This window comes from Siniperca chuatsi, linkage group LG2 (assembly GCF_020085105.1).
Source record: "Siniperca chuatsi isolate FFG_IHB_CAS linkage group LG2, ASM2008510v1, whole genome shotgun sequence".
Lineage (NCBI taxonomy): Eukaryota > Metazoa > Chordata > Actinopteri > Centrarchiformes > Sinipercidae > Siniperca > Siniperca chuatsi.
Window position 1 is genome coordinate 21,141,746 of NC_058043.1, and position 115,955 is coordinate 21,257,700.

At 41.3% G+C, this 115,955-nt stretch overlaps 4 protein-coding genes across 26 annotated transcripts; 1 reads left to right on the forward strand and 3 right to left on the reverse strand.

The window, feature by feature from the left end:
* Window positions 1-8,396: 8,396 nt before the first annotated feature.
* tfeb (transcription factor EB) lies at window positions 8,397-40,097 on the reverse strand. 11 transcript variants are annotated; one of them, XM_044179202.1, is made up of 13 exons: window positions 39,951-40,097; window positions 39,765-39,860; window positions 26,888-26,977; window positions 21,978-22,082; window positions 21,381-21,560; window positions 18,929-19,027; window positions 18,544-18,735; window positions 17,678-17,767; window positions 13,341-13,458; window positions 13,045-13,101; window positions 12,064-12,139; window positions 11,801-11,957; window positions 8,397-11,715 (listed from the first exon to the last, which is right to left on the reverse strand). In XM_044179202.1, exons 4-13 carry the CDS (start codon window positions 22,005-22,007, stop codon window positions 11,107-11,109), a joined length of 1,608 nt encoding a protein of 535 aa, XP_044035137.1. In that variant the 5' UTR covers window positions 22,008-22,082; window positions 26,888-26,977; window positions 39,765-39,860; window positions 39,951-40,097; the 3' UTR covers window positions 8,397-11,106. The 11 variants fall into 11 exon arrangements, with proteins under 11 accessions (XP_044035137.1, XP_044035146.1, XP_044035184.1 ...); XM_044179211.1 differs by lacking the exon at window positions 26,888-26,977; XM_044179249.1 differs by having other exon boundaries at window positions 11,801-11,948; window positions 39,765-40,069.
* Window positions 40,098-40,751: 654 nt separating this feature from the next.
* Window positions 40,752-46,064, reverse strand: tmem183a (transmembrane protein 183A). 3 transcript variants are annotated; one of them, XM_044179289.1, is made up of 8 exons: window positions 45,849-46,064; window positions 45,398-45,487; window positions 45,111-45,281; window positions 44,837-44,996; window positions 44,083-44,263; window positions 43,581-43,661; window positions 43,304-43,453; window positions 40,752-42,471 (listed from the first exon to the last, which is right to left on the reverse strand). In XM_044179289.1, exons 1-8 carry the CDS (start codon window positions 45,910-45,912, stop codon window positions 42,286-42,288), a joined length of 1,083 nt encoding a protein of 360 aa, XP_044035224.1. In that variant the 5' UTR covers window positions 45,913-46,064; the 3' UTR covers window positions 40,752-42,285. The 3 variants fall into 3 exon arrangements, with proteins under 3 accessions (XP_044035224.1, XP_044035217.1, XP_044035229.1); XM_044179282.1 differs by having other exon boundaries at window positions 43,304-43,456; window positions 45,849-46,063; XM_044179294.1 differs by lacking the exon at window positions 45,111-45,281 and having other exon boundaries at window positions 43,304-43,456.
* A 4,564-nt stretch (window positions 46,065-50,628) lies between these two features.
* ppfia4 (PTPRF interacting protein alpha 4) lies at window positions 50,629-105,925 on the forward strand. Of its 11 annotated transcripts, none has more exons than XM_044179309.1 (32): window positions 50,630-51,011; window positions 51,201-51,501; window positions 87,250-87,351; window positions 87,558-87,722; window positions 88,361-88,435; window positions 89,062-89,133; window positions 90,534-90,755; window positions 91,384-91,518; window positions 92,221-92,355; window positions 92,561-92,644; window positions 93,376-93,507; window positions 93,655-93,717; window positions 94,419-94,510; window positions 94,597-94,726; window positions 95,219-95,415; window positions 96,116-96,344; window positions 96,442-96,477; window positions 96,570-96,691; window positions 96,949-97,061; window positions 97,148-97,229; window positions 97,363-97,444; window positions 97,674-97,874; window positions 98,493-98,555; window positions 99,002-99,028; window positions 99,345-99,392; window positions 100,381-100,556; window positions 100,707-100,804; window positions 101,450-101,625; window positions 102,318-102,386; window positions 102,476-102,662; window positions 102,817-102,914; window positions 104,337-104,472. In XM_044179309.1, the coding sequence occupies exons 2-31, from the start codon at window positions 51,244-51,246 to the stop codon at window positions 102,873-102,875; spliced, it is 3,630 nt and encodes a 1,209-aa protein (XP_044035244.1). In that variant the 5' UTR covers window positions 50,630-51,011; window positions 51,201-51,243; the 3' UTR covers window positions 102,876-102,914; window positions 104,337-104,472. The 11 variants fall into 11 exon arrangements, with proteins under 11 accessions (XP_044035252.1, XP_044035278.1, XP_044035244.1 ...); XM_044179325.1 differs by having other exon boundaries at window positions 50,631-51,011; window positions 95,240-95,415; XM_044179317.1 differs by lacking the exon at window positions 102,817-102,914 and having other exon boundaries at window positions 50,629-51,011; window positions 104,337-105,925.
* A 76-nt stretch (window positions 105,926-106,001) lies between these two features.
* On the reverse strand, window positions 106,002-109,066 carry myog (myogenin). The gene is made up of 3 exons (XM_044179447.1): window positions 107,840-109,066; window positions 106,938-107,037; window positions 106,002-106,842 (listed from the first exon to the last, which is right to left on the reverse strand). Exons 1-3 carry the CDS (start codon window positions 108,566-108,568, stop codon window positions 106,724-106,726), a joined length of 948 nt encoding a protein of 315 aa, XP_044035382.1. The 5' UTR covers window positions 108,569-109,066; the 3' UTR covers window positions 106,002-106,723.
* Window positions 109,067-115,955: the final 6,889 nt, after the last annotated feature.

Sequence of the window (115,955 nt, forward strand, 5' to 3'; positions counted from 1 at the left end):
CATTCATACTAAATTTCTTGTAATGAAATTACAAGTGAGTGTGTTAGTGGGTTTGTAAGTGTGCGTGTGTGTGTGTGTGTGCGTGTATAGGTGTTATGGGTGTCTGTCTTGCCGTGGCTCCTGCTGTGTCCCACCCACTGTGGCTCTAATTGGATCCTTATTACCAGGCCAGCCTCCATCCTAGGAATGATGGATTTATACCAAGCAGAATTCCATTAATCATTCCTTATTCACAGTCCACTCCGAGGAGAGGGCAAATTCATTTCTTGGCGCGCCGAGCGGCCACCATAATGAATATTCATGAAAGGAAATTTGGGGTCAGGCCTAATAAGGGAGGTAATTTGTAATTTGCGCTGTTCCCGCTCGGGTCTTGTTCAGCAGGTTAACCTATAGAACAGCGAAACAGACACACTGGAACCCACACTTAAACATATTGTATTTTTACTCCTAACCTGCCGGGTGCCAGCAGGAGTCATGTACATATTCAGTCTCAGTTTTTGAACATTAGCCTAATATTAGCAATGTAATGAGGAATTTATGCTGGATGTCACCCCACAAAAAAGCATGACGAAGAACGTGCCTCTTGTGGCTTTAAACCATGGCTGTATTTGTTCTTGTAAAACTTTAGATGAGCTGAAAATGCTGACGTTTGTATTTTAATTCCAAAAAATATGTACTGTATGACCCCTTAAGGATCGAGGCCACACTAACCAAATAGAAGATTTTTAATCCAGCAAAAAAACTGATTCAGTGAAGACTACTACAGTACTCCTACTACTGGAGCCCTACAGCTGGAATAAAACAAAGAATGAAAAATGGCCTTAATTTTTGCAAAATGGCGGATCCTTTCTGCCTGACCAAATAAGCCCCGTAGACTGTTGAACACTTTGTGAGAAATCCCTTTTAAATAAAACAGCTGCTTTAAGAGAAAAATAACAAGCTCCACTTTCACATCACAGCACTTCACCCCCAAAAGCATTTTACTACTCCCGAAATTATGCCCACCTGGCATCACTTAAAGTCACTTAATTAATAATTTATCAATACATTTGAAGTGATTAAAATTCATGACCAGAAAGTGTTTTTAAAATAGTGCCCTTGCGCCCTCAGGGTGTCCAATCAGTGCACTGCGTTCGTTAGATCAGGAAGGAATAATTAATTGTACCTGAATGTTTAGTGGGGTCAGGCAGTGGGGGCAGGATGCCTACGGTTCTGTGTGTGTGCACGCATACATGTGTGTACTGAGGAGGGAGGGTGTTAGTTACAAGCACTCGTTTTGTTTGCACCACAACACCTTTGTATGGAGGTGGATGCAGTATGCAGACAACCAGAGTCACTCTATTCCACATGTATTTGTTTTGTTTATACCACAGACACACAAACACAATTATACACACTCCCACGGTACGGCATTCCATCATTTTTCTCTGCCACCCTGTCACCACCTTCTTGTTGTCACTGCCCTTCCTCTTTGTCTCCATCATCAACCTCTGTTGGAAAGGGTAACAGCCATTAAGTAACCATGATTTAGACGTGATGTCAAAGACCTGTCACTCACACACACACTCACACACACACACAGGTTCGACATGATTGACAGCTAGGAGGCCCCTCGCTGGGTCAGCACAGGGGTTAGCACATGCTCAGGGAAACACCTATTGTACATGCACACACGTGTACATGAACACATATTTTTTCAGAGGTGGAAAGTAAGTAAGCAGATTTATTGTATGGTACTTAAGTAACATTCTGAGGTACTGATACTTTGAGTGTTTACATAACGTGCAGTTTTATGTTTTTACTCTTTCAGAGGCAATTGATATTGTTCTTTTTACTTCACTATATTTATCTTTAGGCTGTAATTACATAATGATTTTACATGAAAAATATATGATCAACAATCAAAGAAAAAATAAGATGGGTTTAACAGTAAGACAATGGGGCACTAATGCACACTAAACATAAAGATATAGAGATATAACATTTATATATATAAATATATATATATATATATACCCAATAGTATGTATTTAATCTTAGCCTCACCTGGATAACCTGCAACATTAAAATGCTGCTTAAAGGTTAATGCATCAATAATTTACACTCTGAACAGGATCATTCATTTTTGGTAATGGAGTATTTTTACATTGTGGTGTCTCTTCTTTTTTCCTTAAGTTAAGACTCTGAATACCACAGTGGCCTTCTCTTCAAATTTACACACAAACGCAAATATGCAGACAAGGTCTGCAGGACATTTAAAGTGAAACCCTACTGAGCTAAACAATGATGGGACCAGAGGAGGGCAGAGGGGCGATACAGCGCCTCTGCAAAGAAAGACAATTGCTATAGAAGGTCTAAATAAGGAACATGGTGTGTCTTGCCGTGGAGGTGAGCAGACGGGTCTGTGTTTCTCCGTCCTCTCATGTATAATACATCTCTCTCTGTTTCACCCCAAGGTTCAGAAGCCCAGGGCCCCAGAGACCAACACAGTCTTTTAAAGATATGTGCTCACTTAATCACTGAAGAAAAGGGCCCCTAGAGCTAGCCTAATATTATAATTAATTAATTCAACCAAAAAGGGGTATTAAATTTCCTCCCTCTTAGGATATCAGCTGAATACATTGACCTTTGTGGAAATCGCCCTCTAATTCGAATCAGGTTGTCGAGCATCTTACAGACTAAACTTGTTTCTTTTTCTCCTTTCCTGTCTTTTGGTTCTCTTTGTCCATGTGAGTTTGTGCAAAAGAGTCAGAAAGCTTCATATGCGAGAGGGTGAAGCTCATGTGTGCATGTGTGTGTGAGAGTTTGTCTCTATATTGTGCCTTCATTTTGTGTCTTCCTAGATTTGTGTACATCTGAATTCATGCTTTTTGTGTGCATTTCCATGATCATGTGTGTTAGTGTGTTACAGAGCAAATGTGTGTGGGGGTGGGCGGGTGGGTCGGGGTGTGTGTGTGTGTGTGCAAAAGTGCATGTGAGTGATCCCTAGTTTTATCTCCCTGCTGTAACACAGAAAAGAACAGAAACTTTTCTTATTACCAGAGAGAGTGGTAGAATAGCAGGCAGCTAAGTCTCTGTCTATCTCTGTCTCTCTCTCAGCGGTGTAGCTGACTCCCCAGTGTACTCCGGGTCTTCAGTAACTCTGACTGAAGTTCAGAAGGGTTAGGTAGTATACTCAGGAGGAAGGGGGGAGACAGGAGGAGGAAGAGGAGGGGGGGTTAAGTAGGATTGGAACAGTGGCAGTTTTAAAACAGAACTTTAAATCTCCACCGACGAGAGAGAGAGAGAGAGAGAGAGAGAGAGAGAGAGAGAGAGAGAGAGGACAATGGCGTCATGTGGCGTGCCGTTATCTTCAGGTCTCTGAAAGGCGGGAGACGAGAGGATGAGAATAAAAAGAAGCTTGAAGAAGGGCATAAGTGTGATAACAGCTGTAGGCTGTATAATCTATGTTGCTTTTCAGCGAGGTGTAGAGAAAAAAAAAGTCAAATCTTTGTGACCTTCAGATTTTAAGTTCAGCGAAACAGCTTCTCACTCACAACAACACCAAACGAAACGGGAGAGGATTTGCAAGATGGATGGATGAATGGATGAGTGGATAGCTGGATGGATCGATTGGCAGATAGAGAAACAAACACAGCAAAAGAACAAACAGATCTCAGGAGCTCAGGTTTGAACGAATCCTGTGCGCCAGACCATTAGTTAGTCAGTAATCTTCACGTTTTTGGTTGTCAAGGACGATGATATTGTCCATCATTCGCGGTCCCGCTCAAGATAAATTCCTAGTGTGAAAAAAAAAAACCTGCAATGAAGATATGATGCAGGAATCATCACTCCCATAGCCACTCCATCAACTGCCAGAGAAAAGGATGGAGTGGTTAACCTTCAAAATGTGACAAATTCTATGTCAGACGCATTATTTATCTTAATAATGATAAGCTTAATTTAGCACCTCTCCACCCAACCCACAAAACTAAGAGATGTTACAGTGTTTGTGTTCCATCTTTGATCATTCAAACAGCTGAACAACAGCTTGCCTATTATGTACCAGGGCAGCCTGCAAGTGGAATTTAGAGATGACACCATGTCTTAATTTTACAGAGGTTGCACCAGACGCTCTTTCTGTCAGTGGATGACATTCACTGCAATTCTAAACAACATATTCATTTTCAGTGCTAAGAAATGTCAGTCAGGCCTTGTTTGTCTTCTGCCTTAACTGTGCTGGACTGTGTTGTAGACCACTAACTCCCCCTACTGGCCATGTAAGGGGAAAGACACTCTTTTATAGCATCGGGGGAGAAATTCCTGTAAGAGCCTATGTCAGGATACATGGACTTCATTTTGGCACAAAATTGAATTTCATCAATAAAGAAGCTGAAATGATTTCTAGTTTATTTTTCATGATGTTGGTGGAAAATCTTAATTACAGCTTTCACAAAATGTACTTTTTCACTCCTGTTTCAAAAGAACCAAAAAGTCAAAGAAGATGGTGTAGTCCCTCATTCGTCCAGGAGTGTTCTATCGTAGAATAATTAATGGCAGACTACGACTGAAACCTTTTCTACGATAAAAAAGTCAAAGACTCAACTGTTTATCATCGATTCTGCAGTAAACTCATGGGCAATCAGTGACTCAGCACACATGCATGCACACACACAAACAACCACCACCCACTTTTCTTACTCTCTGCAGAAAAACTTCATACAAGTCACTCCTCTCTCTTCTGCTTCTTCCTCGGCTGCTGTCTGAACAAAAGTTAGCAAGAAACGATAAAGACCACAGCCCCCCACCCCCACCCCCATCACCCACTCCTCACCTCCTGCAACTCATCTTTTCACCTCCACACACATGAAAAGACTGATCCTTCCATGCCACTGTTAATGGCAGGCACATTATTCATCTCTCCAGCCAATTTGCGCTCCTTTTCTTTCAGGAATAGAGGCACGAGGGGTTGAGGGGAGTCAGCGGAGAGTATTAAATATGTAGAGGAAGATGGACAATGGTGCGGCAGAATAAAGAGGGGCAGGAGAGGTGGGAATGAAGAAGGACAGGGGGTGCGTGTCGACGGTGTCGAGACCAAGTTAGTTAGTGAGAGAAAGTGAGGGAAAGATAAAGGAAGGAGTAGTCATCTTCTTGTCTGTGTGATGGGTGTTTGTGAGCTCTCAGTTTTGACCTTTCAGAGAGACCCCACTTTTACAATGTGTGACAGCCTTTATTCAACCATTTTTAACACTCAACCGAGATCCACTATAGATCAAATTAGAATGGTTATAAACTGGAAACCCATGTATGTAAACACACATTTGGTGTACATGTAAAATTTTGTAAAAACTTCAATCATTTAGAAACAGATTTGAAGAATAAAGTGAGTTTCAGAGACGCCCCAAAAACTTTAGAACAAACTTAAATCTGCAGTACTCCAGAATTATGGAGCTAAAATCAATGTTGTGTCATCGTGCCATCTTCATTAGAGACTTTTTGATAGTGGACAATCAGGTCCTACAGGAGTATGCCTGCAAAAGCTATAAAAAGTGTCTCCAATCTCCATCCATGTGGCAAAAGCCAGTATTTTTGGTATGACTTCCAGTCTGCCTGTCAGGGACAATGTATGGTGAGTGGCCCGGGCAGAAGAGATCATAAAGCAGACTGTGATTGACGGTATCTTAATGGAGGAGGACGGATCAATAAGTAATATCAGCAGGTTTTAATTCAAGGCAATACACATAAACCTTTACCAACTTCACAATGTCACTCAGTGTTCATAAAAGTTTCCTCCACATCCCCTTGGACAAAAGGAGATAAATCCATCAAAAAGTCCTCTCAGTTTTATAGTCCCCCATCCCTCGTCTCGTCTTTCCCTCCTTTCACCCCCCCATCTCCATTTTGATGTCTGTCTATTAGCAGAGGGTGAGGCCTTTCCTACTCTCACATCCAGGGGCTAAATTAGCTCAATCAGCCCCCTTTCACCTCTTTTCCATGGGCTTCAAGCTGAGTGACACACTGCTCCCCTGAGAGGGAGGGAGGAGTCTCTCACACACACACACACACACCAAGCCCAGCAGCCAGAAGAAGACTATGGAAGGGGGAGGGGCAGGTAGAGGGAGAAGTTGGGGTGAGGAGGAGGAGGAAGGATGAAAAGGAGGATTGGTTGGAGGAGAGAATGAAGCTTCATTTCTTCCCGCTCTGACAGAGGATCCATCCTCAGCTCTGAATGGAGCTCCTTGTCCAGTGCTTGTTGAACATTAAGAAAAACTACTGTGATTATTTTACTTCTCCCTCTTCCTCACCCCTCTGCAGGCCACAGTGGTGCACAAGGTGCTGTGCCAAACCCACTTCAAGAGGCCTAACCATTAGAAAAAGAGGTGATGAGTGTTTCTCAGTGTGTCTCCCCTCACTGCAACCCCAGCACTCTATGCCAGGGCCGAACTCTGCGTTCCTGTGCCAACGTCCCTTAAATTACACCTTCATGTTTGATTTGTCTCAACCCTTTCCCTCTTTCCCTCTTATTAAACAGCCACCCAAGTATCTGTGGAAGTGCAAGGCAGGCACTTCTGCTGCAGTAATACCAGTGCGTCTATGTGTGTTGGGGGGAGATGGGCAAAAAGGTGGTGATCGGAGTGAGCCATAAGATCTACTCTTTGCAGCTCTACAGGGATTTATTAGACTGGGGAGTACATTAGCATCATAAAGACGCGAGAGAATGGGCCTGTGGATGGGCTGCAGACACCACCACTACACTTTAACATGCTCTGCGGCATCAGTCAGTGTGTGTGTGTGTGTGCGTGTGTATGTGTGGTTGAGGAATAAGATTACCCCGATTTAACTTGTTAAGAAAGGCTGTTAAATAATGTTTATGGATCATCCTGAAGCAGCTCTGGACGAATACATCAGGAGATGATGGAAAGAGCTGCAAAAGAGGAGAAGAGAGACAAAAGAAAGAGAGGAGGCGGCAGGTGAAATGTGAATGCCACCACCTCTGAGAAAATAGGGTAATTTTACCAAATTGGCACCAATAAATTTCATTTGTCAAATGCTTTATATTTTCTTGTTAAAGGTGTGTACTGGGAAGGCTGACCTGCTATGCAGGGATTTTATGAAAAAATTTAATCAATCCCCAACAGTTGCTGCTGTTTTCTGCACACAAAAAATATATTGATCTGATCATAACTGAACTCTGCTTGCCATTTGTGAACAAACAAAAATGACTGGGTTCTTAGGTAGTATTAAAAGTAGAGGTTAATTGCACGGCCGCTCAGTCCTTGCCGTGACAGTAATATCACAGAAGAGAGTTTAAGGAGACACTGGGACCATCTTCTACAAAATAGAGCTCTGGTGCTCCCTGGTGGACATATAATGTAAAACATTTAGTGGGTTTATCTAATCTGTGACATTAGATATAAACATTTTATGTACAGAACCAAACTATTTACTTATATTCACTGTATTACATATGACTAATGGAGAGTACATATCTATTCTTTAACTACATCAACTTTTTAACTGTACTAAAATCTATCTCTCAGACTAGTCACATTTCCCAATGAGGTTTTTATTTCTTTATTTATATTTGGGTTTTAGTTCTAAATACAGAAGGTGCATATACAATTTATTTAGATGCATGTGCATTTCTTCACCAAATTTCATTGTAAAATCTGTTCAAACTTTTTTTCTTCACTTAGGAGGACATTGCATTAAGTTGCATTCATTCCCATGAAACTTACACAAACTTCAAGTTGTAAACCTAAAATTGAATGGTTACAGATGAGACTGACACATATGCAAGCATATTAAAATAATAATAATTGAATAATAATAAATCCCCCCCCCCAAAAGGGAGAAAATCAATAAACTAGGTAATAAAAGAAAATCTTAACATTATATCTACTCCATATCCCTCATTGGAAAATACAGAATCTGTGAATTTACAAATATTGATCATTTCAAAAGTTTAACTGCTGGATACAAGATGTATCCTACTTCAGTTCATCCTCAGTGTATGTGCGCTTAAGGTTTCAGGTTTCCACATCACACTTGTGTAAGTCTTATGGACCATGACTGGCTCCCAAACTAGTTGTGTGTCATAAAATCATCTCGTAAGTACTCATTTTAAACTGAGATTTAATGTAAATCTCAGGAAAGTTTCTCTGTGCTCACCTTACCCTCCAGTGTCAAACTCTGCACATACATCATTCCGCACAGTGAATGGCAAACATTCAAGTAACAATAACCAAAACACATTTTTGAGTCTCTTGCTGGGACCAGATTTTTGTGCCCAAACGGAAGCAGAGTGCCCAGAATGGGACCGTTTTAAACTATATTTTTGTCCCCACCCAATTAATATAAGTACCCACACACTTCTCAAGGTATATCAATTTAAAAAAACACTAGAAGTCAGTAAATGGATTCTGGTAAAACATTTTATATTCTCAGTAAAATCAGAACCACTTTTCCCTGTGTAGTTTGCTCTGCAGAGCGCCCTCTAGTGGAAGAGTAGAGGAGGCCTGAGCAGCTCTTTGGAGTGACAGTACAACAGTCAAACTGTGGCTGATAGGGAAAAGGCACAACACTGGCAGACAGACAGAGACAAATGCAGAGTCAGTGCTACGACGCCATGGCAACCACAACTCCTCGGCTCAGAGTTTATGTGAAGTCAGTTGTCTTCCAGTCTCCATGGAAACCAAAGTCAGGGAGGGAGGAGGCATGGCGAAAAGATCGACCTGCTTCAGTCTGACCAGAACCACTGGTAAAGCTTACATTCATAAAATGAGCAATTTGAATTCAATCAAATCAAAGAATCACCTTTCATCTATGTCTGGCTCCAAATTTAAATGTTAAAACAAAGAGAAAAATAAAATCCCAATCATATAAAAATGGCATCAAAAATTTACATAATCTCTTCATCTCTCTTAAGTCAGCTGAAATCTGGAAGTTCATAAACGGCTCCCCACTCCTTCCCCAATAGAACATTGGTGGCTTAGATGCCTTAATAGTGTGCTTACTGAAAATGGCTCTGAGAAGAAAGGGTAGTTTTGGAATAAAATTGAAACAGAACTAAAACAAGAAATACAAATAAAATACATTTAAGTGGCTTAGTGGCATAACATCTGAAATAAATCTTATTCCATAATTCTTCCATGTACAAAGTCAAAACAATAATATAGTTTCCAGTGCTTTGGGAGTTAAAATAAACAACAAACTATATAGTAAAGAAAACAACCACTTCTTTTAATCAAAGAAAAAAAAAAATCACCATCAAAGTTTTTTTTTCTACCTTTATCAGTACTGATCATAAGCTATATCAAATCAAAGCCAAGCCCCAGATCTACCACAGCAGAGATACGACTCAGGCCCACCTCAGCCTGCCCCAACCATCACTGTGACAACTGTAGCCAGTGGGATAACAGATTCCCTTTACAGTAGGTGGCAGTTTGAACAGCAGACCTGAGTTCTACCTCGGCAGCTGGTAGCTTCACTCGACTCGAGGCTGCACTGTATGTATTGTATATATGTGAGCACTATTCTGCACATGTGTGTTCTAGGTGAGCACCTGCGCGTTTAATGCATGCCTGTTTGTGAACCGAGTGAGAGCGTGAATACATGCAAGTGTGTGCTAATGCTGTGCTTTTACAGTGAAGATTACACTACTTCTGCTGTCAGCTGAGACAAACTATCTCTTTCTCTCTTCAGTATTAAAACATGTCACTATATCCTTCCTTCACCTGGGCCTCTAGTACAAGCCGGGCCCTACAAAGTCAGTTAGTGAGAGAAAAATGAAATGTTTATCTCCTGCAACAACAAAGGTATAGTTGGTGCAGAAGCAAACTTTAAAGCATTTACAGGCATAATTGAAGTTGGTATTACGTCCAAACCCTGGTCATGACCTCTGACCTATAAAAACATGCCTTTGAAGAGCAGCAGCTGCAAAAATCAAAAGGCACATTTATGGGGGTTATGAGCCTGACACAGTTCAGGTTAACATCTGCTTCTACTTAAAAATGATCCTGCTCGTGTATTCTGTTACAGTACCTGAGTATTTTGACACCTCACGGATTTGGACGACACACCGTTTTTTGAAGACTATCAAATGGTTTTCTCTACTCTCTCACCACAGTCAACACCTTACAGTGTCTTCTTCAGGGAAAAAGGTCATGACAGTGTCAAGTGTTAAAAAGGTGTAGGGACTGGGGCACAGCAGTGTGTGTGCATGTGTATGTGTTTGTGAGAAGACAACAGTTACAGCTAGAAGTGGGGAAGGTGCAATAAATTAAAAGGGCTTCTGCCTCCAACAGTAAATTGTCCATCCAGTGAGTTTTAAAATGTTTCCTAAAATGTGGACACTTTAAGAATACACGTCAGCTTAGCAGGCTAACACAGATCTTTTTCAAATACCACACAGCTAGTGCTAGAGGCAAGTGTGGAATAACAGACTGAGGAACAGAACAATGTGACTGGACTGCATCCCCTTAAGATAAATTATGCATGCAGGACCATAAAGCTATTTCCATTTTATCTACTATCGTTCATTCAATCATTTATGGTTGCTAAAAGAGGTTGATGTAAGGAGAAAATAACTTGTCCTCTATCAAGTGAGACAATGCACTCGGTTGTCCTTGTATCTGATAACTTCAATCTAATTAACTGCTGGTTTTGTCCCCTGTTCCAATTATGATTCAGAGCCACCTTTATGGAAGCAAGGCCAAGTGTGCTATATAACTCCTGACCTGGCAGCGTTGGTTCACCCCTTATAAATGCTCAGTCTGATGGGCAAAGTTTCAAGCTGCTCAGTTTATCTCACATGCTTGTGTGTGTGCGTAAACGTTTGCACTATACAGAATATTTTCTACTGTGTGAGTGATGTGTACCTTCTTTTGCTCGTCACGTTAAGGGGAGATAATTGTACCACAAATGAGTGTCGTCGGTGTCAAATTGTGTGATGTGTATAGTATGTGTGTGTGCTGGGTGAATGATGTCATGTCTGGTGGCTGATTCCTTTCTGTTGTATGTGCTGTAAATGTGTTGTGCCGTCACTTTTTATGCTGTTTTACATTTTTACTGCAACCTCTCTGTGCATGTGTTTGTGTGAGTGAATGTGCGTGCGTATGCATGTGTCTACAGTATGTCTCCATCCTCTATGCTGAAGCTGGATCTGCGGCTGGAGTCGACCGAGGCTTCAGGGGACATCGCAGAGAGCAGCGGGTCTCCGCCCATAGGGGACAAGGGCTCGTCCATCATCAGAAAAGCCAGCTCACCTCTCCTCCCCTGGACGTCCAGTCCGCCCAGGTCACCCAGCCCCGACATACCGTCTGAGAAGCCGGGTATCCCATCACACAATTCCAGTGACTGGGCAAAGTCAAAGGGCTGGGAGCTGCCTACAGATGGGAACTGGATGGGTGGCTGGGGCTGCAGGTGTTGGGGGAGCGTTGGCAGCTGCCTGGGCTGAGGCTGAGGCTGAGCCTGGCCCTGGTGGTGGAGGTGGGTCTGCGGAAGGAATTGGTGCTGCTGGGCCTGGGGCTGAGCCTGGTTCTGGGGTAAGTGCTGGTGCTGGTGCTGGTGTTGGTGCTGGTGTTGGTGCTGGTGGTGGGCTTGTGCCTGGGGGTGAGCGAGGTTCTCCTCTGGGCTGGTCTCTTGTTTTACATATGAAGCCATCAGGTCAGTCGGGTTCAGGCCAGAGGGAGAGTTGCTGGGCAGGCCATGCAGACGAGCCTGCATCTCCAACTCCTGACAGTGGGCGGAGGGCAACATCGTCAGTCTCAGTGTATTTGCTGTGATTGTGTTTCTCTGAACCTGTGTGTGTGAGTGTTACCTGGATACGTAGCAACAGCTGTTTGTTGGCCATCTCCATCCTTTTGAAGTTGTTCTCCACCTCTCTGGTCCTCTGAACATCCTTCTGCATGCGTTTGATGTACTCTACCGACGCCCGCAATATAGTGCCTTTGTTCCAGCGCACATCACTATGCACACAGTAAAGTACAAACAGGCAATGCAGTAGGTAAGTAACTGGCGGTAACGGATTTAATTCAAATATTTTATCCACACTGAAAATACAGTTTAGCAAAAGCAACTCACAGGTCATTGGTTTTGGGGATCATGGTGCCCAGTTCTTTGATACGATCATTGATGTTGAATCTCCTCCTCCTTTCAACTATTGAACAGGAAAGAAGAGACAAAATGGGAGACAAAGGGGAGATAAAATAGGAGGAGACAAAGGAAAAGACACGAAGAGGACAATAGTACAGAGAAATCAAAGGTATGAAAGAAGGAACGAAAAATAACTTGTTCAAGGTAGACTGGCCTTTGGAACTACAAAAGTCAGCTGGCATTGTAGTGCATATAAGAAAAGTATAGATCAATGAGTGCATACTGGATATATACAGTAAAGGACAAAAAGGGACAAACATTTAGACGCACGCACACACACACACAGTCACAGGCAATTACACTTAAGTGCCAGAACAGCAGAAATTACCAGGTTAACCATCCACCCACTAGTTGCACTATGTCAGCTAAATCAGCACAAGGCTGTATAAAACTGTTTTTGCAAGAGACAGATTATGGTGTGTGTGTGTTTCATGTTCTTATATCCCAGTGGGGACTTTCACCTGAATGCACACTAATCGATGGGGACTTGTGTCACTGTGGGGACAAAAATTGAGGTCCCCATGGGTAGAGACTGCATTTTGAGGGTTAAGACTTGGTTTTAGGGTGCAGGCTACAATTAGGTTAGGTTAGAGTTAGGGTAAGGGTTAAGGTTAGGTATCATTAGTTGTGATGGTTAAGGTTAAGGGGCTAGGGAAAGCACTATGTCAATGACTGTCCCCAAAGAATAGTGAGGTGTGTGTGTGTGTATGTGTGTGTGAAGTGTGTGTGTGTGTGTGTGAAGTGTGTGTGTGTGTGTGTATGAAGTGTGTGTGTGTGAAGTGTGTGTGTGTGTGTGTGTGTGTGTGTGTGTGTGTGTGTGTGTGTATAAGGCATGTACAGTACTGTGATGAGAAAGTAAAAAAGCAGGTACATCATTTGGGTAATGAGCATGCTGAGGGAAAGACTTACTCAGATTGTGGTTGTCTTTCTTCTGTCTCTCCTTGGCCAGCGCACGGGCTTCTGCATCTTTGCAATAACAAAAGGTGATTAACTAATGGCTGAGACCGTGCCATGACTCAACAGAAACTGTTTTTCAGTGGTGTCAACAACAGAAATTTCAGGACAAGCTAAGAAGCAAGTGTTTTACATTCACTCAGTGACAGTCTTTTATATAACTTAGTAGCATCTTAATAGTTTGACTGAGTTTAGATGATTTCCTAGCTATCACAATGTGACTACAAAGTTCAAAACGTTGACTTCCGCACCTGACAGTTCTCGTTTGATGGTCAGGTTGGCAGGACAGGAGTTACTGGTCATAGCAATGGCTGGTCCCTTCATCCCAGGACCTGTATACACATCCAGGTGACTGCTAGACAGGGGGAGCTGGGTAGGACACACACACACACAACAAATATACACATTTAGAAAACTGACATCTATACATGACATTTTTTTATTTTTAAAATCACTTCATGTCAGCTTGAGACAACTGCAGTTCATAGATCTCTGTGATACAAATGAAGGAGTAAAGTGAAAAGGCATTCATGTATGCCTCTATGCAATGTCAGTTGTCTCATCTGAGAAAGAAGAGCCATATGAAAGCTTTGTTGGTTGTGAATGAAACTCCTCAGAAGCACTCAGATGTTCATAGAGTTTGCTCTAGTTTTACTCAACAAAGTGAAAACCCTAAAACACCTTGCAAAGAATACAATCAACACAATGGCACCAATGCCTCTTCCAAAGTCCACAATTTAACTTGATGTCACATTACATAAAACAAGCTTGATTTGTGATTTAACAATATGAGGGAACTGAATGTTGAACTTAATCAAATAAAAATGTAGCTGATTTCTCTGTTTCCTAGACTACTCATTTACAGCTTCATACACATTTATAAGTATCTTTATAAAGTCAGTGTTCATGTTTAGAGTGCTGTAAAGACCAGATAGCAGGAGATAATGCAATAATATCACACCTAAGAACAGCCTGCCAAACACACAGCAATGATTGACTATTATCCAATCTATCTTATCTCTCTTTATGGCTTGATTCTCTCCTCTGCCTTCTCCAGCTCGTGAACTCACACTTGTGGAGTGGTCTCCTAACTCCTGCACTTTAGACTTTGCGAAACAGCTGTGACTTAGTTTTGTATGGACTCCTAAAAAGACGTGATTTACTTTTAATTGCACTGTATAGTTTGAGTGTGATGGACTTTTTATGCCTTGTTACCAATCGTGTCATACTTGTTGAAGCAAGGGCAAATGTAGCACTGCTAATGAGGCCTGAAAGATAAGAACTCAAAGGAAAAGATACCTTATCTGCTGGCTACTGTGTGTGCTGTGAGATCAAACACATTCATTACACACACAGACACAGCTGAACACAGGTTCACGTCTGTATGTAAATGTACGTTCTGTTAAAAATCTCACAAAAGATCTTAAGAATGCGGAGATGTATATTGTTGTGGTTTACAGCTCTGCCATTCAGAAAAAATATTAAAAAAACACAAGCTTTAACTGCTTTTCAGACAGACAAACAGATTACCACCCTGTTATCGTTGTTTCATGTTTTCTGCTGATGATAACTCAAAAACACACAGTTTCAAATAAACTCTAATTCCCAGCCTCCCCCCTTGCTTCTGCACTGACTTCCCATCTCCTGGCCAGGCAGCCTACCTCTCACTATGCCCCACTCCAATAAGAACCCATCTAACTCAACTGAACAAGCAAGCATGATTGGGACTCAGTATGGCTCAGTGTAACCATCCATACACACACACACACACACACGCACACACACACACACACACACACACACACACATTTAAACAGTCGAACTGTTCACTTGTGCCTGGTATTCAGTGGTGCTTTTACTAAACTTTGAGATTCCAAGAATTCCATGGAGTTTGCCGCTTTAATCCCCATCAGGATTAGCAGGTGAGTTTTGCTCACTGGTCAGTTGGGAAAAAGGCTCTGAGTTTAGTTTCCAGCATATTTTAACATAAAACACTTTACACAGGATCAGTAATATGTTCTGAAATTGCAGCACTATTAGCATATAGATCTGTGTTTTGAGTTTCTCTCTCTCTGCTGGTTTTACACATACTGATCATTCTCGGGGTTGATCAATCGCCTAATCTAATCAATCAGTGTGATGTTACAAGTACACACACATACAAACACATTCACACTGATTAAACCAATCAACCACAGAGGACATACTATCAGATAAAGCTACAGGAGGCTGTTTGGGTTTCCCTTACTTACTCACTCACACTCACACACACACACACACACACACACACACACACACACACACACACACACACACAGAGTTGTGAGGCAGTGAGGCAGATAGTAGACCACACAATGAGCTGAGCCTGCACTTGTCGAGACCTGCTAATATTCATATTCCAATTGCACATTGAACCTCAACATGACGCTCAACATCAACTCAAACGTGCAAGAATTCGGATTCCAGTCCTGCACATCACATGCACAAACAGAAAATAGTTCTTAAAATGAAAACCTCACCCACCCCATCGCCCCTGCTGCGGCTCATTTTATAATAAGGGACCTGAGGCTGGGAGTTAGAGCTGTCTCTGCATCCGTCAAAACTTTGGCTCGCTCAGAGCAAAAGCTAAAATCCTACAACACTAACTAAAGTCACATTAAACTTTCTGACAAACAACAGCGCTTCAGTGTCTTACCAGCTGAATCTGTTCTCCTTCAATAACTTCCACAATGGCATATGTCTTACTCATCTCCTTCATCCTTTACTCCTTCCCTCACTAGGCCAGTGTTCTTTCTTCTTCTCTCTCAGGCACCAGCAGCACACACAGCTCTCTCTGGCACTGCTGCCCCTGTCCTGGGAGACTGACCTCAGCAGCACCGATCCCGTCTTTCTTCTACCTCCGCTCCCCACCAAACAAGAGTGAACTTTCCCCTAACTGGACTTTCAGCCTGTTTTCTCTTTGCACAAATTGCCCTCATCCCTCTTTCCCTCCTCCCTTCTTTTCCTCCCCCTCTCCTTCTCCACCCCCCCTCTCTCCAAATGTCTTGTAAACAAGTTGAACTCTAACTGCTGGCAGTTTAATTGTTAATTTTCTGAGTTTAAACACAAAGCACTGTATAGTCCTTGCCTAACATGTCCTCCCTACAGTTTCTAACTATGTCCAGCATGGTTTGGGGATGGAATGTTTAGTGTTTAAGTCAATTATACACTTTTGCATGTGTGTTTGTGTACGTGTTTCTGTGTATGGGTGCATAAGGACATAAGGACCTATTGCCTCAGTGGGGACATGCAAGGAACAGACTGACAACCAAAAAAGCAGGTTTATAGCAAACGAACACCATCACCATCCCTATAACAGCAACAAAAACTAGGAACATAAAATGGGGACAAAGACAGAAAAAGACTGAACAGATGCAGGAACAGTGATTACAGGAAATACTGAAAAGCCAAATCGGAGTACTGATGACTCGGCACATCCAACTCTATGACTCATTTAGAGCAGACTGGGCCCAACATATAACCTGAAGTGGATGAGGGTTTCAGAGAACTACATATTCAGAGAATACAACATTAAAGTTAAGTCTTTTAAACCAAATTAATTTGTTAGTTTGTTTTATTGTTTTTATTCTGTGTGTTTTTAACCGTTTTATTGTTTATATTGTTCCTACTGTGTGTTTTTGTCTGTTTGCTTTTATTGTTTCTATTCTATGTGCTTCTGCTTGCTTGCTTGCTTGCTTTTATTGTTTTTGGCATTTGTTTTTTGTGCTTTTTACCTGTGTTTTCTGTAAAGCACTTTGGGTTGCCCTTGAGTATGAAATGTGCTATGTACTTTGCCTTGCCTAGTGTGGTATTTTAAAGGTGACGCATTCGAGGTGTATGACCCATGTGGACCAACACAAAACATGCAGTATACAGTATGCTGCATTGCAATTTGTGAATACCTAATGTATTCCTTATAAATTAGATTATCATACAAATAGTGCAAAGCAAAAAAAGTCAATTTTAATGAGGCATTTTGTCTATTAATGAATTATAAAAAATATTATTTTCCTTAAAAACAACTAAAATTAGCCACTAACAGTTTATTATAGTTTACCATTTTCAATAAATCAGTAATGATCTAAAAGAATGTCAATGAATCCAATCAAGATTTCACTCAAATAGCTGAATTGCACTGGACACTGAAATCATCTCGTGCTATTGTAACACTATTTTACAGAGGTTTTACTTCACTTATTTGTATTTTGTGAAGAATATTGCATGTTGCTTTTGTTCTAAGGAAAAGATAAGTTACCACAAAGTATCCATGTCGAGTCAAGCCAGTTTTCTTTATATAGCCCAAAATCACAAATCACACATTTGCCTTAAATGGCTTTAGTCTGTATGATGCCCTCTATCCTTAGACCTCCAGTTCAAATGAGGAAAAACTCCCCCCAAAAAACATTTAACTTTTCTGAAATATGTAGGAAATCTTTGGAAAGTAAGTGAAAAAGGAATCAGTGGGATGCAAAGCACATTATCGTATAAAAGACAGTAAAAATTAAGGACTCCTGAAATCACACCATGTTGATGGGTTGGCTCTACTTACTGTGTTTGGCATCTGGACAGGGTCGATGTATGCCTGAATATCATCGTAATTGGACTGCATGCTGATGATGTCATCAATGACCTCATCCATCTGGAAAAACAAAAACAGGGCAAGAGTGATTATGACAAGCTTGAAGACCTATTGTGTCTAACTTTAAGACAAAAAACTGCACCTAATCTTCATTTCCATGTTTAGCAAATACTGCACCATTCAGAGAAGACTGTCACTACTCGTATGTTTATTAAAGCATCTGAAACCTGATGGCATGTAGGCTTCCAGGTGAACTCGCCTGTAGGTGCATGTCTCACTCAAGAGAACACTTTAAAGATGATTTCTATGTCATGGAGGTTAACTGGTAAGACTATTTTCACTCACAGAAACTAAAAGAAGAGAGGTCGAGAGTTGGAGAAAGAGGAGGAGGACAGTTGGTCAAAGTCTGCCAGGTTCAAAGGGCCTTACATTCTGCTGTTTCCCTGTCACTTGTTAAGCTGTAATTACTCTTGCAAAGCCATAATGGAGCATTTAAATTCCAATGATAGCCAGTCTCAGTTATTGCCAGTTAGTCAACACATTCATCCACACAACTACTGTACGCACGACACATTAACACCAGTGCATTTACAAATGCTGCTCCAGCCTACCAAAGACCAATAAATCATTATGATGCTTTCATAAAATGTGGAGATAAAGTCACTTTGGGGGTAATATTCAATCCTCATAATTTTATATAGGAGTGTAATTAAGTCATATTTTAGAGATATTTGTTCAATCTGGTTCTTGTAAATTGTACTTTATAACCTGACTAAGCATTAATGTTTACAGGTTTATGTTTATGCCACTGTCTGTCCATGCTTGCTAGCGTCTACCTCTTTCTCGTGGCTGGAGCCAATGTTGAGCATGGCCATGGGGCTGTTGGGAGCACTGTTTCCAGACATGAGCTGCTCGGTGCGCATGTGTGGGGAGTGGAGGGGTGGGGGCGCAGACGCTGAACCCCCTGTAGGTCCCATGGTAGGTCCCATGTTTGTGGGAGGAGAGGGCCCTGCTACTGCATGGACCGTCTACGGACAGAGAGAGAGAAAGAAAGTGATGATGGTGTTAATGACTACTGACATAGATAAATGCACTGCGATAGTATGTGGATTGCTGGACAAACCAGACAAAAACAGAAAGACATATTCACGGAGTTGATCTAATGAGACAGACAAACATAAACAGATATACAGCACAGAGTAAAGGCATCCAGAAAGGTACCTGTTTGGTGGCATAGGTGGTGGACAGGTATTCTTTCACCTGTTGCTTCAGAGACTGACGGATGTGGTAATCTGTAGGATTCTCGAGGTGGGTCTGTACCTGTATTAGGGATGGACAGTATGTGATCAATTCTTATTCCATTATTCATTTTGCACATTGATCCTGTTCTATATTGATCCTGGTAATGATTCCTTTTTGACCAATTTTTGGTAGAAACACAGTATATACAGGATTTATAGTGATAATTTAGTGTTGTTTAAAGATGTGATCTGTGATCCAAATATAAACAAAAGGATTGAAAGCTTCTTTTACTCCCAAACTGATTGACATTTCTTTAAATACAAGGACAAATACTACTAACAATTACTATGGTCAAAAATTACAGCATTAGCTTTTAATATGTTTGAGAAAAACAAATGTTCTTATTAAAAATAGAACATTTTCGACTGCAAGTTTAATCTGCATACATTACAACTTCAACTGGTAGTTACGAAAATTTAAATAACATCAGAGCAAAAAACTATCTGACGACTTGATCTCTAAGTCAGACTACCATCTACAATGAAATTGGACGTGTTTTTGCATAAAATCCATTTTTCATTTAAGTACTCTTAATGAAGAGCAAAGTCTGCTATGTGTGGCTCTAAAATCAATTCTTAAATGCTAGATTTTTACCACAGGTAAAAGATGCACTTGCATTAGCCTAAATGGATGCAGCTGTAAGTGTGAGCCTTCAAAAACACCATTTTTATGTGACCATATCTGTATTTTCACAGCAAATATTCCATTTAGCCACTGTAGTCCACTTATAAAATACACCCCCAGATTTGAGCATTTCTTCCTATTTTGCAACAACTCCAGCACCACATTAAAAAAACAACAACAAAATGACACTTACTTCACTACCCATCCCTAAACACACAGGGTTATCATCAGAATTACATTTTAATTAATACATAATTATTTAGTGTATTATATAAGCTTATTAGTTCAGCATGGTTTAACACTAACATTGAAACATAACACACAATACATTAAGTATGTGCTTCATATGCACACCCCATTATCCCTGTCCCATAATACTGTGATGGCACTAGGACAGGGGAGCATTAATTCAGTAGTAATGCCTACAGGAATAAAGCCACACTAAATCCTCTGGTGTGGCCACATAGAGCAGTGGGCTGGCCTCATTCCTTCACATCAAAGGGAAAAGCTCAGTAGAAAGCAGGCCTGCTCCCCATTACTACAGAGAAAGACTCCACTCCTTAGCCCTCCAAACCCCCCTGTTTTATAACCAACAGCAGGATTATAACAAATGAACCAGAAACTTTTCAATAAATAGATGTTTTTTTACACCTTCATGTTACATTGTTCAGCTAGTTTTTATAGCAAATCTTGAAACTTTGGATAATTGCACACGATTGGCTGTCAGCTTTAAATGTGTCTGGGTCCCGTGAGCCAGAGGAACAACCATTCATTCATAACTATTCCACCTATTTGGCCCAGCTTTGTCAGCACAGGTGAAGTCCAAAGAAACACAGTGCAGGAGTTATGACAGGCTCGGTGAGACTGATGGACAGACAGCTCACCTTATCTACAAAATGAAAGGAAAGACACTGACAACTCTAAACACTGAGATTTCATGAGCACCCACACACACGTGCATGCACACAGAGTAAACCGTCGACACAGCAAATTGCCCCACATAGTTACCAGTGAATATAAACTGTATAGATTTACAGTTCAAAATACCATAAAGCAACACACACACGCACAATTAAGTATTGCACAAACCCATACACACACAAACACACACCATCAAAGATAAGGACACACACACAAGCATCTTAGGAACCGGGCAAAATGTCACTTCAGTCTTATCTGTCCTTGTCTGACTCAGACTATCTACATTGCTCCTGTCTGTTCTATCGCAAAACATGTCAAAGCTCTCTTATCTGCCAGTCTTCCTCCCCATTCTGTCTCCATACCTGCTTGCTGCTCCACCACATTTTTCTCTCTCTGCCTTTTTTCAAATCTGTCCCTGATTTTCCCTGTGTGGCTGCGCTGCTGTGTGAGAGGCCACAACGCACACTGAAGTCCTGACCACCTCCGCTACGCCCAGCTGTCCTGTCTCCTTCTCAGCAACATGTGAGTGGATTAATGGAAGTGCCACAGCCCCTGTCCTTTTGAACCCCCCCCCCTGCATTCACACACTAACCTGAATGGATAATTTGTGCTTTTCTGTTTTCATATCATTGTAAATTCAATATATTTGACCATTTGACAAACAAGCAATCCAAAGTCCTCACCCTGGGCTCTGTGATGGGCATTTTTCACTATTTTCTGAGATGTATTGGCTAATTGAGCAATTGATTTGATAAGAAATCTGTTAAGATAAAAATAGAGATATTAATTGATAATGAAAATGATCTTTTGTGGCAGCCCTACTGACCTTAAGAACCTCCACGGGGACCTGCATACTTTGGTAATGCTGTGGGGTGCTAATGGCTGGGGTGGGTGCAGGTGGCCCAGCCATACGATGCTGCATGTATTGCAGGGCTGCATTCTGCTGCTGCTGCTGTAGCTGCTGCCTCTCACGCTGCTCCTCTTGCTGCAGCTGGTCTCGCATCAGCTGGGGACCAACACACACACACACATTACAGCAATGCATTCTGACCTATAAACTGACTGTGATGAGTGATGCTGCTTTTGGCTTTTCTCTGCCCCTCTGCTTTTTCAAGAGCTGGCAGCATGTTAGCAGAGCACAACTGGTGACTCACACGTCTATTTAATCACCCTGTAAGCAAAGTATGTACAGAGAATATATTAAAATATGCAAGGGCCAAATAGCATGACCAGATATATCAGTGGAAAATTGGTTGCTGCATATAGATGCCTTTCAAATAAACGACACCCAAAATGCTCTGACATTGACCAGAATACCCTCCTCTCTAGTGTCCACTTGATCAAACAACACTAGAAACAGATTTAACTAATGAAAGGCTTGCATGTGCTGCATTTTGGATGGCGGAGGGTAGTTGTGTTGTACCTGCATCCGCAGGCCGATGCGTGAGGCCATTGCTGGGGGGCGAGGGGGCAGGGGAGGGCGAGCCGACGTCAATGCACCACAGTCCAGCCCGAGAGGTAGAGGAAACTGTGGAGGAGAAAGGAAAGGGGAAAAAGTGAGAGTTAGGCCAGAGGAAGGAAAGGGAAAAAACAAGTTGAAAACAGAGAACAATGGTGGAAATGAACACGATTGTAGGTAAAGTTAGATCTGAAAGATCTTTCTAAACAAGAAGAGTAGCTATCAAGAGTGGATGCAGTGTAAACTTCTACCTCGACTGACATACTCTTATTGCTGTTATTGGGTGTATTAGTGATAGGAAGAGCGAGTTCAGAGGAGAAGAGGAAGTGTGCAATGTTGTGATACGCTTTTTTCATATGTTAAATGAGCTGTGTCTTTGTGGTTACGTGCTCTTTACGTTATACTTGTCTCATGTCAGTTTTGTTTGTGTTTGTTTAACAGTGAAATGTATTCTCAACTCTAGTTTGGGCATCCATTTGCAAAACTATTTTCAAAATCTCTGAGCACTCTTTAAAACAGCCACCTGTCAGCTCTGGGACCTTGGAATTTTCCACTGGTGCCATTCCACTTACAGGTATGCCTGAAACCTTTATCTTGATGCACCACTGGGCATGCTGGGTCAATCGCCTATGTTCCTACTGAATCAAAGGTTCCCAGCCAACTTTTTACAAGGTCTTCAAAGACTAATCCTGTTTACCAAGTGTATATGCCTTAGAGCATTCACTGCTAGTGTCTGTTTCTATTCATATGAGGCCTTGAAGAACTGCCTCTAGAATAAATGAGGCTTGTAAATATTGAACATATGAGACCATGCCTAGGCGTCACTATCATCTTTACAAACAATTAAGAATGTTGCCTATAAAAAATATAGTGTACATTATTTTAAGTTTGAACTTAGATAATACCTAATGAAAGAATAAGCAAGCTAAGGATCTGTCCAACCATTCTGTCTATTCATTTATCTATCCATCTATTGTCTTTTTGTCAATGTAAGTTTAAGATCCATTCTAGAAATCACCAATCACATAACTCATAATATAACAGTAACAAATCCCACACCTGCAGGAACCTGCAATTCTTTTAGGATTTAATTTTTTAAGTCCAGTAAGGAGAGGACAAGAAAGAGAAGAGAAGGAAAGACAGTAAAATTCCAACTGTGCTAAATAATTAAGTGTTCATGAATGAATCACAGTAACAGAGATATAGGACATAATTTAGTTCTAAATGAGCACACCACTTAGTATGATTGACTGTGTGTAGTATTGCACTGGGCCCTGTTGTTGCGCAAGTAGAGCAAACCAAAGCAAAACAAACTGCATCTCCAGGCTAACATGTATACACTCTCTGTGTAGGTCTGACGTCATCCATTAAGTGGTGTCATATCTATTCTTATGGTTAAAAGACGCCACAGGGATGAAGGCAGTTAGCAGTAGCACTCTCTGGACCCCCAACTCTGTGCCTCCAAAAAAGAATGAATTGCGAGGTACTTCTTCGATAATGGTCGAGAGGTCATATGGGAGTCATGTGGTCTTGTTGTTCTTGGGTGATCATGTGAGCAGGACGACGAAGGGGAACACCCATAAACCCTTTCCAACACATCCTCCTCTTTTCTCTCACGAATACACACACACAAACATGCATACATGCACACACTCAGTGGGGAGTCCCAGGACTGATAGTTCCCCTTCTGTAATGATTTGTGTTCATCCCCTGAATGACTAAGCTCGTCTGGACCCTCAGAGATGTAATGAAACCTATCAAGGACCAGGTTTCTACTCTATTCTAATGTCTCTGCTGATGGTAATGTGTTGTGAGACAACTAGATACAGAAAAGCAGCGACAGGGACATCATGGTCTAAACAACCTATCAGAATCTGATTCTTCCAGTCTCTCATCAGAAACACTGTCTGTATATGGTCATAAAGAGAGAAAGACACAGAGAGAAAGACAGAGAGAGAGAGAAAAGCTCATTGTGCGTGAGGTACAATAAGAAGGGCAGCTCCTATTGAGGACTGAAGCCGCCTGTTGTCCGAAGTGTACATTTCAGCACCCGAGGGGACACACACTGCCCGCTTTGTGCCCATTGGATGGCCCACATGAAAACCACACACATATGCAAAGATACAAATTGAAACACACACATTCCAACACAAACATGTACCAGAACTTGGACTGAAGGACAGGCTGACTCCACACCAGCAGCTCCAAACTGCCAAAACTGACTAAAATACTCTCCATTAGCAGAAAGTATAGAAGTAGAAAAACACTAATCACAGCCTGTAACACTCACAACTATTGATGCTGTTGGAACAACTTTCCCACCTACTGCTAACATCTGGAGCTTCAGAGGCAGGCCCTCTTGTATATAGTGGCAGTAATAGTTGTCTCTTTCAAGGTGCTTAAGTGTGTTCACACATACACACAGTGGTGGAATGATACACAGTGTATTTACGGAGTCTGACAAATGGGGTGATAACATCCCCAAACTCAATCGGCAAGGTAGGTATGCCAGCCAGAATGCTGTACAGACTCTAAAGCCCTTTGAAGCAAATTTGTGATTTTAATAAGAATATAAATTATATTTTTATAAATAAAATTGACTTGTCCACCAAACAGAACATAGCCAACCATATTATGTTCCACTGTACAGGTCCAATAAATACATTCCTCATCTCACATTTCATTCTCATCAGCACTGAGACAGGGGTGCTGTTCAAAGAACACATAAAACAAAGCTACAGTGTTATTTTCTGTTTGTAGAGGAACGCGCATATGTGGCACAGTTTGGCTCTCAGACACAGGTTTGAATCCTGTTTGTATGAGTAAACACGTTCCAAATTCATCCGTTTTGGTTAAGAATGTATGCAAATAAAGATTATAAGCAATTCATTGGCCAATATTAATTTGAACTGCTATTTGAAATCCCCCAACTCTGCAAAATGAAATTGCTTGTGGCATCAGATGTAGTAGCTACAATGTTTACATAACACTACCTAACTTTCCAACACATGTGAAGTATGTATCATATAGCCTCCAACTGTGACTAAGCCATGATACATCATCCTCTAACACATGAACACACACAGGCAGGATATCACTTCCTGATATCATATGGTGACACTCTACTACCAGGCAGCATGATCTCCCACATGGGCCTTCCCATTGCCTGGCATCCACTGGGGTAAGCAGGCATCTGTGACGCAGTAAGAGCACACAGTGGCCATTGTGTGTCCAACGCTGTGATGTCACAGCTCCTTCACTTCAAACACTGACAGCCAGTAGGAGGATGTAGAGCGGAGGAAGCCAGGGTCAGAGGTCAACTCTTCATTATGCCACAGATTAGTCACAAACATACATGCCAACTATAGGGACACAATACACAGAAGTGTGCAAAACATAAAATAAACATTAAACATGCTGTGCACATTGTGGTGACAGCTTTAGTTCCTTTCTATACATACATGTGCAAAGTGTAACACATACACATTCATAGACACAAACACACAAGTACACACACACTTGGGGGCAGTGTAGGGCCCTAGCACCTGTGCTCAGAGACATGGTGTTAATTCGTGGAGTGTGTATTTTTAGAATTGACTGTGCAGTGCCAAGAAAGGCCCTTTTAACAGCCAACATAGAGCAGTTGAGTGTGGGATGTGTACATACACATATACACTCAGGCACTCTCTCCCAACATAGCATGTGTGCATCCACGTGTATGCGGCCACAGCTGCTTAACAACATTCAAAGACAATTTACAGACATATTTAAAAAGGCTGCAGGACAAGAGCAGAAGCAAAAAGAAATTTTATTACTGTGTTAGGATCACAGCAGTTCTGCACAGCGAGCAAAAGTAGAAAGATATTCCTCAAGGTTCTAGCAAGTTTCAGGTTATTAAATGCTTAGTCCAACTTCTTGTTAATATCACAAAGGTTCCAAATGTGACACTGCACTGTGCACTTCACCAGCCTTTCCACCACTCCACAAACACACACACACGCTCTTTCCGCATTAAGCTATCTGTCTGCCTGCTCTAATGACTAAAATAACCCCCCTGCTCTCTGTTCTCCTTTTCAGGAACACCCTGTTCCCCTGAGCCATGGTGTGTTTTTTTGTTTTGTGTTCGTGTGTGTGTGTGTGTGTGTGTGTGTGTGTGCGTGCGTGTATCTGCGCGCATCTGTGCGTGTGTGTTTGAAGACAGGTGGGAGTGAGAGGGGGACATGCACATAAACAGTAAGTGTATGCATGTGTATTACTGCTTCACTACAGCGTCTGTCGGCTTTTGAGTAGACTCTTTGGCAACATGTAAACAGAACTACAGTATCAATATTTCTAACCCACCGCCACCACACACACTCAATGAGTAAGGTTGGTAGGATTATGTAACAGGGCTGGTATGACAGGTATGGGGTCCTTACCCCTTCCTCTTTGGTCTCTCACACACACACACACACATAAACAGCTGTATCCCTTAGCGACAGAACACACTGACTTACTCTGCATGCAGACAGACAGACTGGCAGACGGACAGACTGGCAGATCATTTTCAAACACTCAGGACTCGTATTCTGTTGGGTCAAATGCTGCTTTAGATATAAAAACCTTCCTGTTACCACCTCACATCTGTACTAATGACAACAGGATTAGGATACAGAATACAGGGGTTGTGTATGCACACCAGAGTGGATGAGGTCACTTTAGGATCCCAGAAATAAAGATTTTCATTTCAATTTAAGTAATTTAAGTCAGGATTGCCTGCTGTGTTAATGCAGGGTATCTCCACAGTCATTGAATGGGTGGACTTCTACAGTATAATATACATAGAAGCACATTAATGCACAGAAACAGACACATATGGACACATGTTCAATTACCTGTTAGAGGAAAAAGAGTTCACAAGGAGGAATACGTTCTGCTTATGCTGCTGACTACATGTCTGGATGCTGGAGAAAGTGGATGGCAATCTGCAGGGGGGAGGTCATGGAGAAGAGAGAGATGAAGAAAGGCAATGGAGGTATGAAAGAAAAAACAAACAAAGACAGACAAAAACGAAGAGAAAAAAAGATGATTGATTATAAAATTTAAAACTGCAAAAACAGACAGATGAAATTAATAGCTGTAATACAAAATATGCCACTGTGACTGCTGTGTGGAAAAGCAAGAGAGGAGGCAGTGGAGTGTTCAAGAAGGGGAAACAGCAGGTGTGCAACACACACTGAAGACCTTAGAAAAGAAGAATTTCCACGGCGGAAGCAAGGGAAGCAACAGACCATGGTTAGACCTGAGTATGAACACACACTCTTGCAGGAGAAACCTTTGATTCAGTTGTTTAGTTCAGATTTTTCAGTAAATCGCTGCAGCTCTTTTGCAGGTGGTTTTCGGCCATCAAAAACACCAACGCATGTGTTTTTCAAACGAGTAGAGGTCAAGCATGGTCTCGTAGAGGGTTTCAGTACAATACAAAGGCTAACTGAGTTGTGCACTCAAGTGAAATATTCAAAACACTGCACCCTCTTTTCACCATCAACAAGCATAATGTTTCTGCTTAGCAACCAACTTTCTGAAGGTTATCTGAATGAATCACCATAACTCATCAACAGTGTGTGTGAATCACAATGCCTGTCACCTTCTAAACACAGTCTATATATAGCCGACCAAGAGAGACCCTTGTCCAGTGCGAATCTGTCTACTCAGACCTGCTTTCCTCAGGTCACTCTGCTTCACAGATCAGAGAGTGATGTGAAACTAGCAAGCAAAGGACAATATGTTATTAGCACAAACACACTTCCAGCCATATCTAATCAAAGTATAACACAATCCAGTGTTTTCCCTATGTTATATTATTTTGTGCTACAGACGCTTCATATCCAGGTCAATTCACACACCTGTTAGCAAAGCATATAAACGGAGAAACTATGCGCTTACCGGATAATGTCAGCACAACAATTATAACAACAAGCACTGGGTAGAAGTCAACAATGAAGCCATCAATGCTGATCACGGATTCAGGATTATCATTCATCGAAGGAAAAACAGTCCTCCAACTTCACGTGAGTGTCGCACGGTAACATTACAGCAAATTCGCAGGGAAACACATATCTGTGAAATAAACAACATCCATCTTGATACAAAGATAATAGGTATTCCACATGCACCGATTGTTTTCTTCTTCCTGGAGGCGGGCCTTACTAAGTGCGATGGCCAAAGACTCAAAGACAACTGACAGATTCCCTCACAGAGATATTAACGTTACATATTATTTGGATAGGATTCTGTTATTTTATCACTGAAAATGTCATTACATGTAAGTAAATTAACACTGTTTGATAATACAACAGTTTCGTGACGCAGGTTAATTCTGGAAAAAAGGACAGATAAGAATGAATAATAATGACAGCTTGCTAGCAGCTAGTTAACACCCAGTGGATGTAAACGGCCACCCAGCGGGTGATATGGGTCAAACGTAAACTAATAGCTTGTTTGTCAAATCACATTTGAATTTTCGGATGAATTTAAGACTGGCTGATCAAAAGAAGAAAAAGAAGTCTTGCCTGTGGTGATGAGGAGGAGGTTACTTGGGTAAAGTTAAGGGAGAGGGGAGGTGGGTCTCTCTGCTGTCGGGCAGCAATGTTTTGAAAGGGTAGCAAATGGATACTCAATTTTTTGGAGATACCAAGTGCTGCCAAATACAATTTTATTACCTGTATCTCGGACAGGTGGCGAGGCAGGGAAGCTCAGATGTGAGTAGAGGCTAGAGCAGAGGTAGTGACACACAGCTTTGCGAGCGCACTAAAAACTAATTTGCAGAAGCACGCAAAATAAAAATTTTCGCACGCGTGCAAAGCGCACGTGCTTCAGCTCCACTGCTACAACTCCATCCTAGGAGAAACACTCCAACGAGATACAGGAAAGACAATAGACTAGCATCAATTATAACCATAATGCATCACTTCCCCTTTCCTTCCATCAGTTTTCACAACTCCTAAATGTGTCAGTGGTGAAGCAACTTCCTCTGCAGGAAACCCAGGGAAAGAACAAAAGCTGTTTGTCATACCAGTTTCTAGGATTGAGGCGTGCTTTAGACATAAATCTTTGCATGTAATGTTTTGACAGATAGCCACTTCTCATCCAATACTAAAAACTCTAAACTAAAGTAAATGTTGTCCAACCTGAAGTCAGTAAGGCTATTCCCTGTCTAAACAAACTAGTTAGACACATACAAGACCATGTGTTACGCACACACCTCATATACAGAATGTAGTAACAGAGACATGTGCACATACAGGTATTCACAGTCAGTTTACCATTTTTATTTCTTAAATTGATGCATTTTGGCATACAAGCAAACATTAGAGAACTGTTGTATTTCATGTAGTAACTTTCATTGTCTCCCCACCAGACTGCCACACAATCAGTGCCATCACTCTGACATTCTGCCTCTACTTAGCTGCACGTAACAATCATTACATTGCTAAACAATGAAGTGATGACTCTAGATTCCATTTCTTTTTTTGAAAAGTTTACTGTCGACAGCAATTTAACCAATGCTGCTTATGTTGCTACTACTGCATCTATTCAAGTTTAAAAGCAACTGCGTGTTACTAAAAACACAATAACAGCTCAGATATGTGCAGTTTCATTTCTGATTTAACAGCAGATCAGCATGAATGGAGCTCTGATTGACAGTGTTAAATCCAACAGCGAGATACTGATACATATAGTATGTATGAACTTAGATTCTTACCAGCAACTCTCCAACTATCCCAAAGACAACATAGTGTATCCAAGAGAAATCTGCTCCTCCACGTGTTAAACACACTCACTGACAGTTGTTTGCTGGCTAGGCCCAACCAACTAATGCATTCATATGCTGGTTCGCTGGTTGGGACGCCACTCCTCCCTCCACCAGCCGAGTTACAGTAGGCTGAGTGACAGTCACTATTAGTCACCGTCCTCCCTCTCTCTAACCACCAGCTCAGCTTCCCATTCCTCCTCGTCCTCCCACTCTCCTCCTCTTCCCCTAAATTATCCTGAATGCCGTGGTCTGGGTCAACAACAACGAGAGCCTTGTGTCCAGTAAACGCATCTCTCTCTCTCTCTCTCTCTCTTCTCTCTTTCACTCTAATGTGAAACTCCTCCTTCTATCCAGCCTCCTTTCTAAAGAAGTATACAGCATTTACATACAGTAACACCTACACGTGTATTCATAAACACCAATAAACCCTGGAAGCACTTCCTTATTTTTTCAGTCAAGTCATTGTGCATATGTTATATGCAGCTATAGGGCAGTGAATCAGCATATTTACTTCTTTAATTGCACTTCCACACACTGTCACCCTGCCACACAAACTTGCGTGCGATGAGACTTAACAGATAATATACCTATACACAATCCTGAGGACACGAAATAACAGTATATTTATCGTCATAGATAACCTGTGTCCATTCAGTATTAGTTATCGCACTGCTATGCCTTTTCATAATAAAAAGAAACATCCCATAGCAATAAATTTATCATTTACTGAAAGTCATCGTCACTGCATTGTTAAGAGAATATTTAATGGGTGTAGGACATGGGCGCATTTTGAAAAACACGCATAGGTGAAGCGACCACAGAGCACTGAATCACAGCAGATAGCTAATGACTGACGCAAATGGATCTTAATACACTTCAGAGACGGCACAAGAAACACTATTTCTTCAATTTTAAAATCTAGATCTAAAAATAAGATCTGTTGACAAGAAACAGTAGTCATGTCGTGAATCATTCCTCCCTCTCCTTACCTCCATCCTTGTGCACTCATTTTCACGTATAAAACGCAGACAAAGACAGATTAGTATCTCAACATCAATAGATACACAACAGACAATAACTAAACCATTGTCTGTCAACAAACTAAAGAAATAACAGAAGGTAGGATGACGACTCCTTGCTGACAGGACCATTAAAGGAGCCTCCTAGTGGTGAGATCATGCTTAAATTGCATAATATTTTCACTTCAGAACATGTGGAACTACTGTACATGTAAAGGTCTAAAATAAGGAGGATGTTTGTTTTCTAGGGGCAATACGATAAAAGTTTCAGAGGACAAAACTTCTCTTTAAGAAGTGACAGGACTCAGACTTCTACTACCCATTGAACTAGAATACAGAGTGTCCAGCTTTAAAATCAATCAGCAAATCAATCTGCATCTGCCGCGGGTTGTCACACATATGCCCACACAAACATACTGTAAAGGCCACATGCAGAATGTCCATTATGTGTAGCGGCTTGTTTGATAGATCTTCTGTGCGTGATGCATGTGTTTTTGGCAAGAGGTGTATTGCCATGTTAATAAAACTCTGTCTCAGGCCTTTCTTCCATCCCTGTATGTAACCCGACTATTTGTGCCCCTCCATCCATACTCTCTTATAGGCCCGCCATCCTGTATCCCTGAATGCAGAAACACAAACACTAGTATCAAAGTGCCACTCAGCTAGTTGTGCCTATCACAACAGAGGAGAACACTGGCCAGCATGGTTCAGCAGTGCCGGGCTGACAAGCACCCCTTGTTTGTACACAAAGCATTCACCAGTGGGCCAGCTCCAGTTCTCATAGTGCCCGCAGTGTATTTACTGGGTTATTTTAGTCCAGGGGCAGGACCCCTCCAGGCCCTCAGCTTATTGGTTGAGAAAGCTATGTTCCTGTCAAGTCTGGCCAATCATAAGGCATATGTGTAGGAGGGGAAATCATTGACCAAGACAGCCTTGTACTCTTTTGACAATGGCCTATGGAGGAGGCAGGACCCAAACACACACATGCATCCACACACACCACCCAAGACCTTCTTCTACTCATCCGCAGGCACATTTCCCGTCGTTTACTCTCTTGGTCACCATGGTTGCAAAGAGGTTGCAAACAAATACAACATACAAGACCATCATTATAGCTCTATTGAAAGTGTTGAACGACTGTGTTGATATATCTGAGTGAAGTTTGACCCAGCTATGCTAACCTAGGGCTATCTCTCTGTTAAGTAGGACAAATAGTGCTGTCAATATACCAGACAAGTTATAGCCAGGGTCGCAAGCAATGGGTCTACAATTTAACCTTTTAAACATGGATTTCCACCTAAAATTTAATCTGTATGATATATATCTGTATCACATATAAACTTGGTATCTACCGCTATAGGATGCTTCTGATGCTGAGTGAAATCAACAAAGATGTCATTTTTAATGGCTTCACATCAAATGGAAATATTATAGGCATATTGCGCATCATTTTATACACATTATCCTCTACATCAGCCTTAAATATTTGGTATTTTTGGCATCTTTTCAAATAAAGTTCTGTAAATTTAAACAATCCTTTGCCACTCAACAGTGAGTTTGCAAGTATGTATCCACCACTGGGTCCAGCAGAGGTTAAAACCTGCTGCTGTTTTCAATATCCTCTTGTCTAAGACCTGTGTTCTACTAAAATAATTTATGTTTACAAAAAAACACTTCCTCATACTATAAGAGTTACATTATATGACCTGAGGTGACCTCAAGTTGTGCTCATGAGTATTAAGCCTGCTTTTGTGGTTTAATGACACATATCACCTGCCAACCCTGATGATATTAACCACATAAAAGGAATATTAATTCCAATGGATCTTTATATTGTACCTCCATAATTTGGCAAAATAAATGGTAGTCGATTACAAACAGACTTTTTGTCACTAGGGCTGCAATGGTTGGATGTCCAAATCACAATGCACTAAGCCACTAGATGTTTATTTTTAAAGCGCCCTTTTCCTATTTGGAGCATATAAATTAACAGTTATTAATACTGAGTAAACAAAAGTGGGGCTCTATGAGTGTGTTTGCGTCTGAGAGGGAGTAGTGCAATAACCAGCCAACCAGCATTTCTTTTTGCATGGGTGAGAGTCACTATGTACAGTGAGATGGAATGGAAGGCATTTGGGAGATGAGTTGTGAGATAAAGTACACACACACACAAAATTAATTTCACTACAGCAGTCACAAAACCAAAACTGGATCTTTACAAAACTCTCCACTCCCCTCACTCTCATTGTCCCTCTTTCTCCTCCTTTCATCCTTAATGGGTAGACAAGTTGAAGACTAATTACCATTAATATGAAGAATTTGGCTGCCTCTGAGCCCTTCAGACTTTTGAGAGGGAGAGAGAGAAAGAACTACAGAGAGAGAGTGAGCGAAGAAGAGGCAAGAAAGGGAGGACAGAAACAATTAAAAATAGGGGAAGAGTTCAAGGAGAGGTCAAGAGGATGATAATCAATAAGATAAGTGTACAAGAGAGACTAGAGAGGACAAGAGAACTTCCTCTCTCTCTGTGTGTGTGTGTGTGTGTGTGTGTGTGTCTATACACAGACGCACACACACACACACACACACACACACACAACCTTATACAGTATATTACTGAATTTCCACTACAGATGATTCTGCTACAGACTGTAATGCTAACAGTGAGTAGTAAGAGATTATCCAATAAAAATTACAATAAACTGGGGCAGAGTGCAGTGCTGCTACCAAAATTGCTGTGGTTTTCAGCATTACTAATCCCAGCACAGAAAAAAAGAGTCCTTTAGAGAAGAGCGCCTGCTATCGATTGAAGAGGGAGAATCCATTCAGTTCTTCAGCTAAGCAGTGATATCAGTGAAGACGATTTCACTCCTGATATGATCAAGATTGATCAAGGCCAATTTACTACTGCCACATCTGTAAAAATATTATTCTGAGCAAATAACCAAAGTAGTCATGCCACTTAATTTAGAAAGTATGTTTAACAACAGCATGTTAATTTTGAAAACGCAAAAAATTACATTTATCCTTCTTCTTCCTCTATTAGTTTAATTTTTCAATTAAAGGACCAGTGTGTAACATTTAGGAGGAGCAATTGGAAGAAATGGAATATATTTATAAGTATGTTTTAATTAATGTATAATCACCTGAAAATAAGAATAGTTGTGTTTTCAATACCTTAGAATAAGCCGTTTTTATCTAAATAGTGAACAGGTCCCCTTCTACGGAGGTCGCCATGTTGCACCACCATGTTTCTACAGTAGCCCAGAATGGACATACCAAACACTGGCTCTAGATAGGGCCGTTTCGCAGCCACCGTAGTTTCTCCTACATGCTTGAAAGGGGAGGGTGAGGAGAGCAATATTCAAATGGTTGCAAACTGTAATTTCACCGCTAGCTGGCACTAAATCCTACACACTGGACCTTTAAATATATCTTTGTTAATATAACATAATAAAAATTATATACTAAAAATGTATTTGTTTACAGATCATAAATGCTACTTGGTAACAAATTGGTAACTAATTCCTGGGCTGCTGCAGTGAGACCCTCAAAGACATCCTGTTTTAGACTAGTTCAGTCATCTTACAACAGAAATATTGAAATTGTAGTGTAATACAAAATAAGCAAACACAGGGAAAGTTGGATGCTTAAAAATATGAATAATCTCCATGCTTGGGCCATATTGTGAAGGTTCTCCCACCCAGACTTCCTGATACAGGCATATTAAAATGACGTTTTCTGAGATGGAAAGGGGCAGTTTAGTATAGTGAAAGCACAAAAAGATGCATTTTCAAATTCATCCACATTAGTGTGAACTATCTAAAAGATAGAAGCGGGTTTAGAGGCTGTCAATAGTGGAGGCAGACTCGATGTTGAAAGGGGAGGCTGTTCCACAGTCTATGGGCCACAGCAAAGGTCTGATCATCATTTACCTTCAGGAAATGAACAGCCAGAAGCTTCATGTAAAATGACACCATAATATGGAGCAAACTTTAGTGATGTAGGACTATTAAGAATCTTGTAATCAAACAGTAAGACCTTGTATTTGATTTTGAACTGAAAGCTAAGTGTCAACAACATAAGTGAAAGAACATATTGTACACTTCTGAATGACCAAGAGGAAACATGTAGAGCAATATGACCTAAGATGGAGCCCTGTGTGAGCCCAAAGGAGCAACTAGCAAAGGTGGACAGAAAAATTGTCCATCTTAAACTGAAAAGGTTGACACAATAAGAGGTGAAAACCAGTCCAAGGGCTCTGGCATTAATACCAGCCACATGCTGAAAACAATCAGTAAGTCATGTTTTGCCGCGTCAAAGGGAGATGCGAGATCTGAGATGAATATATAAGCACAGTCATGTCATAAGTCGTCAGTGGGTCATTTAACTCCTCCCCGTAAGAGCTGATTTTGCTCTATGTGAAGCCTTGAAACCAGACTGAAACTGATCAAAAAGGTTGTTGAGACAAACAGCCTCTCTGTTTTTATTGCCATTAGTCTAAAGTCCCTAGCCAATAGAAAGAATACTAGAAATTACATAGTGCAAAACTGTTTGAGGAGTCCAGAGGGCATAATATTAGGGAAGCAGGCTGCAGAGTTCATATGAGAGTTTCTAGTAAGTAAGGAAGAATGTTCAGTTGCAACAGACTTTCAACAGCAATGCTGATCGTTTTGTGCGAGGGTTAAATATAAGCAGGTAAAAAATCCATCTTAAAATCTTCAATGCTGTATTGAAACTTGAAATCCTAATTTTCTTGAACCAAATAAATTATGTCAAGATATTTTACAATACACATCAACAGACAATTTCTTGAAAAACGTGAAACGGCAAGGGAAACAAGTGAGATTGCATCATATTATTCATATAATTAGCTTGTTTCGAGGAAATCAAGCTTTTAAGACAATGAGATTTGACAACTTAATTTTACAATATCATCATAATCTTAGTGGGGGAACAGTAAGTCTTAATATTTCTAAAAAAAAAACATAGTTGAGATGACTGATGAACATCTTTTTAAAAGGTGATAAAAATGTAACTCTTGGTATCTTTTGTGAGCCTTAGAGAGCTAAAGTCGCAGGAGAGCTGCAAGCTACAGACGACCCCTGCAGTTCATACTAACAAGCAAATTGTCCAAACGTACACAACAAGGCAGCTGCAGTGTGTGCTCACAGATGCAGCTGAGACACCATTCTTACAGAAAGAGACTGCGTAAGGCCATCACTACTGGCTGTCATACAAAAGAGGATATGAAACAGTGGAATGGAGATTAGATGAGGAAGTGGAGTCACACATTCAGCACATGCCCTAAACTGTCCCACCCACACTCACCTCTGATAGATCATGGGTCATGTTGTCACATAGCACATGCCAAGCTGTCATTTCTGTGGTTTAAAAAGTCCAACCTTCAGTGACAAATTTATACCGTAATTTGTTCAGTGTTTTTGTTTGTCTTGTTTTATTTTTAAGGGAAATCCAGTACACCATAAAGACAGTTCCACATTCACCTTTTCCTGGTCTAGTCACGAAGCAGGAAGAAAACTGTCCAGGTCACGGGACATCTGTCCATATGGCAAACAGATGAAGCTGTGTTTACACACACCTGATGCGCTTTCACACTAGAGTACATCCATTGAGCCTGGTCAGTGTGCCTGTGCCGCTGCCTCTGTTTACCTGAAGAAAATTAACCCCATCCCTAATGCTTGCAAGCAGACATGAGTCCACTGAGGCTGAGAATATGACCCACACACACACTTTTCCATACATGCAGCACACTGGATGCAATGCTTGTGCTAATTTGTGTACTTCTGTGACAAGGAGAGCAGATCATTTGTGTCACACATTCAAACACAGGAAGCCAGGGAAGAGAAACCGCTCCAATACCAGCCAGTAGTGATTAGGATATTATTTAGAACGATTGGTCTAAAGGGTCACCTCTGCTGTGAGGTTTCAGTGCTTGAAACTCGACTCTGTTTTCCTTTGCTGGCCATCTGAGCAGGCTGCCACTGTACTACTAGAGAGAGAGTGCGATCAGTCTGCTGCTCTACATACTGGCCGCTCACCTCTGACCTTGCTGACAGTGACCTCAGCCCCTGACACTTCATACTGTGTGCACTCCATAACCCCACTGACTCCTCTATGTGCATCTGTCCCATTCTCAACTGTGCTTCTACATATTGTAGTGCTGGCAATGAGAGAAGAAGTGTAAAAGGTATAAACAGCTACACAGACACCTTGCATATGTGTATTTTCCTCTTACACAACTGGTTATTACATCCAACTTTTGTCTTATCAGTAAAGATTCTCTGATACAGTGTGTATGTAGCAGGCAGCAGATCTCTTTGACAGGGTTTCAGTTCAGAGGCATTTTAAGGAACATTATATAAACACACCAAGAGGCACATGATAAAATTATAAGACAATAATTGAATTGGTTTATTGATATGTGGTAGCACTGCATTAGCGTGACAGTTACAGCTAAACTGCGTTCCAGTGTTGCTGCACAGTACATCTATCTTTTTGATCTGGTTACACAATGGAAATTCATTCATTCATGGATTCACAGAAATGAGGAGGAGGCAGATGAAGACTATGAAAAAGAGAGACAGAGACAGTGGGAGAGAGGTCTTGTGTCTTTCCAGGAGAACGGTAATTCAGGTTTAACCATGTGATGACAAAGCTGTTGTTTAACTAACTTTTGTGCAACAATCCTGCATCAATGTTATGTGTAAAAATACTCCCGTAGTACGGCCTAAACACACACCAACAACACGTTAACTGAGTGTTTTCATGTGTTCGCATATGTAAATGCAGGTCTTATTTCCTCAGACTTTCATGTGTCTGTGTCTCAGTAACAGTCAACAACAAAGAGGTTGAAGTTCTCGTGTCCTTCAGTATCACATTTCTGTCTGTCTTTTATATTGAAACCCATTTAGGAAAATGCACGTGTCACCAAGAAACTCAAATTGCCAGTATGGTTGACTGACCTCAGGGATCCTGTACAACTTCGCTGCAAAACTCATTTTACTGGAAACGATTAAAGGCAAAGCAGAATTAAAAGGAACACCTTATATTAAAAACATATTTCTACCTACCCACAGTCATCTAAAATATTAACAGTTCCTTGAAATCCACCTTCTACAATCTATGCAATAAATAATCATATACATAGTTTATTAGGATAGCTGAGCACTAGATTTTCTATTTCTGGTAACTCACTTTATGAGCTGTCATCATAGTGTTTCATAACACAACATGGTCACTGCTGCATTAGCGCTAATGGCAATGTCTAAAGGGAAATTTCTTAGAAATGCACTAAGAATGAAAATAGAAGAGTCATGATTGTAAGCAGAAGTTTGAAAAAAGTACTCATCAGTTACAAGCTATCAGACCTATTGGACTTTTCTGCTCTGACCTCTGAACCTTATTGTGTTCTCTGGAGAATGGTATGGATGATCACAGAGGCCAGGTGGAGAGGTCAAGGGTCAAAGATCTAATGTCAAAAACTTGGTTGGTGTGATGTACGGTGGCACACGTACTCTAAGGGGATATGCAGGTGAGTCTACAGACTTCAGACAGACTAACTGTGGAGGAGATAAAGTTAAACCTTAGGTAGGAGTTAAGACGATAGTCTGGTCAGTCCAAAAAGCTTCAGTCTCAGCTTCACTCTCAGAAAGCTGTAAATCTTCAAATCTACATGGTAAATAATTTGGTATGGCAAAAGTGATCAGGACTACACCCAATATAATGATTTCTAGGTGGATTACTATACAAAGATCACACTTTTATGAAGCAACATTTGCTCAAATAGTTTTACCATATTCTACAGTAGAACAAGCTAAAACATGTAGTTCCTTCTAAAATCACAGCTAAATCCCAGGTATATGTCATTGAATAAAACATTGACATTGCATTACTGGATAGCATCAGGCATAACAAATTGTACCCTCCATTCAACACGCACGCACACTAATAATAAACACAGGGTATGTAATTAAAGCCCATGCTGCAGAGGGGACAAAGGGGGCATAAATAGTCGGTGGTGCCTTCATTATTTTTGTGTTTGCACCATGCAGGACTTTCAAGCAAAGCATTTGAATAAGCAGCAGAGTATTACAGTCTGTACAGTTTACAGTCACAGCTTATACATAGCAGCATACCCCGGTGCTGAGGTGTTGATACTGATACCGGCCTGGCTACTGCTTATAAATGGCAAGAGGGGCAGCTCTCAACAGAGACTCACTGATGACAGTAAAAGGGGGAAAGTGTCGCATTATGGTCTAACCCAGTGGTTCCCAAAGTGTTAACAATGTCTGTGTCAGAAAGGCCAACAGCAGAATTTCTGTTATTTATTTTATTTCATATAATTGTGTTATTATATTTCTTTAATTACTCCTTATTTTAAAAAAAAATAAAAAATAAAAAACAAATCCATTAACTCTGAAATATGTGAGAAAATAAACTTGAAAATAGCATCTAAACAACATTGTTGTTTATAGTTTAGGTGTATTATGTCCTCATGAATGTCTCAATCTTTCTACAATTATTCTGTTCAGATTCATAACATCATCATGAACTGGAGAAAAAACTCTTGCTTTGCACTGTGATTGTGATGCTTGCAGCCTGTATGTAAAGTTTAAGGATAAAGTACGGCTGTAAGCATGCAGCTACATGTCTCGTATACAATGCAGAAATAGTTAACTGTTTTTTGCTATGATTTAGCAACATTTAATTGAGAAGTACAAGGCAGTGTTACCTTAAATATGTCTTAAGGACAAAAATAATAAGGTGGCTGACTTACTTTTCATTTTGAACTCAATAAATCACAAGACTTTGCATGTAAAGCGAGAAATACGCACTTAAAACTTACACGAGGTTTCCAGAGGTAGTGGTGTGGTAGCAGAAGCTAAATTTCAGTGGTGGTGGTGAAATATCACTTACCCGATCTGAAGGTCAGACAGAACGAAGTAGTCAGGTTCAGGAAAAGTGCGTGCCCACTTCTCTCGCGCGCTCTGGTAATACCAAACCTACCAGGAACTATCAGAAGAAAGAGTCGCGTTTAAAAGGAGAAAAACACTTCGTTTCAAGTTTCTGTGTATTTACACAGACTGCTAGAACGTGTACAACCTGACACTTCGGAGGCTAATTTGTTTTCGTTTTGACCGTCGAGATGTTGTCACAACTCTGAGCGTCTGCGGTCACCTGTGCCACCACCAATGGCACAGCGCACAGGGGTTTGTGGGAAATGTAGTTTTCTCATAACCTCGACAGACTCTGCGGTATTTTCAGGCTATGACGTGACGCCTGTTCATTGTGCAAAGGGAGTTTAAGAGGTCCTCTAACTTTAGCCGAAATACTTCCAAGACCAACACGACTGAAGGGAGAGGACTATCCTTTTGACCGTCTGCAACTGAGACGCTTCTCTCCGTCTACTTCTATATTGTGGCTTCAAGTTTACATATTTATGACCTATTTAGTTTAGTCCAAACTAAGTTTCAGTGTTACGTATCAGTGTTAGGATGCAGGGGTTGGGCGCACACACACACTATTCAGGAAACCCTGTGCAATGCAATGTGATCCAATAAATAGTCCTGCAACAAGTTTACTTTCTTAGTTCACCTAAATTGTTAAAATGTTAGTGGAGACTGTTTTTGAGAGGTGGCCTTGTATTTTTGAGGCCATAGTTTGAGATTTTATGTAAAACTAGATTGCACACGTGTTTCTCATATTGCATAAAAAGCATTCACACATATAAAGAGATGTGAAGGAGGGCCTTGTATTATCCACTGACTGTTGTGAGCCAGTTATGTGGAGCACGGGTGAGATTGTTGAACATTGGTACCACCCAGTATGACCACAAGAGGGAAGCAAAATCAAAAGTAATATAATGCATATCAACATTTCAGGACAGAAGACTGGAAGCGTTTCGAATGGGCAGTTTCAGTTTTTAATTTCAGTGCAGTAAGATTATTTATCAATGCACCTCTTGTCTGATAAAACTAGACCACTCACTAAAACAATCAACTGCTGCTAATCGGAACATTAAGCGGTCTTCTGCTATGGGGTACTGTCATCAACTATCTTTTTACCTCTGGAAGTGTAAACTGCATGTGGTTAGTCTAATGTGTATTTTTAGATCACAATATATGTAAAAGTGCAAATCAATCCAGGTTAAATAATTTTGAATGTGTATGATGGATGGATGTATCAGTGTCAATGGTAGCTCTCTCCCCATCTTAATCAAGCATGTGATTGGTATGATTCTACCCACATTCAACACTCATAAGACAAACCACTTCAAACACTTTGAGACTTTCAAAGTTGAGGCTGAGATTCCACAGGAGGCAGTAGGGGATATGGCTCACATATAGTCGGCATGGAGACACTCGCAAGGAGATGTTTTTAGCCAAGAAAGAAAAGAAACACTGCCCAAATCAGCAGATGAGTGGATGACGTCTGAGGTAATCATCTCTTTGGCCCCTTCAGTATAGAGCAGTGTCATTAATATCCACATAATAGTAAATAAGGCTGCCTTGAAATAAATACATTGTGAAAAAAAACATGGTTTTGAAAGAATAATCATAATGCGTTGATGCAACTTCCTCAAATTCAAACCAACACAAAATCAAGAGTAACTTTTCAAGTAAGCATAAAAACAAACCAAGGGAGGACAGTACAAATGTTCTACCCTGTTAATCCACAAGTTTTAAAAACCCTTCTAGGAAATGTGTCACTCGTGTAGGTTCAACATGCAACAATGTTGTCTATGTAAAAATAAGGGCTGACCTATGAATCTTTTTATGCAACTGGTAGCTCCAAATGTACATATTCCTCTCTACCATGTTTGTAGGGCTGAGCAATACGTCAACATTTATTGTCTATCAACTATCATTGTGATCATATCACAGTATTTTCTGTATTATGAAACTTTATGCACTTTGTCTGAGATATGCAAAACAATTTCTGAAAATTCTTGACAATGTCATCTGAAACTCACAGTTTCAATTAGACTTTCCATTACTTTGCTGTCCAAAGTGAGAAAATACTAAACATTCTGATGTAGTTTTTCATATATAAACAGATACCAAAACATTGGCTGATTTCAGATGATCTTCTGGTTATCATGACTTTTTTTTTTTCCCTTTCCACATTACCCAGCCCTACTAATCCATGTTTTCAGAAAGACAACCCTATCCCTGTCACAGTACATGATTTACATCCAGTGCGAATGCAGGAAGAGCTATGATGTTTAAATAACACTAGAAGTGGGGTGTACAAGGTTGGGGGGGGCAGACAATGTTAACTTTCTTTAACATCTAACAATGTTGAATTGAAATGTGAATGTACAAAAAACCAGGGTTCTGCAGAAGCATCCAATATCATATTTGTGTTTGGTGAGTGGGATGAGATAACAGCAGGGTTCTTGGTGTGACGTTCTGCTGTAGTAGGAACTGAGGAGCTCCTATGTGTAGGGTGAGGAGGGGTACTGTGGATGCCACCAGTCCATGAGCCTCACACTGTGTACGGGATCCAACACCACCTGAGTCCCGCCCTGATCCCCCCTCTTCTTCCCCCGCTGGAGCGGCGAGTCCTGGAACAGCAGACGAACGCGGTGGTGGCGCATGTCTGTGCTAACGTTGATTGTGAACTATGAGAAAGACAGAGACAGACCGGATTAGGAGAGGAGTTAAGGATACTTGGTGCACCAGTTCATTTTTGCATCAGTGCATGATCAAAAATTATATTTGAATCTTTGGTGCAGAAGATAATATAAAGGTAAAGCAGACTATTCTAATAATAAAAATACATTTGTTAACATATCTTCAACAAACATGTTGCCAGTAGGTGTAGAGATTCTGGATGTTTTTGGCGTGATTGCCCTTCTCTGTCTTTATTCATTGTGAGCTTTTATGTGGCTGTGATAAAGTCTTAGAGGAAGCTATTTGTGAACAACTAATAGATAAGAGCTCCTTGAAGAGTCCCAATCCGGTGTTTGATCAAAATATAGCATGCAGATTTGCGGACAGTCTCTAAACTTTCTTACAGCCACTGACACTGGGCAGGGCTCCATTCTGGTCCTTCCTGATCTCAGCACTACTTTGACACAACCGATTCGACACCAACACCAACTAAACATCTAAGCGATTTTGTGAGAATCAGTCACTGCTCTTACTGTAAATGATTTGTACCTTATCATACAAACAGTTTTCTACTAATGAGGGATGCTCTGCCTAATCTTTAGCATCACTGAGCAGTAACGTTGCCAGGGACTGGCAGCAGAGTTGGAGATTGTATCATTAATATTTAAAAATGTTAATGGTCAACATGAATCCCCTCGACTGTTAAAAATTTCCTTTTTGATGACCTATTACTACCAACACAGGTCAGCTACAGGGCAACACATGCAAATAGTTAAAAGAATGGTCTGTGCTCTCTACCATATGAAGTAGTAGCCAATATCCACCAAAAGAGTTACTAACCAAGGTCAGCGTCATGCCCATGACCACAGGGGTGAAAATGAAGTTGAGGGTGGTGACCTGAAGCACGTAGCAGTCAGAGTCTGGGTTTGTGTGGACATCTTCGTATTGTCTCGGCATGCGCAAGGACTTGGCACAACCATTCTTGTGTCCCTGCTGGGATGGAGATGACCACAGAAATACACAAAAATAAACATGACATCAGCAATGACAACGCTATTACCAACTATGTTAAAGGTTATCATATTAGGAAAGAAGTGTAGTTGGCAACCCTTTTTACCTGCTTTATAAACTTGAAGTTGAACTCCCACAATGCCTCTGGCCGAGTCCCTGACACCTTTCTGACCCAGAACAGTAAACACTGCAACAGGAAACATTAAGCAAATAAAATCAACATGTTCCACATGTTTCTTCCTGGTTTCTTTTTTGTTTTGAGAGAAAAAAAAAGCACAACAAAGGAGAGAAATACATATACATAACCCAGATGTGTCAAACTGTGTGCCATGGAGGGTCAAGCACCCACGTTTTCAGTCCAACCAAACACTACACGAGGGGCCTCTATCATGAAGAGAGTTCAGCTTAGTCTGGCTCTTTTTGAGCTACCTGGCGCCACAAAGCCTGACATTGGTGGTCATGGATAGCCCAGATATCACAAAGCTGGTTATCAACAGGTTTAGCCAATCACATGTAATACTAACAGATCAGAAAGAAACAAAATAAAAACAAAACTTTAGCTCCACATCCATATAGTTAGGTGACTCACAACACATCAGCTCATTTACCTTGGAATTGAGCAAGGTTGTGGGTGTGGATTCTGGCAAGGCAGGAATCTTCGAGACACGCAAGTCGAACGGCTTATACAAATGGAAAAGGGAACGAATCACACGGGCCCGTAAACAGCGCATCCTGTCAATAGAGTCAGGCTGGAGACGAAATGGCAGGTCAGCATCAATCCTGTAATGTCTGTCAAGGAGAGACGGAATGTGGGAGGGAAAGAAAACCTGTTAATTATACAAAATGTCAGTTCACTCCATTATTTTGCTCATTTATTGGACCACATTCAAGACATTTTATCTTGTCATGCACAAGACTAACAATGCATATGGTCCTCAATTTAACATGAAATTATGAACTTTACATGTTTGGTATTTTCCATTCTAAGACATTTTGTATTATTTTTTCATTGTTTAAAAAAACTGAGTAAAGTGAAAGCACGGATGGTAGAGACCCAGGTTTTATTCCAAGCAGCAGTGCCTTCAGCTTTGGCACTTCCACTACCTCTTGCTCTTGTGAATCAGCAAATCTGTCTTGGACAGACTACATCAATCAAAGAAAATCCCATCAATTGCCTTCAATTCACAGTTTTGAAATGGGCCTTAAGGAGCAGAGACCCCTTTCAAGTTCTTTATAGTTAACTTCACAATAACTTCATTCTTGAGCAAAAATAGTGATAGGAAAAAAATAGAAGCACCCCACTTTTCTGTTACATTATTTTCACCACTGACTGCATGCAGTTGATCAATAAAACCACCTCACCTTCTGTAGAGCCTGGTCCAAAAAGCTGCAGTGCATGTGACTGTCCAGGCATTCCTACAGATTAGAGCAAATTTGCAGACATCCTCAGGTCGAATGTAGGAGGCGAGCATTAACCAAATATCCACTGGATACTCCCCCCCATCACTGCTCTCACTGCTTTCTGTGAAGACAACATGCAAATGTCACAGTAAACACCCTGGTATGGTTGTTGTACACCCAAAATGTTTGCGTCCTCCGTGTTCTACTCATTCCTCTATGTGTATACAAATTATACCCTTTCTCCTCTTGTTTTTCTTCTTGCGGGATACTTTAGTTTCATTTTCTCCATCTTCTTCAGGGTCTAGGTCATCACTGCTGTCCAAAGCGTCAACCTTGACACTCGCTGCAGACGAGACGACCTCCTCTACAGCACCCTGAGATGCTTCCAGGCCGCAGAGTAATTTTACTGAAATACACCGTGTTAAGTTAAGCACCTGAATCACCTTTCCTGCCAAGGCCAAGTGACACTGTAATCTCAAATCAGTAATATACAGAAATGTCTGACTGTACATCACAAGTTACCTTCTTTTTCAACTGCATTTGCAACAGCCTTTTTCACCCTCCCTGACTTCACAACGGCGGGGTCGGCATCAGCATAATCAGCAACGGTCACTAGGGGAAAACAGACATATTTTCTAAAATGTATAGACTTTTAAATTTAATTCATTTAAATTATCAGCAAAACCTGCTATGACCACTACTGACAGCACATACATAACCCTTCTCTAACATGTCTTTTAGCGGTACATTCATCTGCCTTTTGGCGCTTGCTAATACCAGAAAATAAACGCTAAAGGTGATCGTAGTAAGGCCTCACTTGTACTATACTGTAGTTTAACTTTTGAGTCAAATAATTCTTCTTAGACGTTCTAAATTGAAGGGAGAAACTATTTTAATTCCAGCCAACTATGGAGTACTAACAGTGGGCGGGCGGGCTAGCTTGCTAGCTAACGTAAACGTAACCTAACGTTACCTGATTCCGAACAAACGTCCCCGGCCCTAAATTTCAGCCGTTTTCGGTTCCCTTTCTTGGGCATGTCGACACCAATGATCTGTGGACGCTTAACGGGCCTGTGAGTCCTGCCATGTCTCTATGGCAAGCGGAGGTAGGGAGAAAGAAAGAAAAATGAGAGAGAAATTGAAAAATGTTCCGCCAGGATCTTCAGCCATCATGGAATGACGTGACGTTCCAAGTAACGCGAGAATATCGTTGTTGTTTATTTTCCTCCGCTGCTTTACTGCCATCTACCGGTGATTGCGAACATTTTTTTCATTTCTCGTATTAAAGAGGGTAGAAAAGTGCGTCTGTCCCATTATTTTATCAGCCATTTAAGACTTGTATATGCAAGTCAAGAGTTGCCTTAATTGAGTGATCTGTTGTTGTTTTTTTTACTTTACTTGTCTACGTGTTGGAGGAACAGTAACGTAACTTTCCATAATGCTTCACAAATAGCCTTTGTGTTCCTATTAGAAATGATTGTATTTCTCGATTCACTGTTAATATTGTGTATTACGAAATATTGCGGTCAGTGCTGTATTAATTTGATATTGTTGTTTATGCTTAAGTTAAAAACAAAATTCTGGATATTTGGTCTCAAATGCTGTCTGTTTGAGTGTAGTTCACTGTCTGTGGTGCTCATTGCCTTTATCATGTTTAAAATGGCGCTTTTTGTGTGCTAATTGCACATTAGGCTATTACTTGATCAGCATTTATAAATGATTGTTTTGTACTGCTTGTTGATTGATGGCTATGACTTGAATTGAGTTATTAATCCTTAAAGTTTCAAAAAAGTCTCTGACTGCAGGAGGAGGCATGAAAGAGTTCAGATAAAAGGGCACACAGAAATGGGGGACAGGAGGTCAGCTCTGTTATCTGTCATATCATATGGCATCTGCCCATCCACTTCTCACTCAACAGCAATGTCAGAAAGTGACTGAAAATACTTTATCACTCTGCCTCTCATAAGGTGGCTAATGCATACCATTAATAAAGCTGCCCCGACATCACTGAGCCAGGTAGATTAGATAATAACCATTGGCCAGAGAAGGAAGACATTGGCACAAATGGTTATCATTGATAATGTCATCAGACCCAAGAGTCATAATGCTAAAAAGATCCACAGTGCTATGTTCAGTGACCTATGTAAGTATTTTGTAAAAGTGCTGTAGGTCACCACAGCATCCCAGAATGGCTGGTGACAACATTGTTGTCAAGACCTCGAAAACTCAACTGCAGAGAGCCACATCTCCCCGGGGCAAATTCCTATGAAACTAAAGATAAATTAGTTTTTGGAGAAATCTCTGCTGCAGTTCAAAGAAGACCAAAAAAAGCTGAGGTGATGCTTCGACCTCTGGCCATGAGAAATCACTTCCTGACAATTAAGTATCATCCGTCTCCAACTTTAGAGATGGGTCAGAGGAGGTGTCAGGAGAAATCATGTTCTTCTTGTTTGTGGCCAGAGTTTTCATCAAGCCCTTTACTTTCTCCATCTCAGGTACGTAGCTCCATTGTTGTCTAATATCTTATGACCACTCATTTTCACAGCCCTCCCCTTCATGTAACGCAGAATATCGATTTCACCTTGAAGATTCAGTTCACTATGGTTTTCTCCAGATAACACAATTGTTTCCCCATATCAAAATCTTTTGTATCAATAATGAGATCTCTTCTCATTGTCACTCATCCAACCTACAACTGCCCCAAGTGAGTCAGCCACTCAAATCTCACTTGATCTCAATTGCTTCAGCAATTTGGCCTAAAACTGTAATAAACTCCACAAATAAAAACCCTCTTTAATTTCTACACATAACAATTTCTATCCTTTTACCTCACTGCCAAACATAACCCTTTGTAATTAAAGGAAAAAATATATTTGTAGTTCATATTACCATTAAACCATAAACCTCAAAAACCTTGCCATGTTGTAACCTCAATTCTAATTATTTGTCCTTATAATTATTTGTCCAAATACTACAGAAATAAGCTTTAATAGATCCTGTCATAAGAAAAAACGTTGTAGCGAGGAAAAACTAGAAAGCTTTTTTTCTTTAGAAAACATGAGACCACATACTGGTCTGGTGGCCTGATAACAACAGTTAAGGTGAGGGTTAGATACCCAGCAGCACCTATCCTTCTGTGTGAAGTTTGTCCTCTTCATGTCAGCGTAAGTGTTCTCTGGGTACTGTGGTTTCCCCCCACAGTCGAGGAGCATGCCGGCTGACACGACACTCAAAATGTCTGACAAGTGTTTTGACCTGGTTTTGCTGTTTATAAATTGCTGTCAGAGAGTTGTAAATGCTGAACTCAGAGTGAAGCACTATAGTTTTATTTTGCTTAAGTCAAAGCAAAAGTACTTAATATACTGTAGTCATTGGTGGTAGGTAACTAAGTACTTTTACTCAAGTATTGTATTTAAGTACACTTTTGAGGTACTTGTAGGCCTACTTTACTTGAGTATTTCCATTTTTTCTACTTAATACTTCTACTCCACTACCATTCAGAGGCAAATATTGTACTTTTTACTCCACTACATTCATTTGATATATTTAGTTACTAGTTACTTTGCAGATTCATATTAATAATACAAACTACAATCAACAAATAAATGATGATGTATTATTAAGGATAAAGATTAGACTTTATTGATCCCTTGGTGAAATTCATAAGCTACCAGACAGTATATATAGTAAAAAAAAAACACCTTTACCAGTTTATTATTCTGAAATGGCCCATTCTGCATAATGACTACTTTTACTGTTTGTGCTTTGTCTTTTGTGTGAAGTGAAGGTCAGTTGCAGGTGGCGACAAATAGCCTCCTGTAGCTAACCTTAGAGGTGAAATATAACTGAGCAAAGGCTTTTAAACTCAAAGGTGTGATCTTTTTCCTCATTAGAATGGTTTGCTTTTTGGGGAGTTTTTCCTTATCCAAATCGAGGGTCTAAGGATAGAGGGTGTCGTATGCTGTACAGATTGTAAAGCCCCCTGAGGCAAATTTGTGATTTGTGATATTGGGCTGTAAAAGTAGAATTGACTTGACTTGACACTGAGTGTTTGAATGTATGTACATGAATATATCTGGATTTACTTGTATTAAAATCACAAAGGTAATATACATTGATAAAAGTTTTAAATGATATCATCTGTATTGGCACATACTGAGAAAATTAATAAATGATGTGATAATTAATATTTTTACGGGTTTAGACCTATTTTATAATCAGGAAATAATAATTGGATGGTGAAAATAGACTACATAATATAAAGACTTGATCCAACTATCTCTGGTTTCATTTAATTTGCCTTAATAATTTCTTTCCATGACAATTTATATCAATGTAACTTTATTCTTTAATTAATTTTAATGTATGAAATTACTCTTTTATCAAATTTGCACAACCTTTATCTTAATGGCATCCACTTTTCTTTTACAGCAGCCAAACCTTCATCAGTACAGTATCATTTAAAAACAAATCTGATCATAGCGTGGTCAGTCATAAGTGTGCTCTTTACTCACCACTTTCCCATGAAGGCTATTAATCATTTTCTCTTTATGCTGAACTGAGATTGTCAGTCACAACTTCACTGTTGTTTTTTTTTTAAAGCTAACACAGTTCACAGTTAACTTACTAACCGTAAGCTAAAAGGAAATTTGGAGATACATCAGCATTATGGGGCTTTGTGACAAAATCAGGCCTATCTTTAATGTGTCTGGATAATTTGAGGGAAGCACGGTGACTAATTATGTCGTTACACCGCAAGAATTATCCTTTTTACAGTAAGAATGACTGAACTTCCAACAACCATCAATTTAGAGATGAAAAATAACATTATTGCTGCTTTTTTTATTTTTCCTATTGCCAAATGTATTGTGGCCTATTCAGCACTGCCACATTCTATTCATGCCCCATGTTAAATGTCAAATCCTTTGTTCTTTAAACTTTTAACAGGTATTTGTTCACACTTTCAAACTTATTTTGGACTGTCAAATAAACAGTCATTTGTGTCTGATTCAAATTCAGATTCTTATGTGGCAAGGGCACCTGTTTATGTCTCTGGATGGATAATTGTTTTAGCTGTATTGAAGTAAAAAAGCACATCCCAATGGGAGAGCACTCTTTTGTCAGTACTGTAGCACAGTATTTGATGATCAGGACAAATAAAGGCCTAAACACTGCACACATGCAACAACAAATGTATGGTTGATATAGCCCACTTCAGGGCCTTGGTGCTGTGGATGGCCACCAAACAATTTAGTGTCAAAGTTAGAGTTTAAAGTCAAAGTTAGTCACTCAGAATAATGTACAGCTACAACACAGTGTAAGGAGATGCCTGTTCCCACTGTCTTTTCTTTCTAATATTACTAATATTTATAATCTTAAGGTTCATGTCAGATCCTGCAGGGTGCGCTGCACACTCTTGGTGCACAACCTGCCTCTGTGGTTCGGTTGAGCTGATGCCGCTAGAACGCGCATCATGCCTCAGGAGCCGTCAGGTTGTGAACGTGCTTAGTGGTGCTGATGTGAAAAGTTAATTAGACTTTACCAATCAAGCGTCAAGTCTGTGCTAACTGTAGAAACATGACACTAGCGTAGAGTTTAGAGATTATGCTTTGACACTAATGACCGCCCAACTGATACCAGTCGTCTGTTTTGCCTGTGGTGCCAAACGCTTATAGGCTGAACGCTGGGAGTTGGTCCCTTATTTCCAGAGCTGTAGCCTGGTAGTGACAACTGCAGATTCCCCTGTGTGTGTGTGTGTGTGTATGACTGAGCGACTGTGTGTGGGAGGAGGCGTGAGAGTCGGTTCGGTGGCGGTGTGGAGAGATGGAAGCGGATGCAGATAAGACTCGCTCTCACTGTCCCCAAGACTAAGACGCAGAATATACGTCTCCTCTCGGATACTTCCCTGCTTTTTACATTTTCCTGCCAATGTACTATGATTTCCGTCGTGCTCGCGGGCACCACCCCTCCAAACGCACCCGTCCATCTCTGAGCTGTCAATCATATCACGCCGGGATTTCTACATGTGAGTGCATGGCGCGCCGGGCAGGGCGGATCTGCTCACGGGGTGAAAAAACGCCGGTTAATATGGATGAAAGGTCAACCATCATCTCTTCATTTCAATCACTCTGATTAGGTAAGGCGAGATAAAGCTTAAGGATGCACGTCTGATGGACGGGAAATGTAATGCAATGGGAAGAAGTTGCGTATCTACGATTGCATAGGCTGTGCGTTGCTACGGGGCGTTAATAGGCCCTCTTATCAGTTATTATAAATCTGTTTATCAGGCTTGTAACCCACATATTCCCCTTCTTAATCCCGACAGCGACACTGTCCTATAGCGTTGCCCAGACGACAGAGTAGGGAAGATGATGTGCGAGGTGATGCCGACTATCAGCGAGGGAGACTCGGGTGGTCCTCCCAGAGGCACCGGCGGCGTCCCGAACGGCTCGGACCAGGAGGCCAACTTCGAGCAGCTGATGGTCAACATGCTGGACGAGAGAGACAAGCTGCTGGAGTCCCTCAGGGAGACTCAGGAGACCCTCATTCAGTCTCAGACTAAGCTGCAGGGGGCGCTGCACGAGAGGGACGTGCTCCAGCGGCAGATCAACGCCGCGCTGCCTCAGGTGAGGAGCAGTCTAGAGGGAGAGGGGGGGAGGTCTGGCTGTGGTGTCGGTTTTGTCCAAGGGAGCAGCATAATTTGTCGTACAATATGGTATTTAATTGGACAACTGTCATTGTAGACCTAGGTGAGGAGATAATAGGTCAGTGGTTATCTTGAAACCTTTGGGCTACTCAGGCTGGATCACCAACCGGAGCCCAAAAGTTCCAGGCGTGTATCAACTGGTTTGTGCTAATGGAACATTTGACTGGGAATATGTCTCTCTGGCTTTATAACTGCGTTAAGGTGGACCCTTATCTTGGGACCCCTGTCTTGAAAGGGCCCCTGTGTCAAAATCGAATTTCAAGACCTCCATAATTTCACTTTTATGCTTAGGCTATTTGTTGCATATTCTGAAAATAGTTTGTTTAACGGTAGTCAGTTTTCCACAAAAATCTGCAAATCTGGGGCCAGGTAATGTTCTAGCATACAAATAACATGTAGCTTGCACAGAAAGTGGGAGGAACAGGGGGTTAATAGGGGCTGAGCACCTTATATTGCCCCAGGGCCAACTAGCAGGTTAATACTAAAACATTAATAGTGTCATTAAAAAAGGAATAGTGTCATTAGTTCAAACTAAATACCACTATTCCTTGGTTTTTCTGGATAACAGTGCCAGTGGGTTGAAACATGGAAACAAATCTAAAGTCCCATCGCTAGAGCTTGACCTGAAGAAGTTGAATCTGATTGTTTAATTTACAAGAAGGGGGCCAGAGCAGTATTTCTGTAGTAAGCTTGGATTTCCGAGGTATACACCTCTGCTGGGGAACCCCTCTAACACTCCTACATGTCCCAGGATATATCACCATGAGAATAACTGTGAAGATGATGGGGATACACAGGCACGCTTCAAAAGCTCGTAAGTGGCAGCGTGCCAAAAAGGAGGATCTAAATGTCTAGTAGGTAGGAAGGTAATGTAGTAGGTTGAAAGGTGGATACTAAAAGAATGTTGACTCTGATGGTACTGGTCAGAGAGGATAGCAGGGCCCACCTATCATTATCTGGATTGAAACAGCCTCACCTCTGCATGCGGTGACCTGCATGTCAATGGTAATGTGAGTGAAAGGAGCCAATGGTAAACTGGGATATCTTTGACATTTGCAGCCTAAGTGTGTGTTTGTGTGTGAGGGAAAGAGAGCTGTATAAGGGCTGTTGCAGTCACTAAGCATGACGACAATGAAGCCTCAGCACATAAAACTGTGTTACCCTCTGACCCTCTGGTCTAAATGCGTGGCATGATGTCACAGTGCAGTGTGTGTGTGTGTGTGTGTGTGTGTGTCACTGAGTGTGTGTGAGAGCCAACCATGCTGACGATGACAGCCTCACTGCAGCCTTTTGTGAAAGAAACATGGCCGCTTGCTAGTGTACATGGCCCTGGGCTGCTTGCTTCCACATGTCTGTGTGCATACATGCATACATGTCTGTGTGTGTGTGTGTGTGTGTGTGTGTCAGAGAAAGAGAGAGTGGGAAGAGGCTGTCATGCTTGTTTTCTAATCCTGCTTGGTTCAGCGTAATGTTTTATTCTATAGCAATAATACAAGTATTAGTTATACAGACCTTGGGGACATTATGCAGACATTATGACTGGCGCGCACATGCATAAGCTGTTTCCTGCTCTCTCTATCTCGCTCTCAACACTGCACACACTCATGCACACACATGGCAAAACACAGCAGTGGTCATTTCCACACCAGCCACAGAGCAGAGAGATGATGCAACGGACAGTAGTGAAGCAATACTGAGAAATGTTTTTCTCTGCCCAACTGAAGAATGAGGATAGTCTGGCCCTGATGCGTCAGTGGAAATTGCAAAGTGCAAAGATGAGGGGGAAGTGTGGAAAAAATAACATACTGTATCTGATATCTCAAGTTTGGGTGTGATGAATACATTAGAGCAATGTTGTAGCAGTTGGCGATGCTGCTGACCCCACCATCCTATATATGTCAGTGGTAATTAGGCTGATTCGTGGCTGCGCTCAAAATGACCACGGCTGGTGTGTTTATGCCCTCGACGACAATACAATATCACAGCTCCCTGCTTGCTCTTGCCGCCTTTCCTATATAGCCCTCCAGTTAGCAGTGTCTACATGTGTGTTGAAGGCCATGTGAGATGTTTTTTTTTTTCTCTGCGTGAGTTCAGTTCTCTTTGCTTCTAAGGTGTAGACTGATGTATGAGTTTTGGCACGGCAGGGCAGCCTTTTTTGCCCAAATCCAACCGCTCTTCTCTTTCCGTTTGCCTAACAAACATTTGTCATCTTCACCTACTAGGTGTGTGTGTGTGTGTGTGTGTGTGTGTGTGTGGATTTGTGTCCTCTGTAGGTTTCCTGACTCCATGGGACTGGTCTGACCCAGAACTGTCAGATCTATGTCTCTCCTCCACATATACACACTCAAATAAACACACACACAAACATGTACAAACAAACTGCGCGAGCGATTCAAAATTCAGTGCTCTTCAATGTCGTCATTGTTAAAAATACAAAAGCCCACATCACCTTGGCATCAGTGTTCAAATTTATGTTTGCCTCAGCAGCTTCATAAAAATGGGACGACGTTGCCATTTTACCACACACACACACACACACACACACACACACACACACACAGGGATGACTGGGATGGATATGTTCATTAGCTACAGAGACTGGAGTTTCAGATTAACATGTCAGCCTATTACAGTGCAAAATGCTTCTAATACAGCCCTCAGAGATGGGTTTGCCCATGGACAAATTAGGTTTTAAACACACACAGAGACCCACGCACGCATGCTTATATACACACACACGTCACACACATAATGCCTGTTCCTCTTCTGTGTGAGAAAAACTGTTCTGACACTGTCAAATAGAATGTGTTGTAAGGTGAGCGAGTATACATACAGTACGTGTGTGTAACGCGAAGAGAGAGAGAGCAGACAGTGGTGAACAGTTTGTCAAACAAAGCAGATCACTGATCCTCTTTCATCACTATATTTCTGTGTAATATATTTCTATATTATCACTATACTCTATTTTTAAGTGTTGTACAATGACTTGGAAAGGTACCATTGTTAAAGGGTCACTTCAGCGATATAGTATCGTACCTATTTGGGGACTCACAAGAGACAGATATTTTTAAAATGCAGTCAGAATTAAAGAAATAGCATTTTGGGAAATTAGATTATTTAAGTTAGATGAGGAGATTGATATCACTCTTATATCTGTGAGTTAAGTAAAGAGTTGGAGCCAAAAGGCAATTAGCTTAGCTTAAGACTGGAGGCAGATGGTAAACAGCTAGCTTGGCTCTGTGTGTGTTGTGTTTAATCCGTACACAAACAGAAATGTTAAAACGACAATTTGTAGTTTTAGGGGGAGTTATTTGAAGCTATTTTTACCATTCCTAACTTATTTTGATGAAACAAAGTGTAGTCTCGCTGGTTGCTTGGAGCACAGAACATTAAAACCACAAATTGTCATTTTTACATGTTTACAGATTACACATTTAACAAACAAGACACAGCGTGTTAATTACTTATTTTAAGAGGTGCTGGTAGGTGTATTTTTGAACTGTGGCCAGAGCCAGGCTAGCTGTCTCTCCCCTGCTTACAGTAAGAACCCAAGTCTGATGACTTCAGACTTAGCAGATAAGTTCACCAGTGGCTTCCATTGTTCCAGTCAGAGACCTCCACTGAAAAACACTAAATATTTGCTATTTAATTTTCTCTGTGAGATAGCACAATATCAATGGCCTCTAATCCTGAGAGAGTCGTGTGCCTTCTTGGTGGGATGTGAGTTTCATGGTGTGTTTGATGGTGTGTGATGATGTTTGGACACCTGTTCCAGTCAGACACAACACTGGCTATTTTTGCCAGCATACAAAGAGAGAAAGACACACACACACACACACACACACACACACAAACACACACACACTATACACACCTCGCTGCCCTTCAAAAACAACAACTGGCTCTTGTTCTAAATTCTAACCCCTCTGCCCACACTGAAGCACATCCACACGCACAAAGACACACCCGCACACACGCAACCATTTGTATGATGTGTTGTTTACTCGACCTCACACATACTACTGACCTGTCCATTGACTTCTCATAGCAGTGATTATTGCTTACCCTTGTACAGACACATAAACAAATTCACACACACATAGCTTGTGCACATATATTCACTGAGCCTCTATGATGAAGTATGTGTGACGAATGCCTCTGGGTTTATGTGTATGAGCCTCTCTCTCTCCATCCGTCTTCCTGTCTCAGGTGTCAGTGTTTCCAGGTTGGTGTATCTTCTCCAAAATCTCGATGTGACACTTGTTTGTTTCCTTGCATCTTTCCTGTTTTTTATTCTTCATTCCTCCCTTGATTGTTCCTCCTTTCTTATCTCTGAACTCTTTCTCTCTGACTATCTCTCCCTCTTTCTTTCACACTCTCTCCCTCTGTTTATCTAACTCATCAATAACCCAGTAGTCCATTATCTGGTCCTTCAGACAGTTCTCGTCCCCTCCTACTCCTGCAGCTGACCTTAGCCCACAGCACAACACAGTCTAATATGGGAGAGAAGGTGACACAAATTGCTCACTGTTTAAAGCTCTGCAAAGCACCCTGTGTCTGTATGACGACACAACAGTCAGGCACTGGTTATTTGCTCATTTGGCCTAATTTTGGATTTAGACATATAATAAGATACTGTGTGATATATTGAGATGAATTGCTGTAATTCTGTAGAATAAGAAAGAAGTGGTCCCACTGTAATGTGGTAAGGTAATGATAAGCAAAAGGTTGGGGATCCTGCATTTTAAGTGAAGCAATCACCAAAGGACTTATGCAAATTTGGAAACTATATTTTTGTAACTAGGGCTAGGCATCACTCAGTACTATATACCATATACTACCCAGTAGTATCAAAACTGTCACATAACAGATTGAATGCTTGCTCAAATTCGTACACTTCTGACCATGCCCAAACATCAGTAATGCTGAGTGTGGTCAGAAGTCAGGGCAGTGAAACACTGCCTTTCAGCCTAAAGTACTTGGGTTTTTTGGTTAAAAGTGTTGTATTGACGCTAGTATTGAGGAATTTTGAATGATACCCAGCCCTACTCATAACTTAATTTATTTACAGTTTTTTCCAGTTGCTAACAAGCATTGTTCAATACTGAAACCATATTTTCAAAACTCTTCACACAGTCAGTGAAACAGAAGTCAATGCAGACCAAACTGTGAACCATCTTTCATTGCTTTCAGACAAAATGCATTCAGTCGCCACACTTTTCAAAATTCAGGAACTCTTTTCCCATTTGTACTCCACAACATGCAAAATACTGCAACATGCAAAATACTGCAAAATTTCAGCACATTTTTCTAATGCTAACACACTGCATTCAAAATGATTACAAACACATTCAAAACAGAATGATGGCAAATTCCAAGCATTTATGCAGTAATTATTTTAAAATACTGAAAGTATACTAAAATACTGGAGGCAATGAAGACATTTCTCCTGAAGGCTGCCAGGGATGGATCAGACATCCCAGGAGGAACTTTCCAAGATGCCGGAGACGACATCAGATATGATGTTGATGAGAACAGAGTGAGCAGACTAGAACCATCACTGTAATTTACTATAATGAACAACTACAAATGTTGTTACAGTAATGTGTAGGATGTATTTTATTTATTCTTTTTTTATTATCATTGCAGCCCTGGAGTTTTTCCCCTCTTTTTTCACCTTTTGGTTATAATTTTCAAGTACTATATTCATATAAAAAAAATAAAATTTTGATTAATTTCTGATTCATTCGTGTTACAAATGCTTTCAATAAAGTGAAATTGTGTTACAGTATTTATGTGGAAAATCACTGAAACTTTAAAAAAGAAACGTTCATCAATCATGTAATGCTCCCTGTTGTTAGTGTTTTTTTTAGGTCAGTGTGTTGTGAATGAAATGTGTGTTTTCTGAATGAGAAGTGTTGCCAGTGTTATGTTGGTCTGAGTGAGTTTTGTAGGTGAGATTAACTGTTTGGCCAACATTCATGCTGGTAATGCAGACTGTGTGAAGAGTTTTGAAAATGTGGTTTCAGCATTGAACAATGCTTGTTAGCAACTGGAAAAAACTATAATGTATTACCTACTATGAGGAATGCAGTTTATTTACTTCATGAAGATATCAGCCTAAAACATGTGTACTCAGGGTTTAAATGTATCAATGCAGGCCTAATAAAGGACAAAGAAACTGATCATAGACCTTAATCAACCCCAGTATTACAATGAATAAATAAATGGGCTTAACACCCCCATTCCTATTATATGGTAATAGTTGGTTCAGCCAATAAAGAGCAGGGTATTTCACACTACTTGAACCAAGGCCAGCAGAAGTGAGCCTTGCAGGCTTGGTACTCAGCCATCTTAGTTACTGTACTAGAGGTGTGTTTTTTTTTACAGGTACAGTGTAAGAGGGAGCACGTGTCAAAGCTAATACACCTTACACTGCAGAGAGAGAAAGAAGAGCTCCAAGGTCCCCCCTGCACTGTGTTTGGAGGTGGCCTGAGTTTATCATCACACACACACATTCAGCAAGGCACTCTTACTCACATCTGCACCCATCCACAAACAAACATTAACACACACACACACAGCCTGTGTTTTCTTAAATGTCAGCATGCGCTGTCGACATGTTGTCCTGAGTCGGTGTGTTTGTATGTGTGTGAGCGAGCATGCCCACGGCTAGTGTTGCTTATGCATGGATGGCTGAGGGAGCTTTGTGCACCATGATAGGAGAATATTGAGGAGGGTGGGCGAAGTCAGTTGAAAAATGACCACATCTCATTGGTCTGCTACTGAAGTCCAAATCTTATGCTACGTGTTATGTAAGAACCAAATACTGGAATTTGGGTTGATGTGGAGGAAAGTGGAGCATGAAGTGAGCAGCTGAATGTCACCAAGAAACCCTGTAAGAAAAGAGAAGGAGAGAGACAGAGAAAGAGAGTATGAGACTGAATAAAAGAGAGAGGGCAATGTTCTTACGGACTCAACCAAAAGATGTGCCTTCCACATTCTTACCCTAGCCTTAACTACACCAAACCTTCACTTATCCCCAACCATCTCCAATCTTTTCTTTTAAGTATGTTTTGGGGCATTTTAAGCTTTTATTACAGACCGTGGAGAGACGATAGGAAATGATGGTAGGAAAGAGAGAGGGAGAGAGATGCAAAGGTCCCTGACCAGATTCGCACCGGGGATGTTGTGGTACCCCTAGGCCAGGGGGGCGCGCCAACCACTTCCAAACTAAACTTATTCATCTCATGGTTTATCCCTAAACATTGCAATTTTAAAGGAAAATTCCAGCGTTTCACTACTTCTTGTCTGGTCTTTTAGCTTTGGCCACCATTTATTTTGGTTATGAAAACATTGTACTCACCAAGTTAATTGCTGATATGTGGGAATGCAGCGACATTGCTAAAAAGAAGTCAGACAGGGAAAGAAACACTAGCAGTCCAACGACCAGGACTAGTTGTAAACAAGCCGAAAGTTTATCCAGATTATCTAAACCACTTTACGCGTACGTAAAACTGTAAGCCAGCTCATCTGAAATGTCGGTAACTATCCCTCATTTGACAGGAAAACTGTGTAGGCATACACAGCAAGTACAGTATGTCATAGTTGAACCATGACGCCTGTATGTAAACTATCATGGATTTTTACAACGGACAGTTTGGGTAATATTTTCACCCTTTGCCTTTGTTTTCTCTCTCAGTCTAGCTAACCTAGGGGTTTGTTTAAAACCGGTATGATCGCTTGTGTTTCTTGGCTCATCAAACTTGTTTGCAATTTTGCCGCCTTCCCACATTTCAGCAATTTTCTTGGCTAGTACAAAGTTTTATTATCCTTTAATCTCATGCCTTTGCCTAACCTTCTGTTTTAATAGACAAGTCAGAGAGCTTCTGCTGGTAACATCCATAATTTTGCGAGAGAGAAAGAGACAAACTCAAATGACCCCAGAAGAAGTGAGAAGTGAGTCTAATTAACAACATATCTACCTCCCAGCAGCTGATTGACATCACACCTCTCTCTCTGTCTGTTCTTATCCTCTCTTCCCCTCCTGCTGCATCATCTGTCAGTCTCTCTTCCTCCACTCCTCAACAGTTCACTCCACAATCCTCCCTCTTCTTCCTGAGTATGTTGTCCAGTCTTGATTCAAGCATACCCATAAGCTCTGAGCAGGTCAGATTGGCCCCTCACAAGGGCTTGTGCACAGCTTTCGGGCCCCTGAGCACTAATAGATTATTAGTGTGCAAAGCTAGCTCCCCCACGCTGCCTTGCCACACCACGGCTTCGGCACTCCATCTCTCAGTAGCATCCATCCTTCGCTCCCTCCATCCCTCTGCCAGTACCATCTGGCTCTCAGCACCAGGCACATTTAGCTCAGCCGGGCGCCAATTTGTCCCCCTGGCTGCCTGAGAGAGAGAGGGAGAGTGAGGGAAGGAAGAAGAAGAGTGGGAAAGAGAGACAGATATATCGAGTAAGATTTAGCAAAGAGAGACAGAAAGAGAGTAAGTCAGGGAAAAAAATCAGAATCAAGCGTACCTGACGGTCCCCAGCAACAAGGGACATGCTCTAGTAATGGGAAGAACGAACAGTCACTGTATGTGTGTGTGAGTTCCCTCTGCCTGGTAATAAGAGCAGAGTGATTGGAGTTGCAGGACCACCAGAGGGGAAGGCAAGAGTAATGACGGAGGGAGGCAGGGAAGGACAGAATGAGAAAGAGGAGGAGGAGGAGCAGGGGGATGTGAGATGAAGTTTTCCAGCCAGCAGGTAAGCCCACAGCGGCCCTGCCATGTCTAACAACTACACTATTGGAACTCTGTCAGTTTGCTTTCCCTCCTGCAACTTCCTCTGAATAGAAGATAAGGCATCGGTGATCGGGAGGGGGTGTGGATGTTGGACTGGGGTTGGGGTGTAGAGGTGGGGGGGCATAATGTGTGTGTTTCAGAAAAGTGTGGGAGGGTCTCAATACCCAAGGGTATGAACTTCGAGGGTATACACTCTAAAATTGTAATTGCCTACATGTGCAAAGACATAGAAGAAAAAACAAGACACATGCACACAGCCCCTCTCCCAAAAACACATACTTACACATGAATGCATGCACACACGCACACACACACACAAACACACACATACACAGTAGTAGGGGGGACATCTTCTAGACCCCAGTTTTTCCCAGCAAGAGACTTAAGGAGCAGCAACAGAGGCGGCGGCATCAGAAGCTAAGTCCCCCGGCTGGACCCTTAAAGGGATTTAAAGAACTTCAAAATGCTTCATCTGCTCCATGAAATACAGCTTGTCAGTGTCTCACAACATAGCACACACCCCCTGCTGCTGACTGTCAATAACACCCACACGCACACTCACACACACACACACACACTCATGCACAGAGATTTGAGAGAGCATGGTGGTGCAAGTGAAATGTAGGATTTGGGAGGACACAGTGGTAGGACAAATATTGCTGTATAAAGCTAATGGTTCCCGTGAAGCATATATTTCTCTGTGTACGTATGCATGTTATGTAAATAGGCTACAGAACACATCATACCTTTATGTGTGTTTATATGTATTTGTTTCATCATTTGTGTTGAATTGGTTTCAGGATATGAATTATAAAGGTACATCTGTGAGTGACATTTACCCATAACAGATAAATGTTAATATTGTTGATATGTTTCTACATTAGTAGCCTTTATGAACTGGCATGGTTATGCAGCAAAAATGTGAGTGATATGGAAACTACTTTTCAGGAGTAGTCTGGCCAACAATATGTTTCAGACTACCCAATATAATGAGACAAAATAAAGCCTAAGTTAGAATTGATTTGTAAAGAAGAAGTCAGTTTTCTTTATAAATTGGTTCATTATTTGGAGTTTTGGCCATTGTTTCCATTTGTTATAAAAATCATTTTACTCACCAGCTCACAAGTCATAGACACAGGGACACCATGTGACTAGGGCTGCAGCTATCGATTTTAATAATCAAGTATTCTACCAATTATTCCATTGATTAATCTAGTAATCGAATAAGAAATACTTTTGCTTTATTAAAGAGCAATAGTAAATATGCAACATAGAAAATAAGACAGGTCTTTTAAAATGAACAACTAATTGGTTTAATTTTTTTGAGTTTTAAAGAAAATATGTAATGAAATGCAAAAACAAACATCTTTTGTTTTAAAAAAAACTACAAGTTTCAGCCTAACTACAGCTCAGACCTAAAGTAAGCATTTACTGTCTTCTTTGTGGCATTTGTAGGAGGCAAAAACGAGTGGACAGGAACTGTGACTACATAATAACAAATAACACGAATGAAGCTCAGGCTTTTACAAATTAACCGCAGCATTTTATTTTCTGTGGTTATTTTCTTGAGCAAAACCTAGCTAACTTAGGCACATCATAACTACCACATTGATTTACGTTGTTTATGATGATTTCTAGTAATCGAGTTATTCAAGTTACTCGAGGAATCGTTTCAGCCCTACAGCTTTATAATTCAATTCACGGGGCATAGCAATGGGAGGAGATTCGTTTCACCAAGTCTCATTACACAGTCTCATGATAATTATCTGTGGGTCTGTCACTATGAACGATTCCTTTCATATTACACAGTCATTTGATCTTTTGTTAATATAAAATATATTGATGAGTGCAGTTTTAACCTTCTTATCTAAACCACTATTTTGAATACAAAGTGCTGGGAACCAGGAAGTAGCTCTGCAGTGCAATGGAGTTTGGGTATAAATTCATATTCACCTCTGTTTTCACTTCAAAATAAGTGGTCTAGATATGCGGGTTAAACTGGGTCATCATTCTTGTCTTCTTCTTCTGTCGAATCATCTTAGCTTTAAATACAGGGATAATAATTGATAAAGAACATGGCAGACACTTCAAAAAAGGACCCAGGCTGTAAAACATAGAATATGATCATTCCCTCGTATAGTACTCAATTAGTTACTCCCAGTAAACAGATGCTAGAGGTGTTGATTTCTTGCATAAGAAAATGGTTCAAGTGATGAATTGCCCACACCCAGTCAGCACTTCCCATGTTTTGTGAGTGTCCAACTGGGCTGATACGTCACACACACGCACAGCCACACATGCACACATCCATAAATACACACAGGACACTCAGACTTGGATGTGTGTCACAGAGAAAGATGTATGTACTGATGTGAATGAGATGTTAGCCAGCTCAGAGCGCTATCATGGCTGGCCAGACACCAAAATACACTGTGTTCTGAGGAGAGGCTTTGATAAATACATGATGACATACACCAACTTTACACGACTGAATACACTTGAGGCTGATTTAATACAGGATGAATTCACTAAGTACATGGTTGAGAAACTAATATAGATATTTTTGATGCAAGTACATCCACCGAAAGCTCTCAGATCGGCTTGTCTCTGTATTAAATCTGTAATAAAGACCCGTTTATTCAGCACCACCTACAACATGCTTCCATTCTCAGCTGCAGTCTGTTATTCATTTACTTCCAGCTCCATTCACAGACATGTGGGCTGTTGCAGACACTCAAACACACACACACACACACACACAGACACATATACAAGCTCTATCCCTGTTTCTTTGTGGTGAAGTTGTTCTGCTGCTTCTTTTTATCATCTTTGGTTTAATTAGTTTTTGTGTTTCCTTGTTTTTCGTAAAGCACAAGAACCTGTTGTTTAAACTGGTCTTTAAAAGACTCAGTGAAGATCCAATATCTATATTAACATTACCGACACACTAATCTGTCCTCTGTCTTCAAAGTCTCGCCCCCCTCCCCTTCTTTCTCTTTCTCAGTCTCACTGACTCTCTATCTTTCGCGCTCCCTCACTCTCTGTCTTATCAGCGCTGATGGCTTTAAGCGTGTGTGCTGAGAGGTCTATTAGTTAGCTATCGTTCTGTCAGATAATGCTTCATATCTCTCTGCTAGTTCACTGTACTTACAGCTTTGCTCTGACAGCGCGAGGTGGGAGCACAGCTGCTGGGATATCAGATTGAGGCACAAACCTCCACATTCTTTAAAAATATATTTCTGGATTTCAGTCTCATGGTGTTAGCTTGATTAAGCAAAGCTGGATGAATCTCAAAATGTTGTTTTATTAAGGGGCTTTATTAACAAACCATATCAAGTGGAAGTGTATGAGTGCACATGTCCTTTTGTAATTGCGTGTGTGCATTGAACTGACCTAAATCAGCTCATTAAACTAGGAGGTCTGGTGAGGCTTCACCTCTCCATAGAAGCCTGAGAACACATGAGGGTATGCTTTTATGTGCCTGTATGTGTGTGTATGCATGTGCATCCACACGTCTTGGTATTGCACCTTTTTCAATGGTACCAAGGAGACATTTGTTTTGTGATTGCATTGCAAAGTTCATGTAGTACATCTAATTACAACATTAATAGCCTGCACTGCTCCCACATATTGTAATTGTATGAATAACTGATACACAAGGTCAGTAAGCATTGCGGTGCCCCATTACAATAATGGGGGCTGTGACGTGGCCTGCCCCAGTGCAAGAAGAACATCATTCACACTTAGCTGCTTTCCTCTCTCTCCATCGCCGTATGCCCTGCACCGTCTCTTCTTGCCCTCAATTCCACACTCCAATAGCCCTTTCATTTACTCATGCTAACTCTCACACAATCCGTCTCTCTCTCACACACACACACACACACACACACACACACACACACACACACACACACACAATAAGGCTTAAAACACACAAACACAGACTCAGTGTCAGTGACATCAGATGCCTCTTAGAAGTTTTCAAACACCTTAAGTTTGGTTTAAAACTCAAGCAATGCACTCATTGTAGACACCCTAACAGTAGAGAATATAAACAAAGAATATAAGATAGCCTAGATCTGGATAACTATAATTAGACACCTGTAGTCAACAGCATATATATATATATATATATATATATATATATATATATATACACACACAACTGAAGTGGCTGATATCAAGAAGTCCTACCAATGGCTAGAGCGGGCCGGACTAAAGGACAGCACAGAGGCACTCATCATGGCTGCACAGGAGCAGGCCCTGAGCACCAGAGCAATAGAGGCCCAGATCTACCACACCAGACAAGACCCAAGGTGTAGGCTGTGCAAAGAGGCCCCTGAGACAATCCAGCACATAACTGCAGGGTGTAAGATGCTGGCAGGAAAAGCATACATGGAGCGCCATAACCAAGTAGCTGGCATAGTGTACAGGAACATCTGCACTGAGTATGGACAGGAAACCCCGAGGTCAAAGTGGGAAACACCTCCAAAGGTGGTAGAGAATGACCGAGCCAAGATCCTGTGGGACTTCCAGATTCAGACAGAATGGTAATGGCGAACCAGCCAGACATCGTGTTGGTGGACAAACAGCAGAGGAAAGCCGTTGTGGTTGACGTGGCAATACCAAGTGATGGCAACATCAGGAAAAAGGAACATGAGAAACTAGAGAAGTACCAAGGGCTCAGAGAAGAGCTGGAGAAGGCCTGGAAGGTGAAGGCGACAGTGGTGCCTGTGGTCATCGGAGCCCTCGGGGCAGTGACCTCTGGTAGAGGACCCGAGCTCGAAGGATGAGACCACCCGCGGAGGGTGAAGGACAAAGTTTATATATATATATATATATATGGCAGTCTTTGTAAGACAAACAATGCTAGGAAGCATGGCCACCCTCACATTAATCCGTTCACAAATAAGCTTCATAATTTCAGGACAGTTAGTGGTAGTATTATATTCAGTGATCTACTATAGAAATAATTATTTTTGTTTAATAAGGAAATATAGTTTAGTTTGGTTTGTGAATATTTAGTGCATATTTTATGCAAACTGGGAAATAATGGGGCAGTTTCCTTATATTCCACTTCCTATTGGGAAAATTCAGATATGTTGACTGCTTTGCACTTAAAGTCCATTGCATGTGATAAGTGTGGTGGATTTTTTATTTGCTTTCAAAATGTGTTACTCAAGCTCCCATTAGAAGGCGATGAACATGAATGTGGTATAATTTTCTTGCAAGTAAAAATGGGTCTGAGCTTTTTGGAAAGCTCTCATGTCCTAATGGGGCTCTCAGTTAGTGCTTTATTAAATGCAGGTGCACAGGAAAGGGCAACCACTTAAGAGTATGCATGTAAAATATTGTGATAGTGCTGTGAGACAAATATGCATGGTGTGTTATCTGCTACAGGTGTCTGTTGTCCAGTAATAGTAATCCAGACCATTTTCAACAGAGTTGTGATGTGGGAGGAGTTTAAAAGTTTTCTTTTAATAATGTGCTGAGTGGACTAAAGTTTGTATACGTACACAGGCTTGTAGCTTTGACTTTTCAATGACAATGTTATTTTCTAGCAGAACTGCTCATCTTTTTGAACTGAGAGAGTTTTATGTCTAGCCAAACCTTAAAGGTGCTCCAACAGCCTGTCAACAGGACTTTGACTTCTGGATGTTCAAAATAACCCCACTCTGTTTAATACTGTATAGGTCATTTCTAAAATTATCCCACAAACAATTTCCAGTTCTGTTATAACTTTTCCTTACTGTTACTAATTTTAGCAATTTACAATGAGTTCGCTAGTTCACATTTGACTACCACTGTATGTAACAGAGAAGATTGTGCTTGTTGATGAGACTTGTGCTATCTATTTTAAAAAGTGTAAATCAGTGGATCTCGTTTTAATTCGGCTTGAAATTACCTGTAGTCTTTAGGCAAACCCCTCGAAGTGTTGCAGAGATAAATATTACACCAGAATTGCATATTATTATAGAATTAGGTGAACCAGTGTCACAATGCCAAATAGCACAGCATGCACAACTTTGGCAAAATAATGAATTTACGTGCTTGCCATTCACTCCTACTTTCCAGATGTGACACCTTTTCAAATTTCATGAAACATGAAAATTAAATTGCATTTTTAATTGCAACCACTGTGTACAATAGTGTGGTAATGAGCGGAGGAGTGGACGTTCACTCATCCCCTCTGCTCAAGTTTAGTGAAGGCTACTAAAAGCCCCCATGGAAAGCTGTTTTAATTTTGACACCATGAAGCATGTGTCCTCTTGCAAATGAGAGAGGGAATGAGGGAAGACAATTGTGAATGAGAGATGGACTGAGACAGAGAGGAAGTGCCTGTAGTTGAGTTACATAAAGGTCATACGAAGCTCCTCAGCTTGCATCAGACAGTGCCATCTCTTCTCCCACCCCCCCCATAACTTCCGCTGACATCCTCCAATAATCGTCTCCATCCCGTGCCTCTCCAGTTTCAGTCGCATCCTTTTGTCATTGTGATATGTTCATTTTTTCCTTCTCCCTATCTGTTTCCTCTTTCCATGTCTCGTTCTCTCAGCTCTCTCTCAGCCAGTGCTGGCATGTCAGCATCTTGTGTCAGCGACGTCTTCTCTTTCTTCTCTTCTTTCTGCTATCTTGCTTGAGCCAAGATGGGGGGGGGGGGGGCACACTAGAGAGAGCGTACAACTCAAACACACACACTCAAGCACCCACAGATCTGTGCTTTAATTGGTCCAGATTTGCTGTGGACTTTCTACCAGAGCGGTGGGTGCATTGTAGCATGTGCCACACACACACTGCAGTACTCTTTTTATAGTGAATGACTTCTATTTGATATTTCTTCCCTTCTGTTTTAAAAATATATTGTCATCTGTAGTCTGCTGTTGTTCTGTAACTTTATACTGTTTCCATGGTTGCCAAATTACAGTAATAGACCTCCCTGCTCATAAACAACTCAACATATTGAAGTGCAAGGGTAAGTGATAATAAGAGAATACAGACAGCAGGACATACAGTAACATCCATCCATCCATCCATTTTCTACCGCTTGGTCCCCGTTAGGGGGTCGCGGGTGACTGGAGCCTATCCCAGTGACTTTGGGCCTTAGGCAGGGTACACCCTGGACAGTGGCCAACTCGTCGCAGGGCTAACACAGACACAGACAAGGACAGACAACCACTCTCACATTCATTCAATACGGGCAATTTAGAGTTATCAATTAACCTACGCATGTCTTTTGGACGGTGGGAGGAAGCCGGAGAACCCGGAGAGAACCCACGGTAACACGGGGAGGACATGCAGACTCCACCCAGAGAGATTGTGTGATGTTGGTCTGGTCCGGGAATCGATCCCACGAACCCACGATCTCCTTATTGGGAGGCAGGAGCTTTAGCCGCTCTGCCACCGTGCACCCCATGTATTTCATGGAGACACTGCACTGTTTTGATCCATCGGTTAGGTTTAATATTCCTGCTGTTTTAACGAGGCATCCATCTTTACAGCCAGTTACAGATTAACAGTTAATGCAGCACAACTACACTTTTCATTCATGAAAATAAGCTATTAACTAAGCATTAAAAGCTGATGTCATTGCTTCCAATATCAAATAACGGGCATTTATTATTACTGCAAGGTCATCTAAATTCGTCGTCTGGTTATTTTTATTCCTGTCATCTGCAAAATCACTTCTCCTTCCCTCCCCGTTACAAATGACATTTCAAACCTGCGGTGCATCACTGTTATCACGCACACACGTTCACACTTACACACACAGAAATAAAGACTACACACAACACCCCGGTGGGAATACACCACAGATCCAGTTGGAGCTTGTTTAATGCTGACCCAACGGAATATCTGTCCGTGCCTCCAGTGTTCCCCCTCACCCTGAGGGCACAGCGCCAACGAGTCCCACAATCACCCACATGCATCTACACACAACATATACTTTATATTCATTGATATCCTGCAGTCCTTCTGTCTGTCCTTTTACCTACTCAACATCTCTGCTTGGCAGTCTGTCGGCCAGTCAGACTCCATATATGCTTTGTGGGTGTGTGCGTGTGTGTGTTCACATGCAGACTCAGGGTTTTCTCTCTCCTCCTCACCTCTCGGAGCCCTGCAAATTCAGTCTCCATGGAAACGTGGGGGGGAGGAAGAGGGAGGGGATGATGTTGACTTCCTGACACCTTCTGTCCCATGGGACACCAACTGTCAGCAACTCCGCATGGTTGTGTGTCTTTGCGCATGTGTGCATGTGTATGCATATTTTCTCACATGTGATTAATATGATGTATAAACTTGACCTGCATGAGCCTTAAAATCTAAATACCAGGTGCAAGTAGCAACATAGGAAAGATAACATTTTAAAAACAAGTTGTCTCAATTTGCCACTTTGAAGGGTATTTGTTTCTGTGTGTGCAATCTGTGTGTGTGTATTTGTTGGCATGTGAAGCTTCAACCTTGATGGCTGCTTCTGATTGGCTGCCAAAGCTCAGCAGCTCAGTGTGTTAGTGGGGCTGGCTGAAGGACTATGTGGAGGAATCCCCTGTTCATTGGATGATGAAAGCAGTGATGGACCAGGAGAGAACAAACAGGAAGAAGCTAGTGTAGATACTGTACTGGATGTACTGCATGTGTCATCCTCTGTCACTTTGTCCCATCACCTAGGGCTGGTGCAGTTAAATTAAAATTTGTAGAGCAAACCTGTAATGCAAGTACAAACAACCAGTCACCTTTGTGTGGGTTCATTCTAAACAGATTAAGTAGATTTAGCTAGAACTGAAATGATTAGTCAAGCAATTATTTTAATAATCACTCATTTAAGTAATTTTTAGGTGATGAAAAAAGATGCCATGTCAGAGGTGTGGGCACACTTTCAGTAAAGACGATAGAAAAACAAAATTAAGCTAAATGTATATACTGTCGAAAATAGCTGCGCCTTAAAGAGGAAATATGAGCAATTTGATCCATCGCCTGAAACACAATCATGTCATACAATATGACAAGTGCATGGCCAAGAAAATAAATAACAACAATGAAAGCATTTCAAACAGAGCATATTTATTTAACAGACAGACAGGAAACAAGGAGATAATTGTTTGCAATGATTGTGTGCATTCTGATTGCATGGCATGCATCAAAAGTTCACCAGAACACCCAGCAACCAGGATGCCTACAAACAGAGCCTGCAGTATTTATTATTTTATTTTCTATTTTAGCTGCCTAAAACACTGCCTAAAAGATTTCTTAACTGCTGAATATGCACATATACAGTACAAATGATCATTGTGAGGACAGAGAATCTTATGCACAGGTGTATTTAAAAATAAATTGTTTTATATATTATTACAGAGGTAAATGTGACAGTTCATTAGGGCTACAACTAACAATTATTTTCATCATCAGTTCATTCGTCTATTATTTTCTCGATTTATCAGTTAGTCTATAAAATGTCAGAAAATTGTGGGAAATGGCCATCCCAGTTTACCAGAGTCCAAGGTGACGTTTTAAATGTCTTGTTTTGTCCCAAAGGAATTCAATTTCCTATCATACAAGACTAAGAAAAACAGCAAATATTCACATTTGAGAAGTTGGAACAGTGGATTTTTGGCACTCTTGTCGATAATGGATTTCAGATTTCACCTACCATTTTCTCATCTTCCTGCTGTCCAATGAACTTTAGGGGAAAGAGGAGGACAGGGTTATAGTTCACAAAGCAAACAGAAATCCAACACAGGAAGTGAAGATAGTGAGAAATAAAGGAAAGAAATGTGATGAAGGAAGAAATGACAGGTAGAATGGGGAGAAGAATAAATATAGGAAATGAACGCTGTAGAGAAAAGGAAGGAAATATAGAAGTTTGAAGATGTTAGTGTTTGAGCTGCTGGATTCATTAAACAGCCGTGGGCTCTGCATCCGTACCTACCACACCCCAGCGTTGCCATGGATATTAGGCTTTGGCAGCACAGCTGTGTGTGTGTGTGTGTGTGTGTGTGTGTGTTGGTTAGAGGTGTGCCAGGATGACATCATACAGTAGCTTGCAGAGAAGGTCTACTGCAGGCACATGGCATCTACAATATTTATATACCCCCAGAACAGATGAGCTCACTCAGTCACTCAGTGTGACTGGCTTCACTTCACACACACACACACACACACAAAGAGCAAAGAAGTGGCAGAGAAGTTACTCACGCAATCCATGCCACACCCACTCGCATAAATATTTCCTCCTCTACTCCATTTTTTCACCCACTGGCCTTCAAGAGCGTGCTGCATACAAGCTGACCATACAGACATCACGATACATGCAGCAATTATTAAGCTACAGTCAAGACGACCCTGACGCGGTTCAGGATTATTGTTAGTTTGAAAATTTGAGAAAACACAGACACACACACACACACACTGTGACATAAATAGCGCCTGTATTCTTGGTGAAAATGAGGTGCCACTGTATGAATCATAAGGAGAGGGAATGGTACTTTGTGAGGGATTTAACCAGTGGAAAAATAAGGGACTGCTACAGTAACCGTACACACACACACAATCACAATATAGGCATAAACACACACACTAACTGACCCCATTCCCCCCAAACATGTGCATATCACACATGCAGGATTTAAATCCTCATATCCCAAAATAAACAAAATCATTTCTTGGTAGAGCAAATACTGTACATCAGTGTAACAGCAAAGTATGATTGAGAGAGAGAGAGAGAGAGAGAGAGAGAGAGAGAGAGAGAGAGTGTGTGTGTGTGTGTGTGTGTGTGTGTGTGTGTGTGTGTGTGTGAGTTACAAGGCTGGAGAGCTCCAGAAAGAAAAATCACATTTCATAAATAAATCATCCATGGCCTTGTGATAGATGTGCACACACACACACAACACACACAATACTGCAATGCTTCATACCATGGCCATCATAGTACGGACCAGATTAGAGGAGAATCATTTTTAAAGAGCTGTGTGCTGCTGCGCTCTCTCTCTCTCTCTCTGTGTGTGTGTGTGTTCATGCTCCTGAGCCGGTGGCAGAGCCTTATGTGTCCTGTTGTCCAGAGCTCTATAGAACCACGACAAACATCCACCAAGGAGTGGAGAATAAAGATTTTCACAGCAATACATTCCATATCAAACAACATTGAAATTGTAGAAATGTGTGTGTATGTTTGTGTAAGCATGTTGGCTAATGGTTGGTTGTGTGTCACTTTGTAACACTTGCAGAAGGTGCTTTTTATATCACCCACCCATTGTGAACACAGCTCAGATCTCAATTTTAACACCTCCTTTATTAGTTTAGTATGTGTATCTGAACAATCATGAGACCCTGCAGAACTCTACATGGGGCCTGTGCATCATATGTCTGTGTGTGTATGTGTGTGTGTGTGTGTGTGTATGTGTGTGTGTGTTTTCTGAGCTATGAAAAGAAAAGCTGAGTATTTTAGGAACCTGCGTGAGAGAAAGTCTTTCGTGCTACATTCTCCGTGCTCCTCTCTCTGTCTCACTCTCTTTTCTCCCTCTGCCACCATCACATCACTCCCAAAGGCTATGATGTTGAATGAGCAGTTTTTATAAGTTTCACTGGCTGGAAGAGGATTTGAGATGAGGAGGAACCCACAGTAGAATCGATGAGCGGTGAAGTCAAGTTAAGTGTAGCAGGCAGATAGCGGGACATGAATTTATGGATGGAAGGAAAGGGAATAATATAGCTTATTTAGCATTAAACAGTCAAATCAATTGTAACAAAGGAGCCATTGCTCACAACCAGATGAGCAGGTGTGGAGTGAGCAAATACGTTTTCACACAAAATAGCAGCACTTGTAGGAAATTAGAATTTCAGAAATGAGAAAAGTCTGTGAAATGCTTGTGTGCTTTGTGGTGTGAATATATTATATATGTAGCTGCTACACTATCTTTTCAATAAACTAGACCCTTTTATGGCAAAGCTTTTAACCTTGATGAGCGCCAGACACTTTAATCCTCTAACCTAGTAGAATGTGTTGTAGAAGAAACCTTGTTGAATTAATTTGTTGCTGATCTTGAGCGATACGTTTACTCATAATTAACATTAGAAAACTATATTCTTACAGTTATACTCTCAATAATGTGAGAAATATTATTGTCTGACATTGTGGCCATGTCGCCCCGCTAAGTACTCATAGTGTTTTTGTATTCAGTCCCACACTCCATGTTTCCATCCATGTGTTTTCTAATCTAAGAATGACAGAGGCTGTGGGAGGAGGACAGGACAGCACGCACTTTCAGGCACCATGAGAGGTGCCTGTCGTGCCTCTGTCATTACAGTTACAGTTATTGTAGACTTACTGTAGACACACACACACACACACACACACACACACACACACACACTCTCTCTCTCTCTCTCTCTCTCTCTCTCTCAGTGGTGTAGAGTTACATCCTGCCACTGCAGTTTGCACTCTGTGAAGGGCAAGAACAGCGTTCCTAACCTCCACAAACACGCACAAACACATCAACACCTAGACTACTCATTACTCACAGCCTCACAGAGAAGAGATTATTGAAAATTATGCTGGATGTACCCTTGGAGCAGTTTATTTACTCTGAATATGAAGATTAATATTAATGCAGCTGTGTTTGACGCATCTCCTGCTTTCCTCTAGAACCACGATACACTTTCATCTGCAAAACAGAGCAGCTGGGACGGACTGAGTGTGTGTGTGTGTGTGCGTTTGTGTGGTCTCTGGAGTATACAGTATGTGCATTAGTTTGTGTATTTTTCAGTGAATGAGTCGTGCGTTTGTGTGTAGTAGGGGTGTATATATTAATGTAATCAGCCAGTCCTGACTGAAACTGTGCATGTGTGTGTATGATAAATTGGTTAAGCATTGTTTTTATGTAGACTCAATCTTTTTTATTCTGAATAAACAGAATATGATGAACCTGTTTTTTATGAAGATGTGAGAATAACACATCTTTACATGGATAGAAAGAGAAGAACATTTTCCCATTTCGGGAACACCTAGTTGGGGCTGCATGTAGAGTTCAGATGTGAATGTGTATACAAACAGTGTCTGTTGTTTGTAATGATTGTGTGCATTGTGGTGGTAATAGGCTCCCCTCTGGGCTGACCAGGAACTTGAGGAGGACACGGTAAAGGAGAGACGGAGGGCCCCAAGAGAGACAGAGCTGACACAGGTGCTTTAGACAGGGACAGAAGGGAGGAGGTGACAGCGGAGACTGAAAAAAACAAAAACAAATGAGTAGAGCAGGAGGAGGAGCAAGAGAATGAGGTAATGAGGAAGAAGGAGATCTTGAAGGATGGATAAATCTTCCCAGAGTGATGATTGTGTCTGCTATCTGGATAGTATAGGGAAACAGCAGTGTGTGTAAATACAAAGGTGTAATGTCACAGTTTTGTCCCTGTCAGTTTTACAATTTAAGATTTTTACAGTTGCAATTTGAGGGACTTGTTAAAAGTTATTATTATTATTATTAGCATGCTAACGAGCTAAGCTAAGATAGTGTACATGGTAAACATTATACTTGAATCACACTAAACAAGAAAACTGAAGGGGTCACCTTGGTTTTTGTGAAACTGTGATGGACATTTGACATTCTACAGATAAACTGATTAATTAACAAAATCATTGATGGATTAATCCATAATTAATTGTTCATCACATTTATTTGCTGATTTACAGGTGATTATGTGTAATTTTAATATTCTAATGAAAAGATGCTAAATCAGCAATCCATGCAAAGGCAGCAAAACAAAGTGTTCCTGAGACAAGAGTTAGGTTTTGATGACCAAAACTATATTTCATATTAAGTCTTTGCATGTGGTATTTATTTAACTTTATGTGGTTTGTGGTCAAAGATGCAAATACAGCCTTATCTCAGTCTCAGTTCTCTATAAGTGACACTAAATGCAGTTTTCAGAAGGGTTAGTGTATGGCCGTAATAATACAGTTCTTTTGTTAGTTTTATGGAAGAAACAATTACCATTTTCATTATAATGTTTGTGTGTGGTTCGGTTTCAGAGTGCAGACGTTCCTCTGTTCTAAAACCAAACCTACGCCCTTTGTATTTATTTGTATTTGTGAATTTATTTGTGGTTTGGTATTGTATGTGACAGTGGAGGTGGTGGGATGGGGGTATGGGGGATGCCCTATGCTCCATGTTATGATGTAAAATGGCTGCTCTCTGTCGAGGGAAGGTTCAGCTGAGATTAGCAACGCTTGAGAAAAATAGGGAAGAGAGGAAGAGAGGAGAAGAGCAAAGGAGGGAAAAAGGGATGAGAGAGCAAACATGGAGGAGCTGAAGTGGAGAGAGTGTGAAAGAAGTAATCAAGTGTAGTTAGGGAGCAGCAGGAAGAGAGACTGAGGTAGCAAGAAGGAGAGAAAGAAAACTGTGAGAGGCTGTCAGATAAAAAAATTGTCAGAGGTCTCCCACCTCTGTGAATTCTGCTGCAGAAAATGCTGTTTCAAATATGTCAAGTTTTTGGAGTTTTTGTCAGTACTGCTGATGTGCATGTGTGATTTGTGGTGTGTCTGCGTGTTCAGTGCTTGTTTGAAAATCTCTTTGTTTCTGTCTCTGACAATATAGCTCAAGTTCTGCCAAGACTGGCTCCCACTGATGTCAAGGAGGAGAAGTTATCACCATGCGTGAATTCTTAGCAGCTTCTATTGTCACTCACGTTTTCCTGCTTCTCCTTCGTCTTATTCATAGTCTGCACGTGCAATCACCCAAACTCTTTTCAGAGCTTCCTCACTCTTTGGGAACCACTAGCTACTCTAAAGCTTGTGCACCGGGCTCCTCACATGCATATTTTGCCTGTTTCTGTGCGGAAAGGTAAACATCATAACTTGGTTTGCTGCTATTTTCTGTGAGTACCTTGTGCTGCCAGTAGGGGTCTCTGTCTCACCACTAACCCAGAGGGTTAGGAGGGGTATTTGGCTACTCAGTGGATGTAACGCTGAGGCTCCAGCCTGCAGTGAGCTGCTGTTAGTTAATGGTGGAAGTCACCACAATCACTAAAGGATGTTTTGATGTGTGGGGACTTGTTTGTCTTGCTGGTTCATCTTCTACTCTCTCTCTCTCCTGTGAACCCTGTTTCCTTGACAACCAGGTGCAAGCAAGTAGACCTGTAGACAGGAACCATTTTCACTCTTTTTCTACATAGATGCACTGCCACTCCCAATGGTTATGATATTGAATGAGCATTTCAATATGTTTTTTAATGACTGAACATAGAAACAGTGAGTGGGAGAGCCCTGTGTGTGATGAAGCACAGGAGATTATGAGAATGAATGAATGAATAAAGAGGGGAGAAATGCAGAATGGAATTAATGAACAGTCAAATCAATTGTAACTAATTAGACAGTTCATAACTTAATCATAGAGACACTCTACTTTAACACACTTTTTTAGCTGAGGTGTATCTTTGCAGATTTGGAATCAGAGTCATACATATACATACAAAGAATTTGACTCCACTTCTGAGTAGAACTCAATATACTTATAACACGGTGCAGAGAACAAGTTTACAGTTTAAAGAAACATATCAAACAAACAAATATATGCAACCTTAAACATATAACTATTATATAAAGGCAAGAGCTGGATAATAAACTATCTATATGCAGGTCAGATTGTTACTGTGTACTCTATGTGCAGGGTCAGGCACAGTATGAATAATGAGTTCCTCTATTCAGAGTTGGGTTAATGTGCTTATATTGAGAGTATGTGTGCAGGATATACAGTCTGTTTAGTGTGCTCCAGTTAGATAATAAATAAATATAAATATTAATTACACCTGATGAAGAGATTTGTAATGATTTCTCCACATTTCATGTTGTTAGGTGCTGATCTTTTACTGTAAACACACATCAGAAGCACAAAACTATTAACAGTTGTGGTGTTGGTGTACATGAGAAGCTGTATCAGTAAAAATACAGAAAAACAGACTAATAAACAATGTTAGCACTGAATCATGAAATCAGTGTTAAAGGGCACTCCAGTGATTTATTTCTGCATTCTAAAGGTTGGGGACCACGTCTACCCACCTCCAATGCAGGTTTTCGGTTAAGAAATTGTACTTTTTAAGATCCCAATCCCAGATTACCCAAGTGACATCATCAGGGTTATTTTCTTGACAAAGATACTCTACAACCACAGAAGACATTATACAACTGTTTTTGGAATGTGTAGTACTCAACTTGACGAGATGACTTTAACATGTAAAATCAGTGGAGTGCCCCTAATAATTATGCGATCTACTTCAGGTGACAAAAAGGCTCTGGCATCACTGGCATCATGAATATAAAATTTAAATGGCATCCATTGTAGTGCAGACAACACTAACAATATGATGATAAAATATACTATATTCTTTACTGTTAAAAAGCACCAGAAGGTGTTTCAGACTCCAGTCAAGTGCATGCACTGTGAAACCCTACTGAGGGAGGAGGGACGAAACAGACTGCCATTTATAAATAGAAAGAATCAGCACGCACAATGTCATGCTGGAAGAAAATGGGTCTCTTGAATTTGTGTTGAGTAAGCAGTGACTGGAGTTTTTATTAGGAGGAAATAGAGCGTTTCATTTCATACTAATTCTTGGCATTAGTTCCAAATGTGACTTAAAAACTCCCTCTGAGTGCCTGAACTTTCATGTGCCTGTGCACGTGTGTGTTTGAGTGAGCAATATAGAACAGGTGTCCTGAACCTTCAGCAGTCCTTGTCTAAACCCTTCCTCTTCCTTCCTTCATCAGCTGATCACTATGAGCCGCTGTGTCTCGTCCTCCTCCCTCCTCATCATATCTGTCTCTTTCTGTCTCTCTGATCAACATTTTTTTTCTGCCTGTCCCTGTTTATCCATCTCCCTACCCTCTCTTTTCTCTCTCTCTCTCTCCTTACCTCTCTTCCCCGCAGTCTCTCGTCCTGGCTGTAGTTAGAGCAGGCTGACTAGCGGAGTGCTGTTGTCCCGAGCGAAGGGCAGAGGGAGCAGCACAGGAATCTCATCCAGCCCTGCTGCTCTCAGTGTCGACCACGACTCAGAGGAACTAGCCCTCTTTTCCATCTTCCTCACCCTCTCTTCCTATCACTCCTCATCCTCTCTGCCTGTTTCTGTCTCTCTTTTTATGGGGGGTCTGTTTGAGGGATCTGATATGTTTAGCCTTCACCATGAACCCAACAGTGAAGATCCACCTTAAGAATGGGACCCACTTTAACACCTACATGTACCAGGTAGGGACTCAGCACCCGTACAGTTTGTGGATGTTGCCGGTGAAGGATTGGCTGCAGCTCAAATAGCTCTCTCTGTGGTCTCCACATGTCCTTGCCTGAGTATTGATTTCAGTGCTGATGGCTCTTTTCTAGGACTGAGATACGGCCTCCTCTCCACCTCTTCCTCCCCTCCTCCTCCTCCTTTTCATCGCCATGCCTTAATCAAACTGGGAAGAATGATTAATGCTTTGCAGTGATGCAAATTGCATATCTGTTTAGAAATGTGGGCACACCGCCTCCACTAAGGCTTTTCACTGGTTGATGTGGCTAGTTGCATGTTTCAACCTCCAATTGTCCAAGAAAAAGGAGATAAATATCTGTCATACACTGATGGGGAATTCTCTCTTTTTCTGTGACTGCTGCGTGTGCCTGATTTATCGTATGTTTATTATAGCATGCGTGCAACAGACAGACTCTACTGATGCACAACAAAAAGTCTTTATGTTTCTCCTTTCATCCGAGCAGAGGAAGTATTCCCCTCTCTTCCTTCCTCTCTTTCTTTGTCCCTCTTTCTGGTGCAGGTTTTGTTTTGCTTTAATGAAGAAAGCTGGGATACATGAATGGATGCTATTCTGGGCTCAGGCCTTCAGTGGCTACAGAGGAGGAGAGAAAGTTGGAGAACGTGCAAGGATGTGACACCTTTGTTTGCTGAACCATTAGAAAGGGATATTTTGGAAAACAGAGAGAGGGAGACATAGTTGATGTGTCAGCTATGCACTCCTCTATCGCTGTAAAAATGCTTTTGCTGTGTCAATCAACTTTACGGCCAATAATCAGGGTATTAAATGACTTTTGATATGCATGTTTTCACAGTGGTGGGTTATTGGGTTTTTTTTTTTACTAGGTTTAATTTAAATCCCTTCAAAAGTGGTTAGAACTCTTCTAGATTCACTTATGCTTTTTCAAGGTGTTCAGAGTTGGATTTACTGAGTTGCATATACACCGAGCGTATTTGCTGTAGTGTTATCAGCATTTCAGAAGTGAATCCAGAGCTGGCACAGCTTCAGTCAGTCTTGGCATTATCCCTAATGTGCTTCACTTAGGCTGATTTGCTCACGACTCACAATGATTATGCAGAAGCCTAATTTTACCACATCTGTGTCGGCCATGAAGAATAACCCAAAAAAAAAAATGAACGTGTTTGCTTTTTTTTATTTACTTCCCATGTTCTGCATTCTGAAGGGAAGCTTTTAGAAAAGTTTTCAGTGAGAGTTGTTCCTCCGGAGCGCCAGTCAGGGTGGAGATCTGTCAAGTGCTGCAGTCAGCTGCTTCACTCCCCGGTCTCCAAAAGCTGTCACACCATCATACAGAGGGAATATCTCTCAGCGGCTTTGTGCACGTTTGTGTTTCAGCACGAGCGCCCACATTGGATGTGCGTCTGCATACATCTGATGAAACGTTCATGCAAAGTTTGTATGCTGCTCAAACGCATTTTCCTAATGAGCCGTTGCCATGGCGACGGCCATAGTGTGCAGGGTGGCGTCATGGCAACAGATTACTCACTGCCTACTTAGGGCCAACACCCAGGCAAGGTGTTGTGGTGGTGGTGTTTGTCACAGTTCTTGTGTGTGTGTGTGTTAAGATTTGTCAGAGGAAGGTCGAGTCCACCTCACTGCTGTTTGCCACCTCACCCTCTCTGCAGTGGTGAAGAGTTACAGAGCTGTGATATCCAAGTCTCCCTGGGGACTCACTCATTCTCCAGTCCCAGACTCCGCATTCATCTTCAGTGTGACACTCCTAAGTGAATTACCACGATTTACATCGGAGTTAATTTAGTGTCTTTTGGTGTGTGCAAGTGAAAGGAGCTCAGTCATTATATGCGATCTTTGGTGAGGTATCTCTTTCTTCTCTGCCTCTCCACAGCAAATCATCATTTCTGTGGGTTTTTCGGCTTGATATTTTTAGTGATTCCTATCTTGCATTTGCATTGTAAGATTTGTACCACATTCCTACAGAATAACTAACAGAATAAGTCCATCACAATACAGTTCAGTCAGACTTTGCTGAGATACTTGAATAAAGGTCTAAACTCAGTATTAGGTAGAATTGTCTTTTTATGGGTCATTGTTGCTGAATGACAGAAGGAAAAATAAGAACAACAAAACTGATTAAGTGATTTTAATGCCTGCCCTGACGCAGTGCTGGCTCACACTCGCTTCTGTGTTCAAGAAATATATATATGCTAATGCATGAACACCCTTTAAATGCATCAAAATTTGGCTTTGTTCAGGATGTGTTCCTGTTTTCAGAGATGCAAAATACAATCTGACTGCTGGTGATGTGCACTTGGGCTGTAAGCATCCTCAGATTAGCATAAATGGTATCACATACCACAACCCTACCCTGTGAATCATACGATGTGTGAATGAGTTAATAGTCATGTTGACAGTTTCCATCTCTTTCCTTTCTTTGCTTAGTCACATCTTTTTCTCTCCTCTTTTCCTCTCCTCCCACCAACTGACAATGCCCCACCTCACTGTTCTCAGGCTTTGGCAGACATCGATTTATTTTTGTTTTGGCTTCAGTTTCCTGTCTTGTTAATCTACCCACACATAGCAGAAGTTGCCATAAAGTTGGCTGTTTGTTGCTCAGTGCATTCATTCTTTTAAAGGGATGCTCTGTATCTGTAATCTTCGATAGATTCCTGGAGTTGTTTGTCAATGGAGTGTGGTAACACTCAATTCTGTAACCCTCTTTCCCCTCACCATACCTTGTCTGAATCTACTTTTGTTAGCACTTTCCTATTTTTCCCCAAATGACCTTCAGCAACCTGCAGAGAACAGATATACTGTGTGTGTAAGGCAAAAAGAAAAAGTTGTGAAAGCAATAGTGTGGTAAGAGGGAGAGTCTTTTCTAAAGGAGAAAAGTAAATATTGCCTTGCAGTAACAACTGGTAAACAACATTTACTCAGTTTACAGGGGAAAACAGAAAAATATGAGCGCAGAAATACAAGACCCACTACTGTTTTGTTAGTAGTGTTAAAGTATCATTAGATAGCTTATTATATGCTAAAGCATATCATAGATTCATCTCTCACATTTTTATTCATTCACTAAATCTCTCACTCATTTGGCTATCCTTAGTGACCATTAGAAGGCAATGTCGACAGGCAACACACTGAAACTGTGTTGGTTGTTTCCCCCCTAGCTTCTCTTTTGAGTGACATTGTGTGTCCTGGTTTCTTCGTCTGTTCGCCTTTAGAGTTGGTTGGTTGGACACTGCAAGTCAAGTGGTCAGGAGGTAAAGTCACATTATTACAAGTACACTTGCTACTGTAATTGAGTAACTAGTACATTTTTACATTCTAAAATCTAAAGTTATTGGGCAGTAACACTGTCATAATCAGGAGGATATTCCATCTATTCTTTCACTTTTTTATTGTAGGCCCATATATGTGAGGGCTGTCTCATAAAAGAGATGATGTTCACAGTATTTTTTAGTAACACTTTGAATTGGAGAGGGATTCTTTGATTGATGTAGTCATAGATAAATGATTATAGTCAGGATGCCACACTGGGCCTTTCAAAGTGATCAGGCAACTAAGTAACTCAGTATAGTCATTAAAAGAGCTACTTCATTACTTGTGCAGTTTTCAAGAGAAGTAATTGTAGTTTTACGTAAGTAGCTAGTAGTTATTAAAACCTTTATTTAATCATGTCATTTCATTTGCAAGAGTGATATGAGTACAGCAGAAAAAATAAGAACAGAGATAAGACAGACAACAAAACAATAGTGCTCTTTCCACTGCTGCATGCTATACAGTAGCTTTTAGAAGTACAATGAATACTGTTGGCAGTGGGCTGATGAATGAAGGACCAATGTCCTCAAAATACTCACAGTGAGTTTCCTCAACAACAGCTTTACTGCTGAATAACAAACAGGAAATAACTGCCAAACTGAAAAATGCTCACGTCATTTGTGATGACTGCTAAAGCACCTGCCTCCCATGTACCCACACATCTGCACACACACACACACACACACAAACACATAAATTCATCCTTACTTTATATTTGCATCAGACAGTGCAGAAGTATTGTTGAAATAAAATGTGGGGTTAGTGAGTGTTTATTCATATTTCTACCTAGTGCATTATATTCATTTCTGACCATTGCATCTGAGTGTTTGTATTCTAAGTAAATATATGCACTACTGTATGTAGGTGCTCTTAGAAATTCCCACAAGTGAATGAAAAATGTACAACATTAAAGCAGGTACACTACATTTTGCTAAAAATCCCACAATGTAGCATAAACTATACCATTCATATTCTTTATAATGTAGGTAATAGTGAATGAGGGGGCGATTTCAGTCATTGTTTAGGTGTGTGGTGTAGGTTAAATCTCCACAGTGCTGACCTCTGAGCACATTACAAACACACGCACACACACACACACGCACACACACAAGTACAGACAGATAAGCACACTCACAATAAACCTTTTTTTTGGATTGCATGTGTGTGTGTGAGACTTTTTTTTTATCCGACTGCACTCCAATCTCTCTCCCTCTTTTTCTCTGCACACACACACACACACAGCATTTTTTTTTCATCCTTTAATCCCAAACTGCTTAAGGAAGTGAAGGGGAGAAATCCCTTTACAATGTCTGGGCTCAGCAGTGTTTGGTAACCACTTGCTATCTCACATTGTGGTTGAAGGCATATGAACAGCGTTCCTCCAGACGCCCAGAACCTTCTCTCCTCTCTATATGATATACTCTCTGACAGATGTCGAGGTTGTGTTGTCAAAGAGCTGCGCATGTTGTGTGAAGTTGAATAAACATCCTGGGATTTTTTGAAGTTCATATGGTTTTGGGGGTTAGGACTGCATAGTGCACACAGTGATAGCGTGCATGTGTGTGTGTGTGTGTGTGTGTGTGTGTGTGTGTGTGTGTGTGGAAAAGAGAACAAAAGCAAAAGCAGTAGAAGCTGCCAGAGGGAAGGTGTTAGACAGACCTTCATGAGAAATTAAATAGAAGTTTTTTGTCTAGACAGTGATGTGTTATATTTTATATATAACACTTCTCTGTTCTGTTATATAATACTCCTAACAAAAGTTATGTATTCATACCGTTATCTATTCTTAGGTATTTGTCAGTGCATGTTTCTCACATTTGTTTTTGTTTTTTAAAGTTGTAGCAGTTTGTGGGGAGACGCAGAGAGCTCCAAAAGGCAGAGGGATGAAGGGATGAAGTAAAGAGCGCGAGAGGTGGCCTGTTGAGCCTTTTTGCCATGATTGAAAGAGACAGTGAGCTCCAACATCTGTTGGTGGATTTGGGCTGAGCGCCTGTCTATTGGTGCACCCCTGTGGAATAAGGGAAAGTAAAATGAACAAGCTGACCCATTTTCCCCCTTTCCTCCCGGTGCTCCTTCCCTCTCTCTTCCCTCTCCAGTCGCTCCCTCCCACTCCATGATGGGCAAGGTTAACAGAAATATAGATCATTTTTTGTGAGTTTGTGTGTGTGTCCGCGTGTGTGTTTTGTTTATTTGTCTCAGATCGGAATTCTGTGATTTAGATTATAATTATCAGCTCAGTTCGGCTAGTGTACTGTATATGTGTTTTTATACTGAATTGAAAATTGAATTGAATTGAATTATATCATCTATAGTAAAGTAAAACACTACAGGCCAGTTTACAGCACAAACATTAAATGCCTTGCAAATGACACATTCTGGCCTTTTTTTCACAGTGGTAACGAAATTAGAAAGGTGGACCTAGTTATGGATGGATGGGCCAACCAGGGTTGGGGAGTGAGGGGGGCCCAAAGCCAAAGACTCTGAAGTGGCTGGTATCATAGTTTTTCATTTGAAAGTCAAAAGTAGGGATGTCCAGATTCAGATCACATTTTTTGCTCTTTATCCTTTAATATTCAGTATCTGCCCATATTGAGTTTGATTTCTTTTTATTACATTTAGGTATTTTCTTCTACAAAGTACAACTTCACAATGCATACTTAAGCTACACTAGTCAGCCTGTGCATCCTGCTTTCTAGATAACAAGCAAGAAGAAGGAATATTCAGGATTGGCACACCCAGCTTGGTGGTGTGGACCAGCACAAACGGGAGACCACAACGTTATTTTTTATTGCCCATTACCACCAGTTTACTACTGTAAAACTATAGACCATAATGTACAAGGCATATACAGTATCTTGCCCTAAAACTGGTATATTTATCTATTTCTTACAGTTAGAGACGCTCTTCATACTCAGGTTGTCCAGTCACACCTGTTCTGGTCACACCTGTCTTCTTGATGGGCCCAGACAAGTGTCAGGTGTATTGACAGGTGTATTGCTGTACTGGCATTTCCAACCAGGCCTGGCACATAATGCTCCGCCATCTTTGCTATAGTTTAAGGTGCAGCAACGTGGAAGTTTACCGATTTCAACTTGAAAAAAGCATTTCTTAGTCATGCCCAATTTTTGGGTCATCAGTGAGAAACGTGAGACCAAGAGTGCAGTGTCATGGCTGAAGGGAGTACAGGACTTTAAAAACTCAGTGTGTGTGTGTGTGTGTGTGTGTGTGTGTGTGTGTGTGTGTGTGTGTGTGTGTGTGTGTGTGTGTGTGTGTGTGTTTGAGACAAGCAGAGAGAGCATAAGCCTCTGGGTATTGATTTGGACTAAAGCCAAGCTTACAGGAAATGCCAACAAAGCACCAAGAAACGTTAAAACAACATGCACACACACACACACAAACAGACTCACACATACACATGCACGCACACACTATTAAACAAACAGCCACCCAATCTCTGCTCCAGTGTGATCAAACCACAGAAAATATTAAAAATCAACTTCCAGCAGAAGCTGTATGAGTCATTGGCTCGTTCTTTGTTGTACACTGTAACAGCAGCCCTCTTAGCTTCTCATCTTGTGTAAATCTAATCAATGGCAGACAGAAGTTAAGTATGGGGCTGGGAGACCGGGAAATAAGAAATGACTGCTTAGATAGCAGAAAGACAGCTCTTGAAATATTATTTGTTCAAGAAAGACAAAAGCAGGGACTGACGTTTCACCCCTTTTCTTCCACTGATCTGAAGAGACTTGTGTGAGGATCAGTTTACACTGCTATGATTTATCTGAGCAGGACAGGATGTGGAGACTTTATAATCCCAGACCAGTGCAGGTAAAGCTTATCATTTTCAGCAAAAGACATCTGACATTGTCAGGATTTGTAAAACTCTTGTTACAATGTTTTAAATGTTGTCTTGCAGTAATAAATAGGTCAGGCGTAGCCTACTACATCAGGTTGATATAATCAGATATTCAGGATGATCAGATAATCAGTCAGGTACAGTATGTTGTCATCCTACAACTACATTGGTAACATTTTAAATGACTCTATCAATCTATTGATTTGTAGCCAACCATTTTAAGATCATTTGTTTTTTGCAATAACTATGTCATAATGTCTGCACAGACCTTTGATCACTGTGATTTTAAAGGACTAGTTCACCCCAAAATGAAAAATTGCCAGGTGAAATGCCATTAAAGTTTATATACTGTAAAAACCAAACACACAGCAGAATAGTGCTGCAGTTCCATCTCAGCGTTCTCCCACACTATTAAAGTTAATGGAGCCATCTCTGCTCCAAAAGAACATAAAATGTCCATCAAATTTGCAATATGTTGTTTGTGGAGCTGTGAAAAGGTGGTGCTGCTATCTTGAATAGTGTGGGAGATGAAAGTGATGAAACTACATGAAGTAACACAACAGTAGATACAGAAGTACATATAGTATTTGTACTATAACAGGCACATAATGGGCCCAGATATATTTTTGTTTTGTTTAGCTTAAAGGTATAGTATAACAATTTGGGAAATATGCATATTCACTTTCTAGTAGATGAGAATATTGATACTACTCCCATGTCTGTACGCTAAATATGAAGCTACAGCCAGCAGCCAGTTAGCTTAGCTTAGTATAAAAACCTAAAACAGATGGAAACGGTTAGTCTGTCTCTGTCCAAATGTAACAAAGTAAACCTACAAGCACCTCTAAAACTCAATAATTAAACAAACGAGATACAGTATAATGTGTTAATTAGTGAGCTTTAGAGGTGCTGGTAGGAGGATTTTGCTACCTTTGGACAGAGCCAGGCTATTTTTTTCCCATTGTTTATGCTTAGCTAATTGGCTGTAGCTTACAGTAGTGTATAGATATGAGAGTGGTATCAATCTTCTCATCTAATTCTCGACAAGAAAGCAAATAAGTGTGTTTCCTGAAATGTCAAACAAATATTTTAAGTGGTGTTTCAACTGACATGGGGATGGGTAATGACTGGAATGTTGTGGTGAACGAAACCTTTAAATGTTATATCCATAATGCCTCAACGCCTATTTTATGTGTACCTAGTACAACTATTTTATGTTATCTTGTTACATCAAAATTACAGTTACAGTATGATATTATATAAGAGGTAAATAGTATCTGCTGTGCTGCCCATTTGTACAAAATGACTGAATGCTAGACTGAAAATTGCTTCAAACATGCCATTTCTGAGAGACTGAGTGGATACCAACCAACCAGAAACCATTGTGGTCCAACTTCAATTCGCTCATCGGTTGAGTTTTTCAAATGTGGTTATAAAGGACGTCTGGAGTGCTGCAAGTGCTTAAAAGCTTCAGTGAAGTGCAAAGCCATCCATCAACATTGAGGAGCGTGAAGAATGAACATCAATAAATCAAATGGCTCTCAAGTGAAATACACTTTCTATTCTCAGTTTAATAATGAAAAGTCTTTGTATCATCACTGGGAACTGGATTTTATGGATGTGTTTAATTGTCAGAGAGAGTAAGATGACACTGTTTTTACTTAATTGTATTTGCTTTTTGGACAATATAATGCAGTTTATCAAAACATTGTGATCAGAACAGTTCATTATGTTTTCTGTTACCATCAAAAGATATGTTTAGACATTCTTTTCAACCCATTTTTATTTCTGCAGATGTGAATGAAATCCCATTTGTTGGAAATGGGGAAACAGCCACAGACAGTTACCAATTTTCAGTCATATTTTCAGTCTTTTCCCATTTCAGCTGGACCATTGTCATTTAATCACAGTTAATACATTGTGGACGTGTCTCAGCACCAGTAAAAATCAACAGCTTTGTCCAAGTCCACTTTTTACACTTGCTGCTGATTTCATGACCAAAAAGAGGCGGGCACTGAGGTGGGCAGAGTTGCACTGCTGAGGTTGTGTTTATGCAGATCAGATAGCACAGTGCCATTTTGGTCATTCCACCCGTTCAGACCACCTCTTATCGCAGGTGCACAGAAAACATTTCCCAAACAGCATCCCTTAGACAACACGTTTTCTTTTAGAAGCCAGCCTGAACTGCCCATTATTTAAGTCTGCCCTAACTTCACCTGCTGATAAAGTATTCCTCCTGTAGATACTAGCAATGTACTCATCCTGTGCTGCTCTGCGCCAGGAGTGTGCTTGTGTGCCACCAAAATTGCAAAAACTGTTCAGCCACACCCACATGTGTTTGCACCCTGAGATTGTAGCTGCATATGTGCTCAGTTTCACAAACGTAGAGCTCATTATGTTGATCAGTGATACAGTATTAACCTCTGTATGGGTGTTGCGTGTGTGTTGTAGGAGTTTGCCACCCTGACGAAGGAGCTGAACATATGCCGGGAGCAGCTGCTGGAGAAAGAGGAGGAAATATCTGAGCTGAAAGCTGAAAGGAACAACACCAGGGTACGCATGTGTGTGTGTGTGTGTGTGTGTGTGTACGCGTGTTTGAGTGTGTGCATATGTAAGTGCAGGTGTGTGGTGATGCTGATGAAAACAAACAATGTTTCTAAGCTTGAAATTAGTATTCTCTTTGGTCGTGCATGTATTCGTGTGTGTGTGTGTGTGTGTGTGTGTGTGTGTGTGTGTGTGTGTGTGTGTGTGTGCTGTAGCTGCTGTTGGAGCACCTGGAGTGTCTGGTGTCTCGTCACGAACGCAGTCTGAGGATGACAGTGGTGAAGAGACAGGCACCCCCACCATCTGGAGTCTCTAGCGAGGTGGAGGTCCTCAAAGCCCTGAAGTCGCTGTTTGAACACCACAAGGCTCTGGATGAAAAGGTGGACACACACAAACACACACATACATATAAGGGCTGCGGTCTTTGTTGTTCCTAGTTTGTCTTTTTAACAGAATTGCTGTTCTCCCTCACTAATTAATTCTGATCAATTTGGTTTTGCTGGTTGTTTTCGCATTGTTAAGTTAATGAACCTCAGCACTTCCTGAGTTTCAGAGTGAAAGTTCTCCACTGAAGGGAAGACGTTGCTGAAAGGCTTTTAATGTGAAACAGATGGAGGAAGTCTTGAGTTTGCATTAACAGCAAAGATTAGCAACAGAAAATTAAGACAGAAAATGGAAGCAGATGAAAAAACAGAGAGAAATTCCTAATAAAATATGAAAATATATTCATATAACAGAGGGAATTAAAATAATAATAATAATAAAGCTGCTTATCTGTTCATTTGAGGTAAATAAAGGGCCCAAGGCACTATTAGAGAATTTTTAGTACAAAATACTATGTGCTATATTAGCAAAGTAAATTATAAACATGAATTGTGAGGCCAAACAAATCTTTCTATTTCCAGATTAAAATTGTCTCTTTTTCTAAATTATATTTATCCATACTCGTATCTAGGAATTTTTGCTCCTACATAAGCGTGTCCTTATGTTTCTGGACTTTTCCTGGTATGTTTGTCAGGTACGTGAGAGGCTTCGGGTGGCTCTGGAGAGGGTGGCCACCCTAGAGGGACAGCTAGCAACTACCACACAAGAGGTGAGGTGTGCGAATGTGTGAATGTGTGTGTGTGTGTGTGTGTGTGTGTGTGTTCCTATGTGTGGTTACTGGTAAGTGAAACATCTGTTCGGTCCCTAGCAGACATCTGTTGAAGCCTCCAGTCTGATCTGATATATGCTTCAAGTGCCACACTGCATGAGAAGCTCTGTCTTCTCAGCCCTGTGTGTTCATACACACACGGACACACATGGACAGACACACACAAACACTCGCCTTCTGTACTCATCTATTTAAAATGTCATTAAAGAATTCATTCTAAAGATAAAAGTATGCTAAATATTCACAGCAGGCACAGTTAAAGCAGAATCCCAGTGGGTTATATAAGATTTAAAGTCAAAGCTTCCACTGATCACACAGTTTTATAAGAGGAGCAGGCCCTCACTGAAGCGACCCCTCCCTCCTCTATTCTCAGTATAATTTATAGTTGTAGTTATGAAAATATGGTAGAGCATGTTGTCTGAAGCAGACTGGCAGCCTGAAAGCCAAGGCCTCCCTTTGAAAGGCTGAGTTTTGTTCTTGGATTCACTGAGGGAAAAGAAAAGATAGTAAATGTGCAAGTTTATTCATTGTTCTTTTCATTTTTTTCTTTTTAATCTACATTGCAGTTGAACACTGTGAGACAAAGGAAGGACGGTGACTCAGTGGAGCGAACAGATGGATCCAAACCTACATGGAAGGTCTTCCTGGCTGTGTGATTGTTTTTCTGCTCTGTGCTTTATCCTGTGTCTGCCTATAGCATTTGTCTGTCTGGCTGTCAGTCGCTGTCTTTGTATGTATTTCTGACTTTCTTTCCACACATCTACTCACACATACGCACGATAGGTTAATGGAACTAAATTTAGCATAAATCCTCCTCCTTTACCTTTCTTATAATTCTGATAAAATTAAAAGTCTTGCTCTCTATTCGAGCCCTGTCCTCCATGGTTTGAGGCCAGCCCTGAAACGAGCACACATTATGTAACTGTGTCTGGGTCCGTCCACGGGGAGTAACAAACCTCCCTGTGATTAAACAGAAGAGCCTGTTTGTATCTGGATGGAAATCATCTTCCTCTGTACGGGCCGGCAGCCGAGGACGAGCAGTACGACGTCCACTTACGTTGACTCCTATTTCTTTGCCTTAAGGATAGAGAAAGCCACAAAAAAAGAAGTGCCAATATATAGTAGTTATATTAACAGAATAATTAAACTTAAAACATCTATAACTTACCATTAAAAAGGGATGAGAGTAAGGAGAAGACTGTATCACGAGAGAATTGGCTAGAGTACGAGCATTGGGAGCAGAGAGTGTAGTTTAGATGTCTCAAGAGTGTGAACTGTGCAAACACACACTCTGTCAGGACATTCATCCATGACACCCATTGGCCTGCTGACAGTCACTGCCCCCGGATGTTTTAACCAGCACCCTTTAGGGGATATTTTTATTTAAAACACCATAAAATGATCATGACCACATGTACTTTTTCAGCAGGAACCCTAACCGATCTTAGGGCCAAGTTGTACCTGATGATTGCTGCACAGTATCTGTCAGATGGGGCTTTACAACACTATTTCCAAAGTCCCTGGGAGTAAATCTAATGAGTTTATATGGCTAAACTGGAATTATGCACAATTGCACAAATCACCAGGTGTTTTATTACACAGCTTCAGACCATTTAGCCCTGTTTCCCCCAGTGTTTCATGGTATGTTTATGTTTCCGTAAGGTATTCATGAGCAGGCAAAATTGGAACATGAGGGAGCGGAGGGGGTCCTACTAACTTTGGCTGCCCACTGTGTTGCCTGTCTGAATATGTGTCCCTGAAGGTTTGTTTAATTAAGGCCCTGGAATTAACTCCATTTTGAGCTGTGAAGAGAAGAGAAACAACATCAAAACAACAACATGGCAGCCTAACCTCACACAACCCACCCTCGTATGCATAACACTCAACACTTTTTTATCTAGGTCATGCAACTTTATCAGTTCTACAACCAATCTCAATACCCTCCACCCATAGCATGCACATTTGTATCTGTGTCTCAGTCACATTTCATGTGAGAATGTGCATATATAGCCATTAATGTTGTGTGTCTGCCTTACAGAGACTGCCCAACGGCTCCATAGACGCCCACGATGATGGCAGCCGGGCGTCTGAGCTTCAGGAGCTGCTGGATCGGACCAATAAGGAGCTGGCCCAGAGCCGTGAGCACTCTACCACTCTCAACGCCCGCTTGGCCGAGCTCGAGGCCGAGCTCGCAAATGCACGCCGAGAACTGAGCCGCAGCGAGGAGCTGTCAATCAAACAACAGAGGGAACAGAGAGAGGTGAGAGTAAAAGGAAATGTGCTTTTGTTCTGGGAGCAAGCACAGACAACAGCAGGCTACAAAAATTAACACTGCTGGCAACTAGATTCTGATACTAGATTTTATTTAAAGCAAGTTCAATTCTGTTTATTGTAACTGGAGTTTATTGCTTGATGGTAAAGCAAAACCACAACAATTTAACTACTTACCAGTATCATCAGTTAGTACAGGTGCATCACATGATGACAACACAGATGTGTAAGCAGTAATCACGTGGTCTTCTAACAAAGCTCATTTATTCATTACTTCACTTCTACATTTGGTTGAAAATGGAGAAACTACTTAAAGCTAGAAGTAAATCTTTGTAAAAACATTTTGCTCTCTCTTTATTAACTTTAACTGACATATATTTGTGCCATTTCCTGTCATTACAAAATGGTAAAGTACATACATTTCTTGTATACTAACTGCAAAAATACAAGATACTATGAATGTTTATATAGATAATGTATATTAAATCATAAAATGGGGGAATTTGGCCATACATGTAGAGATACAGTACATTGGTTATTGCTTTTGGCCTAACCATGCACATTGTTGCAGGCTTTTCTCTCATGTTTTCCCTGTTGTTGTGTCTCTGCAACCACAGAGAGAGGATATGGAGGAGAGGATAACAACGTTAGAGAAACGCTACCTGGCTGCTCAGCGGGAGACCACACACATCCACGACCTCAACGACAAACTGGAGAATGAACTGGCCACCAAGGACTCACTGCACCGACAGGTAACATACACACAACAACACCAGCCATACAGGGTTGTGCAAAATGAACCTTTTTACTGCCTGAGTATATAATTATCATTCAAAATAGTAAACATTCATTCAGAGATAATTACTGAAAAAAACTCTGAAACTACTGAAAAGCAATTTCCACAGATACTTGATCGGGATTTAAGCAGTGTCTGAAAAACAACAAAAACAACAACACAGTAAACTGCTCTGTCACAAATCAGTTAACGAAGCCTGACATAAGGACTAAATCAATATTTATTAATGTGCTGTGTCATTATTCTGCTATGCTCAGGCTTCCTTGGATGTGTTACAATCCTAACGTGTTGTTAAGGGACACCAAAAATGGCACATATGTGTAATGTCTTTCTCTCTTGCTACATTGTGTGTGACAAGTGTGACAATGTATTGAAGAATATTATAGAATATTAATGAATGAAGGCACTGAAGAATATTATAGTAAGTGAGTGAGCAATAGAAACATCCTATTCACAGGTTCACGTGTAGTTCAGGGTGAATCTGAGTTCAGCTCCACTTGGGGAATACCAGCAACATCTTCCATTCGTGTCCGTGTGTCGTGTCCTCGCTACCTGCTGGCTGCACTACACTGATTACACCTCTCTTGTGATCACGCTAATGTCCCTCTTATTTCTTTGAATGTGTGTGTGTGTGTGTGTGTGTGTGTGTGTGTGTCAGAGCGAGGAGAAGGTGCGCCAACTGCAGGAGATGCTGGAGATGGCAGAGCAGAGGCTGGCTCAGACCATGAGGAAGGCTGAGACACTGCCAGAGGTGGAAGCTGAACTGGCACAGAGAGTGGCAGCACTTTCCAAGGTATCACACACACACACACACACGCACGCACACACACACACACCAACACACAGCTGTAGAAAACATAGCAAAGGATACTGTTGCAATAAAATGAGAATCTGTAGTTTACAGATATAAAACATAGAAGCACATATACATATAAGCACAGTAATGGAGCTTATAGACAGAGGCAGTTATAATTATATGTAAGTGTCTCCCCCTGCAGGCTGAGGAGCGCCATGGCAATGTGGAAGAGCGACTCAGACAGCTGGAGTCACAACTGGAGGAGAAAAACCAAGAGCTAGGAAGGGTGTGTGTGCATGTATGTGTGTCTGTGTGTGTGTGTGTGTGTGTGTGTGTGTGTGCACCAGCCCTGCAGGGTTTCTCTGACCTCTCACTATGATGTGTGTGTGTGTGTGTGTGTGGGCCGATGCTTCACATTAGTTGGACGCCTTGACTCTTGGCTCTGTGCTCTCTCATGCATACACATACATACACAAACACACAGGACAGACACACATATGAAGAGCTCTCCATTTTCACGGTGCATTGTTGCATGAATTTAAACCAAATCCACATACACCCACCCCCACTCCCCCATAAGACTGATTGGCTGCTATCTTTGGACTCTGAATAATTCACGCAAGGCTAATTTCTCTCTCTCTCTATGCGATCTCATGACTATATTTAGTTAAAGGAGCTCTCTGAGGATGCATATTTGTGTTTGTGTGTGTCTGTGTTAAATTACTTTAATGAAATGACTGTAGAATACATATTAAGCACAGCACTTCACGTTTAAGAGAAGGCATTTAACCCTTTTTCATCATCACGTAAATGACTGTAATTAAATCATTCTGGCTGCAAGATCCATTGTTGGCCAAGAAGACCTATATCTGGCAGCTGGTGATCTTGGGCTAAATACACACTTCATCCTTTATTCCATGCAGAGATGCCTGATTAGCTGCATAAATACACCCAAATGGAGTCTGTGTCAAAGAGAAAATTTGATGATGTCATCCCCCTCTGGTTCTCGCTCATCAGGCTCGTCAGAGAGAGAAAATGAATGAGGAGCACAACAAGCGTTTGTCTGACACCGTGGATCGTCTGCTCACTGAGTCCAATGAAAGACTGCAGCTTCATTTGAAAGAACGCATGGCTGCCCTGGAGGACAAGGCAAGGCCTGCACACACACATTTATCTAAGCAGCAGCTCATATTGCTGTTGTTATTGCCTCACAGAACAAATGAATATACAGTATAGCACATGTCCTACTTGGACCACAGATTTGTTTTGACACAGTCTCATGATTTTTTTGTCTAGAACTCCCTTATTCAGGACCTCGAGAACTGCCAGAAACAGCTTGAAGAGTTCCACCACACCAGGGTCAGTAAGACCTGAATGAATCACCTAACCACTGAAAACTACAATTGTGTCCTCACTTCCAACTTATATGCCCCATTTCAGTAGTGCAATGTAACTGAGTACATTTACTCAAGTGCTGTACATAAATACAGTTTTGTGGTACTTGTACTCTACTTGAGTGTTTCCATTTTATGCTACTATATACTTTGACTCCCTTAAGTGTCAGAGGAAAATATTACATTTTTCACTCCATTTGATTTATTTGACAGCTATAGTTTGTTGTTACTTTGCAGATATAAAAAACATAAAGGCATAAAAAACAATGATGAGTTTATAAAATATAAGGCAAGATTATAGATTAAGATGCCCAGCAGTATACACATTGATTAGCTGAAAATATCTTATAATCGATGGGCTATAACATTAAAATAATGCTTACACCTTAAAGAGATTTTTGACATTTTGGGAAATATATACATTTTACACTATACAGTAGTGTAAGTGTATTTCCCAAAACGTCAAGCCAATATAACACTGACGAGGGACCTTCTCTTGCATAATAACTACTTTTAACTTTGATACCTTTCTAATAACACTTCTGGACTTTTACTTTTACTCTTTACATTTATTTGTAATGTAGTAATATTATAGTATAGGTATTGCTACTTTTACTTAAGTAAACAATCTGAATACAGTGCCCATAATGCCCTTCTCTCCCTCAGGAACGGCTGATCGGAGAGATTGAGAAGTTGAGAAATGAGATTGACCATTTGAAACGCCGCAGCGGGGCGTTTGGGGATGGAACTCACTCTCGGTACACACAGACATACACCTCTTCCGCATATGCTATACACCCTCTAACATTATTAATGGTAAGCTGTTCTGTGTATATAATCTCAGGTCTCACCTGGGTAGCTCCAGCGACCTTTGCTTCTCCGTGGTAGAAGGCCAAGATGGCCACTACAGCACAACTGTGATCAGGCGGGCACAGAAGGGCAGACTGTCGGCACTACGAGACGACCCAAACAAGGTGCTAATAATGTCTATATCAGGCCTAAACAACCCCACAGCTCCTCACATACACATACACTATACACGATTGCCAACTTACAGATCACAAGATCATGTGTCAACTATTCTTCTAACCACATACAGCTCCTTACCAGTGCTTTATCCAAGTTCATGTCTGCTTTGCTAATAAGTGTCAGTGGCTGGCTGATGTATGATGATCTTCATGCCTAACTTACCATTCTCTACTAACCTCTCTGTCTCTCTTTCACCTGCTGCCATGGACATGCTGTCTGATGTAAGTTCTCTGTTCATCCATTTCTTCTCATAACTGGCCACATACTTCCACAAGGGTCATATTGTATTTTTACACGTATGCATTTTATCAGAATTGATGCATATAGTAAATATATTGTACATTTATTTATGATCAAAAACTGATCAGTGTATGTTGTATTCAACATGTGGACTGTGTCTACAAATGTTAAAGCTCATGTGTGTTTGTTGTCTCCAGGTGTGCGCTGTATTTGAACAGGACTACCCATCTCTGCGTGGGAGCGTCAGCCACCTCCTCGGCAGCGATATCGAGGCAGAGTCGGACCTGGACGATGACGTTAGCTCGGCCCTGCTTTCCCCCAGCGGCCAATCAGACGCTCAGACTCTCGCGCTCATGCTGCAGGAGCAGCTTGATGCTATCAATGAAGAGATAAGGTGCCAAATCACAGGCACATTAGATTGCAGCACATGACAGTTTCATGATCCTCATCAGGGAAATTGGGTCAGTGCAGCAGCAAGAAACAGGATACAGATAAGAGGAGAACAAAGTCTTAAAGATAATGCAACAAATGATTACGAGAAAAGGGACATTTTGAAGATACTACAGCAAATAAAGGTGCTGCTGCTGCTTCATCTTGTTCATGAAGGCCTGTGGCCAGGCAGGATGCACCAGAACTGACTGTGATTAGATAGAGAGATGATAACATGTAGATAAGACTCTTCACTCTTCAGTTCTGTTTCCTGCTGAAAGAGGACGCTGTTTATTGCAGTTTACAGTAAACAACGATCTCCTGTGACACCTCAGAATATGCTTCTGGAGAGGAGATGTAAATTAGATGCTGATTATGCTGCAGAGGAGCCAGACTCCCTCGAAGTAATAAAAAATAATTTCCGTACTATAAATGGTATTTTTCTTCATTCACTTCAAATAAAAAATCCTACTTGTAGAACAAATGATACATCAAAACTAAGTGATTTAATTTTGACTTTTTACTTTTTAACCTCATATAAGGACTTTTATTCTGGATTATAATGAATTGCATTCATTATCACAGAAATACAAGCTGTGCATTGTTAATTAATGGATTCAAAGATAGCTATGTATTTGTGCCTGTTTATGTGTGTGTGTGTGCAGGATGATCCAGGTGGAGAGGGAGTCAGCAGACCTCCGCTCGGACGAGATTGAGTCTCGCGTGAACAGCGGCAGCATGGACGGACTCAACGTGACGCTTCGACCCCGGGCCCTGCCCACTTCCGCAACTGCCCAGTCCCTGGCATCATCCTGCTCCCCGCCCACCAGTGGCCACTCCACACCCAAACACCACTCACGCAACGCCAGCCACCATCTAGGCATCATGACTCTGGTCAGAGAGCACACACACTCTATCTGTCATAGCACAAACAGCAGTATGTCCATTGTAAAAAGCTGTATCTGTAACTGTGTGTTGTTTTGTTTGATAGCCAAGCGACTTGAGGAAACACCGAAGGAAAGTAGCAGTAAGTTTGCAAACACCAACTAAAATTGTATGGCTTTTTTGTCCGACTCTGGCTTTCGTGACTGAGCTGTGTTGCTTTTGTGACTCCTCTAGTCTCCAGTCGAAGTGGACAAAGCTACTATCAAGTGTGAGACATCGCCGCCCTCGTCCCCCCGCAGTTTACGGCTGGAAACCAATTTCGCCCAGTTTACAGGCAGTCTAGAGGATGGCCGAGGGTAAACACACACACACACACACACACACACACAGGTAGCACGGTACGATAAATCAACATCAGTACGGACTCGCTGTCGGATTGTTTTAAAGGTCCACTTCAACAAGTTTTGAGAGAAGATTGTAGTGGCTGGAATGAGATCTTAATCGTGAATCTTTCTATTAGCTACACACACACAAAACCAATTGCTTACCTTGCTTATTCATAGTTGACAATAATATATCATACTATAGATTTTAGTGTTTTAACTGTTTGCAGCAAGCAGAAGAAAGGCATCAAGTCATCTATTGGTCGATTGTTTGGGAAGAAGGAGAAGGGTCGAATGGAGCAGACTGTAGGCAGGGATGGACAGCCTCTACCAGCCTTATCCGGTACACTGCAGACTACATACCATATCCCACACTGATGCAGACTGTGTAAGATTGTGATTTATTAACACTGCTTTGCTGTATTTCAGACTTTGAGATGGGCATCGGTGACACTATGACTCTGGGAAAACTGGGTACACAGGCTGAGAGGGACCGCAGGATGAAGAAAAAGTAAAAGCATCCTTTCTTTCTTTGACTTTGTGTGTTTTTTCTCTCATTCTTGTTAATGTATTCACTAAGCATTTTCCCCAATAATTCTCACTTCCTTCTGTCGTTCTTTGTCAATATTAAATTCCCTTGTTAGACACGAGCTTCTGGAAGATGCCAGGAAAAGAGGCCTGGCATTTGCCCAGTGGGACGGCCCTACTGTCGTCTCCTGGCTAGAGGTACTCCCCTAATCTACTTTTATATCTACCAACCACAAATGTTCACAAAACCTCCCTCTATCTCGATGTCTTTATGTCAGGCTGCTACTGCATCTAATACAAAATAGAATACAGTGATAACAAATACTAGACAGACCATTACAGGCTGATCTGCACTCCCTTCCCCTTCTATCTGACCTCTTATGGCGACAATGGTGGTGACGTTGAATATCTTGATAACTCTCACCAGCTGTGGGTGGGTATGCCAGCGTGGTATGTGGCAGCTTGTCGTGCCAATGTGAAGAGTGGAGCCATCATGTCAGCTCTGTCAGACACAGAGATCCAGCGGGAGATTGGCATCAGCAACCCTCTGCACCGACTCAAACTCCGCTTGGCCATCCAGGAGATGGTCTCCCTCACCAGTCCGTCTGCACCACTTACCTCCAGAACGGTAAAATAATACAACAAATACACCTCCATGATCACATATAACGCGGCTTTCTTCATGCATGTAAATGTGCATACACAAATAGCAAACAAATGAATGTGTCTACACAAAAATGTAATCCCAGATTGTGAATATGAACACATTACCCTACACAAAACACTCAAAACCTCCTTCACTATTGGCTTAACCTCTGCACCCTGGGGTGATGACTCCTCACTCTTTTTTACTTTTTTTGTGCTTCTGTTCAGACCACAGTAGAGGCTCGGTTTATGCCTTCGAGTGAGGTTGCATGGGGTTCTGTGGGAAAATGACATGAAAATAGTACCAGATATAGCTCCAAGCTACCTGCCTGAAATACACTCCCTCCCTTGGCATCACTCAACACAATGTTTGTCTGTGTGTGTGTGTGTGTGTGTGTGTGTGTGTGTGTGTGCATGCGTGCTTGTGTGTGTGTCTGTGTGGGTGTGTGTGGGTGGGTTGGGGTGGGGGTATGTGTGAAAATATACACGAGTGCATTCTTGGGTGTGTTTTTGTGTGTGTATGCGTGCTTTTGTGTGTGTGTGTGTGTGTGTGTGTGTGTGTGTGTCTATGTGTTCGGGTGTGTTTTCGTCCTCTGAGCAGTCCTCCGGAAATGTGTGGGTGACTCATGAAGAGATGGAGAACCTGGCTTCCTCCACTAAAGCGGTCAGTACCATCTGGGTGCTCCCCTCCCTTTTCCCCCCACCAAACACTCTCTCACACAAACACTGTCCCCACCACGACACACATATGTCATCTCCCGGAAGACCCCTTTAAATAACCACATCATCACACACTAACGCATTTTTGTGCTCATGCTGGTATTTGTATGTGGGTGTCAGATGTAACTGATACAACCTGTGGTCATGTGGTCTACGTCTCCATGATTATTGATATGAGTGTTGGAGATGTGTAATTACAGTTAACAGATAGGATTGAAGGTTAACTGCAGAGTAAAAACTCAGAAGAGATTTTTGTGTGTTTGTGTGTGTGTGTGTGTGTGTGTGTGTGTGTGTGTGTGTGTGTGTGTTTCTGAATGTGCAATATGTGTGCCTTTGGTTATCCCTTGTCTCTCTAACCTTGTATATTGTCTCTACCATGCTGCCACTCAGGAGAATGAGGAGGGCAGCTGGGCACAGGTGAGGTCACTGATCTGCGAACATCCGTCTGCACACACTCTCTCACACACTCTCTGCCCACGCTCTTCACTTACAACACATACACACACACATGTGTATTTGAATAAGAGAGGGCAGCCAATTCACCTTCAATAGTATGTTCTGTACACAGTAATTGGGTAAACTCAAATAAAACTAAAATTATCTGTATGGCTAGATAGAGATAGATAGATAGACACTAAGGGTGAGCTGAAAAAATGTCTTTTTGTAATTTGAGTGGACTGACCCTTTAATCAAGATAAATGATGATGATTTTGTTTGCATTTGTGTTACATAGTCATGGTCCATCCACACAGGTGTTTTCACTTCAGGACTTCCAGACTGTGTGAGTGTCTACAGATTGTGCTTGATTGACATGTTCGTACTATCCTGCTAGCTTTGTTGCATCTGTTGGGGTGGAATAACTAATGCCTTGTCATTTTAATAGGCCTTTTTCACAGCAGATATTTTGAACTCGACCCTGAAACCGAAGCAGCTAAATGGAATTCAGTCATCACTGATTTTATTATTTACACCTGTGTTTTTCCTACTGTGTGACATGGCTAAAAGTCTTCTGTGAAAAGGGCCTATTCGGACATGGAGATTGGTGGCCTCATGTAATTCCCAGCATAATTCTGCCCAACATCAATCTGAGCAGAGGTCTAATCAGAGAGAATGACTGAAAACATCTGTGTGGCTGTGCAAGGCCTTTAAAATTATGAGGTGCTCAAATTTTACTGTCCTGTACAGCACAGATTTATCTTAAAATACCGACAAAAAACCCCAGCAACATGTTTCAGCTTTTCAGATAGACAAATTAACAAAATGTGTTTTTTTACAGCACATATTTTGCCTTGTCTTAGAATGGAAAGCACAGGTGTATCTAATAACATGAATGATGGCTCAGTTCCATTTCAGTGTCCCAGTAAGTAATGACAATGAGCAAGCATGCACGATACCAGGGCCCTGGACCTGGCACATCTAAATAGAATGCAGCCATTTTTAATGTTATCAGTAACACCTGTGCTTTTGCTGATGCAACATGTCAAGATGTCTGCTGTGAAAAAGGCCTGTTGTACTTTTGGACCCGCACTTTTATTACTCAATGTATATGCAAGAAATTTGGGGATCATTTTATTAATTTAGTTATACAAAATGACCACTTGAATGAATTACCATTTGAGTAGCTTTTGGCACCAACGCACATTGTTTTTTCACATACAACAGTCCCACAACCATGTACACATGTACAGTATATAATCCTGAAACAGAGAGCAGCCTCTCTCTTTTTCTGTTGCACAAATTATTAACAGTATGTCGTCCTCTCCCTGTAGACTCTGGCGTATGGCGACATGAATCATGAGTGGATAGGGAACGAGTGGCTGCCCAGCCTCGGCCTGCCTCAGTACCGTTCATACTTCATGGAGTGTCTGGTGGATGCACGCATGCTGGACCACCTGACCAAGAAGGACCTGAGGAGCCACCTCAAGATGGTGGACAGCTTCCATAGGTCTGTTGCTAGGGTGTTTAGCTTAGCTGCTAACTGGATACATTAGCATTGGAGATGAGAAGGCTAATGATGCATATGTGTTTATGCTTTTCTGTGTGTGTGTGTGTGTGTGTGTGTGTGTGTGTTTCTATGTGTGTTTGTGTGTACCAGGGCTAGTCTGCAGTATGGGATTATGTGCTTGAAGAGACTCAATTATGACAGGAAAGACCTGGAGCGCCGGAGAGAGGACAGCCAACACGACATGAAAGGTACACTTTACACACACCCTGATACACACACACAGTGACAAAAAAGCAAGCACACACAGACATACACACACATGTTGAAACACTAGTTCACAAGCATGCACACATACACAATCTTATCAGGACAGACTACCACCTAGTGGTTTTGCCTAATATTGTCAATTTGGCCTGAGCATTGAAACAGCTGCACCTTAGACTGTCAAAAAGCCTGCAATCTTATGATCCAAAGCTCCACATACCAAGAGTAGTCCACACACACACACACTCACAGACACACTTAGATCCAGCCAGCCCTCTCGCCCTTTTGACCTTGAGTTCTGCACATGAACTTGACTCAGCTGTCATGTCAAATCACAATCCTGCCCTGTTTACACACACACACACACACACTCACACACATACATGCACACACACCGCCTGTTCCATCTTGGAAAACTGGCTGACAGCTGTGCTTTAAATGAACAAAGGGAGCGTGCCAGTGAGTTGACACTATGTGGATACACACATTATCTCTTTATCTCTCTCTCTTTCTTTCTCTTTCTAGCTCTCTTACTCGAAATCAAGTTGCTCTTATTTGCTGGTAATGATATGTGCTGACACTCTACATAACATTGTGCTACAGTACCATGAATCTCTCTTTTACTTTAGATGTGTTGGTGTGGACCAACGAGCAGGTGATCCACTGGGTCCTGTCCATTGGTTTGAGGGAGTATAGCGGCAACCTGTTGGAGAGCGGCGTCCATGGATCGCTCATCGCACTGGACGAGACCTTCGACTACAGCAGCCTAGCACTCATCCTGCAGATCCCTATGCAGAACACACAGGTGGTTATAGAGGAAAACACAACTGTTTACACTCAGCATGCAATGACTGAACTGATTTGAAAGGGAGAAAGGTATCAAGTGTTTTATGATCCGACTGGTCCATTTTGTGGGCAGTCTTAATGAATTATCTGTATAGAATATAACCCTAAATTTGTACCAATTAGTTTTGTTTTATTTTGAATCATAATATCCTACACATTCAACACTTTCTTTCCCAGTACTCTAAGCTCATGGGATGGCCTTTTGGCCTTTCTGCAACCAGTCCAACTTCCAACACTCACAGTTGTTGAGGTTTTTACGAGATTGGTTGATTTACTTTTTAGTGACACAGTGGTTTGTGTGCAGTCAGCATTTTCTTCTGCAGCTAGCTACATGGTGCCAACATCTCCTTTTGCTTCAGATTCTGTATCAGTTGTTCTCTGATCAAAAGCGCTCTGTTGTTTTCACTCAGAACTCACTTGAAAGAATTTCCTGGTCACAGGCTTCAGTACAGATTACTTGCCCACAGTTTCATATTCACAGGTGAACAAAAGACACGAAGGTTACTTCTATTTATCAGAGGAATTGTTTTTAATTTTACTGGTATTTCAAGAGCTTTCATTGACATTTTGCCATCAGCTCCTGTTAATGTCTGATCCTGGTTCACTTCACTGTGTCTCCTTCTCACAGAGGTTGTGTGTGCTGTTTTTCAGGCACGGCAGGTTCTGGAGAGGGAGTTCAACAACCTGTTAGCCTTGGGGACCGACCGCCGACTAGAGGAGGTGACCTCTCAAGCTGTTGCTTTCATCAAATACAATATTGTTGAAAAGGGGCCACTTGTCTGACCTCGCTTTTCTCCCTGTCCCTGTAGAGTGGGGATGACAAGTCTTTTCGACGCTCTCCATCGTGGCGCAAGAGGTTTCGGGCACGTGAGGGAGGGGCTGGGCTGGGCATGATGGCGGGCTCCATGGAAACGCTGCCTGCTGGCTTCCGCATGCCCTCCATGTCCATGCCGCCCTCTGTGAATTTAATGCCCAAGAAACAGCTCCAGCCTGAAGGTGTGCTACAATACTAACCAAACTCTTCTACCTCAGCCTATGTATTTTTCTGTGTATCTATGTGCTTCTTTCTGCTTGTCCTGACTGACTAACTGCATGCTGTGTCCTCTCTGTCCTGCTGTACCCAAACCCCTCTGTGCCACGTCCTCTCAAGCTCCTCCCCCGGCGCCCCCGAGACTCGATCCCTCGGCCGTGCGGACCTATTCATGCTAACTTCTCTCTGCTTACTAACAGGAGCGCTAATGCTAACAGGTAAGCTAACAAAACACTACCTGAAACTGCTGAACTTACAGGTCAGTGCGCTTTTAACCAGCATTGCCCAGCTGTGTGGCATGAAGCAGGAATGTGGCACTAACTTTACGGTACTAGGCTAATGTACTGATATGTGTATCTGGCTGATTTGAGCCTTTTAGTTAGTAAACAATGTGAAAAGTGTAGCTCGAAGTGACAAACTCACTGAGAATTATCACACAACTTTGCAGTTCCCCTTTGCTTTTTGAAGAGTTTAAGCCTTTTATGGATAATTGTTTCAGAATCTATCAAGCTGAAGCAAGCAAACATGACTCCAAATGAATGCTAATGTTGCTTTGTGTCTGCTAGAATAACAACTTCAATAGATGATAATGAGTCAATGTTGCATTTTAAGTGAAAAAATCTATTAATGCAACTTTAAAGGATAAGTCTGGCGATACTGTAGACCAGTATCAACAATAAATTGATCCAACTAACGAGTATTGCCCTGTGTATCCAAAGCTTAATATAGCTTATTCCTCTGTGCCATAGAGCTCCATTGTTGTCCAGAAACTATTAAAAACACATAAATGAGCCACACTGTTGCACTGGGTGACATGTTCCTTCATTATGATGAGCCTGGGCAATTTTTTAAATTTTATTGTCAATCCCATATAAATCATCCTGTTGCCGAAAATACTCACTAGAGCACACAATATAAATCCACAAGAGAAAATAGTCCCCAACAAATGCACTATTTACTCCAGTTTGAGTTATATTTGCTGAAAACACATTTTTCTGTCCTAGGAAATTATTTATTATAACTATATATTTGTGACCTGTTTTTATATCCTCAGTAGGAACCAATGGGCTTGGGACCGAGTAGGGAAGTTGATGGACTAACTTTTTTTTGGAATTTTCAGGGAAATTGTTGACAATTAGAAACATATAGAATAACACCAGCCATATCATTTAATAACTCATTTTGTTAGTTCTTATTACAAATTGCTTGGAATCATTAATTTACACAACAGAATTTTATACAGCGATAATGATATGATCATACGGTATACAGTTCTGCCGAAAGTCTACATACGATAATACTGAATTATTGCTCAGCCCTAGTTTTTGGTTCATTAATTCAGTTAACAGGTGCAGTGTAAGTTTTTAATGTAACATGGTGTTGTTTCAGATTGTCTTCCAACCTGCAAAAAAATAAAAATATATAAATAATAAATAAAAATAATATAGATTTTTGCTATGAGACTGATTTAATTTGAAGGTATTGATTTGGGGCATTTATGTGCTTTCACCAATTTCATGTCATGTCATTTAATAATAAGCTTGTATTGTACATGTCAAAGTCAAACCAAGTAGCAGACCCAAACTCAGTCTTTCTCTTACTTCTTTTCTCACTTTCCTCACCTTTTGTCTCTTTTCCAGTGCATTTTCATTACCTATACGGACACATGCTTGCGGCCTTTTGAGAGTGATATGCCAAATCTGGAGAGGGAGTCCTGGGTGCCACTGGGGGGAGAGGGGTCTTCACCCCTTTGCTGCCCAGCCTCACCTCCCACCTTTCATCTCTCACCTCTCCTTCGGATACGTGCAATACAGAGGCCAACTCTGACCTTTGAACTCTGAGAGTGCTCATTGGCTGCGCTCGCTGCTGTAAAGGAGACTCATCCCTGTCTCTCCCAGTTTACCCCAGTGCTCCCAGTAGCCTTGTTGTTGTGGTGTTGTGCTCCTGCTCCCCTGGTCTCAGCTGTGGGTTCTTGTCCTGGTTCTAGTCTCTCAACATGGCCAAGTCCAAACCAATCCTCCTGTGTCATCCCGTCCTACACAGAACACAGAAGTTGGTTAGTGTTAGTGTAAAAAAGATTTAAAGGGATGGTGGCAAGTCATTGATTTGGACTTGAGAATGATGAATACTTGTATAAATGGCAGATCCCACTGCACATTGCCCCTCTACCGGTTATGCAAGGTATTACTCATTTATCGTCTCTGTACATAAAATGGATGACTTATGTTTTTTATAGAAATATATATATATATATATATATATATATATATATATATATATATATAGGAAATATATATGGAAAATAATATAATATCATTGCTGTATGAAACCCAATGCCCTGTATTCGATAGTGACTGTTCTCTCTTTCTCTTTCTTTCTCTTTCTCTCCGTGTCGGACCTTTGTGTGTCTTTTGCCGTATGCTGTAAGTGTGTGAATCGTTAGTGGGAGGGTCTCACTAAGAAGGGGGTGTGTTTCTACAAGGACTCTTCACAGGTTCATGGGTCCAATTTCAGACTTCTCTCTTTGCCTCTTCTCCTGCTCTTTCCTTTTCCCTCCTCCTCCTCTTTTGACACTATGTAGCTGTTACCTCTCCTCTTCGCCTCTCTCGCCTTCAGTATGACACTATGTAGCCTAGAATAGAGAGAATCCTTTAATATGAAGAGTGAGTGAGTGTGTGTCTGTGTGTGTGTGTGTGTGAGTCAGCAAGAGACTTGTAGAGAAGCTGTGTATGAAAGGCCGACCCCAGCCGTGTGACCATGACTTTTCTCTGTGGGTGGGTAGTGTGAACACTGTAGCTCCTCTCTGTTGATTCCTTACTTTTTCTCAAATCAAACTGTAAACTGCTGCTCAACATCAGCCAATGATATACACGTAAAACTGCTCAAAGTGACAGACTCGTCTAATCTTGCTCCGTCACCTCCCATTTAGTTGCCATGGAGACGTGCCAGTGAGCAGTCAGTACTCTTGGCTGACCAACTCCTCATCCAATGAGAACACAGCATATGAACCAGTGAAGTGCTGGATGGGTGTACAATCTTTTTATTTTATTTTACAGTTTTTCCAAGGTGTCTAAAAGATGTAATGTGCTATGTGGCAGCTATGAGTACTGTGTCTTTATTCCAGGTGTGAAACAATGCTGACAAATCAAGATTTTATTATTTGGCTATTTAAAAAAGTGAACTGTATTTATGACACTATATAGACATAAGTAAAGCTGTTTTTTAAAGATTTGGATGTTGTGTTCCTTTTGAGGTTATCACTGCCAAAGTATTTCATTGGTAGTTAAGGACAAGGACAAACAATGTATTGAAAATGGTCTTTATTGCAAGAATTGGACAGAAAATATCACTTTTCAGAACATCTACAAATACACAACAATCTTAGTTATAAAAGTCAAAATAAGTTAGCAAAAAATAAAAAATAAAATGGCAAAACCACTCTGTAGAAAAAGGGAACGTATTTACATCACTAGAATTCATAACCAGTTTAAATTAAGCAGATCTTGGTCAAAACTGCTATGGTACTTATTGGCCCCACAAATAAACTCATGTTTTTTTAAGCATAAAAACACACACAAAAAGAATGAAAAATCAGGGAAACGAGGAAAACTTAAATTAAGTAAGGAGAAAACCAGGCTGTATCATTCCTCTGTGGCTCTATCAGACTGGAGGCAAGCCTAACAGAGATACACTCTAGTAACTAAGTGTTGGGTTCATGCAGCAAAGTCCTTGAATCTCTAAGCTCCTGTGGCTCTGACAGACAGGTCTGGACCGTGGGAAAAGGCAGGGAATAAAGGAATAAGGGCTCATTGTGAACAGGAGGAATTCAGTTTGGCTAGCAGACCCACAGATCAGCAGAGTTACAAGTCAAATAAATCACTACTTTTAAATTTCAGCATAAGACACTGAGATCAGTAGAGCTGAAAAAATTGGAATTCAGCACCGGTTGTCAGCCTGCATTGCCAATTGTCATTTTCCTTTTTGTCTGAGGCTCTCTGTGCAACCATGGGTCGGCTGTGTGGAGGGTCTATTTGGGAATGTCCACAGGAAAGGCCACAGCTCCGCCTGCTGCAGAGATGCCGTCCACGATGGAGGTCAGGGCACGCATGTTCCCCTGCTCTGGAGAGTCAGCGGCACTCAGGAGATCTGCAAAAAGACCCAGTCACACGTTCAGTATCTGAGCGAGGGTGCACTGATCTGTTTGTGCTGTCTAATGAGACGTGTGTGTGAACTGTACTCACCCTCGCTGCTGTAGCTCTGTGTGCACTGCTCTGGAGTGCTGCTCCACTCTGGGCTACTGCAGCAGGTGCTGCCAGAACTGGGCTCGCTTGATGACGACACCTGTTACCATGGAGATGCACACACAGAAGTTGCTGTCAGTCACTCTGTGTTATGACACGGCACACCCCACCCCATGCAGAAACACAGTACCCACTACACTGCAGTGTAATACCACACACACACACATACACACACACACACACACACACACACACACCACCACCAATGCATCCTGTGACCCCTCAGAGGCAAATGTACATGATGAACAGTATCTCAACAAGAGAAACGACTTTTCCATCAGAAAATATAAATAGATCTTGTAGTTGTAGTTGGATTGTGGCCATTGCCTAAGTCTGATTTTTCTGATTTTGGCACCCATCTTGTCAGTTTGTTATTGTCTCTTTGAACCTTCCAATAGGCGAAAGCTTTCTATTTTCTGACACATTACAACTGAAAACTGGATTATGATCTTAAAAACCTCTTTCAATAATTGCAAGACAATGACAGGAAATGGATCTGTTCATTCTATTCCTAAATACATAGACTGATACACCAGCCTACCTCCCCAATTGAAACCTCAAAACTTAGCCATAGTGATCAATTCTGAAGCAGGCTTTAGGGTGTATCAGTTCATCAAAGTCACACATTGTCAAGAACATTTATTCTTTGACTTATTTTTCCAAATCTAGTGTCTCTCTTTCTCTACTTCACATTTCATCTTTGTCTTAACATCCTCTGCCTCTTTCCAACTAGTGCATTACGTCTTTTCCCTGTCTGTTCTTTATGTTTGCCTTTTGGCTCTGTTCTTAGTGTTAAATATGTGACCTTCTGCTTCTAATCATACCTCCTCCGTCATACTCACTCTGGGCTGGGCTGCGCTGGGTCGGTAGTGCAGTCCCTGCTGTCCCGTCTCAGTGTCCTGCTGGTTGAGGGAGGACACCAGGGCCTGCAGCCTTTCAATATACTGGATTGCACTCCGCAAGATCTCCACCTTGGGCAGCCTCTGGTTTGGGTTCATCAGGGTGCTCCTCTTCAGAGCATCAAAGGCCTCGTTCACCTTCTTCAGACGCCTCTTCTCCCTCATTGTGGCCGCTCTCCGACGGTCCATGGTAACCGTCTTCCTTTTGCACAGCTTACAGGCCCAGGGTAGGCACTGGCCCGGGCAGTGGGGCTCGGAGTGAGGTGACAGGCTGGACGGAGAGGCTTTGTCCTCTGTTCCTGTCACCCCGACTCCAACACCCCCAGACAGACTCCCACACAAGCCCATCATGGAGTTCCTATCCTGGTAGGCGCCTTGGTCGTACGCCCCAGGCAGGCGAGAGGGGAAGTAGCTGTCACCTCCCTCATAGAAGCGCTGGTCAGGGAAGAAGTAAGGGTTGGTCTCGAAAAGCTCCATACTGGACAACGCTGTGGTCTGAAAGGGGACAAAGATTCCTGCTTCCCCTGGAACTGCTCTACTGTATGTGGTCTTCGGTCCTGCGCCTGGAGCGTGTGTGTCGGAGTGTAGGTGTGTGTGGCTGTCTTGCCTGGGTTTGTGATGAGTAGAAGACGTGTGGAGAACAACTGGTGTGGAGCAACTGTAGGCTGGCATTTAAACCCCTCTGCCTGCTGCAGGATCACAGGGTTAAATTTAGCACGAGCCCCCAGAAACCTGACACGACGTTTAGCTGTTGCTGCACATCTACACTTCACATCTCTGTTTGGGCCCTGCTCTCTAGGGCTTTAAGGCCCGTTTGTGTGTGTGTGCGTGTGCGTGTGTGTGTGTGTGTGTGTGTGTGCCCTTGTGTGGGTCTGTGCACTTGTGTGTGTCTTAAGAGGCCAGGATATGATCAAGTTGCCGTGGAAATGGGAGCGATAACCTCGGATCAAAGATGTCCGTCTTAATGAGCTAATCCCAGACTCGCGTCTCCCTCCATGACACCATGCATGAAGTTCCCTGCCATGGGGGTGGAGGAGGGGACGGGCAGTAGGGACAGTCTGGAGGCAGCTGTCACTTCTACTAGTAGCCAATGATATGCAATGAGAAGAAGTTGTTTGACTCCTAGTTCTAGAGTGGAAGGAAATGAGGCCAAAGATTGTTGTTTACTCAAAACTAGGTCACTGATAAATACTTTTTGTGGCTGAAGCTTCAGAATGATCAACTAGGTCGATACTAAATATGTAAAAGCTTAGGTGACTCATGAGATCGTGCCATTGCTGGGTCTTAGTTTTATGTAACCACATTCATATCTACTGACTTTCCCTCTAAGATGATTGCACAGTGTGATGCAAGTAACCTCTGAGCTACGCTAGACTCAGTCAGGCCTGTGCAGGAATGGACAGAGTATAGTACAGTAAGTAGAGAACCAAGTTGACACTGGCTCCCGTTACTCTAAGAAATCAAGGCACAATAATCAGACAACCTCGCAGAGGTATGGCCTTCGTTGTCCTGACCTCCTCCAGCCAGTCATAGTGTTAGCCTAACCACCAGGTGTTAATCCTTCCAGGACATGTTTCACTTCATAGCTCACCAGCTAATTCGGACTGGCTTCCGCTAACATGGACAAACAGCCAAAACACACATTTCTGTCAGCAGAGAAGTGGCCTGGAATGACATAGTGCAAGATGTGTTACATCCCTGTGTATCACTACCATAGGTTTATCACAGTAATACACATACCTAGCAGGAAATGTTTGAGCAATCCCCCTGCTTGAGACATGGGGATTGCTCTGTTTTGTGGCCAAACTACATAATATGTTCAGGGGTATAGCTAGTGGTGTCTGCCAATGACACATCAAGTCGACCCTGGGACATGTGGCACTATGTTATCCTTTCTCGTTCCCTGAATGTTTTTACTTTCATCTTTCTAACAGAGACTATAAAATGCAATCTTTAAAAAACTGAAATTGCCCCATATCATAACATCATAGGTTCATAATCACTCAAATTATTTTTCTCATAACAAGACAAAATTCTTAAAATGGGGGAGGTGTTTTTTCTTGCATCACTCAACTGTGTAGCCCCAAAACTGACAAAAGCCAGTAAAAGATTATTAGATGAGTCAAAAGTAAATAGCATTACATTAATAAATAGGCTACTGTTAGTTCAATAATTAAAATGTAAAAAGAGTGTAAAAAGAAATATAAATATATGTATATACTTTTCCTTTAACCTCCATTCAGTTGATAAAATAAATTAAAACCTGATTTATTTAACTCTTCTATTCACTAGCTAATTTCCAATATTTCAAATTGTCTTCACCAGATTTCCAACTTCCCTTATGTTTATAGAGATAGTGGGATGAACACAGCCTACAGAGGAAATAAGAAGACTGTGTGCCTATCTAGCTTAACTGAAACACACTGCCTTTTCAGCTAGCTACCAAGCTGCACCTTTTGTCATAACACTACCATAGTACCAATAAATAAATAATAGATAAAAAATAAATAAAGATAATAAATCCATATACTGTATACTGTTGTAGCATCACTAAACTCTTGTTACAGTAGCCAAAACATTTTAGTTGGCAAGCTAACACTAAAAACGTTTTTGGTTAAAGCAATGTCATTTTAAATTTAACTGTGAAATTCAAAAATAAACTTTATGTAAGGACGTATACAGCAATTAGTAAATGTGACTTTCTTTTTTTGGAAATGTATTTCTTGATTAGTCTGATTAGGCATCTGTGGCAGTTCATTAACCAGAGTACTACTTCCCAGTTACTAGTTGCCATTTTGTAGCGTACAGCGCAGTGCTCAGTTTTTTCAGTTCTTTGTAAGACAAACTCCTCAGAGTAGTAATGCCTTTTCACTGTTGCGGACTGATATTTGCCTCACATGAGGAGCACCTTGGACTGTTTTATCTAACAATCACAGCAGTTTGTTTTAAAGAGCATATTAAGAAGTGTATCATGGCAGACATTTTGACATGCCATATTAGAAAAAGCACAGGTGTAATTAAAACCTCTAATTATGGGTGCATTTCATTTAAGTGTGTCAGTTTCCAGGGTCATGATATGGTGCATGCTGGCTCAGTGGGATAGTTTACTGGCACAGCTAAATGGAGCAGAGCTGTAATAACAATTAATCATTGTAATTAATTACACATCTGCTTTCCTGCTATTACGAGTTTAAATGTCTGTTGTGAGAAAATGACTTTTAGAGAGTGCTTACATCTTAATGGGACTCTTAATTAGTGCTTTATTAAAGGCAGGTGCGCAGGAACCCTAAATATATGTAAAAATGTTCCATGTTGTCTGCTACAGGTGCAGAGTTAGCGTGAATAAGCTGCAGGCTATTTGCAAGAAAAAGCCACTTGATTTCTCAATTCACTATTCTCTACTTATATTTCCGATAGGTAAGGTTTTAGGGTATTAACAATGAAGTTACAATTACATTTAGAATAGAATTATGGGTTGCTTAAAAACGTTTGCCTGTCAGTGGTGAGTGAAACTATCCCACTCAATGTAAGATGAAATGACTTGTTGATACACTGGGACTGGGTGCCAGGCAGCAGTCTGACTGGTGGGTCGTGGTCTAGTCCTGGGCTTTGGGCTCGGGTTTGGGGTTGAGGCAGAGTGCAGAGTCGAGGCTTGGCGCAGGGCTGCGGTGGGCTGTCAGGTTAGTCAGTGATGGATAGTCACTGATGGTGGAGCGAGTACAAAGACGCCTGTGTTGCTCTCAGGGGTACAGCAGGGAGGGGGTCTGCAGTGTGTCAGAGTCACTCATAACCCTCTGTCATCTTAACCCATTGTCAGCAGAACTAGAGAACTTGTGTGTGTGTTTTGTAGTAGTTTCAGGCACACACTTGTGTCTTGTTTGAGGAACAAGTCCCCTCTCAGCATTTTGAAGAGAACACTTGAAATGCAGTAAACCAGAGGAGATTGGGTGTTTATTTACTGTCTGCAGGTACTGTACATGCTGTATCTTCCATCCTAAATTCAGTCAGATGAAACCCAGTGAAGGAGTCAAACTAGACTAACAAAATACAGATCAAATATTCACTCTAATGACAAGTGGGATTATAAGAGAGAGACTGGTACTTAATATTTTAGCTGTTTGTACCTGATCACCCACATGTAAGAGGTAACACAAAATAAAATAAAATATCTATAATAATATTTGATTTTATTCTAAAGAGCATATCTCAGAGAAAACAAATAAACAGCAATAAAGCTTAAATTTGCTGTAAGGCAGTTTGAAACAAAAACTCAAAATACATTATGTATGTCTGCGCAAGTGTGTATGGGTCCCCAAGTGTGTGTGTTTATGTACTGGGGAGAGAGAGACAGGGATTGCCCTGTCACTGGCAACACTGTTCCACTTCTCCTCAGTGACAAGCAGCAGCACATTGTGGGACAGCTGAGCAGCGGGAGGAGGGGGAGGGATCAGTCCTCCTCACCCCAGGTTAGCCTCAAGATCATCACTGACCTGGAGAACTGTCATCTGAGTGCAGTCGGGAAATCTCAGATATGTAAGAGGAGAATAACATAACAACAGTTAAGGAGTGTTGATTAAAGGAGGATAAACATAGACCTCTATCCAGTGAGATACAATATAATATACAAAACCACAAAATTAGACTACATTCATTGGAATACATGTGTTTGGTGATGCTTTATTATCCAGGTCCTCTATTTTCTTAATGATAACCTAAGACATTTCCATGAAAGTTCTATATAATTTGGTGCAATTTATAAGGAAATTAGAGATAATGACAGTTATTTGAGTTTGGTTTGTTATGTTGAGTTTATATGCAGTTGTTGTTTTCCAGAGAATTGTCCTAAAGCTAAAATCTCTATTGCTGGAAAAGCTGACAGAGATTTATTTAAACCCAAGTAAATACTAATTTATCATCTGAAACCTTATTCATCATATTTGGTAAAATTGTATGCCTTGCCTGACAAATTTGACATTTTTGTGTTCAAAACAGTGTTCAGCAGCGTTCTCCCGCTGTGCACAAACAAAAGGACTCTCTGGGTTAGCAAGCAATTATTTGGAATTAATTAATTGGAAGTGTACCAATTGAACACTGTCTCCATATTCCCTAAAAAATTAAACCAAAATACATAGTCCTTCCCAGGTTCTTTTACAGTTCATTGTAAAAAAATAAATAAATATCAGTTCCTTTCTAGCAAAGTATTGGGAAACTATAAGACTTTTGGTGTTACCATTTTTGGTAACTTTTTTTGTATTTTGCTTTAAAGACCCATTTTTTATAGAAATCTAATTTGTTCAATGTGTGAACCCAATACTTAAAGCAATTAATTGACATCATTAAAGTTTTTGTCAACATAAAAACTTGGTCAGCCTCTATTCCATTACTAAAACAGTGGGTAAGTTTAAGTGGGGTTACTCTCCACTACATCCTTGCATATATGGTGGTTGTAGTAGGAGCGAGATGAACATGGGATAGCGATTTTAAAGAATGTACAGTTAAGGAAAAGGGAAGGAAAATGTGTCCAATGTATGCATTGTTCTGTTTGAAGTCTGAATTCATGGATGTAAAAATGTTATGGACTGGTTAAGTGCCTTTTGAAAAAGACATGGTCACCATAGTGACAGCAACAGATGCCCGAGCGTGTCGCCTCAGAGACTGTTTCTTTACTGTGTCCATGATAACTGCACATCCATTACTGAACCCTTTGATATCAGTTTTTCATAATGCACAATGCAGAGCTCTCTTCTTTCAGATTATGGTGATTGTATACTGACTATGCAACATTAATGGTTAAAGATGACAAAGCAGTGCACTCCTCCCAGATGATCATCAACACAACACAACAAAAGCAAATCAATCACCTAACCACTCTGAAGCAAATGAATGGGAGCAGTGAGAGCTGATTACTACTCTACTATGCCTCTATATCTGTTGATTAATGAACCTTACATAAGCTGCGCTGCTGTATGGTTTGACTGATGTCTAAAGGTGATGTGACACTACTACGGCGCAGCTAATCATCAGCAGAATACTCCCATTCATTGCTGTTCAGAATGAAGTGCCTCCACCTGTGTTTTTACAGGGCTCTGGAGGCCTGGAGAAAGCTTTCTAAGTCAGGGGGGAAACAGTAGTTCTGTAGCCCAGCCATGCTGCTGCTCACTGGGGCTTTTATCGCAGAGTAATCCCCTACAACAAACAGAATGGCCGGCATGTGCATATGCAGCTGTCGCAGTCTTAGTGCAAGTGGTGTCATGTTAAATCACAGGAATGGACTGAGCCTCTGAGCCATCCGCTGCCCTTCCCTTCACTGGCATCCCACTCACTGCGAGTCTCCAGCACACATGGACAAACACACATACATACTCATACCTACATACATAACCCACTTCACACTAACATACTTTGCAGCACATGGTAGCCCTAAAGTTATTCACTGTAAATAATCTGTGCTCCACTGCCACAAACAACCAGATATGTATTCCAATAATGCCACAGGTTGTATGATGACTCAAAACAGGCTTCACATGCCAGAAAACAAACCATCTTTTTGAGACTGCCAGTTTTACTTCAGTTAATCAGAAAGGTATCTGACAGGGTAAAGCCAGGCCCTCATAAAATCCATCCTGTTTAATTTGAAGGCAATTTACACCTTGACGTTGCCCAAGTGTAAACCACAATTTGCATAGCTGCTCTAGGAGACACGGCAGAATCCAGTGATGTGTGTACAACTGCACAGTGTTGTGAGATCTGAGTGGCAATGCGGAAACTCTGCCCTGATCCCAGTCAGCCCAGCTTCCATATATCATCTTCCATATCTAGTCTCCTGTTGTGGGTACAAGGAAAGACAAGCTCTATTATGTTTCTCCACTAATCTCATTTTAATGTAGCACATCTCTGTTATTACCTGCCCCCCCCCCCATTTCTACTCTTATTTTGAAATTCTCTGTCTTTATGCCTTTTTCCATATTCCTGTCTTTGTTTTTCTCCACTGACCTTCTCCCATGTCACCAGGGGGACAAATTTAGCAGCCTGGTTTCTGGAGTGACCAAATAGTCGGACACAACAGAGGGAAAGTGTGTGTGGTGTGCGGTGTGCATGTGTGTGTGTCTGCATGGAGGTGAGAAAGAAAGGTCCTGGCCACACAGATACAGTTACAGATATCCAGACACGCAACCAGAAGAAAGCAAAGGAGTGTAAACAGGCTGAGGCTTGCCATCCTGGAGGTATGCAGACGAAAGACGCAGGAATAGAGCGACACAGAAATACTATGTTTATTTATAAAGGTGCTTCAAAAATTCAAGAACAAAAAAACTGATTAAAGTTAGTAGGAGCAATAAAATGATAAAAATGGTCTAAAGTATGGCAGCAATGTTCAACAGAGAGCTTCCATCCTAACCATTTTCCCTTTAGGAAGTATTGCTTACGCCATAAGGGATAAAGGGAGAATGTGTTAAGTTATTCTGGGATGTAGGGATGGAGGTACTGTCACCATGGAAACATGCAGATCCCCTACCACTCCCTGGGCCATGCCATTCTGGAGCTGCCAAGCTCCGAGTGCCATGTCACCAGGGGTGTTATGGCATTCTTTGTCTCTACGCTCTGTGACGTGCCAGACGCCACGGACAAAGCAGTATGACATTCTTGAATTAGATGAGGAGTGAGGGAAAGCATTTTAGTATGGCTGTTACGAGCATTTAATACTGTGGAGCAAATCACAGGGAGGACAGCAACACCTACCTACCTCCCTACAATGTTTTCCAGGGGTGGAATGTAACTAACTACTTTATTTAATACTGCACTTGAGTACAAATTAAAGAAAATTATGCTTTACTTGAGTATTTCCTTTTTGTGATACTTTATATTTCTACTCCACCACAATTTAGAGGGAAGTGTACTTTTTATTCGACTACAATTATGATAGTTATACTTCACAAATTAAGATTTTACATCAAAACATACAAAGAACTTACAAAATATGATGTATGCTGTAAATTAAACTACCCAAAAGTATATCAAATTAGAGCTTTAGAGGATTAATTGATTTACTGATTAGTTGATA

Excerpts from the sequence above, each read along its gene's own strand:
- tfeb (XM_044179211.1), bottom strand. The coding sequence starts at position 22,007 with ATGGCCTCACGCATCGGCCTGCGGATGCAG. Across the intron at positions 18,736-18,928 it reads CCACCTATGCCACCAAACAG|ACGGTCCATGCAGTAGCAGG; the intron begins GTACCTTTCTGG and ends CTCTGTCCGTAG. Across the intron at positions 11,716-11,800 it reads AGCTGTTGCTACGTATCCAG|GAGTTGGAGATGCAGGCTCG; the intron begins GTAACACTCACA and ends GCCCACTGTCAG.
- tmem183a (XM_044179282.1), bottom strand. The coding sequence starts at position 45,912 with ATGCCCAAGAAAGGGAACCGAAAACGGCTGAAATTTAGGGCCGGGGAC. Across the intron at positions 44,997-45,110 it reads GAAAAACAAGAGGAGAAAGG|AAAGCAGTGAGAGCAGTGAT; the intron begins GTATAATTTGTA and ends TTGTCTTCACAG. Across the intron at positions 42,472-43,303 it reads TGGGCATGACGCTGACCTTG|TTCACAATCAACGTTAGCAC; the intron begins GTTAGTAACTCT and ends TCTTTCTCATAG.
- ppfia4 (XM_044179309.1), top strand. The coding sequence starts at position 51,244 with ATGATGTGCGAGGTGATGCCGACTATCAGCGAGGGAGACTCGGGTGGT. Across the intron at positions 95,416-96,115 it reads GCTATCAATGAAGAGATAAG|GATGATCCAGGTGGAGAGGG; the intron begins GTGCCAAATCAC and ends GTGTGTGTGCAG. Across the intron at positions 97,445-97,673 it reads CTGTCGTCTCCTGGCTAGAG|CTGTGGGTGGGTATGCCAGC; the intron begins GTACTCCCCTAA and ends AACTCTCACCAG.
- myog (XM_044179447.1), bottom strand. The coding sequence starts at position 108,568 with ATGCCAGCCTACAGTTGCTCCACACCAGTTGTTCTCCACACGTCTTCT. Across the intron at positions 107,038-107,839 it reads CCAGCGCAGCCCAGCCCAGA|GTGTCGTCATCAAGCGAGCC; the intron begins GTGAGTATGACG and ends CCATGGTAACAG. Across the intron at positions 106,843-106,937 it reads ACAGAGCTACAGCAGCGAGG|ATCTCCTGAGTGCCGCTGAC; the intron begins GTGAGTACAGTT and ends GTCTTTTTGCAG.